At 46.6% G+C, this 142,965-nt stretch overlaps 4 protein-coding genes, 1 long non-coding RNA gene and 1 pseudogene across 9 annotated transcripts in view; 4 read left to right on the top strand and 2 right to left on the bottom strand.

Annotated features, from left to right (window-relative positions):
* Window positions 1-4,105, top strand: part of C17H20orf202 (chromosome 17 C20orf202 homolog) — a 4,793-nt gene extending 688 nt beyond the window's left edge. The window contains exons 2-3 of one of the 2 annotated variants that reach the window (XM_013985209.2): window positions 131-229; window positions 2,111-4,105. In XM_013985209.2, the coding sequence (XP_013840663.1) occupies window positions 131-229; window positions 2,111-2,344 (333 nt within the window). In that variant the 3' untranslated portion in view covers window positions 2,345-4,105. Of the gene's footprint in view, window positions 1-51; window positions 1,352-2,110 lie in introns of those variants that run through there. The other variant, XR_002340089.1, reaches the window with a different exon arrangement.
* Window positions 21,835-50,524, top strand: RAD21L1 (RAD21 cohesin complex component like 1). Its single transcript, XM_021077689.1, is given in 19 exon segments — window positions 21,835-22,004; window positions 23,172-23,202; window positions 23,205-23,299; window positions 24,479-24,480; window positions 24,746-24,827; window positions 25,229-25,233; window positions 26,576-26,682; window positions 30,379-30,483; window positions 30,486-30,547; window positions 30,803-30,825; window positions 31,564-31,646; window positions 32,767-32,848; window positions 32,850-32,875; window positions 34,206-34,432; window positions 34,671-34,770; window positions 35,968-36,092; window positions 38,680-38,775; window positions 42,055-42,132; window positions 50,336-50,524. Coding segments are annotated over 19 exon segments (1,662 nt in total). The 5' UTR covers window positions 21,835-21,860.
* On the bottom strand, window positions 46,580-46,826 carry LOC100514018 (annotated as a pseudogene).
* Window positions 57,440-99,539, top strand: SNPH (syntaphilin). The gene is given in 7 exon segments (XM_003134341.4): window positions 57,440-57,630; window positions 57,849-57,958; window positions 87,213-87,309; window positions 88,001-88,108; window positions 91,543-91,592; window positions 91,595-91,691; window positions 95,181-99,539. Coding segments are annotated over 5 exon segments (1,479 nt in total). The 5' UTR covers window positions 57,440-57,630; window positions 57,849-57,958; window positions 87,213-87,259; the 3' UTR covers window positions 96,355-99,539.
* SDCBP2 (syndecan binding protein 2) lies at window positions 100,075-118,975 on the bottom strand. 4 transcript variants are annotated; one of them, XM_021077266.1, is made up of 9 exons: window positions 117,836-118,975; window positions 108,648-108,720; window positions 107,931-107,997; window positions 107,224-107,324; window positions 102,714-102,872; window positions 101,876-102,051; window positions 101,625-101,796; window positions 100,831-100,922; window positions 100,075-100,583 (listed from the first exon to the last, which is right to left on the bottom strand). In XM_021077266.1, the coding sequence occupies exons 2-9, from the start codon at window positions 108,699-108,701 to the stop codon at window positions 100,529-100,531; spliced, it is 876 nt and encodes a 291-aa protein (XP_020932925.1). In that variant the 5' UTR covers window positions 108,702-108,720; window positions 117,836-118,975; the 3' UTR covers window positions 100,075-100,528.
* On the top strand, window positions 119,018-122,656 carry LOC106506644. Its single transcript, XR_001302077.2, has 2 exons — window positions 119,018-121,686; window positions 122,144-122,656. It is a non-coding gene; the product is annotated as an uncharacterized LOC106506644 (long non-coding RNA).

Here is a 142,965-nt window from a genome sequence, read left to right as displayed (position 1 = left end):
ACTGCATTTTCCAAGTGAGCCACTTCCTGCTCTCATTAACTCCATCCTCAGTGACTTGGCCAGACTCTGCTTTCAGCCTGAAGCAGGTAGGAGACTGTTCAAGTCACAGGTCCCTCGGGCCCATCACCAGGTCAGTGTCAAGGTCTCTCCCAAGGACACTGAGATGAAAACAGCAGAAGAGCCAACCTCGAGTCTTGGGCAGATCTTGGAGTGGCTGAGAAAAGAGCTGGTAAGCTTTCGCATTTCTTTTTACTGGACGCCTTCATCCACAACTTCCAAAGTCCCCCGGTTCCCCATCCCAGGTGCCCCCTAGGCTGGGGCAGAGCTTTAAGCTGGGGTGGAGGCCCTGCAGGCACCCCTCCGGGACCAGCCACAGGGCACACAATGGCCACCTCAGGTGCTGGGATAAGTGGGTCGTGGCCTACATAGGAGGCTCTGGGTGCAGACTGGATTTAGAATTACACTGAGTCCCAGTACACGCCAGCTCTGCTGCTGTGTGGCCACTAGCAAGTGGCTTTACCTCTTTGAACGTCGGTCTCCTTGTCATAAAATGGGGAAAACAATCGTAGCAACTCCACGAGGGGTGTTGTAAGAATTTGGTGAGGGAGACGTGTGATTCATTTAGGGTCTGCGTTGGCACATCTGCGTTGGCTGTCACAATCCTGCCCCAGCCGGATGTGGAGTACACCCTCTGTCTTAGCCTGCGTGCTCTAGACAGCAGAGGTTTGCCAAAGATTGGGGTATTAACAATTTATTTGCAGGTACAAGCCCAGAAGTGGCGAGAGTGAGGGAGATAGGGAGCGGAGGCAAAGGCCAGAGCTTATTTCAGGAGATGCTGTGGGTTACCAAGCTGGCTGCTGCTGAGAAGGGAGCCCGAAAGAGGCCCAGTGGCCCTCTCAGCAGCTGTTTACCTGACTGCAGGATTCTCTGAGGGGTTGAAGGAGGATCGGCATCCTTCGGGAGAGAAGAACAGGAAGCGTATGGCACAGCCTGTCCCTGTCACCCATCTCCCGTTGGCGAAGGTCCACCCCGTGCGGCGCTCACTCTCCCGAACTCAGGAGCTGTGTTACTTTGTCCCTTGGTGGCTGTTCAGGAAGCCAAGCCTTATGCATCTCCTTGTGATGTTTTCTCTATGTCCCAAAATAGAGGGGTGTCCCAAACTATGTGGGGACACCATCCAAGGGAGAGAGGGAGGTGGCTTTGGGAACCCGAGAGGCACCCTAAATTTATATCCCAATTATGGGAGCTTCTACTTCTGGGGAGGGACAGGTAGGATTGTCCAAAAATGACCTGTCTTGGTTGCCAGGCAACAGATCAACTGGGATCCAATCCGGTCCTCAGCCTGATGGGAGGGGCCGACCCAGTAGGGCTTCTCAAGGGCCCAGGGGACTCCAGCAGCTGGAGCTGCAGTTCTTAGAGTCTCGGGAATCCCGCTGGGTGGCAGTCCCTCCATGTGCTCCTCTAAATTCTGGGCACCCACACTGAGACTGTTTGGTACCCGAACCCCACAAGCTGAGCTCTACCTGAAAAATACCTCTCTACCATCCACGAGGAGGGAGGACAGGTGGGTGGTGGCATGAGGGAGGTGGGGGGAGAGCCTATTTGAGGCACAGCTTCCCAAGGCTAAACACCCCCCTCCACGTGATGCCAAGAGATAATCCTTGAGTCTCCACTTGCTGATTCCTGACTTGTAAACTTTCCAGCCAAGTCTGTTTTGAACCTCTATCACAGGGAATTGACATGACTCCTTAAGGGGTCCCCTGTGGAGCCCAGCCAAGAAGGCCCCCTTGACCATCAGGAAAGCATGTCAGTTACTTTACGCAGCAGATTTTTTGTTCAGTGTTACCAATTTGTTCGGTAACACCAATAACTACCATGGATGAAAGTTCTGTGCTCTCCCTCCTGTCCTGGAGTCACCCCCCAAGTCCTACTGGGATCTCAGTAGGACTGGAGAGTCTCTTCCCATTTCACTGATGAAGAAACTGAGGCTTCGGTGGATGTGGCTTCTGTGAGGTGTGGACTTGTCTCCCGTGAGCCAGTGATGGGAGCAGATTTTCTGGGGAACTCCAGCACTCTGGCTGCCCCCTCACAGATTCCTTCTCTCTCCTAGGCTGAGATGCAGGTCCAAGACCAGAGACTCCTGCTCACGCTGAGGCATCTTCACAGCATCCTGGAGGAGCTGCGTGCAGAGAGCGCCCACTGGGAGGATGCCAGGTCCAGTGGAGGGACCTCCCCCATCAGAGCTCGAGCAGACTCTGAAGGCAGAGGCCGCCAGCCCTTCTCCTCCAGGGGCCTGGCCCATCTCCTCCAAGGGGTAGACAGCAGACGAAGCTCCCTCCCTTAATGGGCCAGAGACGTCCTTGGCCTTGAACCCTCCCTGCACTGATCTACACTTTGATTGTGATGTTGTTGGGAAAAAGCACTGGAATGGGAGTCAGAGAGTCTGGGCTCTGGATTCACCCCTGTCCTCCTCCACCGTATGTCCCTGGACTTGTCACTCAGCTTCTCTGTGTCCCTCTTTCCTCTCCTATCACTTAGGGTTTTTGCACAAATAAGGTATCAGCTATGAACACACAAACACGGTACATGGCTCCTGGCAAGCCCCCTAGAGGTAATCCTATTCTTGGGGATTTCTCACAAAGTGATTGTTGAAACAAAGAAAGAGCTCGAAGTGCCAAGATGTTTATCTAGTGTTGCCATGGTGAAAAACAGCACTCTGTATAGCGACTTGATGGTTGTTTTCTGTCTTCTCAGCAGGACTTCTTATACCCCTTTATCTGAAAGCAACAGGCCCTGCAGCCACTCTAGCCCAGGAGATGGGCATGTGACCAGGCCTAGCCAATTACAATTCATGGTCATTCTAACAACACGATTGGCCCAGTGGGAGGGCATGTGACTCAAGAGAGCCAATCAGAGCCCTTCTCTGGGATTGCTCTTTGGGTGCTTGTTCCACTGCACTTGTTCAAAGGTGGAGCTCCAGTGGCCATGTTCCATGTCTGCAGAGAAAGACTTGCCTGCAGTAGGAAAGAAAGAGGCTAGTCTTCAAAGAAAAGCAGAGAGAGGGCCACACAAGGATGGGCAGAGAGGAAGGGTGCTGGGTTTTTTCAGTCCCTGGTTTCTGTGAGTTACTCCTGCTGTCTTTCCAGCAGAAGCCAGTAAATTCCACCATCACCACCCATAAACACACACATGAGTTTGTTTTTGCTTAAGCTAATTTCTCTCAATTGCAACCAAAATGTCCTGAGGAATACAATCCAATGGTCAAAGAAGCAAAGAAGAGAAATCTAAAAAAAAAAAAAAAAAGGCATTTCACTCATTCAGAGGTGGCAATAAAAACCCTGTTTGGCAGGCAGGCAACAAGGTGTGTGATGTGGCAGAGCTCTCCATTGTGCTGTAGTCACAACTTTGAAAGATTATATCCGCCTAGAAGGACTTGAAAATGGAACAAGTTAAAATAAAGTCCAGGTGTTAAGATGGTCCGATTACATCAGGTCTTTTCAGTTTTGAAAATCATCTTGCATGTTGTTAGGATATTGTTTTTAATGGCTTTGAAAAAGTAAACCCATTGCATACAGAGGCAAAGGGGGTGTTTGCATTATATGTACAATGTTTATAGTCAGACTAACCTGGGATTTCTATGTAATATTTGATAATATAAAAAGACTTCTCTATCAACGGCTGAATGGATAGAAAAAAATGTGATATATATACATACAATGGAATATCATTCAACCTCAACCTTTTTTAAAAAGAAAGGAAAGTCTGGCACTTGCCACTGCATGGATGGATTTTAAAGACATAATACTGAGTAATAAAAGGACAAATACTACCTGATTCCACTCATACAAGGTGCCTAGAGTAGAAAAATGTATAGAGACAGAATTTGAATGGTTGTCAGGAGCTGAGGAGCAAGGAGCAGCGAGTCCTTTAATGGGTGCAGAGTTTCACTGCTACGAGATGGCAAAAGTTCTAAGGATAGGTGGTGGTGATGGTGGCGTAACATGAATATATTTGATGCCACTACACATTTAAAAATGGTTCAGATGGTACCATTTATCTTATATTTTACCACAGTTAAAAATAAATACATTAAATTTAAAAATTACCTGCCCTGTGGGGTAATCTGACCACATTTCTGTGTTACTAGCTGCTTGAGGTTGGGCTTTGTTGGATTTTGCCAGACTTTGCCTGTAGGCAGGGGGGACACCGAAGGGCTGGAAGGGAAAAAAGACATGCTTGTTCATCTTGGTTCTCCGTAGCTTCCTGTGGCCTTCCTGCTCCCATGAGCATCCCCTAGCAAGCCTTCACCTCACAGCAGCAATTCCTTCCTGTGGCCCCAGCCAGCACCCTGTCTCAAGGCAATAGGTCCCAGCCCTGTGGGTCCCTTCCCCAACCTCAGAGACACCAGCATCTCCCCTCCAAAGTCTGAGTTCCTGCCCTACCTGGTCCTTTGCTGCTCTCTGACACTCCAGCCCCAGGTCTAAACCTTCTCAGATACTGGAAGTGTGACTCTGCAAGTCTTCTCCTCTGTGTTTTTCACTTTTAATAATTTCAGCCTCTTTGTTCCCTCAGCCTTGAGAGTGGTAGATGCTTCCTGCAAATGCTACTTTAATTCTATCTTAGAGTTCTTTTTTTTTTTTTTTTTTTTTTGGTATTTTCTCTTTTTAGGGCTGTACCCATGGCATATGGAAGTTCCCAGGCTAGAAGTCCAATCGGGCTGTAGCTGCGGGCCTACACCACAACCACAGCAATGTGGGATCCAAGCCGTGTCTGTGATCTACACCACAGCTCATGGCAATGCCAGATCCTTAACCCACTGAGCAAGGCCAGGGATTGAACCTGTGTCCTCGTGAATACTAGTCAGGTTCATTAACTGAGCCATGACAGAACTCCTGTCTTCGAGTTCTTTTCATAATCTTTTGGTCACCCAGTTCACAACGCTATACCTAATTAGCAATTCTTTTTTTTTTTTTTTTTTTTTTTGCTTTTTAGGGCTGAACCCATGGCCTATGGGTTCCCAGGCTAGGGGTCAAATTGGAGCTACAGCTGCCAGCCTATGCCACAGCCACAGCAATGCTGGATCCCCAACCCACTGAGTGTGGCCAGGGATTGAACGCACATCCTCATGGATACCAGTCAGATTTGTTTCTGCTATGCCACAATGGGAACTTCCCCAGAAATTCTTTCTATTAAATTCTCTCTGTTAAAATAACTGGGGTGGTAGAGTTCTTTTGTGGAACAGTAAGTTAAGGATCTGGCGTTGTAACTGCTGTGGCTCAGGTCGTTGCTGTAGTGCAGGTTTGATCCCTGGTCTGGGGAATTTCCCCACGCTGCAGGTGCAACCAAAAACAAACAAACAAAAAACTGGGGGAGTTCCTGTTGTGACACAGTGGAAATGAATCCAACTAGGAATCATGAGGTTGCTGGTTCGATCCCTGGCCTCACTCAGTGGGTTAAGGATCTGGCATTACCATGAGCTGTGGTGTAGTGTGCAGACTCGGCTCAGATCCCGCATTGCTGTGGCTGTGGTGTAGGCCCATAGCTCTAGCTCTGATTTGACCCCTAGCCTGGGAACCTCCATATGCCACGAGTGCGGCCCTAAAAAGCAAAAACAAAAACAAAAAACTGGAGTGGTTTCTGTCTCCTGCCTATCTCTAACCAACAGAATTTCGGGCTGTAATTACCAATACTGCAGTGATCACTTTTGGTCATGTGCCCCAGTGCACAAGCACCAAGAGTCTCAGGATATACACTTTTGCTCCACTGTCTGAAAGTAGAGCATTCCTATGAAAACTCTTACAAGCTGAAATGATGTAAAGTGAGGAAGCAATTACCTTAGGACATACCTTGTTATGGAAGGCATATCTTGTTAAATCTAGACAGAGCACAGGAGTTCCCGTCATGGCTCATCAGTAAAGAACCTGACTAGTATCCATGAGGATTTGGGTTTGAACCCTGGACTCAATCAGTGAGTTAAGGATCTTGTGTTGTTGTGACCTGTGGTGTAGGTCGCCGTCATGGCTCGGATCCTGTGTTGCTGTGGCTGTGGTGCAAGCCAGCAGCTGCAGCTCCGATTTGACCCCTAACCTGAGAACTTCCACATGTTGTGGGTGTGGCCCTAAAAAGGCAGGAAAAAAAAAAAAAAAAAAAGAGCACAGATGCTCACAGACATGGGTCAAAGCTACTCACTGTTTGTGCAGAGATGCTGAGTGCTTCTCCCCTGCGGAAGGAGGTTGGCGGCACCACTCCCCGCCAGGGTGTTTGCTGCCTGTGTAGCAGTTGCCCAACCTCAAACGCTGAATGCCATTGTTTTCTTTTTTCACTCGTTTTTGTAAAAGTGAAGATCACCTTTGGCTTTCTTTCACTTCACAAAAACAGGTACTAATGTAGGTCTTTCATAAAAGCAAAGTGGTGTAAAGCAAACTTTCGAAAAGTGATGGATACCCGCAGAGCAAAGAGTTGAATTGGAGGTGTGAGAATGCTAGTTTACAGGGATCACGTTTTCCAAAGTGGGGCGTTCACTTACACTCCCACAGGCAGTGTCCCAGAGCTCCTGCTGCTCCACATTCTTTTTTTTTTTTTTTTTTTTTTGTCTTTTTGCTATTTCTTGGGCCACTCCCGCGGCATATGGAGGTTCCCAGGCTAGGGGTCGAATCGGAGCTGTAGCCACTGGCCTACGCCAGAGCCACAGCAACGCGGGATCCGAGCCGCGTCTGCAACCTACACCACAGCTCACGGCAACGCCGGATCGTTAACCCACTGAGCAAGGGCAGGGACGGAACCCGCAACCTCATGGTTCCTAGTCGGATTCGTTAACCACTGCACCACGACGGGAACTCCTGCTCCACGTTCTTGCCAACACTTGGCATTATCCGTCTCCTTAGTTTTTGCCAATATTAGGTACAAACTGGTGTTACATTGTGACCTTAACTTCTGTGTTCCTAAAAATGTGGTTGTTAACTTGAGTTTTAATTCCAACCCCACCATGTACTTACTCTGAATTTAGATGAGTTACTCAACCTCTCTGGGCCTCAGTTACCTCATCAGCAAAAGAAAGGATATTAATAGTATCTAGCTTGGAGTTCCCGGGTGGCCTCGTGGTTAAGGATTCAGTGCTGTCACTGCTGTGGCTCAGGTTTGATCCCTGACCCAGGAACTTCTGCACACTATGGGCGTGGCCAAAACTAAGTAACTACCGCATATGATTATTATACATTTTCTATAGGATAATGCATTTAACTCACTTTACATGGCACTTGGCATTGTAAAGGCTAATGAATGACAGCTTATTATTGCTGTGTAATCACAGATACACTGATTTGTGAAATTATGACTATTATAAATAAACAAGCTTGGAGTTCCTGTCATGGCTCAGTGGTAACAAACCTGTCTAGTATCCTTGAAGATGCGGGTTTGATCCCTGGCCTCGCTCAGTGGGTTAAGGATCCAGCGTTGCCGTGAGCTGTGGTGTAGGCCGGCAGCTGTAGCTCCGATTTGACCCTTAGCCTGGGAACTTCCATTTACTACAAGTGCAGCCCTAAAAAGATAAACAAACAAATAATCTTGTTAGCAACCATCATTAGGAGAGATACCTTCCTGGCCATGCAAAATAGCAATGATATTGCTTTCCTATGCCCAGTGCCAACCGCTAGCACCCTCTGCCTCTCCCCGCTTCCCATAGCTGGGCTCCCAAACCAAAAGCATCTGCCAATCACCCCTCTACCAATCTGGGAAGATAAATCTGCCCCTCTGCTTCAGTAGTTGTTGTTTTCCAGACCACCCCCCACCCCAATCTGGAACCAGTGTTCAGTTCCTGATCCCAAGTCAGAACTAACTCAGACTGAGCCTAGATGTTGGGGGACAAGGGGATTGGAGTGAAAACAACATCCTCAGTGTGAGTTCCTAGAGCGCGCGCGGGGCTGGAGATCGCGTTTGTCCAAGGCAGCCTGTGAGCACCAGGGGGAGCCTTCGGATCATGGTCTCACAAAGGAAACGCCGGAGTTTTCTCTGCTAGGGCAGCAAGAACAGGACTGTAGACTCAAGGCTGAGGAGAGAAGGGGACACAGATGTGGGAAGGATTGATGAGGTCAGAAGTTAAAAAATTAGGAGAAGAACAGTTCAAGATGTGACACCTACTGTCAGGGCAGGCAGTTCAGGACTCACATTATGACGACCCAGAAAGGATCAGAGGCTCACCAGGAGCCAGCGTCCAGTCCTGAACCAGTTGTGACACTTTACATAGCCCATGTGTTCTGGCTGTAGACTGGTAACAAAATGCTCCCAAACTTAAAACAACAATAGTCATTGTATTATTGCAACAACTATTCACCATTGCAGTAAATCACCCTTCCCATGGTTCTGGGGATCAACTGAGCTCAGGTGGGGGGTTCTCACTTTTGATCTCTCAAGTGGCTGCAGTCAGATGGTGCCCAGCTTGATTCATCGCAAAGGCTTATTCACATGTCTGACAGTGGACGCTGGCTGTGGCCTGGGACCTTAGCTGAGGTTGTCAGCTGGAACACGTACCCAGGACCCCTCCATGTAGCCTGGGCTTCCCCATAGCATAGTGGCTGGAGGCCAAGAACAAGCAGTGTCACATCCATTGCATCCTATGCAGCAGAAGCCAGACATCAAGGCCAGCTTGTATTCAAGGGGCAGAGACTTAGACCAGCTCTTGATGGGAGGGGCATCAAATAACTTGCAGACAGTTTTAAAGCCACCACATCATGGAAGCCTAGATAGCTTTCCAGCTGCAAGGAACAGGCCCACCTCAGGAGGGGCTTATTGCAAAGTCAGGCAGAATCTCATCAACATCCAAGAGCAGGCACTCCAGGAGGTGAAGGGTAGATATGGATCTACAAGTTCACTCTGTACGCCAGCATTACCCTGTTTTAATGTGTTACTGAGAGGAGGGCCCAGCGCCTTGAGATCTCAGGGCCTCAATATGACTGAGGACCATTCCTGGCTATCACTACATGGCCGACACGGAGGTGGATAGGGAAGGTGCTCCTGCTCAGGACCCAGCCACCATCTGCAATGTCACCAGAAGCTATAGCAGTGAAGATACGTTGGAGTCACACACACTGTCTCTTCCACACTTTAGCCGGGCAGCGATGTGTGTTCGTTCTGCCCACAGCCCATTGGCTAGAATTAGTCACGTGGTCTGTCTCGGCCCCCCCCCCCAGGGGGCGGGACTGGGAAGTAAGCTCACCGTCGTGTCAGACCCAAGCTCCAGGTTCTCTCTACAGACCAGCTTCTTCATCCTGTCATTGGGTTCTTATCAGTCTCCACCATTGCTCTAGAAGCTCCTTGGGTACGCACCCAGATTTCGGACACCCAGGCCCCACCCAGGCAAGCCTCTGAATTGGGGTCGGGAGCCGCATCTGCGACCTACACTACAGCTCATGGCAACGCCAGATACTTAACCCACTGACTGAGGCCAGGGATCAAACCAGCGTCCTCATGGATGCAAGTCAGGTTCATTAGCCACTGAGCCACACTGGGAACTCCACAGCTACCATTTTTAAACTCAGGGTAAAACCCCATTCCCCCAACTGAAGTCTGCGAACCAGGGCTTGGGGCTGTTCTGCCGACTGTCCTACCTCCCTGCTTCAGCTTTCTTGCACTTTGGGCTTTACTTCCTGGTCTTCTTTCCGGATATTTTTGTTTTCCACTTCCACTGCTAAAGATTTCACTCTCTGAGTTCCTGTGTGGCCACAGGCGGGGAAGGATCTGGTGTAGTCACTGTTATGGCTCTGGTTACGGTTGTCACTATTGTGGCACAGGTGTGATCCTGCCCTCACCGCCCCCCCCCCCAATTCCACATGACATGGGTGCAGGGGGAAAAAAAAATCACTCTCCTGCTATTTTTCTACCTTCAAACTCTATAGGGAGGGAGCCTGAAGGATCACCTCAGCCCCCCGAAGACATCATAGGTGTTTAGTATAAAGTAGGTGGGTTTTCTGCTCCCCTTCACCCCCTCCTCCCCATCCTCCTCCTCTGATGAGACCTGCTCAGACCTACTCATCAACCCAGGTCCCAAAGTCAGCGGTGCCGCAGATTTAAGAAAGAAGAGACAAAGAAATAGAGTGGGGATCAGGGGGCTACTGCCCTCGAGAGGCAAGAGCAACCCCCTGAGCCAAGTCAGGGTTTTTATTTGCTATTTTCTACTTCCTTGTACCTACAGAATCACATATGTCATTTACAATGTTACTGATCAAGGCTACAGATATGCAAGGCACAAACCCTTTGTATTCATAGATGCTATAAATGATTAACCCTCCAGAGAAAGATTCTATTGTTTATGCTTAAGGCTATTACGCCCTTTCCTCCAACTCCCTTAGGGTTCTGGTCATGAGAACAAGAATGTCAATGGTCAATGGCGACATCTGGAGTATTTGGCAACTTGCTTTCAAGCAGCCACCTGTACGACGTACCCTTCCCCTCTCACTCCCTTCTTCAAGTGCCATCTAGTTTCTTTGATTCACTATGGCCTGTATACATGCATATCTGACAAGCCTCCAACCCTCCTCCTCTTCCTTTGCTGCTTCTTCATCGTCATCATCAGTACATAGGTAATATAATGTAGTGATTAAGAGTTAGGGACTTGACACCAGCGAATAGCATAACTTTTCCTGCCCCGCCCCCTTTGCTGCTCTGTAAAGTGGGGATACAAGAGAAATTACCTCATATAAATGTTGAGCAAATGCGGTTGTCGAAAAAAAAAAAAAAAATCCACAACCTGAAAGTTGAGAGTTAAGTTTTATTTGGGATGAAATTAGGACTTAAGCCAGGGAGACAGCCTCTCAGGGAGCCCCGAGAAACCACTCCGAGGCAGTGAAGGTGGAGTTAGGAGATCTAGGAGTTTTTGCAACCAAGGGCAGAGAGCAGGAACAAAAGAGGCCTGGGCTCACTGAAATCATTCCTTTGATATGCACATCAGCTATCGGGCCAGTGTCCTGACTTTTCCCAGCATGCAGTATTCACCGGCTCTCCCCCTTGGAGGTGACGGCATTTACTGAGGACTGTGACATTCTTATCCTTAACTACAGACCTGGCTGAAATACCACCCAAGGAGGAAAAGCGGGAATATCAGGATATGTTACAGGTGAGAGGGAGGTACATGCTGCACACACACATCTTGCAATGCATACACCCATTTTCCAAAAGTTTGTTGCTCATCTCCCGAAGGTTACTGCCAGTCGCAAGGAGCAGACATCCCCATGAAAGATTTTAGTGCTTTTCTAGTATGAGGAGATGCAAGAATTGGGCACATAAAATCTTCTGAAAATACCTTGACTGTCTGAAGACCTGTTCCTCCAGTTTTCCTAGAACACAGAGTGTCTCCCTCCCGGTCTCCGCCCTGAGCTCCCCTCGGGGGCGCGGCGGGTTTGTAGCTGCAGCGGCTCATATTTTACTCCAGCTAAGAGGCTGATGGCAAGTGCCAAACTTCAGTTCACACAGTGAGTCAACATATTCGGGCACATCAGCTTTAGCTATTATGATTAATAACAACGGCTGCCATTTTTAAACTCAGGGTAGTATAGTGGCTGGAGCCTCACTGCCACTGTTCAAATCCCAGCTCTATCATTTACTAATTATGTCCCCTCGGGCAAGTCATTAAACTCTCTGTGCCTCAATTTTGTCATCTATGCAATGGGGATAATAATATACCTACCTCCTGAAATTGAGTTATACATGTAAAATCAGTTAATATGTGTACAGTGGTCACAACGGTCATCCAATAGGGACTGTGGATATGCCAGGTAAGCTATTCATTTTCATTATCAATCATCTATCCTAACTACCAGCACCGTATGAGACGTAGTATAGCTCTTATTGCACCGAACCCTCCACGGCTCTGCAAGGGTGATATTATAGCTCCATTTTATGAATGAAGGAGTTGAGTTTTCATGGAACCAAGTCACCCAGAATAACACAATGGGTACATTTCAGCTCTATCATCTGCCTAAGTAGAGTTCTGACCCACGGAATGATGGTGCTCTTCCCACAGCAGCAGGGGCGGGAGGGGTGCTGTGGGAGAGAGGACACAGAGATGCCAGGTTCCCACGCCCCTCCCCCTCCCTCTGGCAGGGTCCAGGGTGAGACAGCTTGTGTATGAAAGGAACTCAAAGACATCTCTAGACAACACCCTCTGGAATTGTAGGGGTGTGGAAAAGAGAATAGGGAGCTTGACAAGAGTGAAGCCATTTTGCTGCCACCGTCCATCTTGGTGAACTTAAGGTGACTCATACAAGGGCTCTGAGAAAACCTAAGTCATTAGGACTTGAGACACTCCAGGCCCCAATTGTTCTAAAGAAATGCTGACCTTTTTAAAATGAGACTTGCAACGTTTATTTCAGGTTCTCTCTGTCTCTCTCGTGTATGTATGTGTGTGTGATTTAATTTTTTTAAAGTTTTTTTTTAATTTATTATTCTTTTTTTTTTTTTTTTTTTTTTTTTGCCTCACTGGAAGTGTGTGGAAGTTCCTGGGCCAGGGGTTGAACCTGCACCACCCAGCAGCAATCAGAGCCACAGCAGTGAGTACCCAGAAGCCTTAACCCACTAGGCCATTGGAGAACTCCCTCCCAGCATATCTTGAATCCAGTTCAAAGGGAGGATTTCTGCCCTGCCTCTGCTGCAGCGCTACCACCTCCCCACTCCCCAAGTTCTGCTTCTATTTTACAGGGCCAGAATCAAGGTGTGGGGCCAGGCTGCACTCCCTTTAGAAGTTCTAGGGAAGAATCTATTCCTGACCTCATCTAGCCTCTGATGGCTGCTGGCACTTTTTGACTCGAGGCCGTAGCACTCCCATTGCTGCCTCTGCCTTGTCCTCTCTGTGTGTAAAAATCTCCCTTTGCCTTCTTCTTACTGAGGATACTCGTGGTTGCATTTAGGGCTCACCTGATAATTCCGGGATAATCTTCCCATTTCAAGATCCTTAACATAATCATATACGCAAATCCCGCCCCCTTTCCATATTAAAAAAAATACATTCGCAAGCTCCAGGGATTAGGATGGAGGGGCCATTTTTCCACCTACCCCAGTAGGTGATCAACAAAAGGGAATTTCTCCCCCATTCCTGCTGCAAATCATCCTCCTGACAATGTACAAGGCTAAAAAGGATTTCCTAAAGTTGGGATTACCTTGGGCCCTGTCAGAAGGCGGAGGGCATGGTTGAACATCTGCTAGACTCTGGCACCATAGCACGTTGGCTGGCTAGGAAGTACGTGTTACTATTCCTATTTGACAGAAAAGAAACTGAGACCCAAAGAGCAGTGGTCAATGAAGGAAAAGCAGGACAAGTGAAAGCAAATGCAACTGGTGTCTCAAATTGTGGTTTCTAATCAACGTTTTTGTATTTCTTGTCTAGTGCTAGCACAGACTAGGGTAACCACTCTGTGGACAGGCGCCATCTCATGTCCAGGCAGAGTTACGCTTCTAGGAACCCACCCGCTTTGCTGTGGGACTGGCTCCTTCTGCTTTCCTGCTGTGGGACGTGTCCCTGGGCACCGGCACCACGAGCGTCTCTGGCCCTGGAGCTCTAGGTTTGAATTTCAGCTCTGCCACTGACTGAGTGACCTGGGGCAAGTCACTTCTCCTCTTCTGAATCTTAACCCTAAGATGAAAATGATGCTTCTCAGAACTGTGGAGAGATCTTGGGAAAGTGCTTTGAAAACGGAATAACTGGAGGCAATGGAAGGAAGCATTATCTGCAATAAAATAGGTCTGGATTCATTTTGAAAAATACCTATTGTACACCTGCTGTGTGCCAGGTACTGTTCTGGATGTGAGAATGTAGGAACAAATAAAACAGACCAAATTCATGTTTTCCTGTAGTTAATATTCTAGCATCCCAGTTTTTGAGCCATTCATTCCCGTTCCTTCCTTCCTTCCTTCCTTCATTTATAAATAGTTTTCTGGTACTACTATGTGCTAGGCACTTTCCTAAGCAACTGGGCGTAGAGACAGTCCAGTATAGCTGGAGCACAGTGAGCAAGGGCTAGGGCCAGATTTTGTGGGGCCTGAAGCTTACAAAATTTAGGGGATTCTTTTCTTAAATAAAAAGAATGCAAAGCTATAAAGACAGAACTAGATTAGAAAGGGAATTTTTTTAGAATGACAGAAGAAATAACAAATTGTAAAATTTTAAAGCTGACGAAAATCAAAATCTGGAAACATAATATTTTTATGAATGAGCTACATGATATGGCTCTATAATAATTTTTCTCTACGCTTTTTGCTGTATATTCTTTGACCTTATAGTCATAGGACAGTAATTTTTTTGTCTTTTTATAAAAATATAAAAATAATAATTCAGTCTTTATAAGATTGACTAACCTTTTTGCGGATGGTTTAAACAATTTTAAGTTTTAAACCTTATGTGGAATGGATAAGCAATGAGATCCTACTGTATAGCACAGGAGATTGCATCATCTTGTCACTTATGATGGTACATGATAGAGGATAATGTGAGAAAAAGAATGTATATATATGCATGACTGGGTCACTTTGCTGTATGGAAGAAATTAACAGAACACTGTAAACCAACCATAATGGAAAATTTTTTTTTTTTTTTTTTTTTTTTGTCTCTTTAGGGCTGCACCCGCAGCATACGGAGGTTCCCAAGCTAGGGGTCTAATCGGAGCTGTTGCTACCAGCCTACAACAGAACCACAGCAACACCAGATCCTTGACCCACTGAGCAAGGCCAGGGATCAAACCTGCAACCTTATGGTTCTTAGTCTGATTTGTTTCCGCTGCGCCACAATGGGAACTCCAAAAAATAAAAATCTTTAAAAAATTTATGAGCTCCCATCGTGGCTCAGCGGAAATGAATCCAACTAGGAACCATGAGGTTGCAGGTTCGATTCCTGGCCTAGCTCAGTGAGTTAAGGATCCAGCGTTACCTCGAGCTGTGATGTAGGTCACAGACACGGCTGGGATCTGGTGTTGATGTGGCTGTGACGTAGGCAGGCAGCTGTAGCTCTGATTAGACCCCTAGCCTGGGAACCTCTATATGTCACAGGTGCTGCCCTAAAAAGACAAAAGACAAAAAATATATATTTTTTTAATAAAAAAAATAAAATTTTTTTAAATTTAAAAATAGTTTTAAAGTTTAATGCCATGTAAATTCTTAGGATTGTTGCCAAATTTGAGAAAGCCCCTGAATTTCTTTTATACATGAGCTATAAGTCTTCTGATACAGTGACTAAGTTTAAATACCATTTGAGTTGACAGCACCTTAACTAGTTTTATTGTTATCATCCACATGTGGTAGCATAATATGAATTCTGCGTTATCTTCATCCATGTGAGTGTTTCATGTCAAATAAGTGAGAAATTTGGATCTGTCCCCAATGTATTTATATAATTCACTCCTCCTTTTTTTTTTTTTTTTTTTTTGCCTCTTTGCCTTTTTGCCTTTTTGCCTTTTCTCGAGCCGCTCCCTCGGCATATGGAGGTTACCAGGCTCAGGGTCTAATTGGAGCCGTAGCCGCTGGCCTACCCCACAGCCACAGCAACTCGGGATCCGGGCCGTGTCTGCGACCTACACCACAGATCACAGCAACGCCGGATCATTAACCCACTGAGTAAGGCCAGGGATTGAACCCGCAACCTCGTGGTTCCTAGTCAGATTCTTTAACTACTACGCCACAATGTGAACTCCTATAATTCACTCCTCTTAATTAGATTATCAAAAAATCCACAAGTCTTCATTGCTTTGATTTGAAATGTATCTATTCCTCTTAATGAGTTACAATTGTCTCTTGGTATCTGCAGGGCAATTAGTCCCCAGAAGATACCAAAATCCACAGATGCTCAAGTCTATTATGCAAAACAATGCAGTATTTGCATGAGCTACACACACTCTTACTTTAAACTTTATAGAATACTTATAATGCTTAGTATTACACTGTGTAAATAGTTGTAGATACAATGCAAGGCTTTCTAAATGGTTGCCAGCATGTGGCAAATTTAAGCTTTGCCGTTTGGAAACTTGTGAATTTTTTTTCAAATACTTTTGCGGAGATTGGTTGAATCCCCTGCTGCAGAACCTGTGGATATGGAGAGCCCACCATACTACATTTGTTATGATCTATAGGCCATTTCATCGCTACGGAAGAAATGCCAAGTAAGACATGACCAACACAATGAGATCATAAAACACTCAAATTCCTTCATGGCCCTACTAGCTGTTTATAGTTTGCCACGTCCCTACAAAGATAGGACTCCGGTATCTTTTAGTTTGTGCAATCCCTATCAGAAAGGAAGAAAAATGTGCATTACATTTATAATTGTATAGGCAGCGCTGCCAAATATAGTTCTACTTTTAACTAGACTTTCCTGGGAACCAAATCCTCTGCACATAGTATCATACGTCTGATGATAGGGAGAATTTTTGGTAAACTAGCTCTGGCACTCTATGTTTCAAATTTGTTTCTCACCCATTTTATACCTACCCCTGATGCTGGGAGCTAATCTAACTGTGACCCTGAACCTTCCTGTCCCAGCGCAGGATGAGTCAGCACAGAAGACAATAGGGAGTATTCCTGGAGGCCATTGCTACTCCGAGATGGACAGCAATGACATAACTATAGATGAAAGAGACTCTGAACCATGTAAATGAGTCCTTCTTGTCTTAGTCTTTTCGGGCTGCTATAACAAACTACCAGAGATGGGGTGGCTAAACAACAAACATTTGTTTCTCACAGTCCTAGAGGCTGGAAAGTCCAAGATCAAGTTGCCAGCAGATTTGGTGTCTGCTGAGAACCTACTTCCTGATTCACAGACAGCTGTCTTCCCGCTGTGTCCTGACATGGCAGAAAGGTTGAAGGAGCTCTCTAGAGTCTCTCTCTCTCTCTTTTTCCCTTTTTATAGCTGCATCTGGGGCATATGGATGTTCCTGGGCCAGGGGTCAAATTGGAGCTGCAGCTGGCAGCCTCCACCACAGCCACAGCAATGCCAGATCCAAGCCACATATGTGACCTATGCCTGCAGCTGGCAGCCTCCACCACAGCCACAGCAATGCCAGATCCAAGCCACATATGTGACCTATGCCTGCTGCTTGCAGCAAGGCCAGATCCTTAACCCACTGAGGGAGGCCAGGGATTGAACCCACATCCTCACTGACACTATGTAAGGCTCTTAATCCACTGAGCCACGACGGGAATTCCTAGGATCTCTTTTATAAGGGCACTAATCCCATATTCTTATAATGGTGGAGCCCTCATGACCTAATTACCTCCCAAAGAACCCATCTCCCAATTCCACCACACTGGGGGTTAGGATTTCAACATATGAATGGGGGGGGAACAAACATTTAATCCATAACACCTCTGAACCTAAATTAAATATACACCTCACTCAACTCTCCCTTGGTTGCAACCTTCTTGTACTCTGTTGCCACACATAGTATGACAGAACTGGAGCTGAAAGAGACATCAATCTTAAAAGACTACAGATAAATATATTACTTCTGCGATGTTTACAAAAACATATACCCAAGCAAACACATTGCTCTGTTTCTCCCACTGCCTTGGAGGGGCCCTTGCTTGCATGAAGGTTCATTGTGGTCAGGATAAATCCATATGATATGAAGCTAGAATGATAAGTAGGGGGAGACTATGCAGGACTTGTATTTGTTAGCAGCCAGCTTGGTTTTATTCTAAGAGCAACAGGAAGACTTAAAGGGCTTTAAAAGGGCTTTAAGTGTGCCTTCTCTGGCTTCTGTGTGGATATTGGGCTTCAGGGAAGCACGTGGCATGAGAGAGATTGCTGAGGAGACTATTGGAGCTTTTCCAGGTGGGAGGTGGCTTAGACTAGGGTGGAGTGGGTAGAGAAGTGAATAGTTCAAGGTTCTATTTGAAGTTGGAGTGGTTGATTGATCCTAAGGTAAAAGTGAGGTTGGCATCAAAGGGCTCCCAGATGTCTGCTTGAGTGGTCACTGTGATACCATTCCCAGGTGGGAAAAAGGGAGCTAAATCTGAGTTGAATTCTTCTCTAACATCCCCAACTATGTGAACCTGGACAGCTTGCTTCTCCTCTCCAGGCCATTTCCTCATCACGAAAGGGAGAAAATTAATAACTGCCTTGTGGGTTTGATTAAAGAGTGAGACAAGCCTTCACCAAGAAGCCTGCAGACCTACCAATAATCTGTGTATTGGATACCATTGTCCTTCCACGGTTCATCAGTATTTACCGTGAAGTTCAAGGAGGAAACCATCCTTGATATCCTTCTGCTCTTGTATGATTTTTCTTATGTGTAGCAATTGGCTTTAGTTATTGAAAGCTGTGATATTCCAGGCAGGAAAGTGTTTGCTTTCCCTAAATTGTAGGTCAATGTGAATGATCTTTTTTTTTTGTCTTTTTTTTGCTATTTCTTGGGCCACTCCCACGGCATATGGAGGTTCCCAGGCTAGGGGTCCAATCGGAGCTGTAGCCACTGGCCCAGGCCAGAGCCACAGCAACACGGGATCCTACACCACAGCTAACGGCAACGCCGGATCCTGAACCCACTGAGCAAGGGCGGGGATCGAACCCGCAACCTCATGGTTCGTAGTCGGATTCGTTAACCACTGAGCCACGACGGGAACTCCTGAATGATCTTTTAATAACAACAGCAGTAATGGTAGTTAATATTTATTGAGCGTTTATTACTGGTAGGTTCTTTACATGCTTCATCTCACTTATTTCTTACAATACCCTGACAAAGTGCACTTTTATTATCATCATTTCCGTTCTACAGATGAGAAAAACTGAGGTTAAAGAGATCAAATGATCTCTCCAGGGACCCCTCACTCATAAGTGGAAGAGATGAGACTCCATTCTAGTGATGTTCAGAGACTAGGCAGAGGGATGAGACATTACCACCTTTCACAATTGTCCTGTAAGGACTTGGTCCCTGAGCAGGTGAGCTCCACGAGCAAGCCCCGCCCTTTGCCCCACCCACTCCTGCTGCTCCGCCCCTCAGCCTGCTCTCTGCCCCGCCTCAGCCCCAGCTCACCGCCCTGCCCGCTGCCCCGCCCCTAGACACGCCCCTTCCCAGATGCCCCTCCTCCCGCCCCGCCCCAGCCGCAGCCCATTGCTCCGCCCCGCCCACCGTCCGGCAGCGCACTGCCTGACGCCTAGCACTTCAGGGGAGCAAGGCGTCTAGGATCGTAGGTGCTTACCCGGCGACTCCTCCATCCCGTGCTCCGGCGCACCTCGCCTCAGAACCCGCGCTGGAAGTAGGGCGCCTGGCGGGACTTGGGGGCTGGAGGCGGGCTGAGTCACGGGGGCCACCCTCATCACCACACCTGCCCCCCTGGGCTCCTCACCGGCGCGAGCCCTGAGGGACCTCGCCTGAGGAGAGGAAACGGACGTTCGCTGTCACCCCTCAGCCTCGGTGTTCTGAGAACCCGGCCTTCACCTCAGAGGGGTCGTGTGTGACGGGAGAACTTGGCGTTCGCTCTTTTCTCTTCACAGCCTCCCTCCCCTCCCCGCACCCCACCCCAGCGCCTCCCGTTCCTCGCCCCTCCCCCACTCTCGGTCCGCAGAAGCAGCGCCCCTGTGCCTCTCCCCCACCTTCTCACCTCAGCGTCCACTCTCTGCCCCTTTCGCCCACCGCCTTCACCCCTCCTCTCCCGGGACCCTTTCCCACGAATTAAGGCCACCTCCTGGCTCCTAGTTCCACGTACTTTACTTTGCATAAAGGCAATTCAAACTAGAAATAACTCGCAGGACCTGTGGGGCTTTTTTGGGGGGGGGGGTTGTTCTCAGGAAAATCAAGGTTTCAGGAATGTTAAATCACAGGGTTGCTGGGGGTTTTTTTTTCAATCTTTTTTTTTTTTTTTTTTGCCATTTCTTGGGCCGCTCCTGCGGCATATGGAGGTTCCCAGGCTAGGGGTCAAATCGGAGCTGTAGCCGCCGGCCTACGCCAGAGCCACAGCAACGCAGGATTCGAGCCGGGTCTGCGACCTACACCACAGCTCACGGCAACGCCGGATCCTGAACCCACTGAGCAAGGGCGGGGATCGAACCTGCAACCTCATGGTTCCTAGTCGGATTCGTTAACCACTGCGCCACGATGGGAACTCCTGTTTTTTGTTTGTTTGTTTGTTTGTTTGTTTCTTAAAGTACATTAGTAATCGTACACCCGGGAGCAATGGAAAAAAATAAATTGAAATTTATTCCAAGTTACCAAGTCTAGCGCAGACTAGAAAAGAAGAAAGTGGAGCCAAGGCAGGCATAGGTCATACATATTAAATCTCTCGCCGACCCGTTGAGGAATGTGGTTTGGTAGATTTCATGACATTTTGGGCCCAGTGATTTGATTCTCAGGGCAGAAATGGGTATTGATCAAAGTTCACCTAAATTTTTAATTCTGTGGCTGATTTTGCTTTGTATTCATTTGGTTCAGTTTTCTTTTATCAGATAAGAAGCAAAGAGATGCTTCTCTAGTGGCAGTTTAAGAATATTTTTTGTCTAAGGAATAACTTGATTCTTCTCCAGAAGTCTGCGAAAGTGTTAATATATGCCTTTGCCCAATAGTGGAGCCTCACAGTGTTATTGAGGACAGTACAATTTGTAGAAATGTGCAAATTTTTGGTCTTTAAATGAAGGTTTTCTTTTACCCTTCTTATTTAAAAACATTCCACTTTGATTCTTTTTTTCTTCCTTTCTTCTGATTCTTTTCCTGTAGTTTCTTACTTTGATTTTTCTACTTTATGGTTCTTTGGTGTTCCACTATTTCAATTTCAAAAATTAACTTTTTTTTTTTTTTTGGTCTTTTTGCCTTTTCTGGGGCTGCTTCCGCGGCATGTGGGGGTTCCCAGGCTAGGGGTTTAATTGGAGCTGTTGCTGCCGGCCTACACCGGAGCCACAACAACGCGGGATCCAAGCCGCATCTGCGACCTACACCACAGCTCACAGCAAAGAGGGATCGTTAACCCACTGAGCAAGGCCAGGGATCGAACCCACAGTGGTTCCTAGTTGGGTTGGTTAACCACTGAGCCACGACGGGAACTCCAAAAATTAACAGTTGTTGAACATAGCATCTTACAGAGAACAAAGAAATTCAATACCTGGATATAAATCAATGACCCAACACTTCTCAAATTCTTAAGTTTTAGAAAGTGGTGACCTTTGCTTTTCTTAGTTTTGTCTAACATTTCCTATTCTATCATTTTTTCACTATTTCCATCCCCTGTTTTTTTCAGCCTTCCTCCTCTATTTATTTGGTCATATTAAGAGAACTCAAATCTTTTGTAGGATAAGATATGTAAAATGTAAGAAGGGGTCATTGATCAGAATGCATTTAAATGAGATGTGGTTCACAGTCTTATATAGAGCTGTGTCATTAGTTTATAGTTTTGTATGTAACTAAAAGAAAATTATGTATGTATGTAATGTAAGAAAATTAAAAGTTTCTTTTTACAAGAAAATAATTTGAGGGAGTTCTCATTGTGGCTCAGGGGGTTAAGGATCCCACATAGTCTCTGGGAGGATGTGGGTTAAATCCCTGGCCTCCCTCAGTGGGTTAAGAATCTTGTTGCCACAAGCTGTGGAGTAGGTCACAGGTAGGGCTCGAATCTGGTGTTGCTGTGGCTGTAGTGAAGCCCTGCAGCTGCAGCTCCAATTCAACCCCTAGCCCAGGAACTTCCATATGCCCCAGGTGCTACCATAAAAAGAAAAAGAAAGAACAGAAAAGAATTTGAATTGAATTACACATTGAATTAGAAGGTACTCTGTTATTTAATAGAATTAATGAAAAATGCTTTTGCTTGCTGTAAAATAGCACTGAAAGATTTTTGTATCAAAATTTAAATATCTTTTAATGTTCTCTCTAGTTCATTAAAAACTACTGAGGAATACAGGCAGCATGTTCTACACACATGTGCTTATGAGTAAGCGAGGGCCATTGGCCAAAATCTGGCTTGCAGCTCACTGGGAGAAGAAACTCACTAAGGCCCATGTATTTGAGTGTAATCTAGAGATAACCATTGAAAAAATTCTTTCACCTAAGGTATGTTATTGATTAAAATTATAGTATGTATTTGCCATGACTTATGGAGAAGAAAGGAGTTAAAATACATTAAATAATGAAATACATTTCCAAGGAAATTTTGCATCCCAGATGGTCTTCTCTCTTTTAATTCCTAAATCATTTTATTGTCTGAACATAAACATATATTTGTTTCTGTTGGTAATTAACTGTTTTATATGTTTATGAAGAGATTGAATCCTGAAGGGTAGAGGCCATATCTTATACATATTTTGTGATTGTTCCTTATTCCCAACAAAATATTGTGTATGTAGTAGGTACCAAATGAGTGTTTCTTAGAAAAATAGTGAGTGACTGAATAGGGAGAGTAGAAAGAAAAGAGGATTTAGTATAAATCAAAATATATATGAAAACACTTCATAAAGTACTCTGTTTATTATAAGACACTGTAACAAGCTATTAGAATTTGCATTAAAGAATTATTTTAATATTTTTATGGGCTAAGAGTTTTTCTTCTTGAGAGAAGGACGAATTATAATTGAAAACTTACTTGTCAGGCACTAGCTAGACTTTTATGTTCATTAGTTTGCTAAATCTTCACAATGATCCCAAGAGAGGCTTCTTTTAGCCTCAGTGAAGTGTGGTAATTAAGAGCATGAATTTCTGAGTTTGGTAAAATCTAAATTTAAATCCTCTTCATCACTTAATAGTTTTGTCACTTTGGGCATGCTGCTTATTGTGTCTGAGTCTCAATTTTTTCTTCGGTAAATACAGATTGTTGTCAAAAATAAATAAATTAATTAACGAAAAGCTCTTAGGACAGTGCCTGGCACTAAATAAGTGTATAATAAATTATAGCCATTATTTAATTGAAATTCAGGACAGTTAAGTGACTCAGCCTTAGCAACTGAGCCAAGGCTTCACCCCAAGTCTGTCTGACTGTAAAGTTTGTATTTCTTCCCATAAACCAGTAATATCATACTTCACTAAATGCCACATTAGATTATCTTCACTGAATAAAAAAGTTAATCATTTTACAAAGTGAGGTAAAAGTTAACTGATTCACTTAAGTAAGAATACAAAATGTCTGCTTCATAAAGAGAATAAATTCTTATGATTTGTAATTCTCAAAAAACAGGGTTTGTGATCTAATTTTTAATATTCTAATACTTTAAAAATTATTGAAAGGTGAAAATTGCACTTCGAACTTCAGGACACCTTCTTTGGGAGTTGTTCGAATCTATAATAGGAAGGCAAAATATCTTTTGGCAGATTGCAGTGAAGCATTGCTTAAATGAAGATGACATTTCGCCCAGGTATATGTGCAATATTGACTTGTCTCATGCTCTTTTTTCCCTCTGCATTTTTATTTTGTGTGGGCTCTTTTAATTGGCAGCACTCTGTAATTCTAGGGTAAATGTAGTGAATGTAACTTCCTTTTGACTGAATCTAAGTTTCCACGGCTAACGAACAAAGTATATTATTTTCCTTGCTCTTTTCTGTGTTGGCAGGAAGAGGTTATGCCTTCAAAATTGATAAGAAATTACTTACAGCTACTACGTTGTGTAGAAACTGATATCAGTTTATGGTCCTTAGTTTGTCTTATCTGTTTTTGCTTTATGAGATATATTAGAAATAGTGTGATTGACAGCACCTAGATATCAATAATTGTCATTGTTTTCAGAAATTCTCAGGACTCTAAGTAGCATTCTATTTATGAAATACTATAGAAAATCTCAGCATTCCAAAGTGCTAGAGATTTACGTGTCATAAATGAATGCCTTCAAATATTAATTTAATTTTAATTTTAAGACATTCATCATTTTCCACCTGTGTTATGTTTATCTTGCCTCCCACACTAGACTGCAAGCTCCCTTGAGGCAAATCTTTGTTGTATTTATTTTCTGAATTCTTATAGTACTTGTCTCATTTCTTGCACATACTGTTCCTTCAATTAGTATTGTTGAATCAAGATTGACAAGGTTTTTTTCTTGTTTAAAATGTTTGTAGCTTTCTGTAATTTATAAATAAATTTGTTCAAAGAAGTAAATTGTTCATTTCTCATTTATATATTCTGTATATATTTATTGATCCATTTTTGTGTGAAACATTATTGGGCTCTGGATACAAGGCAACAAAAATCCTTCTGGTCTGGTAAGGAAATCAGATAATTAAAAGGGTTTTTTAAAGAATTATTATAGTACTTATAGCATATATTATGAAGGAATAGGAAAGAAGTACTACAACAGAAAATAGCAGAAATGTATTTAAGTGAGGCTAGTCAGGAAAAACCTTTCTGAGAGGATAGAATTTAAACTCAGACCTGAAGAATGAGAAGCAGCCATGTAAGATGTCCTCAGGGAATAGCATTCTGGGGAGAGGGAACTGCTTGAGGTGGCAAAGTGATTGACTCATTCAGAGGGCAAAAGGCCAGTATGGTTGGAGTATAGTGAGTGAGGGAAAGTATCATTAGATGATGCCAGTAGATTTTGTAGGGGTGCAGGGCCCTGATTAGAAATTTGGATTTATTTAAATGTGCTAGTGAAGTCACTGAGTCTCTTTAAGTATGGGGTCTTCTGATCCAATTGTATATTTATGATATCACTCTGGCTTTTTATAGAGAATGGACTGAAGAGGGGCAGGAGTGGATACAGGGAAACCCAGTTAGGAGACAAAGTAATAGTCTAGTGAGGGAAAGTAGGGATTTCATTGGGAGTTTATTATATTGACATGGCTTATTAAATGTGGTTTTTCCTTTTTAGGATGGTTGACCTTCCAAAAGAAGTTTTGAAGCACTACACTGTATCACTTGCCAGAAAATTTCATGATTTTGACACCCAGAATGTGAGTAATTTATTTATTTTTTTTTCCTCTATTTGTTTTTTCCTGATAGTTTTTGTTTTATCTTCAGATTTCATGAATGCAGATGACGGCCTCATGAATCTTACATTTTAGTTGGGGGAGACAAATAATAAACAAATAAGTGAATATGCAATATGCCAGGAGACGATACTCGTTAAGAAGAGAAATAGAAAATAATAGAAAGGTCAGGAAAGGCTTTTCTAATAAGGTCCAAACATGAACCTGAAGGAGGTGAAGGAACGAAGCATTCAGTAATGTGAGGAAGAATTTCCAGGTAGAGCAAATGGAAAGGCACTAAGGCAAAGCATATTGGACACATTCAAGGAATAGCAATGAGGCAAGTGAGACTGGAGTGGAGTAAATGAAAGGCCCAGTGGTAGGAGATGAAGTCAGAGAAGTAGCTGGGGCTACAGATGATAGAAGGGGTCATAGTTATAATAAGGACTTCTGGAGTTCCCGTTGTGGGTCAATGGGTTAAGAACCCAACATAGTCTTCATGAGGATGTGGGTTCAATCCCTGGCCTCCCTCAGTGGGTTAAAGATCCAGGCATTGCTGCAAGCTGCAGCTTAGATTGCAGATGTGGCTCGGAGCAGTGTTGCATTGGTTGTGGCATGGGCCATGGCTATAGTGTAGGCCAGCAGCTGCAGCTCCAATTCATCCCCTAGGCTGAGAACTTCCATATGCCACAGGTGCAGCTGTAAAAAAGAAAAAAATGAAATAAGGACTTTTACTCAGGGAACATAGGAGAGTTTTGAATAGGAAAGTGACTGGATCTGACTTGAATTCAACATGCTTCCTCTTGCTACTTACTAAAATGGGGAAAGGGCAGAAGCAGAGAGTCTGTGAGAAGATTATTACAATAAAGTCTAGGTGAGAGATGACAGTGTCTGTGGTCAATTCTTTTTTTTATTTTTATTTATTTATTTTTCCCACTGTACAGCATGGGGGTGTCAACTCTTAATCTTCATTTTATCAGTGTGGTAACAGTCAAATTATGGATATAGATTTGAAGGTAGAGCTGACAGAATTTGCTAAGGAATGAATATGCTTTAAGTGAAAGAAGAGTGAAGGTTGACTATGATTTTTGGCACGAGAATGGAGTTACCGCTTAATGAGATTAGTATAACTAGAGAATGGCATGTTTAAAAGGGCATGGTAAAGGAAATAAATTAGGTTTTGGACATAAGTTTTGAGATGACGTACACATCCAAGGGGAGTAGGTAAGTAGTTGAATATCTGAGTCTGAAATTCAGGAAAGGTGTTTGGATGGGATATAAATTTGAGAATTATTAGTGTATAGATGGAACGTTGGCCTGAGACATAAGAGATTCCTGAGGGAGTGAGCGTAGATTTTTAAAAAGAGAGAGATTGGAGGTCTGAATGATGAGTCATTCCTCATAGTTGATAGTCTGGGAGATGAGGAAAAAAATCAAGAGATAGTGGTGCTGCAGAAGCCAAGAGGAGAACGTGTCCATGAGGAAGCCAGTGGACATGTATTTTCAAATGCCGTTGGTTACGGTAAGTAAGATAAGGATTGAGAATTGTCCATTGGATTTGACAACCTGGAGATCATATGCATGTATAAGGAACTAGTATTTGTAAGTAATACTACTGAGAAAATCTCCTTTAATTTTTACTAAAACCTTTTTTAAGGGTGTTTGTTTTGCTGTATAATGCAAAATCATTGTGTTCTGTTCACATATTTCCTCAATCTTATCTTTCTCCATAGTGCTATTGATATTTCAGAACACTTTACTCAGAACCAAAGCAAACCAGAAGAAATCACACTTAAAGAAGATTTTGGCAATGATCTACTTTTCCAAGCTGGGAGCTTTGGTGAGAATATTTTAAAATTAAAATTACAAATCATAATCAATTCTATTTGCATTTTTGTATTAAAACAATGCCAAAGCCATTTCTATGCCAGTAAAAATATCTTTATAGTAAATTTTGATGTATAAATATAACAACCCAATAAATTTATTCTTGCCTTTTTTCTACTATAGATGTCAATGCCAACACTCAGTCTTAGCCTATACTTTTCTTTTAGTACACCTTTACTGAATATCTACATTTCAGGTGCTATAAGCACAGGCGATACAAAATTTAAAAGGCATTTCCTGCCTGAAGAGCTCAGCGGAGAGAGACATGCAAATAACAGTGCTAAGTAAAATATACAAGTTTTACCATGTGCTGCATATAAAGTTTCAAAATAATATATTTCTCTAAACGATATCATTGTAAAATAACAGATTAAAAATAGCTTGGGAGTAAGAAGGAATACACACAAATACACATTATTGGAAAGAAACTTGAAGTATTTAGAATCGACGCTATGTGGTATAATTTAACTATATGGTATTTGCTCTCTCTCTTTTTTCTTGGACACACCCATGGCATGTAGAAGTTCCTGGGCCAGGATAACCCATGCCACAGTAGTGACCCGAGCTGCTAAGTGACAACACCAATCCTTACCTGCGCATCATAAGGGAACTCCTATTTGCTCCTTTTAATGGCAATTATCACTCTCTGACTTGTATCATGATATTTATTGGTATTGGTCTATATTCTGAAAACTCCAGAGGGTAAGATCTGTGTCGTATACCTCTGACTTTCTATAGTGCCCAAAGGCAAGTGAGCATAGGAGAAGGATGGCCTAAATCTGTTTTAGTGGGGGAAGGTAGTCAAGGTAGAAGTAACACTTGAGCTGCACCATAACCCTCTTCTCATCCTGACTCTTCTTCCATAATTTTATGATCTATAGCTGTTTTCCCAAATAATCTGTGGTGAAAAACTAGTTTAATAATTTGTCAATTTCCTATCGTCATGGCAATGATACATTTGTAAAAATACAATAAAATAATTACTAGAAAAATTAAAAAAAATTAAAAATAACAAATAAAGCCTCAAAGTTTATTAGATCCAACATGTATAAATTACTCTGTGATGTTGGATTAAAACCTTATAAACATTTACCTCTAAATTGGGTATTACTCTGCTGTGGACCAGCACTGTACACAGACTATACTCAATAACACAGATCTCTTACTGGCATTACCATAGACCTTGAAATTACACGTTGTAAGAATCAATCATATTCTACTGCCCAAGACATTCTTTAACATTTTCTATAAATGTTCTACTCTTCTTCAGGCCTGAAAATTTAGGATCCCCCCTCCTTTTTTTTTTTTTTTCCAGAAAGAGGAAACGACTTTTATTGAATAATTATTTGCCACATGTTTTAAAATAATTATCCCATTTACTCCTCAATAACACTTTTAACTATACTTTCTATAAGCTTCATACCAGTACTGATTTTTTTAAAAAAATGGAAATGTGTCTTAAGTCTTCTTTCTACATCTCTAACCACTAATGTAGTTAGTACTGAAGGCCTACACATCTTCTTCTAGTCTCTTCCCACATTTTATACATCTCTGCAAGAGCAGTTGTCCTAAATTCCACTCTTTTTCACATCACGTTTCTGTTCTTAAATGACTTGGGTCCCTATTCCCTACTAATAGACAACCCTGTCTATTCAAGGCCCTCTACCAACTTATGACCATCTTTATTCCATGAACTTTATTTGTTTTACCTCAGTACTGATTTTTCTTCTAGTTAAGCAAATATCTTTCCAGCCCACCAATATAATTTAATTGTCCTCAGGTCTGTCTTCTACAATTAGAAAAGGTGGAAAGAAAATATTCTGAGTAGACTGACAGATCTGGGTTTGAATTTGGGCTTTCTCTATTGATTTTCTGTGTGATATTGGGCAAATTATCTAGCTTTTCTGAGGTTTACTGCCCTATCTGTAAAATTAGGATGCTACTAGCGATGTCACAGAGTTATTACCCTTATTTCCTCCTTCAGTACTCTTCACTAAGTGGTTTTCTTTCCCTCAAAAACTAGCCCAAACCTAATGTCCTCTAAGAAATGTTTAATACTAATCCATCCTATTTTGGATTATAATATGAGCAAAAGCGTAAAATTATTTCTTTAATTCTTTGGTCTTATCTCAGATTCTCATGATGCTTAGTGCTCAGAATATAGTATTTGTTCATAAATGTTATTATCTTATTGACTAAGACTAACTATTCTTTTGGGAGCTATCAAGCTGTACCTGGAAGATGTGAATGTATTTTAGTTCTTTTGAAAAAAGTCCATCTTTTCTTTTGAGCAAAACTTTAGTTCAGTGTGATGAAAGTTGCCTTTTTTATCTCTTTCTTTTTTCTTTTCTTTCTTTCTTTTTTTTTTTTTTTTTGTCTTTTTCGGGCCACAATCATGGCATATGGAGGTTCCCAGGCTAGGGGTCGAAATCAGAGCTGTAGCTGCCAGCCTATGCCAGAGCCACAGCAACTTAGGATCCGAGCCACATCTGTGACCTACGTCATAGCTCACAGCAACACCGGATCCTTAACCCACTGAGCGAGGCCAGGGATTGAACCTGCAACCTCATGGTTCCTAGTCGGATTCATTTCTGCTGTGCTATAACCGGAACTCATCATTTAGCTCTTTCTTTCCAGAAGATGTAGTCCTATAGAAGAATTTCCAGTGTGTGATATTTCATGATTTTCTTTACTGACTAGCACCAACATGGGTTGTTAGAGGAAGGGGGAAAAAGACCAACCTCTGACTTCTGGGGGTTTCAGCCTTTTGGATCCAGATTCACACCCAAAGAAGGGAAAGAATATGCATGTGCTGACGGCCAATCTGGAAGCAAGTCAATTTGGAGCTGGGAGTTCATTTTATCTGCTGCTCTCAGTGTCTTAGGAGTTTTCTTTCATAAGGCTCCATTTTGCCAAAATTCTAACACCGATACTAAGACTATCTTTGCTGGGTTCAGATCCTGGGTGTCATTTATTAGGGTGTGCCTGTGTGCCTGTTATGAAACCAATCTGTGGATATTTCCTTGTCTATACAATGAAGATTATAATACTATTTTCTACTGTATAATACACATAATAAGCACTCAGTTTGTATTCGCTGTCCAGGTCTTTTTCCTGCTGTATTCCAATCCCTAACATATTGCCTAATATGTCATTCAATAAATATTTACTGAACAAATGTTGTAAGCCCATTCTTTAATATTTTGCCTAACTTTTCATTACTAAGAAGGCAGACATGCTCCTTATTTCCAAATGCTTATTATGGACAAAGAGTTCAAGGCAACTCTTCTTGAAATAATATGAAATAATACTTGTTCAAACGGGATATGACCCACCTAAAGTAGAATAAATAATTCCACTGCCAATAATAACCTTCTGGGAAGTTATTAAACTATATCACCACTAAAAAACTCTATCTTGATATTTGGCAATTTTCCTTATTGTATTGGAAAAAAGCGTTACACTATATATTCAGTCTTCACTGATTAGCAGAATGGCTTTAGTTGAATAATTCAAATAAAAATTTTTGCTCTCATTTTTCTCTGCAAAATGGGGGAGCTATACAAGATGATATATAAATCCTACCTTTTAACTTTAAAATTCTGTGTTTCTATGACAAACTCAGTATTAATGATATATATTTATTTAGGGGAGGAAGCCGAAATCCTTAGAAGACATAGCTTCTTTGATGACAACATATTGCTGAATTCCAGTGGTCCTTTAGTTGAACATAGTTCTGGAAGCCTCACTGGAGAAAATCTCTGTTTTATGACAGTGGAGATGGATTTGGAGATGAAGGGGCTGCAGGAGAAATGATTGTATGCTATCTGGTCATATAGAAACTGGGTACTTCTTTCAATCACATTACTACAAGGTGCTAGAAATTTTATTTGATCAAATTAGAATTTCAAGTATGTTTCTGTGTCATATAGGTCAACACATTTTTTATCAAGTTTTCAAAGCCTATGTTGTATTTAAACGGTTAGGCTAGGTCTAAGTAAATAGCCATCTGTTTAAACACATTTTCCATATAGGTTGTGAAATAATTGCTTTTTATCCTCACAAATTCCTAGTTTTTTAGAGAGGAAGGAGTGAGGTTAGTATGTTCCTTGCAAAATATACTAGATCGTATAGCAGAAAACATCATTTTCTCTTTTTCTCTCTTTTTTGCTCTGCCTGCGGCATATAAAAGTTCCCAGGCTAGGGATCATACACTTGCCACAGCAGTGACCTGAGTGGCTGCAGTGACAATGCCAGATCCTTGGCCAAAGGAACTCCTCAAACATTGTTTTCTTTAACAGAGCTTATGGGACAGTTAGCTATTCTAGAGGATCTATCCAGCATGTTACATTATCATTTTATATTTATAATGTAATCATAGAAATAGGGTAGACAAAAAATGGGAAATCAAAATGCACATAATTTTAAAGATATTGGCCATTACCTATCAAATCTTTGTTAATCTAGTTTTACAGTTAAAGTCTGGTTATGGTAAAGTTTTTGTAATTGAAAACTCAAAAAACAGTGACTCACCTTAGATTTCTACCAGAAGAGTTTGAAAACTTTCACTTCTTGATTTGAAATCCAAACATGGCTTGTACAAGGCTACTATCTTGATATTTAGTTTAGGGAATATTCTGAAATTAACATGTAAAAATAGAAATAAAGAAAAAATTAAACATATAAATTCTGTATATCATAGATGGTATCTATATAACCAATCAACTAATAAGTTCACTCATTTTTTTTATCCCTTCACAGCTCTTTTATATTGTGTGTTTATGAACAAATGACAATTCAGTTCTGTATAACAAATTTTATTGTGTTTTTGAAGACAATCTGTGCAAGATGATCCAAATATCCCTAGAAACATGCATTTGAATAAAATTTCCCTGCCTCTGAGCCCCAATACATAGGGTGTTGGAATTTTCCTTTGTGTAGAAAGTGAACAGACAGTAATATTCAAATTAAGTCTCAAAGCTTAAGGGTTTAAGTAGCACAATAGTACAGTGAAAGATAATAAAGAATGTTGTCTTGGACTCTTCCTTACTAGATGATAAGGAAGAGAAAATAAGTTTCTGACAAGGTGTAATGATGGATATTTAAACAGGGTGGGTTTATGTTATGAGAGCACACTTAAATACTTTGCCAAAATACCCTATTTTTGAATTATTAATAAATGTTATGTGGTAAAAGCATTATTAATATTTGACATGAAGATTATTATCATCAGTGTTAACATATTAGTATTAATATGGCTTGACAATCTATATGCAGTTTAAGAGAAATTACAAATATAGAATATTTCTTTTCCTTTTTTTCTTTTTATGGCCGCACCTGCGGTGTATGGAAGTTCCTGGGCTGCATCTGTGACCTCTGCCACAGCTTGTGGCAATGCCAGATCCCTTAACCCACTAAGTGAGGCCGGGATAGAACCCACATCCTTATGGACTCTATATCAGGTTCTTAACCCACTGAGCCACAACAGGAACGCCTATGGATATTTCTGCTTGAAAATTCATGTGAAAGTATCTCAGTTGATTTTTCTTAAGAATTAAAAGTACAGTTATTCTCATTTTGATTTTTCACTCTTTTCAATGTCACATTTGCTTTCTAACACAAGAAATAAAAACTAAGATGTAAAAAGAGGCAGCAATAAATAAAAAATTAGTTATGTACAGTTCTTTATGGGTCAGCTAATTATTAACAGAATACAAATTTGTATCAGTCATTTACTGTGGTTGCTACTATTGTTTTTACTTCTGCTGTGACTGTAACCCAGCCTTAGACGTCACAGGTGCAAAAGAGGGTGATAATACTTGACTCACCTGGTCACTGTGGGTCCCAGACCATATAATCTCTGAGCCTCCTCAACTCTATAAATAAATACATGATTCTAAGAATTCATGTGTGGCTCTGGTAGCAATATAAATCTACAGTTAGTTTATCTTTCCCTTTAATTTCTCATATAGTCCTTTAGCTTGCAACATAACCATTATTTTTTTTTTATAAATCCTTTTATGGCAATGTTGACTAGTAGAATCAGATAATCCGGAGTGTATATGCCCACCTGAAAATGAAAAAATGGATGAAACCACATTATCAAATGAAGAGGAAGATTTACCTTGAGCCAATTGATACTTCAGGTCAGAGTCATTCATGTTTTTATTTTTATTTTGATGCACTACTATTTTATTTCTGAGATAGCTGAATAATTCTTAAAATATTATAGGAGATAGTCAACCTAATGATAACATTTGTAATACAATAAAGGAAGAGTGAGAAGAAATTTGAGATGATCCTTTCATTATATTCAGTCCTGGTCAAACCATCTATCCAGTTGGGAAACTGGAAAATTTAAAGCTGAGTTCAGTGTCAGTAGCTATTAAGCCATTATTCTATGTTGGCCCAGAAAAGAAGATGGCATAGTTCCTACTTTTAAACCTTCTTTAGAAGCTTACAATCTGATCAGGAAGATAAATATTCAAATGAATATAAAGTAAGACAAAATAATAGGACCAGAAGAGAGGCACTGAATATGAAACTAATATATAACTAGACCTTTGAAGAATATCCTAGTTTTAAGTGGTGTAATTGATATGAATTTCAGTTTATAAATGCAAGGCATGCAAGGAATAAAGCATTCAACTTTTTCTTCACCAAATTCAACTCTAAGCCCCCGTCCTACTTGCTTGGCAAGGAATTCAGTCTGCTTAGCTCCCCTGTCTGCCCTGAGCCATGTAGTATCAAAGTTTGGGGGAGGGGTATGGCAGGTGGACGGGAACCTCTGGTCATCAGCCACACCAGTTTTTGACACTGTCTCAGCCTGCATAACGTCAGGGGCCATCACATAGCCAGCTGCTCTGGATCTTGTCATGTTTTCAGGATATTACTGAGGCACATCAGCAAACAGGTTCCTTCTGGCTCAGTCTGATTTCAGATCACCTGTTCCATGAAATCTAACCTCCTCCTTCCCCTTTTGCATCTTTATTAAGGAAAAACTTGACTTCTTCTGTCTACCTGGCAAAATTACTTAAAGAAGTGAAATCCCATTGGCCTAGGTACCTACTTGGAGTTTGTATACAAGTTTCAATAGGAGAGGGAAAAATACACTGGGCAAATACAAAATAGTGTTTGATTCATGTTACCCTGTTAGGTAGATATTTTAAGGAACCTAAAAACTGAGTGACTTCCCTGTGAAATATACTCTCTACTCCACATTTCTCAGTTGTCCACTTAACTGGGTCAAGAGGGGCCGTCCTAAGCGCTTTGCAAAATGTGTCAACTATTGGCTACTAAGAAATGCTAGCTGCGCAAAAACCTTATAAAGCATAATTTTCAATAGAGAGAAGGGGATTTTCTTCCTAAGGCAACTCTGTAGGTGGTCTTGTGGACATTTCTGAGATGTGCAGTGCCTAGAATATCATTTACAAAGCTATACAACCATTCACATTTGTACCTATTTCTTATATTTAGATATTGCTGAAAAAAGAAAAGGCAAAAAGAGGAAATTGCTCATAGATCCAGTCAAGGAGATCAGTAGCAAAATTATGCATAGACAGCTTACTTCCTTTACGGACACACTCATGGTTTTGGAACTTGCACCTCCTACCCAAAGACTGATGATGTGGAAGAAGAAGGGAGGAGCAGATACACTTCTGTCAACTGCTGCCCAGGATTTGATTCATGCCGAACTAAAAGTGGTAAGTTTCCACCCTTTTACATGGGTGTGATGTTTGGTTATAAATAAATAAATGCATATTTATATTCATATATACAACAGAATTTAAACTTGTGAAAAATACTCCCTTACTTTTGAATTAATTTGCTGGATATGTGTGTACATAAATTATAGTTTTTACTTTTTAGCATATGTGCTTGTATTTTGCTGAATTGCTTTACTTATACAAAAATCAGAAACAAAAATGTATATTTTTACAGTTGTTTACAAAATGCTTTTTGTCCTCTGGCTTTAAACTTGGAAGAAAATTGATGCAGAAGAAGTCAGAAAGGGAAGAAATAGGAAATGAAAACATCGTAGGTGAGACATCCTAATTCTGCTGGTGTTGAGGGGAATGTTGTAGAAACAAAACTTTCATTTTACATTTCACAGTAAAGATGGCATCCAATTCCATATTCCCAAGTATAAATGCTCTTAGAATTACATTTTTTGTTTTCTTTTTAAATGATTTTTATTTTTTTCATTATAGTTGGTTTACAGTGTTCTGTCAATTTTCTGCTATACAGCAAAATGACCCAGTCACACACACGTATACATTCTTTTTTAGAAGTGTATTTGAACCTAAAAGAAATTGTTACATCAGCATCACATTTTTCTAATATGCAGATTAATTTTTGTCTAACAAGCTATCTTATGTGGACTCTTCTTAATCTCATTCTTTCCTACCTTCCCACCTCCAACGGCAGTACTCACAAGTCTTCAACAAAGAAAATGTTTATATCTAGTAGGATTATATTTCACTCTAAGACAAGTACCATTAAAAGCCAGTTAGTGATAAGAATAGCATTTAAACAATACAGTTAACCTGAGACATAAGTCATTTCCATCCACAGAGGATACATGGAATATTAATATTAATAGTTAACTACTACTGTGACTATTGTAAAGGAATTATAGGGAGTTCCTGTTGTGGCTCAGAAGGTTAAGAACCTGACTAGTGTTCATGAGGATGCAGGTTCGATCCCTGGCCTCACTCAGTAGGTTAAGGATCCGGCGTTGCCGTGAGCTGTGGTGTAAGTCTCAGGCATGGCTCAGATCCCATGTTGCTATGGTTGTGGCATAGGCCAGCAGCTGTCGCTCGGATTCAACCCCTAGCCTGGGAACTCCCCTATGCTGCAGGTGCAGGCCTAAAAAACAAAGGAATATAAAACCAATTTATGTGGTAAGTGAACCTCTGTTTCCTGAAGGCATTAAAATTTGCTGAACCATATACCAAGATGGGCTTGAACGATTCATGTTGTCTTGTGAGTGAATGTGTGGGAACAAGTGTGGAGGAGACAAGTGATGGAAGATGGGGAGCAGAGGTGATAAAGAGACAGATGAGGGGAAAGGGAATATAAATATGTGAGACTTGAGGTGCTGCAAGAAAGCTCGTACACCCTTAGGCTCTTGAATTCTAAGTTGTCTGTTAGAAGCTTTCTTTTGTAACAACTATATCCTGATTTTTAGTTTGAAAGATATTTTGGTGAAATCTTTTCTACTTCCTTAATAATTCAGAGACCTCCATGATGAAAGGGTCAAATTCCCTGGAAGAGTTAAGTCAATCCTCAACTTGGAAGGAAGAAATTGATGGATCTAAGTGTAGCTTTAACAAGGATACCAATAAAAATATTAACTCCGATGTAAGTTAACCAAAGACAATCATAAATATATTATTATCTTCCTGACACAGATACAGCGAAGGAACATTGAGACTCTGGTATATCTTCTTAACATTTTTTGTTTATATTTCATCTTATGTTACTCTATAATTTCTTTAGTATGTAGCAGTATGTTTTAAAGGGTAAAACATGATTTCCATCTGCAGAACAGTATTTTCTAGAAGTTTAGGGTAGTAAATCACAAGATTAGTAGTTTCATACTGAAATAGTATTTTGCACAGTACACTGAATAAATGATTATACCTGAACCTGGTTATATACTGAGACCTTACATTCGGTATGTCATGGAATCCTTTAGAACTCTAGACAATGACACTTATATTTTGCTTCTGATCATAAATTCACCCATCCCACCTCTAAGAATGTGTTAGAGCCACCATTTACCTTAGCCTTGAATCTGAAAGACTATCTAAAGATCTATGACCAAAACAAAAACTTTTTAAAAAATTTTATTTGAAGACATAATTTTTATTTAAAAATAGTTATTAAAAAATGTAATTGGAAACAGTGTGCTTGAAAATATCTTCCCAATGTCACTTTATTGACTGTACAAGTGTAAATATTATAGCCACACCAGATAAAAATAAACCAGTGCTTTTCTGGTTTGTTCCATCATCATTGTATTTTGATAACCACTCAGGGAATTCAGAGTCAATCCACAATGAAACTGAATGCCCTCAGAAGGAAAGACATTTCATAATGCATTAAAACAGAATGTGGAATTCCTGCTGTGGTGCAAAAGGATGGGCAGCGTCTCTGGAGTGCTGGGACACAGGTTCCATCCCTGGCCCAGCACAGGGGGTTAAGGATCTGGCATAAGCTGCAGTCTGATCCCTGACCTGGGAACTCTATGTGCTGTGGAGTGGCCAAAAAAGAAAAACAAACAACAACAGAAACTAGAATTTTTTTTTTACTAAATATTTGCTCATATACTGAATATTGAGATACTGTGTTGCCAGTACTATTGTCTTCCTTATTTGGGCTCCAGCAATTCTTAGAGTGCTGAAAATTATGATTAGACAAGCTTGTTTAGTTTATAATTTTTTTTAACATATTAACAAAATAGGTTTTTCTCAAGTGCTTGAAGTAAAGGAAAGAGATTGATGCACTGGTTCTTTAGAACATTTTACTCTTTTATCTACTCCTATGCTTAAGCTTTAGCCTTCAATTCCATTTTTTTTTTTTTTTGGCTGCACCTGTGGCATGCAGAAGTTCCCAGGCCAGGGATCCAACCCCAGCCATAGCAGTGACAACCCCAAATCCTTAACCACTAGGCCACCAGGGACTCCTTCAATTCCATTCTTTTTCTTTTTTTGTCTCTTTGTCTTTTTAGGGCCGCACCCGTGGCATATGGAGGTTCCCAGGCTAGGGGTCTAATCAGAGCTGTTGCCGCCAGCCTACACCAGGGCCACAGCAACACCAGGTCAGAGTTGCATCTGCGACCTACACCACAGCTCTCGGCAATGCTGGATCTTTAACCCACTGAACGAGGCCAGGGACGGGAACCTGCAACTTCATGGTTCCTAGTCGGATTCGTTTCTGCTGCGCCATGACAGGAACTCCTCAATTCCATTCTTATCTGCTTCTGAAAATGATCAACAAATGTAAAATATAGTCAGGAATCACAGTCAATTTGAATGGACAGAAAAATACTGATTCTGATTAATCATTTTCAAATCTTCAAAAATTTAAGCAATTTTTTGTAAATTAACTGCACAATTGAGAATATCTAAAATGTAGAATATTCATAGAAATTAAAAGGAAAAAATATGATAGGGCTCCAAAAACATATATAATAAAGAATAAAATGTAATCCCTGACACTCACAAAAATTTTAAAAAGCTAATGTGAAAAAATTAAGTAAGCTATGTTGTAGGAAGCGTCTAACTTAATCACAATCACAGATGACAGCTGGGGAATGAATCTTGGCGGCAAGTTGAGGGTGAAAAAGGGGCCAGCAGCCTCCATAGCAATGAAAGGGGGGGTTGCTAGGGAATGGAGAATATCTGGCTTTCTCTTTTTCCTTCTTCCTTTATGTCTTCATTCCCCTTCCAGAAGACAAGGTTTTCTTCCCTCTTACCAGTGGCAGCTCCAGCAGCAAGAATCCTGACATGGCCCTTGGTAGGGATATTAAAATCCCTTCCACCTTTCTTATTGTCTCTTCTTGCAGTTCTCCTTCCTCTGCCACCTGGTTCTGGCATGAGAACAGAGGTAGGGGACCAAGGCAAAGACAAATGCTTCACAGAAAAGGGGGTCTCAGCTGCACAGCAGCAGAGACCTTTGATATGAGGTTTGCACTGCTGAGGAACATAGGGAAAAGGATAGGTAGCAAGGAGAGCGAGGCAAGTGTGTTGTTTTTGGGAGGCATAAAGAAAACAGGAATATTTAAGTCAGGGGCTGCCTCTCTGGGATATTTCAGAAATAACATTTTGAGAATGCAGGTCGTATTTTCAATTAGTTTTAGAAATGAGCATTCATGTGATTAAAGCATTTAACAAAATGAGATCATCCCTATGATGACTGCCTATGTTTCCCTAACTTGCTTTAGCAGGATATTGTTGAAATGGTCTCTTCAACTGCGGAGGAATCGTCTTTAATGAATGCCACCCTGGCAGAAGAAGTTGAAAACTGTCTAACTGAATTGGTAAATACATGTATAGTCTCGAGAATGTTCTTAAAAACTTTTTTCCTGAAAACTTAACATCTTATCTACCTAAAAATTCTTTTTAGAGCTATCATATTACTCTCTAAAATTACAATTTAAATTGTGATCTTAACAACGAAGTTTATGAGTATATTGATAAAACATGTTCAAAATTGCTTTAATCTTTTTTCTTTATTTTGAAACCAAGTAATTTTTATAGAACGGTATGGGATCCTTATCCTTATCAATGGGTTAAAAATGTTGGAAATCATTGTTTCAAGTTATTCTTAAAACATCTCTAAAGAAACAGAGATATAGGTGTCTATCCTAGGGCATTTGAAATTTAATTTTATTTAAAGAAAAGTATATGGACATTATTTCCCAAAACATTATATGGCTCAAGGTCTATAAAAGAGAATGGTCTGCTCACAGGGCCACAAGTCAGTAGCAAAGCCAGAGCTGACATCCAACTCACCTGACTCCACATAGATTACTGTTTCATTTCTCTCTCTAGTCCTTATTCCACAGTACTGAAGGCATTTTTAAGATTTTTTTTTCCCCCTAGGGCCGCACCTGTGGCATATGGAGGTTCCCAGGCTAGGGGTCTAATCGGAGCTGTAGCCTCCCGCCTATGCCAGAGCCACAGCCACTCAGGATCCGAGCCACATCTGTGACCTACACCACATCTCACCGCAACACCAGAACCTTAACCCACTGAGCAAGGCCAGGGATCGAACTCACAACCTCATAGTTCCTAGTTGGATTTGTTAACCACTGAGCCACGGCGGGAACTCCCATTTTTAAGATTGTAATGAATTTTAACAAAAATGACTTAGTAAATAATATCAAAATACCTGCTAATGCCTAATGTTTGTTTTTAAATAAATCATCTTTATAATGAGTTCCAAGATGGTTAAACTGTTTTTTTCATATGTGGAAACAGAATGAATTCTCTGGAAAATCTAGGACAGAATAAATACCTGAACTTTTTACCTGAAACTTTCAAACAGCTGAGCCAGAGGAGGGTTGAGTCACTTTCACCTTTCTCTTTGCTTCTAGACACAGGTTATTTTCATACATGGTCAAGCAAACCACAACATAGCACAAGTTCAGCTGTTTTAATAATCCACTGGGCTTTCCACACAATGGACTCAGCTGTTGGGTGTCCAGATAAATCAAGTGGACAGGCTTCAGCAAAATGCACAAACTATTTTTCTGAGCCTTTTCCTGGTTAGTTGTGCAAGATAGGTAAAGCTGCAGTCTCATTGATCTTTAACAAAAAATTGGGCCATTGCTTTTTACATTTGAAAAATAGCATTTGTGTACTGAACAATAAAATAAACACTAGTAATTGGGTAAACTCATTGATCCAGAACAGACCGAAAAGGAATAAACTTTTTTTTTAGGGCTGCACTTGTGGCATATGAAGGTTCTCAAGCTAGGGGTCCAATCAGAGCTGTAGCTGCTGGCCTATACCACAGCCACAGCCACTCAAGATCCGAGCCACTTCTGCAACCCACACCACAGTCCATGGCAATTCCAGGACTGAGCGAGGCCAGGGATCGAACCCGCAACCTCATGGTTCCTAGTTGGACTCGTCTCCTCTGCACCACAACAGGAACTCCAAAGTAAACTTAATTATATCTGGAGGAATTTAGAAAACTCTTCAGAATACAATGACCATATTTTCAAATCAGTCTCTTTGGAGTATAAGAAAAGATGCTGTATAGGTGGAACCAGAAAGCTGTTATAGCTGGTAGGAATGGGGACTTGGCAGTTCCACTTAGCCTCAAATGATTTGCAGTGTCATACAAGATATTCTGGAGCTTTCTGAAATCATCTTGGACTCCATGAAATTGAAAGCACTTTTAGGAAGTGTCTGGGCTCCAAATGCATACATGAAAGCTTGACAAACAGTGAGGCTGTGATAGGGGTGACACAGAAGTTGTTGGGTTGCATGGTCAGAGACAGCATAGGAAAAATAATAAAGTAGGTCAGATCTGTGCTTTTTGCTTCCCCCAACCCTTTGTCAGTTTGCTGTTTTATCAGACTCATCAGCACCTTTCTTATCCCCACTTCTGTTCTCAGCTCATAAGGTGTTTGTTGGTAAGGGCTTAGAGTGAGTTCCTGTGACGCTTTCCAATTTTTAAATATTAAGATGCTTCTGAAGGCAGCTAAACTTTAAAGACTGAAAAGAATAATCTATTCAAATGGCAGTGGGTTGATCTTTTTTAGACAAGGCACCCTTGAAATTCAAAATATTACCAACCTAATTGTACACAACCTCAGATGTGGATAAACATCAGATAAATTTAAAAAAAAAAAAAAAGGCCTTTCCAAGACAGTTCTTCTATAGTTTTATGTTTATTCTTGTCAACTGAGTTCAGATTAAACTGAGTTGGGACAGTCCTAACCAGAAATTGTCATCTTTACTTTTTTTATTTTCCTTTTCAGGGCTGCACCTGCGGCATATGAAAGTTCCCAGGCTAGGGGTCCAATCAGAGCTACAGCTGCCGGCCTAAACCACAGACACAGCAACTTGGGATCTGAGCCATGTCTGTGACCTATGCCACAGCTCACAGCAATACCGAATCCTTAACCCAGTGGGCAAGGCCGGGGATGGAACCCGCCTCCTCATGGATCCTAGTTTGTTAACCGCTAAGCCACGAAGGGAACTCCCAGTTCATCTTTACTTTATTTTTTTTTTTTTTTTTTTTTTTTTTTTTTTTTTTTTGTCTTTTTTTTTTGTTGTTGTTGTTGTTGTTGCTATTTCTTGGGCCGCTCCTGCGGCATGTGGAGATTCCCAGGCTAGGGGTTGAATCGGAGCTGTAGCCACCGGCCTACGCCAGAGCCACAGCAACGAGGGATCCGAGCCGCGTCTGCAACCTACACCACAGCTCACGGCAACGCCGGATCGTCAACCCACTGAGCAAGGGCAGGGACCGAACCCGCAACCTCATGGTTCCTAGTCAGATTCGTTAACCACTGCGCCACGACGGGAACTCCCATCTTTACTTTTAAAATAAGGGCACTATGCCTAGAATGCATGACCAATAGAGATGGCAGAATCTCCTATTCTTGAGCCTCTTGTCAGGAGAGAGCCTGGGAACAAAGATTGAACTATATCTGTTAGTCTTATTCTTCCTATTATCAGACTCTTATTTGGCAGGACCCAGTGTTACAGTTGTGTTTCTTGTGACAACTAACCCTGTGCTTTGCACATAGTAAATATTCAGTAAAATTTGCTTACATGAAATATTTTATCAATTATTCAAACAGGAGTCATTGGGGAATGAACAAAATATTGAGGCAGAGAGATGGAATCGAAGAATACTTCAAATGTTAAACAGATTGCGGGTAAGATGGCAGGGTTTGGCAACCCTATTCAATTTTTAAAAATAAATAAAATACTGAGTTCAATCCTCTAGATATGAATAAAAATGAGACCATTTTCATTGAGTTTTTGTTGAGGCCAACTTACACTAGAGTAAAATGATTTTGAGATGCATACCCAAGGCTAAATATGAGAGTTTGTCTTGGGTGCCCATGTGTTCTAATCAACCTCTTACCCATATTCACACCCCCAGACATCTAATCTATGTCCCGTTCTTGTGTTCATCAGGCTGTTCAACTAATTCTCAATATGAAACTAAATTTATAATAGTTTCAAAATGAAACAAATTATTTTATTTTACTTTACTTTATTTTATTTTTTTTAGGGCCGCGCCTGCAGTGTATGGAAGTTCCCAGGCTAGGGGTTGAATCGTGCTACAGCTGCCAGCCTACACCACAGCCACAGCAACACGAGCCAAACCACCTACACCACAACTCATGGCAAAGCTGGATCCTTAACCCTCTGTGCCCCTTCTTATGCCTAAGTTCTTCTTACCAGAGAAAATTGCACTAAGCTTGTTCGTTCTTTCTTTCTTCCTTCCTTCCTTCCTCTCTCTCTTTTTTTCTTTCTTTCTTTCTTTCCTTCTTTCTCTCTCTCTCTCTCTCTTCCTTCCTTCCTTCCTCCCTCTCCCTCCCTCTCTCTCTCTCTCCCTTTCTTCCTTCCTTCCTTCCTTTCTTTTCTTTCTTTTTTGCCCACCCCACAGCATATGGAGTTCCTGATCCAGCGATCAGATCCAAGCTTCAGTTGCAACCTATCCTGCAGCTGTGGCAACACCGGATCCTTAACCCATTGTGTTGGGCAGGGGATCTAACCTTGTATCCCAGTGTTCCAGAGACACTCCAGATCCCATTGCGCCATAGCAGGAACTCCTAAGCTGTTCCTTTTAGTATTTATATTTGTATTTCTAGTTACATGTTCTTACTGCTCTTTCCTAATATTTCAGCTTTACATTTTATCTGTTGGTTTCTTTCAACAGAAAAATAAAAATTGGCTTAGTTATATCTTCTCTAATCTATTTTCAGCACAATTTTAAATATTTACAATGTTACAACTGTAATAGTCATGATGACAGTTTGATTGTGACGGAGAGCCAAAGTATCAGTGGCTTTAAAAGACAGGTGTTTATTTCTGGAGTTCCTGTCTAGGCGCATTGGAAATGAATCCAACTAGGAACCATGAGGTTGTGTGTTCGATTCCTGGCCTCTCTGAATGGGTTAAGGATCCAGCGTTGCCGTGAGCTGTGGTGTAGATTGCAGATGCGGCTTGGATCTGGCGTTGCTATGGCTCTGGCGTAGGCCAGCAGCAACAGCTCCCATTAGACCCCTAGCCTGGGAACCTCCATATGCTGCGAGTGCAGCCCTAAAAAGACAAAAAAAATACAAAAAAATAAAAGATAGACGTTTATTTCTCTCTCAAGTAAAGTACTATCTTGTATGGAATCTATGCTCACAAAGTTATCAGAGGCCCAGATTCCCTTTATCTCATTTTCTTTATTCTCAGGATCCAAAATGACTACCTACCTACCATGTCTGCATTCCAATCAGCAGTAAGGTTTCCTTTAAGGGTACATCCCAGAAATTATGTGTATCACTTTTCACATTTAATTGACTAGCATTTAGTCATCTTACCACATCTAGCTGGGAAATATAGTCCTCATCTGCCACCTGTGGACCCAACTAATAATTCTATTACCATGGAGGAAGAGAATGGATATTAAGGGACAACCATCAGTTGCTGTCACAAAAACTACATAAATATTAGTTTAAATTGAAGCTTTATAGTGCAGTTACATTTCTTGTCAACTTCATGGAGTGTTTTACGGGGAGTTAATCATTACATCATTTTCCCCATTTGCTTAGTGTCTACATACCTGTCCTTAATTCTTTGTCTAAAATCTCTGACAATAAGTTAATACCCCTTTTAGTATGGTCAGATACCTCAATTGATTCATCAGTTCCTTCTTCTTCCTTGGAGATATCCTTCCCAGAGCTCATTCTCCTCCTGTTCAAATCAGGACTAGTTGCTTTCTGGGTCTGCTCCACAGTTTTGTCTTAGGACATTCCTTTACCACAACATGAGAATTCCTTTGTCTCTTTCCTATGGTAGTTCCTGTGTATTTCCTGTTGCTTTGATCTTTACCTTGAATTTTTTGGTGGTTAACATCCTCCCATAATTTCCTGAGATAAAGAGTGCATATGAGAGACCCTACATACAAGTTTGCAAATGTCTTTATTTTACTTTTAACTTGATTTGATGTATGTGAACATAGTTTGAAAATAATACCTCTCAGATGTTGAAGGCTTTGTAACATTTCTAGGCTCCTGTGTTGTTACTGAAAAATCAAATGCTGCTTGGTTGGCTGTCCTTCGTAGGTGACCTTTATTTTCTCTCTGGAAGCTTTTTAGATCTTTTCTTTATTCCCAGTGGCCTGAAATTTCATGATAATGTGCTCTGGTATGGGTCTTTTTCATTTATTATTTGGAAAGTTTTTGTCCTTGCATTGAAATTTTTTTTGTATTTCTTGGATTTTCTCCTTGTTTATCTGTTCTCTCTTTCTGGACTACCTATGGGTCAGATGTCAGATCTCCTGAATTGCATCTTTACTTTAAAATCTTTTTTTAATCCTCTATTTAAAAAATTTGTCTTATTTTTTGTCTTTTGTTTTTTATTAATTTTGTCTTTTATTTTTTCTTCTCTAGTTTCTTTTTTTTCTTTTTTTTTTTGTCTTCTGTGTTTTCAGGGCCACACCCATGGCATATGGAGGTTCCCAGGCTAGGGGGTGAATCGGAGCTACAGCTGCAGGCCTACACCACAGCCACAGCAACTTGGGATCCAAGCTGTGTCTGTGACCTTCACCACAGCTCACGGCAACACTGGATCCTTAACCCACTGAGAGGGGCCAGGGATCGAACCTGTGTCCTCATGGATACTAGTCAGGTTCATTAACCACTGAACCATGACGGGAACTCCTCTAGTTTATTTCTTCAACTTTATTGAATTTCATTTCTTTTTTGTTTTCCAGGAATTTTGCTTAGTTATTAATTATTATTTTGTATTTTAGCATCCTAATATTTTTATTTATTTATTTTTAGCAGTTTTATTGAGGTATGATTAACAGAACAATAAGCCATACCTATTTAAATCATACAGTTAGATAAATTTCAACATATTTATAGATCCATGAAACTATCACCACAATCAAAATAGTGACCATATCTACAACCCTCAGAAGTTTCCTTGTGTCTCTTGATAATCCCTTGTCCCATTTTTCCCACTGGTCCCCCTCCCCCATCCCCAAGCAACCACCAACCTGCTTTCTCTCAATATCACCCTATTCATTTTTTATGGATGCAGTATCTTCTCTTAGCTTTCAGAGGTTATAGTTTTCTTCTGATGCCTGCATTGTCTCTATTTCCTTAGTAATTCTCTTGAATGCATTCTTTTTTGCTTTTTTTTTGTCTTTTTGCCATTTCTTGGGCTGCTCCCATGGCACATGGAGGTTCCCAGGCTAGGGGTCAAATCGGAGCTGTAGCCACCGGCCTACACCAGAGCCATAGCAACATGGGATCCGAGCTGCGTCTGCAATCTTCACCACAGCTCACAGCAATGCTGGATCCTTAACCCACTGAGCAAGGGCAGGGATCGAACCCACAACCTCATGGTTCCTAGTCGGATTCGTTAACCACTGCACCACGACGGAAACTCCTTTTTTTTTTTTTTCTTTTTTGCTTTTGACTGTTGGAATTTATTCAAGTGTCAAGTAGATCTTTGGTTTTTATTTGAGTGAGACACCAAAAAGCCAAATGGAGGTTATATAAGCATGGGTGGGCCTTGTAGACTTGTGGTCTTTATAGTGAGGTAATTGGGTGGTGCCTCCCCAACACAAACACACAAAGATGTTATCATCTATAAGTTTTTTTTCCTTGAAATGGTCAGTTTTCCCAGCTTAATCTTCAAATCTACTGCCTAGGAGATAAAAATATGATGCCTGTGGTCCAGTGCCCAGAAGGGAGTAAGGGAGAGGCTGAAGGTCTCACTATTGGGAAGTTAGAATTTCACTTAATCCCCCAATGTGTAACATTTCTCCTCCACCATCCACAGGGCCTGGTATCCCAAGTCTGGAACCTCACTTGTTGGTATCTCCAGCTTCCTGCTAGGGTCTGGGAGTAGTGGTCTCCTGGTTCTGTGAGGTGGTGAAGTACACCTGAGGATCTAACTGTTTTCAGGTAGCCTTTCAGGCAACTCCTATGTTTTTTGGCTTCACCCCTCATCTCATCTCCATCTTATACTGTTGCCTACAATTCCTGGGCTTTTCCTAGGTGTTGTTTCATTTTGGGGGTTTTGATTTTTTTGTTTGATTCAAATGTGTTTATTGGGATGGTTTCCCACTCATCTTGATTCGGGGTGCTTTTAGTGCTGCTTCTGTCTGAAGGAGCATCCTTCCATAGGCCTTGCTTTCCTTCCTGCAGACTGGTGAAGACAAGGAGCAGCCAATACACAAAACCATTTGTGCATGGCCAGAGATGGTGGTAATTTTATAGCACCCTGGGCATTTCACATCCATGAAGTAGGAATTGGGGCTCTGGACTGGGAGACTCTTCTTCTGTTTCCTCTTCCCTTTTGAAGAGTGATGAAGGAGATCTTTAGCAAGAGGCATGTTCTCATGGGGAGGCTGTCACTGCTGAAAAGCCTTATTGTTTTTTATAGTTTTCACATTTTATATGTTTCATATATATGTTTTTCATATTTTATATTTTTTACAGCTTTTATATTTCATATTTTGTACCTATGCATAAATTTCATCATTAAATACTAAACATAAGTATATGCTGGCCTGTTGTCTAGATTTTTGAAGTGTAAAGATAAATGGATGGATGACTTCAAGGATGTGATATATTAGAGACTGTAGAATATATTAAACAATTAGGGAATCTAGGGGATATAAAATTCTGTCTATACACATTTACACATTTAGTGGCACAAGTAAACTCTATAGGGTCAGGAAGACAGATGTAAAGCTTCAGATTGCGATTGGAGAAAAAAATCCATTCAGGACTGAGAGGTCCTTGGTTGCCAACAGAATCTCTCCTTGACTTCAGACATTAGACAAACTCAGGAATCTTTTTGTCAGTATATAAAAACCACTGAGTTGTGCAAATCCCTATTGGTCAGGAGAAACAGTAGCAGCAGGATAGATTAAGGAATGGGTTCATGCCAGTTTGGATTATAGGGGCTGGCCAAGCTGAAGTGAGTAGAGCTGGCTAGCGCTGAAAATCCAATTGGATGATGCAGCTCAAGTCCAGGATCTGTGGATTAGAACAGCAGGCTAGAAACTCAGTCTAGAGGAAGAGTGGTTAGTGCATTCCTCAAATATCCTTCTACAAATAAGTTCCTAAAATGCTTTCCACAAACAGGGTAAATGTTCTGAGCTTAGGCTGGCTGGCTTTTTGCTGGTTTTCCTCTTTGCTGGCACTTAGGTTTCAGCTTTCTCTACTCTAAGTCTGATAAGTTTTCTACTTTGTATTTCTTGCCTTCCTTTATTCCTTTATTCCATTACTTTCTTTTTAGAGGAGCTTCTGGAGAAAAAAGAATAAGCATATTCATATAAATCTTGCATATTTATCCTCTCAGGGTGTTTTTCAAAAGGATTCTTGAAATTGTTAAGGCTGTCCCTGCTCTCCCTGGAGAAAAACCACCCAATCTGCATCTTATCTCCTCAAGAGGGAATAAATGAAGGCTTGGCATGCCATCTCTGAAAGGATGCTGATACTGGGCCACTCCTTTGGTTGAGATAAAGTATGATGAAGTATTTAACTTATTAATTTGTTAAATGTTTTGGATTGGCAAAAAAAACCTTGTATATGGTTTTGTTTTTTGTTTTTGTCTTTGTTTTTTTAGGTATCTGTTTATTCCAGCTTTTATTTAACAATCCAGCCTTTTCCAACCAAATTGAAATACAGCTTTCCATATGATAGTTTCATATCTAAGGTGATCTAATTCCTAATCATTCGTCACATAATACCACAACCTCTGCTATATCCAGGAAATTTTAGGTATATTATATGTTACATTCTCTTAAGTCAAGGTCACTTCTAAATTAATTATTAATTCATATTTTAATTGTTCAATTACTGCTATTGTATATCATATTTTTTCTTTCTGGGCTTTATTTATTTTAGTTTTTTTATTAAAGTATGGTTGATTTACATTGTTTCTTCAATTTCTTCTATATGGCAATGACCCAGCTATACATATACATTCTTTTTTTTTCCTTTCATACTATCTTCAATCATGTTCTAACCCAAGAGACTGGACACAGTTCCCTGTGCTATGCAGTAGGACCCCATTACTTATCCATTCTAAATATTATAATAGTTTGTATTTACCAACCCCAAACTCCCCACCTGTCCCCTTCTCTCCCCTCTTCCCACTGGCAAACACAGGTCTGCTCTCCATGTCCATGATCTGTTTCTATTTTATAGATAGGATCATTTGTTCCACATATTAGTGATGTCATATGGCATTTGTCTTTCTCTTTCTGACTTCACTGAGTATGAGAATCTCTAGTTCCATCCATGTTGCTGCAAATGGCATTATTTTGTCCTTTTTTATGTCTGAGTGTATTCCATTGTATATATGTACCATATTGTCTTAATCCATTCATCTGTCGATGGAAATTTGGGTTGTTTCCATGTTTTGGCTATTGTGAATATTGCTGCAATGAACATAGGGGTGCATGTATCTTTTTGAATGAAACTTTTGTCCAGATATATGCCCAGGAGTGAGATTGCTGGGTCATGTGGTAGTTCTATGTTTAGTTTTCTGAGGAACCTCCATACTGTTTTCCATAGTGGTTGTACCAGTTTACATTCTCACCAACAGTGAAGGAGGGTTTCCCCTTTCTCCACATCCTCTCCAGCATTTGTTATTTGTTGACTTGGCCATTGTGACTGGTATGAGGTGGTACCTCATTACAGTTTTGATTTGCATTTCTCTAATAATTAGTGATGTTGAGCATTTTTTGATGTGCCTGCTGGCCATCTGTTTGTCTTCTTTGGAGAAATGTCTATTTAGGTTCTGCCCATTTTTTGATTGGGTTGTTTGTTTTTTAATGTTAAGTTGTATGAGTTGTTTGTATATTTTGGAGATTAAGCCCTTGTCTGTTGCATTGTTTAGAAAGATTTTCTTCTATTCTGTGGGTCATCTTTTCACCTTCTTAATGGTTTATGGTCGCACCTGAGGCATATGGAAGTTTACAGGCAAGAAGTCAAATCGGAGCTGCAGCTGAGGCTTATACCATAGCCATAGCAACACTGGATTCGAGCTGCATCTGAGAACTTCATAGCTTGCGTTCTTTAACACAGTGAGCAAGGCCAGGGATCGAACCCTCATCCTCACAGGGACAACATCAGGTCCATTACCCACTAAGCCACAACAGAAACTCCATAGATGGTACTTTTAAAAATGCTTCACAGCTAGTGAATTAGTACAGTACTCATAGGGATACTGGCCAGTATTCACCACAGTATTTCTACTAAAAACCAATACTCCTATTCTAGAAATCCGATTCCAAGTACATAGTCTAATTAAATACTTTATTGTACCTCAGGATTTTTTTTTTTTTAGTTGATTCCTGGCTACCCTGTGGTGAATCCAACATCTTTTTAAGCTGTGAAAAGAAACCACAAGATGTTTATTTAGTTATATTCCTCTGCCATTACATTTACACTAGAGTCATTTATAGTCGCCCCCATCTTTTAAAGAAAAGAAGTCTGATAGACTGATAATTTTCATTGTTTTTGAAGGGTCCCTGAATCCTGTGATAGCTTTTCTCCCTGCAAGTCTAAATTAATTTTACTTTCCCCAGGAGCCATTTATGTTAACATCAATTTTTTTTAAAGACCTAACATTTGTATAACACATTAGAAATTTGTATAGCACTTCAGAGTTCTTTTGCATGTATTTTCTCAATGATCCAAGCTGTGCTCAATGACCTATGATTTTTTTATGCTTCCTAATGAGTCATTTGCATTTCTCCATTTACGAATTTCACAGTCAGTTATCAAAAATATCAGTATTTTGTTGTTCATTATGCATCCGCAGCCTGCTCTGTTTCTAATGATCTTGTTTCCCTTTCCCTTTCCTCTTTTATAATTGTTTTCCCAGGAATCTAACAAGATGGGAATGCAGTACTTTAGTCTGATGAAGCTCTGCAGAAATAGTGACCGAAAACATGCTGCTGCCAAATTTTATAGCTTTCTTGTCCTAAAAAAACAGCGGGCTATTGAGCTGAGTCAGAGTGCTCCCTATGCCGATATCATAGCTACAGTGGGACCAATGTTCCATAAAATGTGAAGGAAACCCAAAACATTCAGATTTATGTCATCACTGGAATTTCTGCGTAGATTGTTCAGTTTAATGCAAAAGCCATCTGGAAGCAGCTGAAGGTCTGATCCATTTCATACATAGGTTGATCTCCTATTTCCTTTTCGTAAATTCTATAATAATCATAGCCAGAAGTGGAAACCTAGATGCTTACAGAAATACTTAATTATAGCTAAGTAATATTTTTAACTTAGCTGACTTGATGTATATCATTTACCATTTCCCTGACTTGAATGTTGCATTTAGAATACATTTTAAATACTGTATGCCTTCAAGAAACATTCAAGGATTTAAAAAAATTGGATTATTTACTAAAATTTTCTGGGATTAATTAATAATTAACACTTTCCTATTTCCCCACAGACAATAATTTATTTGAGTCTAATGCATATCATTCTTGATTTGACATAATGCCATGGTTTTTAATATAATCGAAGAGTTATAAAATTCGTCTTTGTTTTAAGTTATCTGAGAGGCTTTTAGTCTAATTATATAGGTCATTCAATTTATTTATTTACTGTTTAATGATTATTATGACCACACTTCATGTGTCAGCAAAACTAAAGCTGTTTTTTTAATAGACACATCTAGCATGTTGTCTGCAGCTACAACTCAAGCAGAGGTCATGAAATAAATGTTCTTTATTTGGTTTTTACCAAACATTTTTGACATTAAAACTATTGTTTTTCTTTTTTTCTTAGTTGAAATTTGAGTTTAAAATTTTTTGTATAATGCTCTGTGAGCTCCATAGTGTACTGTAAAATACTGTTGTATCTGGAATTATGCTACAGACTAAATTCTAAATGGCCCTTTTGAATGTACTAACTATAAGCTTCAAATGTCAAAATTGCCTTTTAAAAATTTCATTTAATTTTTAATTAACACACAGAAAAAATTGACTTTTTTTCATTTAGGTGCACAGTTCTATGAATTTTACATGTATAGATTCCTGTAACCACCACCAGAAGCAGGATATTTACAGTAACTTCATCCAAAAAAACTCTCTTGTACTATCTCTTTCTAATCATGCCCTTCCCCCATTCTTACTCCTGGCAACCTCTCTTCTACCTGACTATAGTTTTATCTTTTTAAGAATGTCATACAAATGGAATTATATAGTATGTACCCTTTTTAGGACTGGCTTCTTTCACTGGGTGTGTCTTTGAGATTAGTACAAATTGTAGCATGTGTCATTGGTTCAATCCTATGTATTGCTGAGTAGTATTCTATTGTCTGGTTATACCACAGTTTATTTATCTATTTACCCACTAAGGACATCTCAGTTGTTTCCAGATTTGACAATTATAAATAGAGCTGCTACATACACCTGTGTATAGTTTTTGCATGAATATAAATTCTTATTTCTCTAGGGTAAACATCTAGGCCTGGGTCATAGAGTAAGTGCTTGTTTAACTTTATATAAGATATTAACAAATTATTTTCCAGATGTAACTTTTTGTACACCCATTTAACAACGTATGAGAGTTCCAGTTGACTTTTTGTTTGTTTTTTATTTTGAGATAACTATAGGTTCACATGAAGTTGTAAAAATAATACAAAAACATCCTGGGAATTCCCGTTGTGGCACAGTGGAAATGAATCTAACTAGTATCCGTGAAGATCTAGGTGTGATCCCTGGCTCCACTCAGTGGGATCCGGTATTGCTGTGAGCTGTGGTGTGGGTTATAGACATGGTTCAGATTCTGTGTTGCTGTGGCTGTGGCATAGGCCAGCAGCTGCAGCTCCGATTTGACCCCTAGCCTAGGAGCTTCTGTATGCCACAGGTGCAGTCCCCAAAAGCAAAGAAAGAAAGGAAGGAAGGAAGGAAGGAAGGAAGGAAGGAAGGAAGGAAGGAAGAAAAGAAAGAAAGAAAGAAAGAAAGAAAGAAAGAAAGAAAGAAAGAAAGAAAGAAAGAAAGAAAGAAAGAAAGATCCTGTATAACCTTCACCCAGTTTCCCCCAATAGTAACATCTTGTACATCATAGGAAATTGACATTGATACTATCCACTCACCTTATTCATACCTCACCAGTTTTACATATACTCATTTGTTCATGTGTATTTAGTTCTATGCAATTTTATTATATAAGCAGCTTTGTGTAACCACTACCACGGTCAAGATACAGAATAGTTTCATCACAGATCATTTGTACTATCTTTTTGTAGCTATAGCCACCTCCCTCCCTAACATCCTTCCCAACCCCTGACATCCATCAATATGTTCTCCATCTCTGTGATCTTGACTTTTGTGAGTTAATTTTGTATCCTGTGACCTTGTTAAAGTCACAAATTAGCTCTAGGAGGTTTTTTTTTTTTTTTTTTTTTTTTTTGTAGATTCCTTAAGATATTTTACACAGACAATTATGTCTGCAAAGAGGGACAGTTTCATTTCTTCCTTTGCCATCTGTTCCCAAGCAAGAAAGAAAGCATTCACTCTTTCACCATTAAGTATGATGTTAGGTATAGCTGGTTTTGTATGTGTCGGTGGAGGTGGGGGGGTGGCTGTGAGTATGTGTAGGTAATTTTTTTTCAGGTTGGGGATTTTCTTTTCTATTCAGTAATGTGCTAAGTGGTTTTGTTTGTTTGTTATCATGAGTGGATGTTAATTTTTCTTAAATGTTTTTCTGAATTAATTATCCCATGAGGTTTTTCTTGACTGTTAAGTATGGTGGATTATACCAACTGATTTTTAAAATTGTCACCAACTTTTGTTTCCAGGATAAACTCTCCTTGATCATGGTATATGTATTGCTGGAGTCAGTTTGCTAATATAGCCTAACAGCTTTACTGAGATATAATTTACATACCATAAAGATTTTAAAGCATTAAACCTTTTTTTAATGTTTTATTAATTCATGGGTTCTAGTATATTCTGAGTACTATACAACCATCACCGTTATCTAATTTTAGAACATTTTCATCATCCAAAAAAAACCTCCATATTTATAAGCAATGTCTCCCCACTCTCTCCTTCCCTATAACTCCTAGCAACAACTAATCCACTTTCTGTCTCTCATATATTTTTGGACTATTTTTTGGACTATTATGAATAATGCTACTGTGAACATGTGTATGTATGTTTTCATCTTTCTTGGAAATATACCTAAGAATGGAATTGCTGGGTCATATAACTTTAAGGAACTGTCAAGATGTCGTCCAAAGTACTTGTGCCATTTTACATTTCCATCAGCAATGTATGAGAGTTCCAATTTCTCTATATCCTTGCCAACAGTTGTCATTGCCCCTTTTTTGATAATAGCTATCCTAGTGAGTATGGAGTGATATCTTATGGCTTTGATTTGCATTTTCCTAATTACTAATAATAGTAAGCACATTGTCACATAGATTTGCTAATATTTTGTCTAGAATTTTTGCATCTGTATTCATGAGGGATATTGGTCTGTATTTGTCTTTTCTTGTACAGTCTGTTTCTGGTTTTGGTATTAGGATAATACTGTTCTCATAAAAATAACTTGGAAAGTGTTTCCTCCCATTTTATTTTTTTGGAAAATACTGTAGAATTGGTTTTATTTCTTCTTTAACTGTTTGGCAGAATTCACTCATGAAACCATCTGGGTCTGGGGATACATATTTTGGAGAGTGTTAAACTATGAATTCAATTTTTAAAATAGTTATAAGGCTCTGCAGTTATCTTTTTTATTTGGGGTGAATTTTGGTAGTTTGTGTTTTTTAGGGAATTGTTCCATTTCATCTAAATTGGTAATTATGTGTATAGAGTTGTTTGTAGTGTTCCTTAATTATCCTTTTAATGTCTGCAGAATCCATGGTAATAACCCCCTTTTCATTCCAGATACTGGTATTTGTATCTTCTCTCTTTTTTCTTTTGAGTTATCTTAGAGTTGGTCTTTTCAAAGAACCAGATCTTGGTTTCACTGATTTTTCTCCTTTGCTTTTCTTTTTTCAATTTCATTGATTTCTGCCATGATATTTATTATTTCCTTCCTGTGGCTTGCTTTGAATTTATTTTACTCTTATTTTTTAGTTTGATTAAGGTGGAAGATTAATTGATTTGAGACCTTCCTTCTTTTATAATGTAAGCATTTAATGCTATATATTTCCCTCCAAGTGCTGCTTTAGCTGCATTTCACAAATTTTCATATATTGTATTTTCACTTTTGTTCAGCTCAAAATATTTTTTAATTTCCCTTGAGACTTCCTCTTTGTCCTGTGGGTTACTTAGAAGTATGTTGTTTAATTTTCAAGAAAGATTTTTCTGTTATCTCTCTGTAATTCATTTCTAGTCTAATTCATTATGGTCAGAGGACATACTTTAAATGACTTTGATTATTTTAAATTTATTAAGGTTTGTTTTATGACCTAGTATAGGGTCTGTCTCGGTGGATGTTCCATGGCACTTGAAAAAAATATATTCCGCAGTTGTTAGCTCATGTGTTCTATAAATGTCAGTTGAACCTGGTTGGTTGATAGTGCTGTTCAGTTCTTCTGTATCCTGGCTTATTTTCTGTCTACTAGTTCTACTAATTATGGAGAAAGGAGTATTCATGTCTGCAGCTATAACTGTGAATCTCTTTCTCCTTTCAGTTCTGACAGGGTTTCTTCATATATTTTGAAGCTCTTCTTCAATTATTTACAATTATTATGTCTTTCTGGTGAAGTGACCCTTTTATTTTTGTATAATGATTCTCTTTATCCCTGGTAATTTTCTCTACTTTGAGGTCTAGTTTTTCTCATATTAAGTCATCCTAGCTTTCTTTCTTTTTTTTTTTAAAAAGTTTATGACTGCAACTGTGGATATTAAAGATCCTGGGCCAAGGACCGAATCTGGGCCACAGCTGTGACCTACACCACAGCTGCAGCAATGCCACGTCCTTTAACCCACTGTGCCAGGCTGGGGATCAAACCCGCACATCTGTAGCAACCTCAGCCACTGCAGTCAGATTCTTAACCCACTGCATCATGGCAGTAACTCCCCAGCTTTCCTTTGATTAGTATTTTCTGTATTAGTATTAATAGTAATAGTAATTATTGGTAGTAATTATCAGTATTAATACTAAGTATTAGTCTTTTTCCATCTTTTACTTTTAGCCTACTTATATCATTATATTTAAAGTGAGTTTCTTGTGGAAAACATCTAATGAAGTCATTCTTTTATTCATCCTGATAATCTCTGTTTTATTTGATGTGTTTAAATCATTTATATTTACTGTAAATATTGATATGTTTGAATTTAGGTCTACTATTTTATTATTTGTTTACTGTTTGTTTCCTCTATTTTTCATTCTTCTGTTTCTACCTCTTTTTCTTCTTTTGGAATATTTGAACATTAAAAAATTCTATTTTAATTTATTTGTTGTTTTTTACTGTATAGTTTGTTATGGATATTTTTAAATGATTGCTCTAAGGATCACAAAATACATACTTAACTTTTTATACTCTACTAAGAATCAGTATTTTACCACTTCAAGTGGAGTGTAGAAACCTTGTACTAAATAAGTTCCTTTACACTTCCTGCTTTATACTGTAATTGTAGTTGTCTTGTACATTACATCTACCTACATTGAAACCTCATCAGACAATGTTACAATTTTTTGTTTTCAACTGTCAAACATGTTTTAAAGAATTCAAGAGGAGAAGAATAGTCTATTAAATTTACCCAAATATTTACCATTTTTATTGTCCTTTCATTCCTAATGTTCCAAGTTTCCTTCTAATGTTCCAATTCCTTCTTTTTTTGCAGGGGGCGGGGGCTTTTTAGGGCTGCATCTGCGGCATATGAAAGTTCCTAGGCTAGGGGTCGAATCGGAGCTGTAGCCACCGGCCTACGCCACAACCACAACATAGCCAGATCCAAGCCATGTCTGCGACCTACACCACAGCTCATGGCAATGCTGGATCCTTAACCTACTGAGCAAAGCCAGGGATTGAACCCGCGTCCTCATGAACATTTTTGGAGCACCTGATATACGTTAGGCCCCATTCTAGGCACTGGGGCTATGACAGGAGACAAAACAAAGTCCCTTCCCTCATGGAGTGTACATTCTAGTGGGGGTAATGATGAAAGACTACAAACAGTAAAAATGCAATATGTCAGCTAGTGGTGAAATATAGATAAACTAGGGCAGAGGAAGGGAGGAAGGAGGGAGTCACTATTTTATTTAGGGTGGTCAAGGAAGGCCTCCCTAGGACAGTGACATTTGAGCAGCAATCTGGAAGAAGTGAGGGGTGAGTGAGGGAGAGCAGAGGCCTGACTGATCAGATAGGGCTGATTCAGAAGGAGGAAGCCCCTTCCCATTGCACCCCACTTCTCACACATAGAGCAGATAAGAAACCAGGCCTAGAAGTGGAAGGGCTAGGTAGAGTCCGGCCTTCTGGACTTTTCCCACTTCTTTTTCCCCTTCTTCCCTATGTCTTCCCTGGATGGGAGACAGAGGAGAAAGGTGTACAATGAACACTTACTTTAGGTTGTGATTGTTTATTTTTCCATCTTTTTCAAAGAAAAACATTTTTGTTTTCAGATATTTAAGATTCTTGCTATCATTTTTCTAAGTAGTCCGAGTGCTGTTTGCATTAAATAACCTTGGTACTCAGAGGTACTTGGTTTGAGGAGTGAAAAAATATTCGTACAGGAATAAGGATCAAATTGCCATTTAAGCCGACCACCTGACGAGAAGTAAGATTGGTATCATCTTCCCATGTTACAGATGAGAAAGCTGAGGCCCAGAGGTGAAGGGACTTGCCCTGGGTCACAAGACCTGTCAGTGGACCATCGTGCTCTCCTCCAGGCCCCGCCGCCCAGCTCCACTGTGCAGGTTGGGGTGGAGGCGGGAGAGGCCCCTGATGCGTACGTGCTGGCGTCTCCGCTCCCGCGCGAGATGCTAACTATCACTTTAAGAAGCAAAGTGAAGACGGGCGGCTTACGCAGCTGCCGGCGAGCCGCCGACTGGCTGGTCCTCTCCATCCACCTCACCCTCCCTTCCCCTCCCTCCCGGCAGCCCCAGCCCCGGCGAGCACCCAGCTAGCCGCCTCCAGCAGGGGCTCCGGAGAGCAGTTCGGCGGCCTGGGCAGGGCAGCCGAAGCCATGGAAGCCTCCGCAGGTGATGACAGGGACCTCTGGGCCCACCACCCAGCTGTGCCGCCGCAGCCCAGAGAGCTAACTGCGGGGTGGGGGGAAGGGAGGCGCGGGGGAGAGGACGGAGCGCCCGGCGGTGGGCTGCGGCGGCCCAGCTGTCAGCGGCCGGGAGCTCCGCTGCCCGGGTGTCCCCCCCACCCGCCCTCACCCGCCCCTGTCTGTCTTTTTTCCCCACCGCCGCAGGTTGCTGATCTGGGCCAGGCAGCTGCAGCAGCAACTGCAGAGGCGCTGCGCCAAGCGGGGCCGGAGTGGTGAGCGCCGGCGGCGGGGCTGCGGAGGGCGAGTGGACTCAGGTGAGGAGGCCTGGGCGGAGCAGGGAGGGAGGGTCTGCGCGGCACCGCGCTGGGCGGCGGGCGGGGGCCGCTCGCTGCGGTAGAACCCCTTAGAGGGCACCGGCCGAGGAGGGGTTAACTGTGACTCATTCTTACCCTCCCTTCATTCCCCTACATCCTTCTAAACGCCCCACCACCTTGAAATTCACTAATTAGAGGATGCTGGTGGCAAGACAAGATGACCAAAGTGGGCGATTAGGAGGATTTTAGGGACCACCCCATTCCTGTTTGTCTTCCTCTTCCGACATTTGGCAAACGTTTAAGCCTCTTCCCTTCTTGGAAGAGGAGCAAGGGTACCTGGGGGTGGGGGAAGGATGGAACCCCACACCCAGCCCAAGGTCAAGTGCCAATGCCTGCTTTCTTCCCATATTTCCTCCTGAGAAGAGTCAGGGCCCTGCAGTAAGTGGGGGGGGGGGGGGGGGAATGCCCATGGTCCCTAGAGTAGGAGATCTGAGCCTCAGTCTCCCTGGAGCTTCTAAGGGATATGATGATTTCTCCTTCTGCTCCTCAGCAGGGAGCTGGGCTGTTGGGAACACCTACTAGCCCAGGGAGCCCCATATTCCCTTCCTCAACCTTGCAAATTGAGGAGAGGCCTGGTGACACCCTGCCGGTTTCCTCTGTCTTCTCTGCCCTTCTGGAGGTGAGATGGGCTGGAGTTGCTTCCCAAAAAAAGGTGATCTCTGCAGGCAGGGTAGGGTAGGGAAAGTGCCAGACATTGGGGTTTTAGTCCCTGAGCTTGCTCGTAGGCCACAAGTAGCCATCTTAAAATTCTCCAGGCGTAGGTGTGTGTGTGCTCATCTGTTAAATGCAGGGTTGGATTGGATGGTCTGTACAATTTTAATATGCCACTCAGGCAGCTCTTACATGTCAGGGGGATGGCTCTATTAAAACAATCCAGAATTTAAACTTGGGTCTATGAAATAACTGGGGTTTCCTCAATTGATCTCTTTCAACTCTGGACTCTCAGGAGAAACACTGACCTTGTGGGCCTCATGGAACTGGAGGCATTAGACAGTCCTATATTGGCATCCCTGCGCCATCACGGGGGTGACCTTGGTCAAGTTACTTCCCTTCCCCACACTTCAGTTTCCTCATCTGTAATATGGGAAGAAGGGTACATGTCTCAGAGGGTTGATGTAAGGATTGAATGAAATGTACATGAAAGTACTTAAAACAGTGCCTGTGCTTAGCACATAGTAGGTTCTCAGGGACACAGGGCTTTGGAGATAGACCAGAGGAAGAGAGGAGGGGTGGCTGCTTTTAGTCCTGTTCTCTCCTACCTCCCGCACCCCACTAGGCTCTTTCACATCCCTGTGGATGGTTCCCTGCCAGGGGATAAACGAATGCTGGAGTGTGTTGGGCTGCCAGGACGAGGGCCTAGGAAGCAACCAGGAGGTACAAACATTTCCACTGCAAGGATGCTGACATCATTCCAGCAAATGATGGTCCCAAGGAGGCAGATGTAGCCCAGGACTGGGTTTGGAAAATGTTGGCATCTGAGGACAGAGTCCCTAAGGGAACAGAAGCGTCAGAACCTTATGTACTAATGGGAGCGGGGGCAGGGACCAAGGCTTCGTGGTTTCCTTTGGATCCCACTGCTGCTGTCTTGTCCTCCCAAGAGTCTCTCACTAGAATCTCTCTGAGACAAGGATGTCAAAGTGTTTGGTGTCTATATTTTCTATTCTTTATCTCCCCTCCTCCTGCTGTCCTGTTCAGCCTTGCATTCATCCATTCTTGCTGCAGTTTATTCCACAGATACATTCTGCCTCTTGACAGCATGATAAAGAAGGCTCCCCGTAGGGTGGGGCAAGGCATTTTGCTGCTGCTCTATTTGAGCTGAAAGAAGTTACGTCCTCACCTGCCCTATATCCCCATTCAATTTTGAACTTCTCCCAACAGAGGCCCTGACTTTTTCCTCCCTGGGTCTCCAACCTCTAGCTCACAGTTAGGCATAAAGTAGGTCCTTAGTAAGTGTTAAATAGAATAAGGTTGAGGAAAATTATGTCCCTAAGCCAACTAGGTTAGGGAGAAACTACAGGAATGTGTTGACAGTATAGCGAAAAGCATTTTAAAGTATAGGGCACTGTGCATGTTGTTCATTGTCATTATTATTGCTCTTACTGTTATTATTGCTCTTGCCAGTGGCCAACATTTCTTTTGCCTTCTCCTCCAGTCAGGCTTGAAGGGACTAGATGTGCCTGGGAGAATGGCGATATTGGCAAACAGATGGTTCTGGCTGGTGAAAGATGAGCGTGAAGGGAAGGGGGATGGGAAGAGTGATCCCAGCCACTTCCTGTGTTTGGGGAGGGGGTCAGATAAGGAGAATCAAACCAGCCAAAATGGAGATGTGGCAAAAAAAATCCAGAGACCCAGGTCCCAGGTTTTGTTCCACCACCACCTCATTGTGTGACCTTGAGCCAGTCACACCTCCTCTCAAGGCCTCTGGGTTCCCAGCTGTAAAACGAGAAGACTGGACTACATGGTTCCCTAAGACCCCTTCTGACATTTTGTCAAGTGGATTTTGCTAAATCAAAATCAGACAACTATTATCACTCTCAGTGTCATTTACTGAGTAGCTGATCATTGCCCTCTCAGGTAATCTGCATAACGGATTATCCTGATTTGAAAGATGAGGAGACTGAGGCTTAGCGAGGTTGACCTGCCTAAGACTGCACAGCTCCAAGTGGCAGAACTGTTATCTGACACCTGGTCTCTTGCAGTTTTTACTACCTCCCCTTCTTGTCATCTCTCTGGGTTGTCATGCACTCACGCACATGCAGAGGGCTTTGGAGAAAGGCAAGCTGCTAAGGATTCGTGACAAAAGTTCTGGCATTTCCCCAAAGGGATTATTGCAGGGGATGTGCTGAGTTCAAGAGCGTGTAAGTCGGTGCTGGAAAGTTTTCCTTTCACCCTGAGCTCTGCTTTGCTCTTGGGTGGTGGGCGCCCCTGTACGCAGGAGAACAGCTGGGAGCGAATGACGGTCATGACAGGCACATTTTTTGAGCATCTCCTATGTACTGTGCTCTGCTTTACACAGGTTCCTTACTCCTCAGACAACCTCATTATGTAGGCACTATAATTTTACCCATTTTACAAGTGAGAAAGCCAGGCCAGAGAGAGCCTGCCCAGAGTCACCCAGGTAATGTGTTGTGGAACCTGAGACAGTTGCGCTGGAAGTGCACCGTGCTGAGAGTTGAAAGGGCTGCTTTTAGTCTGTGCCCTCTCACTTGCCTGAGTAACTTTGGATCTGCCAGTTTCCCTCTGCATGTCCCAAATGGACTGGATGCATCTCTGGCTCTAAATAACCTAAATGCCACCTTGTCCAAGAACGGGAGTGGAGAGTGTTTAGCTCCTTTGTTTAGCTAAACATTGATCAGTATTTGTTTATTTATCAGGCCCTGAACCAAGTGCACAGGATACAGGAAAGATTAAGAGGTGATTCCCAATTTCCAGAAGCTCACAGCTAGCAGAGAGAGACAGACATCTAAATGTGGAGGTATGACAGACCATCTAGGAGCTGTGATAGTACTGACAGGGGAGTAATGAGACAGGGAGCAGGGGAAGAAGGTCTTTCCTACTCAATGGGTCAGGAAGACTTGAGAGAGGTGATGCCATTGTCAGCTCGTTATTTTCTGCATTGAGTTTGTGGGATGATGGGGATGATGATGAAGATGATGATGTTCTACACAGCTGAGGACCTTTCCAAACAGTTCTAAAGACTTGCTGGCTCTTGACTCCAGCAACCCAAAAAGTGGCCACAGAGTCAGAGGGACCATCCAAGTTCACTGTGTAGCACAGTTGCAATGAAACCATCCATTTGTCTCTGGTGGAGCAGAACCTTCCCTGTTCTCAGAGGCCTCTAGAGGCAGGAGTCTGAGGTTGCTCTTGGAAAGCTGTTTAGTGCCTATTACCATCCAATAAGCTTGAGGAATTCTTCCTCATGCCATTTTTCCACCTGTCTGGAGCACCTACCACCTTAAGAGGTGAAGGCATTTGCCCCAAGATTATTCAGCAAGGCTGAGATCATAATTCTGGCCTAAGGGGACTGCATTTCTGAGCCATATGGAATCTTTCTACATCCAGGTCACTGTGGACCCAGGGGCCGTATTTCTTCATTCGGTGGGCAGCTTGCACTGAAACTCAAGCTGAGGGCCCTCTGAGACGATGAGGCCCATGTTCCCTAGGCTTCTTTGTACCTCCTAATGGACAGATATTTATGAAGTGTTTGTCACATGCTCAGCACCTCTGAATTGAGATGCTGAGCTAACCAAAAAGGGAGCATCTGGGAAGCATCCTGGTGCAGTGGAAAGAGCCAGCACCGAGGGGTTGGGAGAGTTGCCGCAGCTCTGCCATGACTTCCTGGGTGGCCTGGGGCAAGGCTCTTTGCTTCTCCACACCTGCAAAATGATAGTCAGCAGTGGGGGTCTCTAAGGGCTCTTCGAGCGCTGACCAGCTAAAAACTCAGCAATTCTTGCCTCTGTTCTATAACCACGTTAGGGGGTACAAGAGTTGATAGGATACAGATAACTGTAACTTGAGGAAGAATGAGATAAATACAACAAGAGGCATGAACACATGCTCTGTGGGTTGCCGGAGGGAGAGGGCTTGGGAAAGGCTCCGTTCAAAAGCTACCTTGGCAAAGATGGGATGAGATACAGGGAGAGGTGGGGGGTTTTGACCCCAGAGGAGCAGCCAAAACATGCTGGCATTCTGGGACAGGAATGCTGTGTAGCAGAGCAGTGGTTCTCAGACTTAGATTTCTAAGATCAGTACACTTGGGAATCCATCCTAGGCTGGCCAACTTTTAATTTTGTCAGATAAGCACATTCAAATGAAACTTGTTCTCCTATTACAACCTATAGGAGACAGAGAATATTGAAATACCTTTATCCCCAAAGTGGGAAGGCTATATAAAATCAGGAAAAAATAAGCACTCTTTCTAATTGAATGTATTTTGCTTTATTAAAAACCCATCAGGAGTTCCCATCATGACTCAGCAGAAACGAATCTGACTAGCAGCCATGAGGACACAGGTTCGATCCCTGGCCTCACTCAGTGGGTTAAAGATCCAGTGTAGCCGTGAGCTGTGGTGTAGGTCACAGATGTGGCTCGGATCTGGTTGCTGTGGCTGTGGTGTAGGCCAGCAGCTACAGCTCCTATTCGACTCCTGGCCTGGGAACCTCCATATGCCATGGGTGTGGCCCTAAAGAGACAAAAAAAAAAAAAAAGAAAAAACCACCATATTGTCTATATTTTGCCCAGGGCCCTTGTGTTTGGCTCTGGAGCTAGGCTGCTTGGGTTCAAATCCTGGCCAAGTTACATTTTCTCTCAGAGTGTCTGCTTCCTCATCCGAACAATGAGGACTGTGAGACAGTGATGCCGTCTAACCTTGTAAGGTCACTGGGAGGTCTGTGCGCCATAATAAAACATGTAAAGCAGAGGACCTCAAACCCAGTTGTCTTTGGAGGCAAAACAGGTCAATTGGGCTGTTTGGGGGTGACAGCAAATTGGAGAGTATTTGCTTGAAAGAAGAGGCCGCTGGCTGCCCCTGCCATTCCTGCCCTACAAGAATGTGGGCCTCATGTGGTCAGGTCTCATTTACAAGGCAGAAGTCTGGATGCTTGTTTGTGACATCTCATGATTATTTAAAAGGTGGCCAACCAGGAAGCATTTTTAAATGCACATATTACAGTGTGTCTGTGGCAGACCATCAGTCTGTGTCCCCTGATGTACAGTGTTAGATGCCAGGCATGTGCACTCATAGTTATTCGAGAAGGGGAACGAGGCTGGAAGGCAGGCCTGGATCAGGGATGCCCTGTCTGCAAGGAGGACACATTACTTTGGCTGCTTGTGACCTTCTGCTTCTGGGCCCCCAGCTTCAGAGGCCCTATTTGTGCCCCTTCCCTTTCAGCAGCACTGTCAGGATTGGGTTTCTAGGGATGGAGGCCTCCAGACACTTTGAGCCCCCTTGCAGCTGGCACTAGCTGGCCTCTCTACCACAGGGTCTCTGGAAGCTTGGTCAGCAGCCTCAGAAGAGGGAACTTGGCTGATGGCCCATGAAGCTGGCGCAGAAGCCACCCTTGAGAGGCAGCCGTGAGGAGAAGCCTTGGCAGCGCCTCCATGGGAGGGGCGCTTCCTGGTCTCTGGAAGCCGTGCTGGTTCTGCCACCTCCTGCCTGGGTTGCAATGAGGTCTAGACAGCAAGCAGTCCCTGCATACACAGATCTGCCACACGGCCACCATCGAGGAAAAGCTGGGATTCGACTGTGGAGGAAGCCTGGAGCGTTCTCAGAGAAGGACCTCAGAGGAATTCCTAATTAGCAGGAGGAACCTGGCTGACATGCTTTCAGGGCATTTTGGGATTCAGACTAAAGCCACTGAGGACAGTTTACATTTTTGTGGCTCTAGTTAATCAAATATTCATCAAGCAACTCCCGTGGTCAGGCTTTATCCGGGCCACTGTGGGGGAATGCAAAGACGTGTTTACATCCATTCATTCAGCCAGTGCCTCCAGAAGTGAGCATGGACATGTGTTCCCTACCCTCAGGGAGCATTTTAGGCTGATAAAGATTATAAGGACGGGACACCGGGCCTGGATCATGGAAATATTAATAACAGCTGCCACGCGATTGTGTGCCTTCTGAGTACTGGATGCCAGCTGTACAGTACCTGCTTTAAAGAGTGGGTGTGGGGATTGTATGGAATCTTCCTCTGAAGCACTTGGCGCTGTGCCTGCCACACACTGGTGCTCAGTAAAAGGGTAGCTGCATTAGTGATAACTTGGAAAACTGGGCAGATCCAGAAGAAAGGCCAAGACACAGATGAGTCAGAGAAAACAAGAAGCAAAACAATTCAGGCCCACTTACCATATGTTACCCTCATTTTATGGATGACACTAAGGCTCAGAGAGGGAAAGTAGTTTGTTCAAAGTTACTCAGCTGCTGCATTGCAGAGCCTGCACTTAAATGCTGGTCTGGTTGGCATCAAAGCTGTGTTCTTTCTTCTAAGCCATAGTGCCTCTAAAGTGATCATTGAACAAAACAAACCACATAGGACCACATAAGACAGGTGAGGCAGTGCCACCTGGTGAGGTAGGGAGTTTTTAGAGTTGAGAAAGCTGAGACTAGTGGAACAAGGAACTGGCCAGAGTTATATAACCATGAAGAAGTAGGGTTGAGACCCCCAACTTAGGTGTATTGGACATGTCCTCAGGGATAAAGATCATAGTCTGCAGATACTCAACATTCAGTCACAGGGGAGAGTTCAGGCTTCCACATGCTTGGAAGGGCAGACCCCAGACCAGCACTTACAAGTGCCAATCAGGGAGGGAAATTTTGTCCCAGTTCAAGGAAGAACATTCTAAATTGAAAAACCACTTAGCAGTGCAACTGCATGTTTTGAGAGCTAGCTCCTCACCTCTGAGCTGCTCACATAGGCCTGGGTGTTCTAGAAGGAATTCTTGTAGTGCAGTGGAGTTTGGAATGGCTGTGATTGACAGTCTTGCAATCCACAGGATCTGGGATTCTAGTACAGGACTGGTCACAGGTGATACAAGCAGTGGATGCCACTAACATTGCCAGGAGAAAGAGAAGCTGTAGGCTGGGTCTATCTGGGAAGGCTTCCTGGAGGAGGAGGAAGAGGAGGAACTAGAGCAGGATCTAAAGGTCTGGGGAAAGGGAGAGGAACAGGACTGGATAAGGTGAGTGAGTCCTAAGTGGGAGAGCTGGGCTGGAGAGCCAGTACCTCTGAGCAAAGGGCATCCCTCTGTGCTCTGGGCTTTTTAAATGGTGGGAACAGGAGCCCAGTGAACCTTGGGTCTTTTCTGAAACCTCATTAGGAGGCTGGTCTGGCACCACTTCCTCCTCTCACCTCCCAGCTACCCCTCCTCTCTTCATTGTACCACTCACCTCCTTCCCAGCCTCCCTTTCAGAAGTGGCAGACTTTGGACATTGAGCTCTCCTGGGAGAAAGGTGTGCCAAAGCCTCTGCACAGAGGCGAAGCCCACGGCATCTGGCACAGGCCATCTTCCTCACATTAGGGCACCTCACGTTAGAGCTGAACTGACTGGGCCTCCTAGGAGCTACTTGCTGCTCAGGGTGAGCACTGGCTTCAGAGTCAGGCCTGGCTCGTGTCCAGTTCTGCCTCATATTAGCCTGAGACCTCAGCCAATGGCCTAACCCCCTGGGCCATGTTCTCATCTACCACAGAGGGATCAATCATTCCTGCCTGAAAGGAGAAGGGATGATCTGTAAAAGGGCCTGGCACACAGCCCATGTCCCCATACGTGGCCTCAATTGCTTCTCTGCCTCCCAGGTCCCAGCTCTTCTCCGGGTAAACAATCAGCACTGCTGCACACCAGGGATGTGTGACTTAGCGCATCCTCCTACAGCTCTGCGGAGGAATTATTATACATGGGGAAACTGAGTCACAGGGAATTTAAGCAACTTGTCCATTGTAGGAGGCTGAGCTACCAAATATCTGATTCTAGAGCCCACATCCTCCCCACCCCTTTTCTCCCTTTGCTTTTTCATTCTCTTTCTCTCCGTATTTCTATTTTCTTGGGCCTGCGAATATGCTTTCCTCCCTCCTCGGCCTTTAGCTGGGCCCTTATCAGCGGTATTACCAGCCCTGGGCCTGACTGGAGTGAGCCAGGCTAAGAGCTAGAGAAGGGCATTTTGAAACTATTACATTTAAAAAGGATAGGAGTTCCCATCGTGGCTCAGCAGATTAAAAAACTGACATAGTGTCCATGAAGATGTGTGTTCAATCCCTGGCCTCACTCAGGGAGTTAAGGATCCAGGGTTGCTGCAAGCTGTCGCAGATGCAGCTCAGATCTGGTGCTGTCATGGCTCTGGCATAGGCCTCAGCTGCACAGGGTTTAGCACACAGTAGGTGCTTAATAAATGCCAGTACCTTTCCATCCACAGTTAGAAGGAGAGAACTTTATAACCTCTCTAATTTTCCAAGGATCCAGTACACCTTCGGTTGGTAGTCAGCTCCCCTCTCCTTGGAAGTATTCACACTGGGTCTGGGTGACAGCAGAATAGGAATGTTTTTCAAAGAAATGGAGCTTCAATAGATGGATGGTGGGCTTTGAAACCTTCAGATTCTTTCCTTCCCTGAATTTCTGTGATTCTGTGAAGACTTTGACTCAGATCTCATTAGTCAATTATTGAAGTCTGTTGGGGTTCGGCTTGGATGTCTGCTTAGCTCAGATAAAAGACAGAAGTCTGCTGGAGTTGGAGCTAATTGAAGGCTTTCTCCCAAGAGTTGGTGAGGCTAGAAACAAAATTGGGTCCAAAAAGAGTTCTAATATATCCTGTGGCAGGAACCTGACTGGAATGTTTGGGGCATGAGGCTAAGTGTTTAGACTGAATTTGGGGAAGGCTGCACCATGGCCAATAGCATGAACTGCCTAGAGCAGGGCCTGTGTTTGATTTATCTCTGAGTCCCCAAGCCAGGCACACAGGAAGTACGCTACACACATAATGAGTGAATGACAAGTAGCCTTGGTGTTTCTTGAAAATGGAACCCTGAGTTGAGAGACTCTTAGGACTTTCCTAGAGGCCCAGTGGCAGTTCCATACTCAATGCATGTACATCTGTGTGTCTGTGTCCATGTATGTGTGTGCTGGGTTTTCTAGAAAGACTCCTCCTGCCTGCTGCTACTTTTCCTTCTCTTCTTTCCCCTGCCCCTTCCCCTCCTAGCTTTACTGACATGTAGTCAACACACATCAAGCCGTATACACTTAAGTGTATAGCTTCATAAGTTTAGACATACTATGTAACCCATGAACCCATCACCACAATTAAAAAACATATTCATCAACCCCCAAAATTTCCTCTTGTGTCTTTGTAATTCCTTCCTCTCATGCCTCTATCTCTCTTCCCTTCCCCAAGCAACCGTTGACCTGCTTTCGGTCGCTGTCACTTCCTTTGCATTTTCTAGAATTTATATAAATGGAATCATACAGCATTTTCTTTTGGGGGCAAAGGGTCTGGCTTCTTTCACTCAACATAATCATTTAGAGATTCATGTTGTATGTACATCAACAGTTTATTCCTCTTTATTGCTGAGTAGTATTCCATTGTCTGTAAGGATAAACCATGATTTGTTTCTCCCTTCATCTGTTGATGGCCATGTGGTTTTTTTCCAGTTTTTTTTTTTTTTTTTTTTTTGCTTTTACAAATAGAGCTGCCATGAATGTTTATGTGTAAGTCTTTGTATGGATATACCTTCGTATTCTCTAGGGTAAATACTAGGAGTGAAGTGGAGTGGCTAGGTTATTTGGTAAATATATATATAACTTAAAAAAAAAAACCTGCCAAAGTGTTTCCAAAGTGGTTGTACCTTTTTCTACCCCCAGCAGCAAGTTCCACTTTCTCCACGTCCTCAATAGCACTTGGTATGATCAGCCCTTTTGATTTTAACCATTCTATTAGGTGAATAGCAGTACCTTCTTATGGTTTTCATTTGCATTTTCCTAATGACTAATAACATTGAGCATTGTATATGCCCCCCATATATCTTCTTTGGTGAATTATTCAAATATTTTGCTGGCTTTTAAATATGTAACCATTTGGCTGTTGGCCTTATTATTGAGTCCTAAGAGTTCTTATACAGGCTGGATACAAGTTCTTTGTCAAGTACATATGCTTTGCAGACATTTTCTTCCAATTTGTGTCTTACCCCTGAGGGCCCTGTGGGGGTTTCAGTCCCAGTATGCGTGTGCAGCTTTGGGTCAGCAGCTTCCCTCTGCATGAGTACGTGTGGATGTGTATGAGAGAGGCTCAGAGAGAGACTCCAGCCTCTGACTTCAGTCCCTCTCTACTACCACGTAGAATCACAGGACAGCACCTAGAGGTAGCTTCATTTTGCAAACAGGGAGCCCGTGTCCTTGAGATCCCATGGGATGTAGCGTCAGAGTCCACACAGACCTCTGATCTCTACAGGGAGAGGGCCCACGGTGGGCACCTTGATGCTCTTGATTCCTGTGACCCTCAGCAAAGCCGAAGAGGTGATGATGACACCTTGGGGGGACCGGCTTCCAGCCTTGGAGCTAGGCCACTTTGGAGCTAGGTCTCTCAGAGGCCTCAGTTTCCCTCTTTGTGGGAATGAAGACACTTATCACAAGGCCAAAGAGACACAGACCGTATTGGGTAATTCTTGGGTTTGAGCTTGAATTCCTTGCCTTTCACGAGGCAAGGCTAAGTGCCAGTGGTTTTGTCAAGAGAAAACATAGTTGCTGTGCATATGCTATAGGGGGGAGACTCAACAGACAACTCAACCCTTTAGGAAAGCAGTTTGGCAGCCCAGTCATGCTTTTTGACCCTATAAATCTACTACTGGGGATCCACGCAGAGGATGTAATTCTAAACACAGTAAAATAATTACGTACAAAAATGTCTATCATAGCATTCTTTTTTTTTTTTTTTTTGGTCATGCCTGTAGGATATGAAATTTCCCAAGCCAGGGATCAAACCCATGCCCCAGCAGTAACAATGCTGAATCCTTAACCCACTGAGCCACCAGGGAACTCCTATTGTAGCCTTCTTTTTAAGTTTTATTGAAGTATAGTTAATTTACAAGGCTGTGATAATTTCTGCCTTACAACAGAGTCACCCAGTCATACATATACACATATCCATTCTCTCCCTCAGATTCTTTTCCCACATAGATTATCACAGAATGCTGGGTAGAGTTCTCTGTACTATAGAGCAGGTCCCTGTTGACTAATTGTTCCATATACCTCAATGTGCATAGCAGCATTCTTTTTAATAATGAGAAAATCTAAATGTTCACCAGAAGAGAATGTTAAGGTAACTATGATAGACTCATGAAATGGAATATTATACAGCCCATAAAATACTTTTGTAAAGAACCTGCCATATCGTAGGCAATTAATAAACCATGTTAAACTTGTAAAAGATAAAAGGTGTCTCTACACCATGGTTTACAACTATGTAAAAATAACAACCTCCTCCTCCCAATTTTTTTTTCTGTGATTAGAAAAAAACTAGGAGGAGTATCAATCAAATTAATCAGTGGTTTATCTTTGAGTAGCAAAAAATGAAAGTTTTTAAATTTTTTAATTTTATTATTATTACTTGCTTTTTAGGGCTGTACCTGCAGCATATGGAAATTCCCAGGCTAGGGGTCGAATTGGAGCTACAGCTACCGGTCTACACCACAGCCACAGCAACACCATCTGCAACCGCATCTGCAACCTTATACCACAGCTCACAGAAATACCGGATCCTTAACCCACTGAGCGAGGCCAGGCATCAAACCCACAACCTCATGCATCCTAATCAGATTTGTTAACTGCTGAGCCACAAAGGGAACTCTGGAAGTTTTTTTTTGTTTTGTTTTGTTTGTTTTTTTGGTTTTTTTTTTTAAGGTGTGTGCTACTTTTGTAGCTATAATAACTTTCATAAATAGAACTATATTTAACATTTAAAAATTACCCAGTTGGGAGTTCCCATCGTGGCTCAGTGGGTTAAGGACCTGACATAGTGTCCATGAGGATTCGGGTTTGATCTCTGGCCTTTCTTAGTGGGTTAAGGATTCAGTGTTGCCGCAACCTGCAGCAAAGTTTGCAGGTGTGGCTTGGATCCAGTGTTGCTGTAGCTGTGGTGTAGGCTGGCAGCTGCAGCTCTGATTCAACCCCTACCCTGGGAACTTCCATATGCTGTGGGTGCAGCCCTGAAAAGGAAAAAAAAAAAATTATGCAGTTGGAGCTAATTCTATGACATCCTTGGAATTATTCACTTGTCTCTGGACCTTGGTTTATAAAGGGAAGGAAATTACTGCTCATTGGGTGGTGTGTGCCAAGACTCTTCACAAGCATTATCCGATTAAATTGTCACAATTGAAACCCCATGTTGCATATGAGGAAGCTAAAGCCCACGGTCCATCATCTACTGAGAACTAGGTTTTTTCCAGCTGGGTTCTGCACTAGGAAAAGCCCCTGCCCTGCATGCCTCCCCAGGGACCCCTGTGATGATGAAGACCTTTGCCTGCTGAGGGGAAAAGGCAGGGGACAGGGACACCTGAGAGCACTGTGTCAGCAGAGCCAGGGAGGAGGTTATCTTACACGTGGGGAAGGCCGCTGTCTGCAATAGGTGGGAAGGAGAGAGCTTTTTTCTGATGGCAACCAGGGCTGATGGTCTCTGCTTTACCTCTCCACCCCAGCAGCCTTTTCCTGAACAGAATTTCCCCCTTGAGTCTCAGCTCTGCCACTGATTTTCCTGTGGCCTTGGACAAGTGCCACCCCACCACCTCAGATCCTCCACCTATAAAATGGGATTGAACCAGACTAGCGATTCCAAACTCCAATGCTAGGCTGCTAACAACAAAACAGCCCAGGTGAAATACAAGAGCATGGGTAAGAACTAGCAGAAAGGATCCACTTCTCAGCCTCAGCCCATCACTGCCATGCAGGCATGCAGGCACAGAGCTGCGGGATCTTTGGGGTTAAGATAAGCTAGAAATCTGGGTTTTTGAAATATGAACTCTCTCAATTTATAAATGTTGACTGAAATGAGAATACACATACGTACAGACCAAAGGAGAGTGGTTTTACAGGCACAGTATGGCCTGTGGGCTGCCATTTGGGGACCTCTGGAGTCTCCTGCTTCTGAACACCTTCTGGCTTTGACCCTCTGGTTCCTGGGCTCTGCGGCCTCCAGTGCTCCTGGAGGTCTCACTGGGCACAGTGAGGCCCAGGCCTGCAAGAGCAGGAAGGCCAGCCTGCTAAGGAGGAGGAAGCCCTAAGTTTGGTTCTCCTGGGCCCCCATACTTGCCCTATATAGATATAAGGGCCTTAAAGGCTCTGTCCTGCCACTGCCCCAAAACTCCATCCCAGCTGTGGCTTGTTGTGTGCCAGGCACTGTGCTTGGCAGCCTGACATGCACAGTACTTTACCTCGTGACAATGATTAACTTCACACATAAGGAAATTGGCTTTGATTGTGACTAGCCTGCAGGCACACAGCCCCCAGTTGAGCTTGAATCCGGGAGCATCTGACTCCACCCCCTGAGCTCCCACATTCAGTTCCTATACCCCTCGCCCCTTGGAGGGGTTGGCTGGTGCCAGTACTAATGGCGGTGTTGAGTACACAGAAAAGTGTGGTTATGCATGCACACTCGTGTGCAAACACAACTGGACCTATTGTGTGCAAATCTGGGCACCTTGCGTAGTACAGTCGATTCTCATTATTTGCAATGGTTTTGTCCTGTAAAGCCGCTGCAAACCCTGAATTAATGAGTATGAAACCAGTGCTCCTGAGGGAAAATACAGCGCTAGGTTCCTGAGAGCCTCCGGTCACAACATTTTTATCAACTGATCGATATATAACTTTGTTTTGTGTTTCTAAGGACGCCTGCTTTAATATATTGTTGATACTGGACGCCTGCTTTAATATATTGTTGATACATTTACATTGAATTCATGCCAACAGCACTATCACTTGCACCTGAACAAAGTTTATCTGGCACATATTTACTCTGTAAGTCCTGCCACAGCCTTCCCAGATCTTAGGAATACCGCACAGACAGCACTGCAGCACTCCACTCGCCAGCCACTGTAAATAGCATAATCACCCCGCCAAAAAAGCACAAAAATGTTAAAAACGTGGCTCTAAATAGACCTCCAAAAGGACACCTGTTTATAGTATGAGAAATGAAACAAGACAGTTGCCTTGTTCCACCTCAGCTGGGAACATAGGCATCAGGTAACACATTTTTCACCAGTCTGCGCATGCCCACCAGTGACTGTGAAGGAACTGGGGATTGATTGGGGCAACAAATACGTGTTAGCAAGGAGGTGAATCGAAAATACGGAATCTGTGAGCAATGAGGAGCCACTGCAATTGCATCCTTCATCTTTCTCTGAGGGCGGCTGATTTGGGGGTGTTGAGACAACGAATTGGACTTTCTGGGTGCGGAGATGTAATTTGGAGGGGCAGCTGGAATCATTTCTGAGGTCTGCTCTCAGCATTACCGCTCCCTTGCCACCTGCCCTCAGGCACATTCACTGGCCTCTGGAGCCTGAGCCTCCTTCGTGGTAAAGTGGAGGGATCACCCCCTAACCTGTGGAGAGACATAAGGGTAATTGAGAGAATAAGTTTGGAGCAACCAAGGCAGTGCCTGGCAAGAGGCCGATTAAATGGCAGCTTTCAAATTGTGCTGCTTTCATGCTTTCCCTAAGATGCTGTTTTTAAGAGTTTTGCGCTCAAGACGCTGCCAGATACTGAGAATTCAGAGCTGAATAAAACCCTGGCTTACCATCTAGCAGGAGAGATAAGCCCACTTAAATAGGACACGTGTGACAAGGACTATAAACCAAGTTCCACAAAGCTTTTTTTGCCCCTTGTTTGACTTGCTTGGAAGGCCGTGCTTGCCTGAGTAGTGACATCAACCCAGGTGAGTACAGAACCACTTGTTCATCCAGCAAATATTTGTTGAGGGCCTGTGGTATGCCAGGCCCTGCTCAAGGCACTGGAAACTAAAAAGAACAAAATGGACAAATATCCTTACCTTCTTGGAGCTTATATTCCAGAAACAATAAACAAAATCAATAAATATGTAAATATATCAGCTGTTGCTAAGGACTGTGGAGAAAATAAAGCACAGGAAGAAAGAGAGGGACTCCTGAGATAAAATCTATTGTAATATTTCATTTTTTTTCTTTTTTTTTTTTTTTTTTTTTTTTTTTTTTTTGCAAGTGCACCTGTGGCATATGGAAGTTCCAGGCTAGGGGTCAAATTGGAGCTGCAGCTTCTGGCCTCCACCACAGCCACAGCAAGGCCAGATCCAAGCTGCGACTGTGACCTACACTGCAGCTCACAGCAACACCGGATCCTTAACCCACTGAGCAAGGCCAGGGATGAAACCTGCATCCTCACGGAGACTGTCAGGTTCTTAACCCGCTGAGCCACAATGGGAACTCCTTATTGTAATGTTTCAGGTGAAGATTTTGGAGTGGGATACAGATGTAATACATATGAATAACATTAAGATTAAGACTATTTAGGTGAATAAATACTATTTATGGGGTGCTTTCCCTATGCTGGTCCCTGCTAAGCATTCAGCACATGTTAGTGCTAATCCTGACTGCTTGTGCACAATTGTAATTAGCTCCATTTTATAGATAAAGACCCTGAGGCTTAGGGAAGTTAAGGCAGTATTTCCTCTGTCATAAAGATAGCGGTGGTGCAGTTGGGAATTCAAATCCAGGCATACCTGAGCCCAAAGCTTTGATTTCTTTCCTCTTTCCTCTCAGCAAAGAGGAAAAAATTCATTCTGAGACAGAAGACTTTTAATATAGGATGTAGATGTTTGTAAAATCGCCCTCTTAAAACATTTTAAAATGCTCCCTTTCGCTAAATTAAGGGGTGGAGCAGCTTCTCCTCCAGAGCAGGGAGTCTTCTTGGGAGAGGGGTTTGTAATTACCCACCCTTTTCTAGCAAGCATGAGCTGTGTTGAGCCCTGCCCGTGAGGATACGGGATGAATCTTAGTGAAGGCAAAAGAATTCAGCTTGACAGAGGAAGTGCTATTGAAAATCAGCTGGACAGGAATCAACTGCTGAGGGTGACAGGGAGCTGACAGCTGGAGAAAGAAAAGGGGTCCAGGAGGAGACGTGAAAGACGCTGACATGGGATCGGCATGGCTCCTGGGCTCAACAGGAACAGGTGGGTGAGCTGGGTCTGTATCTCCACAAAGCCCCCAGAAGCCTCAAGAAGATAGATGAGCCTTGGCTTCCAGCAGGAGCAGCCTGCCCAGAGTGGTTTGTGGGATTGGAGTCAGCTGGCCCACCTTCAGTTTCCTGTTCCCTGTTTCTACAGTTTACGTTCTGGCCTTTGGCAAGTCCTCGGTTTTCTGCTTAGAAAATGTGGCAGTTGGCCTAGATTGTCATAAAATACCAGGGGAGAGAGAGCAGGAGGGCAAGAGAGACAGAATGTGAGAGGCGGTATGAGTTTATGTGGTTCCCTGGTTTGAAGCTCTCTGATCTCAGGTTGGTTGGGGCATCTCCATGGAAGGGGGCTGTGGTCCCAGGCAGATCAAAAGACATCTGCACATCCCTTTAGCCCTTTGGTCCTTTGTTCCTGCAATCTTATGTCAGCAAAGCACAGCACCTACAGTTCAACCTGGGTGAGCTCTTTCCTCCACCTTGGGGCCCTCCTTGCAGGTTCCCAATGGGCAGTCTTTTATCCCTCCAGCAAATCCCATGCAATGTTTCTTTTAGCATTCATTTTAGGGAGAATCATTCACCTTTATTTCTCCTGAAGAACTAGTCTGCTTCCCACTCTCCCCTTTGGTGGCCAGGAAGCTCGGAGTGAAATCTGATCCCCATTATCACTGCCGAGTTTGTGTGAGTGGTCAGGCTGTGGTACTCCCTTCTTCCCCAAGGCCTCAGTTTCAACTTGTATTTTACTGTTATGTGTGAGCTGCCTTAAAATTGGTGGGACTTTTGTCTCACCCTCAGCTTTCCTTCCATACCTTCATTTTATTATTTCTTTCTTTTTTTTTTTTTTTTTTTTGTCTTTTTAGGACCACACCTGTGGCATATGGAAGGTCCCAGGCTAGAGGTTGAATCAGAGCTGCAGCTGCTGGCCTACACCACAGCTCACGGCAACATCAGATCCTTAACCCACTGAGCAGAGCTAGGGACTGAACCCACATCCTTATGGATACTAGTTGGGTTCATTACCACCGAGCTACAATGGGAACTCCTCATGACTACTGTTTTAAAAAATTCTTTTCCACTATAGTTTATTATAGGATATTGAATATATAGTTCCCTGTGCTATACAGTAGGACCTTGTTGTTTATCCATTCCATATATAAGAATAGTTTTCATCTGCTAATCCCAAACTCCCAATCCTTCCCTCCCCCTTAGCAACCACAGGTCTGTTCTCTATGAGTTTGTTTCTGTTTTATAGATATGTTGATTTGTGTCATAGTTTAGATTCCACATATAAGTGATGTAGTATAGTGTTTGTCTTTCTGACTTCGCTTAGTATGATAATCTCTCTAGGTCCATCCATGTTGCTGCAAGTGGTATTATTTCATTTTCATTATGGCTGAGTAGTATTCCATTGTATGCACGTGCAACAACGTCTTAATCCATTCATCTGTTGATGGACATTTAGGTTGTTTCCATGTCTTGTCTATTGTAAATACTATGAACATAGGGGTGCATGGATCTTTTCAAATTATAGTTTTGTCCAGATATATGCCCAGGAGTGAGATTGCTGGATCATGTGGCAACTCTATTTTCAGTTTTTTGAGAAACTTCCATACCGTTTCCCATAATGGCTGCACCAATTTACATTCCCACCAAGAGAGTAGAAGGGTTTCCTTTTCTCCACATCCCCTCTAGCATTTGTTGTTTGTACTTTTTTTTTTTTTCTTTTTAAGGCTGCACCTGTGACACGGAAGTGTATGGAAGTTCCTGGGCTAGGGGTTAAATCGGAGCAGCAGCTGCAGGCCTATGCCACAGCCATGTTAACACTGGATCCAAACTGCATCTGTGACTTACGTTGCAGCTTGCAACAATACCAGATCGTTAACCCACTGAGAAAGGCCAGGGATCAAACCCACATCCTCATGGGTACTATGTTGGTTTCTTAACCTGCTGAGGCACAATGGAAACTCCTTTGTAGACTTTTTAATGATGGCCATTTTCAGTGATATGAAGGGATACCTCATTGTAGTTTTGATTTGCATTTCTCTAATAATTAGCAGTGATGAGCATCTTTTCATGTGCCTATTGGCCATCTGTATCTTTGGAGAAATGTCTATTTAAGTTTCTGCCCATTTTTTGATTTGACTTTTTCTGTTGTTGTTATTGAGTTGTATGAGCTGTTTGTACATTTTGGAAATAAATCCCTTGTTGGTTGCATCCTTTGCAAATATTTTCTCCCAGTCTGTAGGTTGTCTTTTCATTGTGTTTATGGTTTCCTTTGCTGTGCAAAAGCTTATACATTTGATTAGGTCCCATTTTTTAATTTTGGCTTTTATTTGTACTGCCTTGGGAGACTGACCTAAGAAAATATTGATATGGTTTATGTCAGAGAATGTTTTGCCTATGTTCTCTTCTAGGAGTTTTATGGTGTCATGTCTTATATTTAAGGGTCTAAGCCATTTGGGTTTATTTTTGTGTATGGTGTGAGGGTGTGTTCTAACTTCATTGATTTACCCATGGCTGTCCAGCTTTCCCAGCTCCACTTGCTGAAGAGACTGTTATTTCGTCACTGTATATTCTTGCCTCCTTTGTAGAAAATTAATTGTCCATGGGGGTGTAGGTTTTTCTGGGCTCTCTATTCTGCTCCATTGATCCATATGTCTGTTTTTGTGCCAATACCATGTTATATTGATTACTGTAGCTTTGTACTATAGTCTGAAGTCTGGGAAGATTATGCCTCCTGCTTTGTTCTTTTTCCTCAGGATTTTTTGGCAGTTCTGGGTCTTTTATGTTTCCATATAAATTAGGATTATTTGTTTTATTCTGTGGAAAACACTTCCATGACTTCTTTATTCAAAAAGCTACCTTTGTTCTGATTTTATTGAAGTTTTGCCTGGATTCAAATGGGGGTGTATGGTGGGGGCTGTAAGCAGTAGCCTCATCACTGCAGTCAGGAGTTAAGCTCCCAGCCTAGGCTCTGCCCCCCACTTGCTGGGCAACTTTAAACAGATCACATGCTCTTTCTGGGTTTCAGTTTCTCTCTATAAGATGATGGGCCATGACAAAGTCTACCCAGGATTCTTTCCATTCTAGAATTCTGTGTGTTAGCCCCTGTAGGTACTTGGGGTAGATGCAGGGGAGGGGACAGACACTGACTCAAGGATCCTAAGAACACAGGCAGAGATCTGAAAAAAAGAGATAATCCATAGGATCAGAGGCCCTATCCTATGGTGCTTTAGAGCTGGAACCTCAGGAGGCAGCAGCAGGAAGAAGAGCCAGGCTGCAGCTTGACAGCTCAATCAGCCAGGAAGCCCAGGGGAGCATGTGCTGTGACCGAGGTCATGGAAGGGCCTCCATCTGCCAGGAGCCAATTGCCAGGCAGTTACCAAGCTAGCACCAGGGCCTCTCTGTCTCCTATACCTCCTCATGGCTGTCTGCAGAGGGGGCATCTCTGGCACCACTGGATGGTGGTGGTGGGGGGGGTTGGAAACCAGTGTTGCCTCTGCTGCCCCTCCCCACATAGGAGACTTAGCAGGCACTGTCCTGCAGAGCCAACCCAGGGCAGTCAGCCTGACAGAGGGTGCCAGTGATTTCAGAGTCACCCCCTGTACCTGTTCTGGATTACCCTACAGCAAGGAATATCTCTGAAAAAGGAGAAGAGAATCCCATCGAGAGGTAGTGAGTGGCAGTAATAGTAGCAGCAAGAAATGTTTTGTCCTCTAAGAACTTCGCCCACTGCTCCATTTGTTGCCTTGGTCGGATCCTAAAGAGATCAGGTCAGGAGGGTGGTTTGCACTGAATGCATGAGGTAGCTGAGACTAGACAGGTCAAGGGCCCAAGGTCACCGAGAGGGACCTTTTGATGCGGATGGAGTGTGGAGGGGCTCAGTGCTGGGTTTGCACAGCACTGGCCTAATAAGCAGGACGCCGCTGTTGGAGGAGTTGAGCTGGGTGGTCCTCACAGAGGGGGCTTCTCCTTTGCCCACACATCTGATTCTTAGAGGAATATGGAGAGACAGGCTGATTAGGGAGAAGACACATGAAGGATTTCTTTTTGAACACTCTTCCTTGCTCTGCTACCCTCCTGTTTCTGCGATGTCCTGCTTTCTTTTTTTTAGGAAATGTATTCTTTTATTTTATGTATTATATTTTTACTGAATTATAGTTGATTTACAATATTGTGTTAGATTCAGCTATACAGTTTAGTGATTCAGTATTTTTGCGGATTATATTCCATTATAGGTTGTTACAAGATAATGGGTACGATTCCCTGTGTTATACATTAAATCCTCGTTGCTTATCTATTTTATAGATAGTAGTTTGTATCTGTGAATCCCATACCCCAAATTTGTCCCTCTCCTTCCCTCTCCCCTTTGGTAACCACAAGTTTGTGTTCTGCATCTGCCAGTCTATTTCTGTTTTGTATGTAGATTCATTTGTATTATTTTTAGATTTCACATACCAGTGATATTATATAATCTTTGGCTTCGTCTGACTATTTCACTAAGGATAATACTCTCTAGGTCCATCTACATTGTTGCAAATAGCAATATTTCATTCTTTTTTTTCTGGCTAATAGTCACACATACATATACGCATCTTCTTAATCCAGTCGTTTGTGGCTGTTTCCATGTCTTGGCTGTTGTACATAGTGCTGCTTTGAACACTGGGGAGTATGTATGTATCTTTTTAAATTAGTGTTTTTGCTTTTTTATGGATATACACCCAGGAGTGGGATTGCTGGATCATATGGTAGTTCTGTTTTTGGTATTTTAAGGAACCTCCATACTGTTTCCATAGTGGCATTCCCGCCCACAGTGTACGAGGCTTCCGTGTTCTCCACATGTGATGTCCCACTTTTATGGAAGCGCGAGGAGCCCAGGATGCAGGGCTGTAACTCCTGCATCTCCACCGCAGTGTTTTAGAGTCTCCTAGAAAGTAGATTTTTCCTTTTTCATGCAGCATAACAGAATGTGTCCCAGTTCTCTGGCACTGTGAGGCCTTCATGATGCAGGAGAAATGCAGGCGCTCGTGACCTGTGAGTCCAGGTGTGACCTTGAGTGATCTCAAAAACTCCACAGCTTCAGGTTTCCCACGTGTCCGAAGGATCTCTCTCCACCTGACCTCCTCCACAGGGAATTTGTGAGGGTCAGATGGGCTTGGGGAGATGCAAAACCTTCAAAAGAGGACAGCCTTAGTTACCTGTCTCCTCCAGGCTGACCCAGAGTCAGGAACACCAGGTCAGTGCCTGCTCTTGACCTGGTTGCCTAAAGTCAGGTAGAGGCAGGACAGCTGCTTCTACTTTCTGTCCTGTTGCAACTTGCTGAGCCATCCTGGGCCATTCCCTTCCCTTTCCTGGACAATAATTGTCCTTTCACAATGGTTTTGGGGGGGGGGTTCTTTTTTAATGCTTTTTAGGGCCGCACCTGTGGCTTATGGAGATTCCCAGGCTAGGGATCGAATTGGAGCTGTAGCTGCCAGCCTACACCACAGCCACGGCAATGCAGGATCTGAGCCATGTCTGCAACCTACACCACAGCTCATGGCAACACCGGATCCTTAACCCACTGAGCAAGGCCAGGGATTGAACCTGCATCCTCATGGATGCAGCTTCATTGACCACTGAGCCATGACGGGAACTCCTAAAATAGTTGGTTTTGAAAAATATATAGAGGAGTTCCCGTCGTGGCGCAGTGGTTAACAAATCCGACTAGGAACCATGAGGTTGCGGGTTCGGTCCCTGCCCTTGCTCAGTGGGTTAACGATCCGGCGTTGCCGTGAGCTGTGGTGTAGGTTGCAGACGCGGCTCAGATCCTGCGTTGCTGTGGCGCTGGCGTAGGGGGTGGCTACAGCTCCGATTAGACCCCTAGCCTGGGAACCTCCATGTGCCTCGGGAGCGGCCCAAAGAAATAGCAAAAAGACAAAAAAAAAAAAAAAAAAAAAAAAAAAAGAAAAATATATATAGAGAGATATAGATTTTTTTTTTTTCTTTTAAGGCTACACCTGTAGCATATGGAAGTTTGCAGGCTAGAGGCTGAATCGGAGCTGCAGCTGCAGGCCTATACCACAGCCACAGCAACATTGGATCTGAACTGCATCTGCAACCTACATTGCAGCTTGCCACAATGTCACTGAGTGAGGCCAGGGACCAAACTGACATCTTCATGGACACTATGTCAGGTTTTTAACCCACTGAGCCACGACAGGAACTCTGACTTTTTTTTTTTAATTGAGATATATTCACATACCGTAAAATTCACCCTTTTAAAATGTACAATACAAATGATTTTAGTATATTCATAAATTTCTGTATCCATCACCATTATTTAATTCTAAAGCATTTTCATCAATCCAAAAACAAAACAAAACAAAAAAAACCCCTATATCCATTAACAGTCATTCTCCACCCCTCCTTCCCCAGCCCTTGTCAACCACTAATCTACTTTTGGTCTATGGATTTACCTATTCTGGACATGTCATACAACTGGAATCACATGTGGCCTTTATATCTGGCTTCTTTTACTTAGCATAATATTGTCAAGATTCATTAGGTGGTACTTCATTCCTTTTTATGACTAAAGGATAGTCCATTGTATATATAGATCACATTTAGTTTCTCCATTCATCCATTGATGAGCATTTGGGTATTGCTCACAATAGCCTTTTAGCTATTGTGAATAGTGCTGCTACAAACATTCCTGTACAAGTTTTTGTGGGAACCCTGTTTTCTGTTCTTTGTGGTATATATACCCACTAGTGGAATGCCAAGTCATTTGGTAATTTAGTGTTTTACTTTTTGAGGAACTGGCAGACTGTTTTCCACAGGGACTGTGCCATTTTGCATTCCTGCCAGCAATACACAAGGGTTTCAATTTCTCTGCATCCTTGCCTGTACTTGTTATTGTCTGTCTTTTTGATTAAAGCCACCCTAATGGACACAAAGTAGTATCTCATCATAGAAAATACATATGACATACATGTTTAACCTGCAAAACTTTTTGTTGTTGTTGTTGTTGTTTTGGGCCGTACCCACGGCATATGGAGGTTCCCAGGCTAGGGGCCGAATCAGAGGTGAAGCCGCCGGCCTACACCACAGCAACAGCAACGTGAGCAAGGCCAGGGATCGAACCTGCATCCTCATGGATACTAGTTGGGTTCGTTAACCCCTGAGCCACAACAGGAACTTCTGTAAAACCTTTTTTAAAAGGCAGTCTTACTTCAGACCTTCCTTGTGTAGAACAGATACACTAGGAGCCTCTCCAGGTGAAATGGGGAAAGAGGCCTGAGCCCCTGGCACCCAGCAGTCCCAGAGGCAAGTTCTCTGGGTGGTTTGAAGACCACTGGGCTCAATGCCCTCCAAGCTCTGGAATCTGAGTCTAACACCACATACTTCCTGCATAGCAGCCTCCTCAGCCCTCACTCCCATCCCGATTGCCTTGGGGGATCTCACAGCACTCAGCCAAATTGTGGATCTGCCCTGCAAGAAGGGGTCCAGTGGCTCCATCTATGGTTCCAGCTCTCAGGGAAGCGTGGACAGGAAACAGGAAGCAAGCTGGAGAAATGTCACCACACTGCCTCCCTTCCCAGGTCCAGGAAGAAAGGTCCTGGGTTTCACGGATAGTGCAGAGAAGCGTAGTGTCTGATGAGGTCATGCAGCCAGTGGAAGGTTTACCAAACTCCTTAACCTGAAGTGCCCTTCTAATGCTAATCCTCTGAGATCCAGAGGTGGCTGCTACAACACTCCCAGGCCTGGCCTCCATCTCCCACTTCCTTCTGCATTAGCACTCTAGGAGCACCAGGCCCTCTGCTGTTGGACGGGGAGGGTGGAATGTTCTGCATTCTAGTGTTGCCTCGGCAGAGGGAGGATTCCTCCTGAGTTCTGTTCTGTTGGTTGCAGTGCTCTGCTTTCCACAGCTGTGAGAGGCCTGAGTCATCAGACACAGATTGTTCTGTTCCTTTGGATTTTAGGAAAGCTTTCTTCTTTTATTGATGGTTAATTCTTGGGGGGGGGATAATTTGTAATTGTATACAGGGACTTTGATTTAACTAGAATATTAGATTAACCCAAGTGCCTGGTTTCTTCCCATGACTTGCTGATTGAGTAAAATGCCATGGTGTCCCTTGGAAGAATGCCGCTTCCTAATTTTACGGATGTAGAAACTGAAACCTGGGAGTTCTAGTAATTAAAAGGGAAGAAAGCCTCAATTAGAAGTCTATCATTTCATTAACAGCCCCAGAATCAGAGAATGTTGGATCCAGAAGCATCTTAGAGACCATCAAATCCAACCCCTTGGTTCATCAAATGTGTGCGTTTAAATCACTGTGTTCCTAACAGTTGTGTGTTGATTGTGTTTGTTTGTGTAAGTTTAAGTTGATTGTGTTTGAAGTTCCCCAGAGGGGGCTGTTCCCTGAGTTTCAACCTGAGGCGTGGCATGCTAAGCGGTCAAGAGAGTAAGTGGCGGGTGAAGTCCCAGGAGGAAAGGCCAGTGGGGGCAGAGCTTTACAGAAAGGGTGAGGTGGGCAGGGCAGGTGCTATCAGTTGGACGAACAGCCTGTGCAAAGATGTGGGGGCAATAAACAGGGCTTTGCTCGGGGGTCAGCAAGCAGCTGAGAGCAGGTTGAAAAGGGTATAGACGAGAGAGCCTTGAAGAGTGTTGCCCTAATTTTTACTTAATTGGGAGCCTCTAACGAACTTGAAGAGGTTCCAGGCCCTTTTCTCCATTGCTCTTGCTGCTGCCCAGACCCACGCCCTTCTAATTTGTTGATACTCTCCTAGCTGGTCTCTCTGCCTCTATTCTTGTCCCTTTACAGCTATAGTCCACACAGGCCCACCCCCAGGGGCCTTCTAAAATGCAAATCTGTGTCCATCCCTTACACTTTAAGGCCCTTACATGGCTCCCTGTTGGCCATGGAACAAGATCCTGGCTTTCAGAGAGAGCTCTGTGTGGCCTGGCCCCACGTCCTTGTGCAGCCTCACCCCCACTGTGCGCCTGCCTCCACCGGGCCTCCTAGTTTCCTAAGCAGCCCTGCTATTGAATCACTCACTGCCTTTGCCCAGGCTTTCCCATCCCTCCCACTTGCTTTCTCTGCCTGCTAAACTCCTATTCATCCCTTAAGACCCTGTGTAAATTTCCTTTTGGAGAAACTTTCCCTGACTCTCCTGAGGCCACCATTATATCTTGAATGTTTGTTTCAAAGCTCCCATTACATTGCAATTATCAACCTCCAAAATTCTGGCAGGTCCCATTTTTAAGTGTTTATTGTGTGGTGGGCACTGGGCTAAGCCCTCTATGCATGGTTATCCCGTGTTATTCTCACAGTTACTATATGAAGTTCATTCCATTATAGCCCAACTTACACATGAGAAAGCTGAGGCTCCGAGAAGTGGCGTGGCCTGCCCAGGGCAGGCAGCTGGAGGGTGACAGAGCTGGGATTTGAGCCAGACCTTTTTGATTGTTTCTGCCTCCTTCCATCTCCTGTTCCTTGGATCCTGCTCTATGCCCTGCACCCCTCGTGCTGGGCATGTGAGGGTCTGATCAAAGGGGTGGAGGCAGCAGGGTGGCCATGGTATGGCCAGGATGGGGGAACCGGAGGCTGGAGTGAGAGGGCCTGGGCTTACCTGAGGTGGAGGTGATGGGCGGCTATCAGTCTAGCTCCCCATGGCCAAGAGTTTCCTTTCCACTTTCCAGTCTAAGTAGCAGGCTCTAGCCACCTGGGGACAGGCCTACAGGACTCCAGGCCAGGCTTGCGGCATGGTGACAAATGCCATGGCAACCTGCCTCCTCTCTGGGGCCCAGAGGGGAGGGTGTGGCCCTGAGAAAGCACAGGGTTTGCACCACCGCTTCTGGGTTAGATCCTAGAGAAGCTGCTCCCCTTGGGCCTGGGTGTCTTCTGCCCTCCCAGAGGGACCCCTGCCTGCAAAGGTCCTGTCCCAGCAGGGGAAATGCCACTTCCACCTCCCTCCCAGATGAATGGCTGGCTTTGGCCTCCCAGGAGTCTGTCAGCTCCATCCAGGTACAAATGTCATCCCCTTCCCACCCCCAGCCAGAGGGGAAGGAAGAGCGAGCCGTAGAGAAGGGAGGCGAGGGGTTGCCGGGCGAGGTAGGAGCAGGGACAATTGGGACAAAGCCCGCATTGTACCAAGGCCACAGGCAGCTCCAGGGCCAAGCAGGCATCGTGTTTGCCTCCCAGGACCTGGGCCTGGAACTCCACCAGGATTTTCCTAGCTCCTTGGCAACACTCGCCAGAGCTGGCTTGGAAGAGCAAGGCTCGGCCTCAGCTCTGAGTCCTGCCTCTGCTGAGAAGCCCTCCTGAAAGCGCAGCATCCTCCTAAAGGCCAGAAAGGGGGGAGTAAGGTTGGGAGGATGGCTGGTGAAGCCAGGCTGACTGGGGCTGGAAGCCAGGGTCTGTCAGATGTGCAGCTGTGTGACTTTGGACCCAAACGTGATAACAAATTCATCCTTGAAGGATTGTTATTTGAAGTAAAGCGCCAAGGCACGTAAAAGCACTCAGCCCGGTCACCTGCCCAGAGAAGGGGTCCATCAATGACAGGTGATCCCTGAGGCCCTTGCCCACCCATGATTGAGGACTCTCAGCCCTGTCCCCACCACTCCTAGTTTTGCCCTCTGTGCCCAAGAGGCAGTGGTGGCCTTCCTGGAAATACGGAGGGGCACTATTGTGCCCCCGGTCCCCGTTCCACAGCTCCTCCTTTGTGGACCAGCCCTGCGGCTCCTGGAGGCCCTGTCTGGGCGGTTGGGGCATGGTGGGCGGGATGCGTCGCCAAGCTGGGGTGAGCAGCTCAGGTGACAGGCGGGGTGTCAGAGGCTCCTATGCTCAGCACCCGACACCTCTGGGCAGACAATGCTGGCTGTGTCTGGGCCTTCCAGGGAACAGGCCACGTCTGTGTCATAGCCAGGAAACAGGCCACCTGAGCAGCGCCTTTGTCTGCTCAGGAGGTGGCCGCTGCTGGCGGGATGACCGGGCTCCCCAGAGGCCCTGACACGGGAAGGGGTGGTGCCCTGGGTGGGAGCTCCAGGGCTTGAGACCCATCTGGTGTTGGCCTGGTTCAGGTGTTGGCCCTGCCAGGCTGGGCTGTGTCTCGGGAAGCCCCTTCACTCTTGGGTTCCTCATCCGTAAAGGGACTAATCGCAGCACTTCCTCATAGGGTTGTTGGGAGAGTCGATGGCGTGATGTACGTAATGTGGTTGGCACGGGGTCCAGTGTGGGCAGGGCTTGGTCACCGCTTCTCTCCCAGCATGGGGGAAGGCCTGGCGCACGGTATCCTCTGCCGAGTCTCCCATAAGCCAGGCCATTGTCCTCAGTCCCTGCTCTGAGCATGGAAGGAGGGGATTGGGTCTCTGGAGATGGCACAGAACTAGCGTGTTGGCTGCAAAGAGCCCAGGCCCCTCCAACTTAGATGCTAGGAGCTCTGGGCTAATGCCCAGCACAGGCTTCCTCCCACCCCAGCCAGTGTCCCTCCCAGCACGGAGCCTTTCCCCTCCTTCAGCCCCTGCAGGGCTGCCTTGGGAGCCCAAGCCCCGACTGGGAAAGGAGCCTCAGGATTCACAGGCAGGAATCTCCTTATCTGAGTCTCCCTCCCACCTGTCAAGAGGGGCAAGGATGGACCTCTGTGGGCATGGTCACTTCCTACTGGGTCCAGCCCTGGTGGGGGCTTCTGCTCCCATCCATCCCCCTCCTCATTTGCTTTGAGCCTGCGCCCTGAGTTTCTGCTGCATCCCCAAATGCGCATGTGCATTTGCATGGATGGGTGCAGGCTTGCCTGTGTGCTGCATGTGGGTGGTAGGGGGGCGGGGCAAGCAAAGGCTGCAAGTCCTACATCAGGGGCCAGCCCCCTGAGCATGTACCCTGAGCCTCATGTGGCACGCCTCGGAATGGCAGGGATGTGGTACCTTTTCATGTTCATGTGTATCCATATGTCTTTCTACACGTGTGCTGGTGTGTCGGTCTGTCTTGTCTCCCTTGTAGACGGGAAGCCCCGAGCCACATACCAACAGGCCCTCTGGGAAGGTGACGTCGAGACTAGCCCAGCCTAACTGGGGGGTGCTGGTCCTGCTCCAGGAGTCCTCCAGTCCTCCGTCCCCGCCAAGGAGGGAGGATTGACCAGCGTGGGGTGGGGTCTGAGAATCAGGGAGAGGGGCCTGGCTCATAGCACAGAGGACTTGGTGCTGGGCCTGCCCCGGGGCCCGCGTGACCTTGGGCGAGGCCTTCGCTCTCTCTCTCTCGGGGGCACATCCACTCATCTGGAGAACACGGGGTTGGACCGATGAGTTCTGGCCGTCCTGAGGCCCTGGCACAATCGTGATTTTAAGTCTGGTGGTGGGAGCCTGCTAACATCGCTGGTGGAGGCAGCTGTGGCCAGAGCCTGGCCTGCCAGCCCCTCGCTCGGTCCCGGGTGTCCTGCTGAAGGGCGAGAGGAGAAGCCATGCCGGGCAGCGGCCCCAGCGAGAGGATGACGTGGCCAGGCCCGGCCCTCCCCACGGCCCCCCCAACCCACCCTCTCTCCTCAGCCCCGGGGACACCGCCCATCCCACCCCTCACCCGGACCCGCAGCCTCATGGCCATGTCCCTGCCAGGCAGTAGACGGGCCTCTGCTGGATCCCGCAGGTGAGTCTCCCCCTCGCCCAGAGCCTTGGCCTCTGATGGTGGGAGGAGGGAGGGTCTCGTCTCCACTCTGCCACCAACTTGTCTCTGAGCAAGTCATTGCCCCGGTTTTGCCATCTTTAAAATGGGCTCACTAACACTCGCCTCAGGAACTATTTAAGGGCCGAAATCTCACTGTGGACGTAAAAGTCCTCCGAAGGCTTAAAGCACTGGATCCCTACCATCATCCATATTGTTCAACCTTCGCAATTACTGGAGGGATGTCGTGCAGTCTTCCACCCAGGCTCACTCAGCGCCCTCGTGTGTGCCTCTCCTGTCCCCACTCCTGCCTGCTCCTTCCTTCTCCACCTCTCGCTCAGTCTGGGCAGGGACCTCCCACTCTGGGCTTGGGGGACCCTGGAAGTTGAGGACCCTTGGTAAGAGTAGCTGGGACCCCACCTTTGACCCACAGCCCTGCTCAGCCTCCATCCTTGTCCTGGGGAACCAGGAGTACTGGCGTCTTTCTGGTTTTCCATCTTGATTTGCAATGTCTGTTCTGTCACCTCTGTCTGTGCCTCCCCCCCTCCTACTTCTCTCCCCGGCGGTGACCCCGAAGTGGGGGCCCTTTGGGCCGCAGCGGCCTGGCGGTGTTCGCCCAGTGTCCGCAGCTGCCCACCAGCCAGAACGAGCACCTGCCTCTTCTTCCTGCCTCCAGGCGCACCTCTCCACCCGTGAGCATGCGGGACGCCTACGGCACCTCTTCTCTCAGCAGCAGCAGCAACTCGGGCTCCTGCAAGGGCAGTGACAGCAGCCCCACGCCCAGGTAAGCAGCCCTCCCTCCCGCCTGGCCCGGCCCAGCTGGCTGGGAGCCTGGGTGCCCTGAGGGCTGGAGGCAGGTGGGTGTTCTAACCGTCCCCAACTCTAACAAACTCGCTGGCTGTGTGACCTTAAGCAGGTCACTTCTTCCTGAGCCTCAGTTCCCATCTGTAAGGTGCCTATCATATTACCCAGCTGCATGCAACCAAAGACAGTGGCTGAGACAAGCTGGGGTGATGCTGTTAGAACAGGGGGCCCTGAGGCAGTCAGCTCCCTGAAATGCCGAGGACCTGTGTCCACCATCCTTGGTGTACAGCATTTGTCCTTGTCGTTACCAGATGGTTCCTACACCTCCAGACATCAGGTCAGCGTCCGGAAAGAAAGAAGGCAGAACGGCCAGAGCCCCCAAACCTCCCACAGTTTTGTGTTTTCTGAGATGGGATATGTTCCCCAGGAAATTCTGTCTACACCGTGCTGGCTGGTACAGGGTGGTGTGACTGGCTGCAGGGAGAGTTAGTGGTTCCCAGTGCAGAGCTCCCACAAATTGGCAACTTTTTTTGTTTGCTTGCTTTTTCGGGCCACACCCATGACATATGGAAGTTCCCAGGCTAGGGGTTGAATCCATGCAGTAGCTGCCGGCCTTCACCATAGCCACGGCAATGCCAGATCCAAACCATGTCTGTGACCAACACCACACAGCTCATGACAACACTGGATCCTTAACCCACGGAGTGAGGCCAGGGATCGAACCCACATCCTCATGGATAGTAGTCAGGTTCGTAACTCACTGAACCACAACAGCGATTCCCTAATTGGCAACTTTAGTACTTTTTTATGGGCAGCAGATTTCTGCCATGTGTGTTGTAACTACAGCCCCGGAGGGCAGTCCCAGCCCTGAGGCTGGGAGCTGCATTCATGGAAGGGTCTCCCTGCCACCTTCAGAGCCGCTGCTAGTGGGTGAGCAGCCTGACCTCGGCTGTGGCCTTGCTGCAAATAGCCAGGCGTTCCAAGGCATGCATAGCTGAGAGATGGGAAATATAGCATATTTTTCTTCTAGGTAAAATATAGCATATATGTAAATACTATATTTAAAAAATATGTTTTGCCACAAGGAGAGCTAGTGACTAAAAATATATGAGTGTTGAATGTTAGCGGGGGAAGAAATACTCATGAAAGCAAATAGAAAAAGGCTAATGTGGGGAGTTCCTGTCGTAGCTCAGCGGTTAACGAACCTGACTAGCATCCATGAGGACTCAGGTTCGATCCCTGGCCTCTCTCAGTGAGTTAAAGATCCGCTGTTGCCGTGAGCTGTGGTATATATAGGTCACAGACGCGGCTTGGATCTGGCGTTGCTATGGCTGTGGTGTAGGCCGGTGGCTATAGCTCCACTTGGACCCCCAGCCTGGGAACTTCCGTATGTTGCGAGTTCGGCTCTAAAAAGATGAAAAAAAAAATCTAACATAGTTATTTCCTTTCTAATCCTCAACTCTTCCTAGTTTAAGCAATCTTGTTTCCTCCATCCCTGGCCCGAGGAAAAGGCCTCTCTCTATCCACCACAGCTCTGGTCCCTCTTGCCCAAGCCCTTGCTGGGCACCAGGTTGTGTGCAGGACTAGCACGTGGGGCTCAGGTCGCTTCTTCTCTTCTGGAAGGAGATTTCTTAGCATCTAGCAGAAGGGACCCCAAACTCCCACCCCTCTCCTCTTTCCCACACAGGAAATCAGGCCAGTGTGTGACTTGAGCTAAACTTAGGGGCCAGGAGCTGAGTGAGTAGAAAAGCATCATTTCTCTTTCTCCCCTTCTCTCCACACCTTCTCTTCAACAGTTTACAGTTTTCAGGTGCCTTTTCCTCAGTAAACGTTAGATAGCTTCCACGGAACTTTTACAGCTGCCTCCAGCTTGGTTGTTTCAGCCAATGGGTCCCACCAGCGCCCGTCTTTTCTCAGCCCCAGGGTCCCAGAGTTGGATGGTAGCAAGGCCTCTGCCAAATTGTGTGAGAACATGCCGAGGTTTTTAGGCCAAGATCCAAGGAGGTTTCCTCGCAAACAGAAAGGCTGGCAGCTACAGCTCGGATTCGACCCCTAGCCTGGGAACCTTCATATGCCACGGGTGTGGCCCTATAAAGCCAAAAAAAATAAAAAAATAAAAAAAATAAAAATAAAGAAAGAAAGAAAAGAGCATTTCCCTGTGGTGCAGCGGGTTAAGGATCCAGCATTGTCACTGTAGCAGGTCAGATCACTTCTGTGGTACAGTTTCAGTCCCTAGCCTGGGCACTTCCACATGCTACAGGCGACCCCGCCCCGCGCAAAAAAAAATAATGTGAAAAAGAAATTAATACTTATTTCCAGGTATAATCATGCACTGATAATGAAGAAGCAGCAGTGTGATTGCTTCATGGTAGTCTAGCCTATCTAATGAATGAATCATCATGAGAATTTTTTTTTTAAGGCTGCACCTGCAGCATATAGAATCTGAGCTACAGCTGCCAGCCTACGCCACAGCCATGGTGACAGCAATGCTACCCCAATGCTGGATCCTTAACTCACTGAGCAAGGCCAGGGATTGAACCTGCAGCCTCACGGACACAATGTTGGGTACTTAACATGATGAGCCACAATGGGAATTCCTCATTATAACATTTTTATGGCATACAGGAGTCCTGTCATATTCATAATATGGTACTAAGAAATATTGTTGCACGTTTCTAAAAACCGTTTACCTGTGATAACAGGCTGCTAGGCAGTCTCTCCCATCACAAGAGAAACGCATGCTATACAGTTGATGTGATTCTTCGAAAGCAAAGCTGCAGAACAGGAAGGAAAAGAACACACCATTAATTTTATATTAACTGTCACCCACCTTATGCCAGGGCAGGGACAGGCTGTCCACTTCGATACCAGTCCTGCACATGACGCTTTGCACAGCGAATACTTAGGTGACAGTGATGGCGAGACAGAAACGTCTCATGCAGTTCTTGCCGTGCAGTTATTAGGTTTTCACACCAAGTCACTCGCACGCACACAGACAAGGCCTTGCTCACCCTGCGGGTCCTGAGATACTTACACGGAGAAGGAGGCCCCTCCCACCCCCAGCCTCGTTCTCTGGGTTGGGAGGCTGGACGCCTGAGCTCTGGGCCGCAGCGCTGGGACTGGGTTGACAGCGGTGGCGTTGGTAGAATGTCCTAGGTGGTGCCAGGCTCTGCTGTGTCTCCAGACCCTGAGCTAGAGGAGCCGTGAGCTCCCCACCCTGATGCTGTGCTCTTCCCTCAGAAGAGCCTTGATAAAACCCCCCTTCCAGAAGGGCCGGCTGTCCTCGTGCCCACAGGGTCTCTGTGGCCGTGGTACCTGGATGGTCAGGCCGGGTTCCCCTTGCCCCTGGAAACATAGCGCCTGTGCCCCGCCAGGCCTCTTCCTCCCTCCGCGCTGATCAGCGTCCCCTTGCAGGCGCTCCATGAAGTACACGCTGTGCAGCGACAACCATGGCATCAAGCCCCCACCCCGGAGCAGTACCTGACCCCCCTGCAGCAGAAGGAGGTGTGCATCCGGCACCTGAAGGCCCGGCTGAAGGACACGCAGGACCGGCTCCAGGACCGGTGAGTGGGGGGCCGTGGTGGGGGGCGGCTGTGCAATCCCTGGGAGGAAGGAGTGGCTGGGGGCTCCTCTCTGGACCAAACCCCACCCCTCCCGGACCTCCCCTCTGCTGCTCCTTGACAACTTCAGGTGGCTTCGGGGGCCAGGTCCAGAGCAGTGTCCCCTCTGAGGGCCTGTCGGGGCTCCACTCAAGGCAGTGCTCTCCCCATTGTAGCCTGGCAGCCCCTTCCAGCCACTTCTCATCACCTGACTCCTTTCTACCTGGGAGGTAGGAGCTCAGGGCATTCTTCCTAGCCTACCTGACTCCGTGGGGGAGAAATAATCCGTTAGCTCTCCTTTGCTTCTTCCCAGGGGGGTCACCAGGGGCTCGTGGCCCACCAGTTCACGCCCCAGGAGCCCTCCTCCTCACCCACTTACAGATGATGTAAGGTCGTGGGAAGCCTTTCTCTGAGCTCCCACGCAGCCCAGGAGCCCCCGTGGGCCCATCTGAGCTCGTTCCCCAGACCCAAGGGCCAGTCCTGACCCTCATGGCCTCTGCTGGTGGCTTCATCTTTATAACATAAGCTTCAGGGCTGCCCTCTGATCTCTTCATCATCTAAGCATCTTCTCTAAGCATCTAAGCATCATCTAAGCATCTGCGTCTATTCAAATACGCAGATGACTCTGAGCTGGATGGCGAGGCACTGCCGGTCAGGGCAGGCCGCCACGACCACGCCTTCCTCCATCGTTCCTTTTTTTAAAAAAAATGACAGCTTTATTGAGACATAATTCACATACGGTTCAATGCATCTACCCAAAGTAAACAGCCCAGCGATTTTTAGTATATTCATAGAACAGGTGCGGCCGTCAACAGTAACTAATTCTAGAACAGTTTCATCCCTCCAAGAGGAAAACCCGTTCCCAGTAGTGATCACGCCCTATTTCTTCCCAACCACCCCAGTCCCCGACAACCATTAATCTGTCTCTGTGGGTTTGTCTGGTATATATATTTGTCTGGGAGCCTGCAGTGTGCATGACCACAGCTCTGCCAAGCAGACACTCCAGTTTGTATTTGTTGTGGTTTTGAACTTGGGGTTACAGGGAACACTCTGTGGGCCACCTTGTCTGAGAGCTAGGATTTCTATTTTTATTTCATCTTCTCTGCGATGCCCTGAGTCTGCTTGGCCATTTGCACTGATGTCCGCAGGAAGCAGACAGCCCATCTCCCTGCTTCCCTTCCAGGCTGTCCTGCGGCTCAGAGCAGACCGTCTGCCCTGTGTGGTTTGGGCAGGATGCCCTGTCGTGGGCGTGCCTGCACCTCAGCTCCCGGGCCTCTCTGCCTGTGACTCTGGCAGTACCTGTGGCAGTTCCTTACTTGCTGCGTTGTCACCCTCCACCCATGCTCTGCACGTTCAGTCTGATAGCTCCCATTCCTGCAGGAACCTACCCTGTCCTCAAAGATGCTTCGACCCTCTGTGCTTTCACCTTCTGTGTCCCCACTTCCAAGATGCCCCTTCCCTCATCCTGCTTCCTTGGAAAAACTCATCCTTCAAGACCCAGCTCTGGGAGTTCCCTGGAGGCCTAACGGTTAAGGAATTGGCATTGTAACTGCTGTGACATGGGTTCGATCCCTGGCCCAGGAACTTCTGCATACTGTGGGCATGCCATCCCCGCTCCCCCAAAAAAGGCCTGGTACAAAAATGACATCCTGCAGCCTCCTGAGACCTGGGCTGGGAAGCCACAGCTCCAGGGTCCTGCTGGCTCCAAGGAGCAGGGACCAGCAAACTGAGCACGGCCGGTCCTTCTTCCAAACTCACACTTCTTCTCAGGGCTCAGCGTCAGTGAGGAGAGTGACCCTAGAGTGAGCCCCCACTTTGAGGCAGGGGAGTAGACAGGTATCCCCCACACCTGTCAGGATGTCTGCTCTTGTGGCTCAGAGCAGCTCCTGGTCCCCATTGCCACCCCACTTCCATCACCGAGCTGTGTCCTGTTGGGCAGCCCATCCCCCTCTGTCTCTTCCAGCTGATGCCGTTGCTGCCCCTGTGGCCCCTGCAGCCCCAGTCCCAGTCCCTTCAGGGTTTTGTGGAGTGAGATTCCTGGGCCCACTTCCTGACCATGACTTTGAAAAGTGCATGGTGCTTGGTCTGAGAGGGTCCCTCTGCTGGATTCATAAACCCCAAAGTGGCGGTCATGCCATTTTGGATTCTGTTTCCGTGAATGTAGGATCCGGGCTGAGTGGCTGCGTGTGGGCCGGATCACTGAGACGTTTGCTGGTGGAGGAACATCCGGGGCTGGAGTTCAGTCTCGTGAATGACTTTCCCCCTTTCTCACTGCTGGCTTCACCTCTGTTCAGTCTCACCTGGCTTTACCTCTGGACGGGATGGCATCATTTTCTACCTCACCTCCCGCCCCTGCACCCCCCCATCCGTCTATGACTCAGGGATTGTAAAAGCCTGAGTTTGTCGGCAAGTGTCTTCCGACCATCTGGTTTGCCGGCTCTTGCCTATTCTCTCGGGAGTAGCTCTGTGCCGTTTTCGGCAATCTTCTGGGCCTTTGCTCCCCACGGCAGACACAGGAAGGAAGTCTCCAGTGTGGATAAATGACAGCCACCCTGTTCTCATCATTCTCCTCTGTTCAGCCCCCACTTCTCATCCCTCCCCTTGACGGAGGACGTAAAACCATCAGTTCCACTAAGGCAGTAATTTCTCTCATAAAAACCAAAGTGGCTCATCACCTTCTCCCCAGGGGTCTCTGGCCAAAGCGCCTGCCATTGAAAGTGTCCACCACCGGCTCTTGCAGGAGGCCACATCCCTTTCTGCAGGGCAGAGATTTTCGGTTGACTTTTTATCATTTTATGTTGAGATTTTGTTAATGGATATATTCAATTTTTATAATGGCAGCATTTTTAAACCTGACACTTTCTTGTTGACTCTCTTCTCTGGGTAGTGGATTTGTCTTTTTTTTTTTTTTTTTTTTTAGGGCCCCACCTGCAGCATATGGAGGTTCCCAGGCTAGGGGTTGAATTGGAGCTGCAGCTGCCAGCCTACACCACAGCCACAGCAATGTCAGATCCGAGCCATGTCTGTGATCCACACCACAGCTCACGGCAACGCTGAATCCTTTAACCCACTGAGTGAGGCCAGGGCTCGAACCTGCGTCCTCATGGATACTAGTCAGACTCGTTTCCGCTGAGCTATGACAGGAACTCCCTGGGGAGTGGGTTTGAATGTGGACAGTCGCCTGCACTTTGGCTCTGGGGGGTGGGGATGCGGTGGTGGCTCCTTCCTGTCCCTGAGGGGGAGGCCTCTCCTGTCCTGACCCCTGACCCCTCTCCCACCCCCATTGCTTCCCCCATGGAACAAAGGAGGAAAAAGGCTTTGAGTCCTTAGTTTTTGGCTCTGAGCAGCAGCAGCAGCCGGGGCCCTCCATTCTTGGTGGCAGCCTCCTCCTTGCCTATCCTTGCCAGCAGTGCCAGGCCAGGCAGTGAGCCTGTGTGTCTCGTCTGCTCACAGGGACACCGAGATCGACGACCTGAAGACACAGCTGTCGCGCATGCAGGAGGACTGGATCGAGGAGGAGTGCCACCGCGTGGAGGCCCAGCTGGCCCTGAAGGAGGCCCGCAAGGAGATCAAGCAGCTCAAGCAGGTCATCGACACCGTCAAGAACAACCTGATCGACAAGGACAAGGGGCTGCAGAAGTACTTCGTGGACATCAACATCCAGAACAAGAAGCTGGAGACGCTGCTGCACAGCATGGAGGTGGCCCAGAACGGCCTAGCCAAGGAGGACGGCGCCGCCGAGTCGGCCGGCGGCTCCCCCGCCCGCTCCCTCACCCGCAGCTCCACCTACACCAAGCTGAGCGACCCCGCCGTCTGTGGGGACCGCCCGCCCGGCGCCTCGGCGGAGGACGGGGTTGACAGCGGCTTCGCGGCGACCGATGACACTCTGAGCCGGACGGACGCGCTGGAGGCCAGCAGCCTGCTGTCATCGGGGGTGGACTGCGGCCCCGAGGAGCCCTCCTCACTGCACAGCTCCTTCAGCCTGGGCCCCCGCTTCCCCGCCAGCAACACCTACGAGAAGCTGCTGTGTGGCACGGAGGCCGGCGTGCAGGCCAGCTGCGTGCAGGAGCGCGCCATCCAGACGGACTTCGTGCAGTACCAGCCCGACCTGGACACCATCCTGGAGAAAGTGACCCAGGCCCAGGTCTGCGGGATGGCCCCTGAGTCAGGGGACTGGCACCTGGAGCCAGACCCCCAGCCCCCGGGGCCCAGAGACCCCAACTCTGCCGTGGTGCTGACAATGGGTGATGAGCTCGAGGCCCCAGAGCCTATCACCCAAGGGCCCACCCTGCACCCCCCTGGCTCCAGTCCCAACCCCGGGCCGTCGGTGAGCGTGGTGTGCCCCGTGGAAGAGGAGGAGGAGGCGGCCGCAGCGGAGAAGGAGCCCAAGAGCTACTGGAGCCGCCACTACATCGTGGATCTGCTGGCAGTGGTGGTGCCGGCCGTGCCCACGGTGGCCTGGCTCTGCCGCTCGCAGCGGCGCCAGGGCCAGCCCATCTACAACATCAGCTCCCTGCTGCGGGGCTGCTGCACCGTGGCCTTGCACTCCATCCGCAGGATCAGCTGCCGCTCGCTGAGCCAGCAGGGCCAGAGCACCAGCGCGGCAGGCGGCAGCTCCCAGCTCTGAGCGGGCCCCACCGGGGCTCCAGAGATCTGACTGCCGATTGTAGGGCTGCCGTCCTCCTTCTCGCACATTCCCTGGGACATCATCTTATTTGTTTAGTTTTGGGGTTCAGAAGTGGTTTTTTCAGGATGATAATAGTGTCAGGAGCTGGGGGCGGGGCTTGGGGGAAGGCGCCCCAAAACTTCAGCAGGAGAGAAGGGAAGAGAGACCAAGGGCAGGGAGGCACGTGATCGGACCCATTGCAAGGAGAGGGGGTGGGGTCCCCAGCACGGCCCCCCCTGCCACCCCCAGGCCCTCACACAGGGCAGCCCCTGCTCAGGAAGTCTCTGGTGTGTTGATCTGGGGAGGCAGGCCTCTTCCGCTGAGCCTCGCATCCCTCACCCCCATGTCTGTCCAGTTCCCGGTTCACCCTAAGCCTTTGCTCCCAGCCACCCTTTGCCCTCAGCCCAGGCTTCTGGGCCAATGTTATCTGCTCAGATGCAGGCAGCTGCGACCCAAAGTACAGGCAACTGACCGGGACTCCGAGCAGGGTCAGGAACCACTTGGCTCCCACCTGAGCTCCAGCCTCTCCAGGCTGCTCCCCACTTTGGGATTCGGGAGCACAGTCAAGGCCATGGGCTGGAGGAGAGATGGTGATGGGCAACTGGAGGCAGAAGGCCGTGTGGTTCTGTGTCGGTCTGTTCAGCCCAGACCTTCCCCCACATCTGTTTTCCTCTTGGCGCTTCTGGATGTGTCAGATACTTCTTCTGGGAGAGCCAGACAGGCGAGTGCCGGGGTGTGAATGCTGGCCTGAGCCCCAGCTCCTGTCTGGAGACTGCCAGCATGGAAGGAGAGGCGGGGGCTGGCAGCTCCAGGGGGCTCCTCTAGCCTTCTGAGCAGAGGCCCTGCAGCCTGGGAGGCAGGGCTGGACTCGGCAAGGCCCAGCTGGTTTCCCTGCCCCTGGAGCTTGCCCGAGTCTCTCTGGGGACCTTAGGATCAGCTTCTGCTTTGCACTATGTTCACTTTGAGGCTTGGTTCTCATGCATCCCAGGATCTCCGGGGAGGTGGCTGCTTGCTTTCTAGAATGAGGGTTCCTAAATCTTACACCTGTCTGCCTCTGCAGGGGCAGTTCCAGCAGGATGAATGGCAAGATGAGGTACTGAAGCCATGACGTCCATCCAGGCCAAAGCAGGGGGCCCTGGGATGCTTCTTAAGCAGGTGTAGAATGGGGCTCCCACCCAAGCCCAGTCAGCCTGGGAGGGTTCACTGGCCCCCCTCCTTCCCTGGGACCACATCAGGGACCCCAGCAAAGCTGCTGACATTTTATTAGCATTATTATTTGACAGAGTAAACTTGTTCCTCTTCCCCTGAAGGACTTTACTATCTGGTCATCCCACCCTCTTCAGAGTCAACTGCACATTTGGGGGCAGTGGGGGGGACATTGGCAGGACCCTGTGTCTTACCCCTCCCTCTGGCCTGGGGGCCACTCTGGTTCTGCCAAGGTTGCTCGCCCACCCCCGCTGCTCTGACAGCTGCTGCCTGACTTGGGGTCTCCGCCCTTCCTCTCTGTGCCCTCTGCCCCAGGGGGGACACCTGCATGTACTGGGGGTGGGCAGCCGGGCCAGCCATAGAGGGAGGAGCCCCTCTGCCACCTGCTTTGTGCCTCTGAAGCTCCCCCTCCTTGCTCAAGGCCTCAGACCAGCCATCCTCTGTGGAGCACCCCCATCCCAGCTGAACCAAACCCGAACTCGGGGGGCCAGGCCAGACTGCCCCACAGGACCCTGGGGTTGTGACACGGAGGGGCAGTGGATAAACCTAATCCAAAGGTGAGCCAGGACTGGTCACGGACCCCGCCTCCTGTGCCATGTACTCCCGGAGCCGCGTTAGACATAGTCCAAGCTTTGCCGAGAAAATAAATGTATTACTATATTTGACGACATAAAATCTATATATTTTTCACCATTGGAATCTAGTCAAGCTGCGTAGCTCCTCTGCTCCTGTCCGCGTCTTGCTGTCTGTGGCCTTCCTACTGTGTCTTATGTTTTGGTGGACGTGATCAGCCTGGGGCTGTGTGCTCTGCTCTGTCCCTGTGGCCAGAGGAGCCACGCGTGAAGAGCGTGGACCCAGCGCTATGGACGCGGTGAGCGGGGCCAGCGTTCTGCTCCCGCTCTGGCCCGAGGCCTTCCCGTCTGGTCACAGGGGCCCTAGCCCACGGCGTGGAGGGTCCTCTCTTTGGAGGGGTCTGGCAGGGCCTTCGATGGCTTTGCCTCTTCTTTTCAGTGGAGGAGGCGGCTCGCTGCTCTCGGCCTGGGACAGACGCTGGGACCACGTTGGCCGGGGCCCTGGCTCGTGCGTGTGTGATGTGTGTATGCTCAGTATCCGGCATCTATGCAAAAGCGGTGGCGCTGCCTGGGCAGCTCTGCGCGGTGGAGGCACAGCGGCCTGCTGGCTCGGGCTCCAGGCCCTGACTGCAGGGCATAGACAGTGGGGCTGACGACGGGCAAGGCCAGGGGCCGGAGGCCTCCTGCTGAGTGCTCATCCTCCCAGGCTCCCCTCTTCCTTCCTGCTTAATACCTCCTCCTGTCTGGCTGTGACCGTCCCCCGGGCCTCCGCTTCCGGAGCAGAAATCTTTGGGGTCTCCCCTCCCCCCAGCCTGGAGCTGATTAGACCCTAAGGAGACAATGTTCCCAGGAACCACCTTCCAGAACTGCTGGTCCCTCGGAATCTAGCTGCCAGAAGCGGCTCCTCCTAAGTTGCGGGCCCAGGCTGGAGCCCCCGCGCTGTTCCTGTGGTCCAGGCTCAAGCAGGAATCGGAGTCAGAGGCCAGGACTCTGCTCAGCGAGCTGGCCTCAAGTGGAGTTGATTCCAAATATCTCCCAAGGGGATTAATTTAGCTCTCACCGAACACCCTTCCCAGTTGCCACTAGCACAGGGGTACCTGACAGCGCCTTGGGGAGGGGGGTGCAAATGGGGAGGCCTACAGAGGGGCCTCAGCTCTGTGAACTCATGACCCCTCTCTGACTGGGGGGGGTGTCCATGCAAACAAGTCACAGTGCACCCCTATATCCAGCCATGCCCTTGACAGAGAATTCAGGGGATACAGGAAGGGGGGGTGGGGGGAGGGGTCTTCACTTTTGTCTCCTTTGTCCTTTTGTTCTGCAGAGTTGTACCTGCAGCAGACAGCTCTGAATTAAAGCATGAAAACACAACAAGACCTTGGCCTGTTTCCTTCATAGTGTGTCTTTTTCTGGGGTGGGGGCGGTGAGGCGGATGAGGGGGCTCACACTGTTCCCACCTGCTTGGGAGTCCCAGCCTGTGCACGCTGGAAAAAGCCGAGCAGCCAGAGAGCTTTTCTGAGGTCAAGGGAACCAGGGGGCTGCCTGCTGGTTCAGACCTGCCCCGCAGCTGACTCCCCAGCTGGGGGTCGCTTCGCCCCCTGAGTGTCAGACCTGCTGGGGCCTGCCTGCAGGCACACTGCATCCTCTCCAACACCCCAAAGTGGGTCTCACGTTCCTTCTGCAGATGCAGAAGCCAGTTGTAGTTGCTGAGTGGGGTGCACTAAAGCAGTGCCCCCTTCCAGAGCCCCACCCCACCCCTCGGGCTGCCTCAGTCTGGCGGGCGGCATGTGACAAAGCCAGGTCACCCCTCTCAGAGGCAATGTGCAGAAAAGGTCTTGGTTTCACCACTGCTTAAAAGAAAACCAGCTCTGTCCTGTCCATGGGATCGAGGATTCTGGAATTTCAATTGCTTTTGAAAAAGGGATTTTATTTAAAATCATCTCTTTATTCAAAAGACAGTTATAACTATATACAGTTTGTGACAAAGAGCAAGTCAAGGAAACAAACAATTCTCACAAAAACTGCATTCTCTCAAAACATGGAACTGTTTTACTGGTAGAGGCAAAATTTTGAAAAGGACCCAGCTGCAACTTTAGCCAGCCTGCCTACATGCCCAGCATTTAAATCGGCACAGAGAATCACTGCCTGTGGGCCCTGCCCCCGCCTTAGCTCAGTTAAGAGTCTGAGAATCCAAGGAGGCCAGTGTGTTTAAATAAATGACAGACCCAGGGGATCCAGTGTCGCCCCACCTGTAGTAAGCACCCCCTTGAGACAGCCCCTCCCCCAGGCAGCAGCCTGTCATCCAGGGGCCCTCCCTTCCCTGCAGGAGGATGGGGGGGCTAAGCTGCTCTCCTGGGGCCTCAGACATCCGGGATGGAGTGGTCCATGGTGTGGTGGAGCAGGGTCGGGGACAACCTAGATACAGCAACAAGGACAGTCACCCAAACTGGCAGTGCCCACTCCCCCTCCCTTCAAAGCCTGGGCCTCCCTTGCGAGCCCTGAAGTCCATGTCTAAGACTTTCAAATCACCAGGAGCCACTGGCTCCCTTGAAGGGAGGGAAGGAGAAGAGAACTGGGGGCAGGCCAGGCCAGGCTCTGCAGGAGCCTGGAGGAGGCCGGGAGCTGGGGTTGCAGGGGGAGGGCAGGAGGGAAGCAGCCTTACTTTTTGACCATGTGCTCGTAGATCACGGTGGGGATGATGGTCAAGGTGATGACATTTCCAGCTGTGGCCAGAATCTCTGTGACCTCTTTGTCCTGGAAGAGAGGGGAGTGAGCAGTCACCTGGGGGGCCAGAGGCAACTCTGCAGGCATCTCTCTAGAGAGGTCAGAATGGCCCCTGCTGGAGGACGCCCCTGACATCTGACCGCAGGGACGGGGCAGCCCCTGGGGTGAGGGTGGCAGGCCCCAGCTGAGGCCTTGCTCCAGCAAGAACGTGGGCCTTCCACCTGGGGGTCTCTCAGTAAAAGGAGTGCCACTCCCACCCTCATTTTGAGGGCCCATGTGGGTGTGACACTAACAGGGCCTCGCAGACGTTACTTCCCCCAAGGAGCCCCGGGAACCTCAGCAAGCACACATCTCCTCTGCCATCTCACAGGCCCCTGTCACACGGGGGCTCTGGCCGCAAAGCACAAAGAGAAGCAGCATGCAGTGGGGAACAGAAGGCGCACCCACCCCCTCCTTTTGCTGGGCTCCTGTGGGCCAGGCAGCCCGAGCTGAGCCCATGTGGCCCCTCTTCCTCTTCCATCTCTTGACCCGTAAAAAGAGAGGCCTGAAGAAGCCATTCAGATCATAGGGAGGACAAGAAACAAAAAGTAGCAACAGCTAATATTTACTGAGCCTGCTCTGTGCTCGGGGCGATACGGACCTGGTCTCACTGAATCCCTGCAGCAATCTTAGGCTGAGGGACTGAGGCAAACCTTCCCCCGACCCGGTGTCGCCCATCCGGCACCTGCTTACCTTCAGCCCGATGACGTTCTGCCCGTTCACCTCGCACACGTAGTGGTTGGTGAGGAGCCCGTTGCGGGCCGCCGAGCTCCCTTTGACCAAAGAGATGACCTTTCCCTTCTTGATGACGAAGCCGACATGGCCCGTGCTGTCCTTGTGCATGGTGACGGTTCGCTGGAACGGCCTGGCAGGAAGGGACAGTGAGCTGGGTCTGGGGCGTGGCTGGGGGCGGACAGAGAGGGTCCTGGGACCTGGCTGCTCACCTGTCCCGAACGATCATGACGATCTTTTCAGCTGATGCCTTCTTCACCGCCCGGTGGGCTTTGTCCGTGCTCCACCCGGCACAGTCACGCCCATCGATCTGCAGGATCTGGTCTCCAAAGCGCAACCCCACCAGCGACGCGGGGGTGTTGGCCTGGACCAGCTGCACAAAGACCCCCTGGGGGAAGCAGGCCCCACAGTCAGATCCCCTGCGACCCTGAGCCGGGGACCTTTCTCCAAGCTGCTGTTTGCCTCCTGATCCTCCTGAGCCCACAGGGCACTGGGACTGCAGTGCTACACAGCAGATACAGGCTACCCCATTTTTCCTGGCAAAGAAACACTCCAGGCCACACAGCTCAGCTCAGAAGCAGCCGAGTCAGGAATTCAACCCCGACTGGACCCGCACCCCCGACCACTGGACTACCAGGCCTCTCACAAAGGCATCCGCCGCCCCTGGCTTCCGCGGTCTGCAGAGAGCCACCCAGAAGCCAGATCCCTGTGCGTGGGGAGCAAGGAGAAAGGGCCATGACAGATAGGAGCCGTGGAGGTGCAGGTGGAGGGCCCCTAAAGCAACCCGGGGCCGGCCCATGTGGCACCTTGGGATCTCGAGAGGAAGAGCCTAGCCTCAGGGTTAGTTGGGTGAGCCTCGGCTCCCAGCCTGCCCGGCTCCTTCCTTACTGTGGACGGGGCTTCCCGTGCTGTCCCGGCTGCAGCTCCTGGGCGATGCTGCGGGAACCCCAGAGGCGCGGGGAGGAGCCAGGGCAGTTCGGGCTGCAGGCACGCGGGCTCGCCCTCCTCCCTCCGCGAGGCCCCTCCTCTCCCACCCAACCCCAAACCCACCTTGTCGATGGCTCGTAGCCGCAGCCCCGTCTTGCCACGGTCGTCCTTGCACAAGTGGATCTCGCGCACCCCGGGCTTGATCTCCGCACGCAGCACCCCCAGGCTGTTCCCGGACACGGGCGCCACCAGCTGGCCCGGCGAGGAACCCGAGACCGCTGCCTGCAGAGAGAGTAGCAGTCAGCCAGCCCCTGGGGCCTCATGCCTCCGGGGTGTCCGGGGTGAGGGCATGAATGGGGAAAGGAAAACCGAGTGGAGCACAGGCCCCAGCCCACCCCCAGACCACACGGTTCTCTGCAAAGGACGAGATGGGACCTGGCTGCGTGAAGCCACTAGGGGGCGTTAAAGTCCACACCCCTAATAACAGCCGGGAAAGAAGAGGAAAGGAGCCCTGTTTTCCCAGACAAATTGGTACCAGGAAAAGAACCCTTTAAAATCCACTGAAAAAGTAAAGAAAAATTTCATAGCAAATAGTGAACAGTGGAAGCAAATGGGCTCAATTTGATTTTTGCCCTGAGAAAAATTAAGCTAAAATATCAAAATGAATGGTTTCCCCCCTAAGATCTGGAACCAGGTAGGATGTCCACTCTCACCATTATTATTAAATACAGTAATGGAGAACTAGCCAGAGCAATAAGGCAAGAAAAGGAAATAAAATGCATATAGATTGGAAAAGAAGACATGAAATGGTCCCCGTATTCTACCAGAAAATTTCAAGGACTCTACAAATAAACTCCTTGAACTCATAAGTGAGTTGAGCAATGTCAGATGATACAAGACCAACACAGAAAAAAATAAATTTTGGAGTTCCTGTTGTGGCTGAGTTGTTAACAAAACCTGACTAGTATCCATGAGGACAGGGGTTCAATCCCTGGCCTCACTCAGTGGGTTAAGGATCTGGTGTTGCAGTGAGCTGTGGTGTAGGTCAAAGACACACCTCAGATCTGGCAGTGCTATGGCTGTGGCATATTCCAGTAGCAGTAGCTCCAATTCAACCCCTAGCCTGGGAACCTCCATATGCTGTGACTGCAGCTCTAAAAAGACCCCCCCCAAAAAAATCAATTTTACTTCTCTATACTGACAATTAACATGCAGAAACTGAAATTAAAAATATAGTACTTAGGTGTTCCCTGGTGGCCTAGTGGGTTAAGGACCTGGTGTTGTCACTGCCGGGGCTCCAGTTCGATCCCCAGCCTGGGAATTTCTGCATGCTGTGTGTGCAAGCCCCTTCCACCCCAAAACAATCCTACAATACTGTTTTCACTCAAAAAAATAAATAAATACTTGGGTGTAAATCTAACAAAACATATGCAGGAGTTGTATGCTGGAAATGACAAAACACTGATAAAAGATATCAAAGAAGATCTAAATAAGTGGAGAGACAGTCTGTCTTCAGGAATTGGGAGAATGTAGTAAAGCTGTCAATTGTCCCCAAAATGATATACAGATTTAATGCAATTTCTATCAACAATCTCTAAGAGATGTTTTGTAGATATAAGCAAAGATACTCTAAACTTCATATGAAAAGACAAAGGAACTAGAATAGCTGAAACTATTTTGACAAAAAGAATAAAACAGAAATCACTCTACCAAATTTCAGGACTTATTACATGGCTACGGTAATCCAGACAGTGCAATGCTGGAAAGGGACAGACACACGGATCAAGGAAGAGAAGAGAGAAACTGAAATTAGTCATACACAATAGGAGCTTTTTCACAGAGGAGCAAGAGCAATGCAATGGAGGAAGAATAGTCTTTGCAACAAATGGTGTGGGAGCAATTGAACATTCATAGGCAAAATATGAACACTGATCTCACATTTTATACAAAAATTAACTCAAATTCAATCAGAAATTTAAATGTAAAACATAAAACTCTTAACAGTTTTGGAAGAAAGTAAAAGGAAACATCTTGGAGTTCCCGCTGTGGCACAATAGGATTGGTAGCATCTCTGGAGCTCTGGGATGCAGGTTTGATCCCAGTCTGATGCAGTGGGTTAAGAATCCAGCGTTGCCACAGCTGTGGCTCAGGTTGCAACTGAGGCTGGAAGCCGATCCCTGGCCTGGGAACTCCATAAGCTGAGGGGCGGCCAAAAAAGAAAAAAAAAGGTGGGGGGGAAACATCTTCAGGACCTAGGGTTTGGAGAAATTTCTTAGGACACCAAAGCATGAGCAACAAAAGAAAAAATGAAAACTTCTTCCTCTGTAAGAAACTCTTCATGTGACGAAAGAAGCTACCCACTGGGAGAAAATATTTACAAATCACATATCTGACAAAGGACTCTAGAATAAAGTCTTAAAAATTGACTTAAAAAAACATTTAGAAAATGAGCAAAAGATATGAAGAAGCATTTTACCAAAAAGAATATACAGCTGGTAAATTAAGCACATGAAAAGATACTCATCAACAGCCATGAGCGAAATGCAAATCAAGACTATGATAAGGCATCACTATGCACCTATCACAACGACTAAAATTTAAAATAGTGATAACACCAAATACTGGCAAGGATGTGAAGAAATTGAAACAGTCATGCATTGCTGGCAGGAAAATAAAATGGCACAGCCACTCTGGAAAGAGGTTTTTTTTGGTCTTTTTGTCTTTTCTAGGGCCGCATCCATGACATATGGAGGTTCCCAGACTAGGGGTCGAATCAGAGTTGTAAGCTGCTGGCCTACACCACAGCCACAGCAGCGTCAGATCCAAGCTGCATCTTCGACCTACATCACAGCTCCCGGCAACGCCGGACCCTTAACCCACTGAGCAAGGCTAGGGATCAAACCTGCAACGTCACGGTTCCTAGTCGGATTTGTTAACCACTGAGCCATGACGGAAACTCCTGGAAAAAGTTTCTTTAAAAAAAAAGAAAAAAAAAAGAGTTCCCATTATGGTATAGTGGAAACGAATCCCACTAGGAACCATGAGGTTGCTGGTTCTATCCCTAGCCTCGCTCAGTGGGTTAAGGGTCCCGTATTGCCTCAAGCTGTGGTGTAGGTCGCAGATGTGGCTATGGCTATGGGGTAGGCCGGCAGCTGTAGCTCTGATTCGACCCCTAGCCTGGGAACCTCCAGATGTGACAGGGGCAGCCCTAAAAAGACAAAAAGACCAAAAAAAAAAAAAGGTTAGACGTATATTTATCACACTATCTAGCAATTGCACTCCTGGACATTTATCCCAGAGAAACGAAAACTTAGGTCTGTACAAAAAGCTGGGCACAAACATCCATAATAGCTTAGTCTTAGAAACAACTAAAATGTCCCTTAATGGGTGAAACAAACCAGGCTACATCCATACCAGGGAACACAACCAAGCAATTAAAAGGCATGAAGAGTTGATACACACAACAGCCTGGAGAGATCTCTGGGGCATGATGCCGAGTGGAAAGAGCCTGTCTGAAAAGGTCACACACTATGTGATGCCACTTACATAACCTTCTGAAATGGCAAAATTATAGGGACAAAAACATGCTCATGGTTGCCGGGGACTGGGGCTGGTGAGGGGAGGCTGGGCATGATTACGAAGGGGCCACACAAGAGAGAGCTTTGCAGTGATGACCTCGTTCTATATCTTGATTATGTTGATAGTTTCCAGGGATAAAATGACCTAGAACCTTAGACACACATTGTATCAATGTAAAATGCCTGCTTTGTTGTTGTTTTATCTTTTTATGGCTGCACCTGCGGCACATGGAAGTTCCTAGGCGAGGGGTCAAGTTGGAGCTGCAGCTGCCAGCCTGCACCACAGCCACAGCAATGCAGGATCCATGCCGCATCTGCAACCTACAGTGCAACTTGCAGCAGCACCAGATCCCTAACCCACTGAGCGAGGCCAGAAATCGAACCCACATCCTCATGGATACCAGTCGGGTATGTTACCACAGAGCCACAATGGGAACTCAAAAAAAAAAAAAAAAAATACATCTTCTCTCAAGTCACAGGCCGCTCTTCATTAAAAATGCCTGGGCTCAGGCCTGGTTTAATGCCCTCCTTTCTCATCCAGCAGGCTCAGGCCGGCAGGTCAGAGGTCAAAGAGCAGGCAGCAGCCCTCCAGCCCCAAGGCCCATGGAAAACCACAAAATCTCACAGCCCTTAAAACGAAGACTCAAAAATGAAAAGTGAGGAGTTCCCGTCGTGGTGCAGTGGTTAACGAATCCGACTAGGGACCATGAGGTTACGGGTTCGGTCCCTGCCCTTGCTCAGTGGGTTAACGATCCGGCGTTGCCGTGAGCTGTGGTGTAGGTTACAGACGCGGCTCGGATCCCACGTTGCTGTGGCTCTGGCGTGGGCCGGTGGCTACAGCTCCGATTCGATCCCTAGCCTGGGAACCTCCATATGCCGTCGGAGCGGCCCAAGAAATAGCAGAAAGACAAAAAAAAAAAAAAAAAAAAAAAAAAAAAAAAGAAAAGAAAAGTGCCATCAAGAAACAGAGGCACAGCAATGCTGGGGAAGGATTGTTTCAAGTCTGTTTAAATGGCAAGACCAAGAAGGAGGGATACCAAGAGACAGATACCTACCCTGGCCCCTTCTGGAATCTGAGGCAGGTTCTGCTGGACTTCTTGGCTGGAGAGGGAAAGACCCATATAATTTTCCAATTCCGCCAGGTTTGGGTACAAAACTGATGGGAAGGGAAGGGAGGAAGGAAGAAAAAATGTGTTACCCTGGGCATGAGCTTAGCCACACCCACCTGGCTCCCAGGCGGTCACTCATTTTTATGAAGAAACCAGGCCTGGGGATGCTGTTTACTCGCGAGAATGCAGCATACCCTTGAGAGCACGCTGCATCCCTGGGATCGCTCGCTGGCAGTGACAATGACCGTCCGCTTTCTCCAGGAGTGGCCTGGAACCTCCCTCAGGTACCACTTTGGTTCAACTCAAATGACTTTATTTGGCATCAGCCAGACATCAAACACAAAGGACAGCACCCGTGCTGCCGGAGGCAGGCGTCCCACCCCAGGTCAGCTCCGGGAAACTGCATGGCGAGGAGGGCAAGAGCTGGTCCTGAGTTCAAGTTCGCTACCACAGGACCTGAATCGAGGCGGCCACAAGCAACTCCAGGGCCACCACACCCATCCTGGTCTCCTCATGCAGCCTTCTTTGGGGCCCCAAGTCAGGGCAGCGGGTGCCCTTGCAGAGCTGCAGCTTCCTCAGTGGCAGGCAAGAGGCTGGCACTGGGAAATGGCCAGGAGAGGTCACTCTCAGCCTGGAGCACCCAGGCCACTCACCTGGAGGCCGGGAGTCATGTTCTGGCACTGGCAGGGCGGGCATCCTGGGGACGACTCTGGCCTGGGCCTGGGGAGGAAGGAGGGGTCAGCTGTGGCCGAGACCCCCAGAGCCCCTGGAGCCTGGGGCTCCCTGGAGCTGGGGGTTAGGGCATTAGGAATGCTGGTGGGCCAGGGGGAGGGGTGTTCATGACCCTTTGTGAAAATGTGGCCTCTGGAGATGTCCGTGCTTCTGGAAGGGGGTTCTCCTGGGGCCCATGATCCCCCAGATGTCACGGCTTATTTACCACCTGAGGCAGCCAGACAAATTCTCAGTCAAAAAGTCCCCAGTGCTCAAAACCCACTAGGACATCATGTGGGATGGAAAGAGGAAGGGGTTTCTGGGCTGAGTAGACCAGACGCTGGGGTCTCCTCTGGAAGCTTGTCTTAGAGCGTGGGGTCTGCCCGAGCTTGGGTGGAGGAAGCGCTAGGGTGGGGCTGGCACGAGACAGGTCTGTCTGCAGCCCTTTGGTTTCTCCATTTCTGCTGTAACTGCCTTGCCTCAGCCTCTAGACACCTGCTTTGCCCAGCAGGCCCTGCAGAGGGGGCCCATGGGCCTTGGGGCCTATCAGGAACTCCCAGGGGCCCACAACACTTGACCCAAGACAAGTCCCCCTTAGTTACCCTGGGATAATCCCCAGGGCCCCATCAGGGGACTCAGTGAACAGCCTGGCGGTTTACCTGCATGGCTTGGTCCACCTTCAGGTCCTCCAGAGATGGGTACAGGGTGGACATGGCTGCTCTTTGGAACACACTGCAGGGCACAGAGGGTGAGGGGTGAGAGGAGGCTCGGATGGACGTCACTCAGCACTGTCAGGATGAGAAAGACGTCAGGAAGGTGTTACTATCCCCATTTTAGAGATGGGGCAGCTGAGATCTGACCCAAAGTCTGTTTAGTTCCTGGACCCAAGCTCTCCATCCCTGCAGAATCCCAGCCCATCACGTTCCGCAGAGTCTGGGCTTTCGAACCTGGGCCAGAGATCACCCCAGACAGGCTGACCAGGCAAAGCAGGATGAGGGGCCGCGTTTCAAAGGCCAGACAGGCTTCTGAGGTCTGATCACTCAAGACCTAGATTCAGTCCAACAGAAGAGGTTGGTGAGCAGCTGCTGTATACCCAGGCGGCGCTAGGGGTTTGCGTAGCATCATCCCACAACCATGCAGGGTTCAGTCCAGTGTCAAGTGGGTGGGGACTTAAGATTACAAAAGAAAGGCAGCCGGCACTTTAGAATACTTCTCCTACCCCTCACAGCCCCTCCACCTCTGGGCATTTGAGCTCCTACTGTATACCAGCCATTTCCAGTCTCAAGTGACTCTTGCTTTTTTTTTTCTTCTTCCTTCTTCCTTCCTTCCTTTCTTTTTTTGCCACACCCAAAGCATTTGGAATTTCCCAGGCCAGGGATCAAATCCGAGCCACAGCTGCAACCTATGCAACAACGGCAGCCATGCCAGATCCTTAACCCACAGCACCAGGCCAGGGTTCGCACCTGCACTGCTGCAGAGACAATGCTGGGTGCTTTAACCTGATGCACCACAGTGGAAACTCCTGGTGACTCTTGCTCTTGACCACAGTGAAGTAACAGCAATGCAAATTCTTAATAACAGGCACACAGGAGTTCCCACTGTGGCACAACAGGATCGGCGGCATCTCTGCAGTACCAGACTCAGGTTCGATCCCCGCACAGCACAGTGAGTTAAAGGCTCAGGCGTTGCTGCTGCTGCCTTGTAGGTCACAATTGCAGTTGGGATCTGATCCCTGGCCCAGAAACTCCATATGCTTGGGGGCAGCCAAAAAACAAACATGCACACAAACTGTGGCAGAATTTCTGCCCTCAACGGACTATTTTTCCAAAGGAAGGAGGAAATAGGGGAGCACCACACGCATTTGCTAAGTGCCTACTAACTGTCCAGAGGAGAACCAATAGGACCTTGGAGCAAGAAACCCAAAGAAATTCAAAGGGTTACCTCTCAGGAATGCTTTATTTTCTTCCTAGATGAACTGCGAAGAAGGAACAGTTTGGCTTTCTGGACTCTTTTCCATTTACCCTCTCATAACGGCTCGCCACATCTCCAGGTCTTTGCTGGGCCAGTCTGACCCAGTTGGATGCCCCTGCCCACCCTCCCACCCTCGGCTCCATCTGGGCAGGCCCACCCCAGCTCCTCAGGCAACAAGGTCACTGCTGCTCCCACCCATGGCCCTGCCCTCCTGAGAGACTCTGGGCCAGCCTCCTGCTGGGGACACGTCGATTGTCCTCAGACTTCTTCCCAGATGACCCGCAGTTCCTTGGGGTCAAGGGGGGTCCCATTCTCCCTGCTGGGCCCACATTCCCTGGACCAAGTCCAGATCCTCTGGGCCTCTCCCCTGAGCGAGCCACAGGGGCCAAGCTCAGCTTCACCCATCACTGTTCCTTGTGCTTCGCTGCACCTGCTGCCTTGACCCTTATGTCAGCCTTAACCCTTCCCAAATCCCCCCCAACACACACACCATCCTTTCTAATCCGCCGTCATATCCCATCTCTCCCACATCCCATCCCTAACTGCCGTGCTGTTGTGCAGACCTCCAGCCTCTCCCACCCTCTGCAGGTACCACAACATCATCCAACGAGTCCTAACTCCTCCTCTGCTCTTCTCCAGCCACCAGGCCCTTTCTGCATGAACCCGGAATGCCATGCCCCCCGCCTAAAGCCCCCCAGGGGCTCCTCACTCTCAGAATCCAGCCCACATTCCCTAAAGTGGACCACAAGGCCATGACTGTTCCTCCAGAGCTTATTACTGATGGCTCACAGACCAGGGGCAAACAGATTTTATTTGGCCCTACTGAATACTTTACACATTCATATTAGTAGCCTAAATGCAATGAAGACACTGCATTCAATAACCCAACTTCACACTGCTTCTGAAAAACAGGACGTGCTGGCAACCCTGGACCGCCGCTGAATGGCCTGAATGGCCGCAACTGAGTCACAGCCAACTCCAGGGCATCCCGAACCCCAGCAGTCTCTGCTGTCTCTTTTGCTGAGACCCCTTCACTCACTGGTCCTGAGTCCCCGTAGACATTTGCTTGTCATCCCCTGCCTATTTCTCCTGCTTCATTTCCTGCCATACATCCTTCTCCCAACTCCCCTGCTCAGCTCCAGCCACAATGAGCTACATTCAGATCCTTGAATTAAAAGAACGCGTTCATGTCCCCAGGCCTTTGCATGTGTTATTCTTTCTATCCGGAGTACTGCCTCCCCCCTCCACTCCCTACCTGGCTAACACCCAATTATTTTCAAGTCCCAAACCAGAGGGCTCTTCTTTCGGGAAGCTTGCCTTGATTCGTGCCACCCACCCTCCCCCGCTGCACAGCCCCAATCCTTGCCCCACTCATGTCCTTACACTGTGGGTCTTTTCCTCCTCCCGTAGTTGCCTCTTTACTAGTCTGTCTACCTGGACTGGACCTTCTAATTGGCTGTGGACCCCCTAGCCCTGGGCATGGGCACCAATACAATAACATTTCCAGAAGCAATGCTTTCTGCCTGAGTCTCCGCTTTTCTCCTTGTAAAGTAAAGTTCTGATGTCCTAAGGACACACACTTTCCCAGGATATAAACAAGGACGAGGGATGCCAAACAGATCTCGTTCGCCTCTCAGAGTCTTGGTTTTGTTTTTGTTTTTTTTTTTTTGGTTGTTTGTTTTTATTTAAATTACTGCCAAGATTTCAAAACCTGAAAATATAAAACTCTTTACTTCTAACTTGTATCCAAAAAAAAAAAAAAAAATCGAAATAGTTGGCAACACAAGAGCAGAAATCATGCGTGGTGACACCCTGCTGGGCTGGAGTTGCAGCCTGCCTCTTAGATGGGGCTGCAGGCGCCTTGTGTGCCAAAGTGCCCACCCAGCTGATTTAGCTGCCTGCTTGGCTCCTGGAGGCAGGCAGCTCCAGACCTTTGCCCTAGCCTGGACTTTGGGGCAGAAATGATCATCTCATGAGGACAGGGACTGTTCTAAGGGGGAGGGAGACTGGCTCTGACCTCCTTTAAACCAGCTGGAGGAAGAGACCCCTCTGCCTGTGGCCTTCCCCTGTGCACACATTCTGGGGGATTTTATCTTGGGAAAGTCCTCAGGAGGGACCATCTGCCAAAAACACACCCTGTCACCAGGATCACGCATGAATGACAGATGTGAAAATGAGAGGCAACTCTGCCCCGCTTTTTCAAACACGAAAGCAGCAGAGCAGTTATATTTTTAGCAGCTGCCCTCTGGGAGAGCAGAATCAGAAGATCCAGTTCTGGAAATCACTCCCAGGCTGGGACCACTCAACCCTTCCTCCGTATCTGGGACCCTTTCACCACTGCCACCTTCTCTGGGTCTCCACTAAGGTTGGGGCTCTGGGTGGAATCAAGAAGCAGGTGTTCCCCTGCCTCTCAGCAGTTCAGGACAGAGTGGGGATGGTTCCCAGGCAGCAAATATGCTCTGGGTCTCAGTCAATCATCCATCTACTTACTTATTCACAACATTTGAGTGTCCACTGGGTGCCAGCAACCTTGGACCTGTTTTAGCCATGCTCATCCCTCTGCTCGGCACACCACCCTTCTCTGCACAGTGCTTTCAAGGCTCAGCTCAAATGCTGCTTCTCCAGTTGGCTTTTCCAGGCCATGGAACCCTAAACTGTAGTCCTAAACTGAGTTGTACTGCCCCACTGTCAGGTTAGTTATCATGCTACATGATTATTATCTGGATATTTCCTCATACTGGACCCCGACTCAGAAGGGCAGGGACTGTGTCCGGTTCACTAACCTATGCCTCCCCAACAAAAGAGTGCCCGGCACATGCATGCTGGCAAAAACTGCTGCTCAACAGAATAAATCAGCGGTTTTCCAAGGAGCATACTGGGAATTTGGTGTGGGCATTTTTGGGTGTCACAAGATTGAAGGGACACTACTAGCATTTAGGCAGCGGGGGGCAGAGACACAGACCTCTTGTAATGCACAGAACAGCTCACCACCACAAACTGTCCTGCACAACTTTCCCATACCCTGCCAAACCTCCATGTAGGAAAAAAACCCTGTTTATAACTTGTTTTATATACAATGAAACATTCCCTGGTTTTTAATACACTATATATTATCCAGAAATGTATACACCATATTAACTGAGGAAGTTATTCTTTGTTTTGGTCACTGTTTTGGAAAATCATTGTCAATCCTTCTTATCACAGGTGAGTCACCAGGACATGCCCATGGTGTGTCTGCAGTTTGGAGCTGTCACAGTGACTCCACACCCATATACAAATACATTTAACCTTTCACTCAGATGCTAAATATAAACTTTGGCAGAGTTCCCTTGTGGCACAGTAGGTTAAGGACCTGGGGTTGTTATTGCAGCAGCTCTGGTGGCTGCTGTGGCATAGGTTTAATCCCTGGCCCGGGAACTTCCACAAAAACAACAACAAAAAACTTTGGCAAAATTCAGTTGAATACTATTTATTATATTCAAACTTACTCATTTTATTATTTTTATTTTATTTTTTGTCTTTTTGCCATTTCTTGGGCTGCTGCCACAGCATATGAAGGTTCCCAGGCTAGGGGTTGAATCAGAGCTGTAGTCACTTGCCTAGCCAGAGCCACAGCAAAGCGGGAACCAAGCTGCATCTGCGACCTACACCACAGCTCATGGCAATGCTGGATCCTTAACCCACTGAGCAAGGCCAGGGATTGAACCTGCAACCTCATGGTTCCTAGACAGATTCGTTAACCACTGAGCCACGACGGGAACTCCATGCTTCTCTTCACATTGTAGTAATCTTTTGCTTCAAACTTACTCATTTTAAATTAGGTACAGGCACCATTGGGTGTAACCCTGTCTGAATGTGAAGTGCACATTCTTTTATGATAAATTACTTAAATGTCCTCATTTCTCCAGACAGGGCATCACGTTGTTTGTTTGTGTGTTTGTTTGTTTTAATCTAGGGATGGGGTGGACCCCACATCAGGACGAACCCTCCCTCTCCCTCAGCCTCAACTTCCCGCTTTGTAAAGTGCAGCCAGGCACAAACTCCATGCACTCGGGCACCAGAAGAAGCTCCAACAGTCCCTTGGGACTGTTCTTCACCCCAGGCCTCAGTTTCCCAGTCTGTCCCACGATGTCGAATTACCAATCAACTAAGGACTCCCACTCCGAACAGCTCTTAGCGCAGCCAGATTGTTACGGATTACGGTGCCTGAGTAGAGACCCCGCCAGGCCGCTAGGGTGCGCTGCAGCGGCTTGGGCGCATGCGTTTCACCCACCAGGCCTGCGTGCCGCTGCCGGCAGCTCCCAAGATGCCCCGCAGTTGCGAGGTGGAAAATGGTGGCCTTGTAGGCTGGCTGCCTTCCTGGAATCCTAGAATGCTTTCCCCAGGCACTCGTGGTTGGGGCCCACATGCAGCAAAGGAAAAAAGAAATCAGGTAAAGCAGTAGAGTAAGGGATGGGAAGTCTCCGTCGCTCTCGCGTCCCCTCTTTACGGGACCAGCGGTTATGCGGGTTAAATCGAGCTTTAAACGGACGAATGTCCCTTCGCCTCCCCTTGACTCTGACCCCTGGTCCATTGACGGTCTCCCCAAGGGACGAGGGTGAGGTTGCACCGCCCCCTGCTGACTGATAAGATTTCATTCTCAGGCAGCTGTGGGAGGGAAGAGGGCAAAGTCGACACGCCAGTGCTTTGCGCTGCCTGTTGCTTTGCTCGTTCTGAAGAGGAAGTCCCCTCGCTCCCCATGATTTCGGAAGCTCCTTCGATTCCCAAGTATTTCCCACCCGATGTGACGTCACCGTCCCAAATTTCTTGCCCGGCCCTGTTCTTCCTGATCTGGCGTAGAGCTGCGAGTGCCCCGCCCACTCCACGCAGGTTCACTCTGAGGGCCCACCCAAGAATGACAGTGCTTGCCCGGGCGGGTCACTTCCCACAGCAAAACTGGACTCACTGATTCTTATGAGAGTCAGGCAGTTGGGTTTATGGGGTGCAGGATAAAAGTCTAGGGTAACGGGGAAGGTCTCCTGGAGGAAGGAAGAAGATGCTGACTGGACGGTGAAGAATGGAGGTTCAGGAGGTGAGAGCGGAGTATGTCACTCCAGGGGTAGGGAGGCCCAGGCCTAAGAGTCCAGCTCCCCTACAGATCTTTTTTGCCTCCTGAAGGTTATTAACATTGAACTCATCTTCCCCCAGCTTCGCTGCCCCTCTATAGTGATCCCACCAAATCGACCCCATGGGCTGAGCCAGAAATCGGGGAATTATCCTTAGCCTGCTTTTGCCCTCAGGATAAAGATCTCGAGCTTCCACTTAATATTCAAATCTCCATGACCTGACTTCTGGTCCCCTCCTCACTCTTCCACACTCTCCCTGCATCTGTTCATTCCAGACTGCTTGCTGATCCTAAAACTCACCCTGCTAGTTCATGCCTCCATGCTTTTACAGGTGCCGTTTCCTATGTCTTGAATGCCAGTCACACCTTTCCCCGCAAGTCCGGAAAACCAAACAGAGTTTGGCAAACCTACCTTCTCTAGACCCCAGAGTCTCAGATGTGCCTATTCATCATTCCTTCCACTACTCTTTATTAAGCACCTACTGTGAGCAAGGTCTTTTGCATTTCCTGGATTAGATTTCTCCTGTGCTGTATTTGTTTTCCTGTCTCCATCTCAGGTCAGGACTGTCACTCACTTCTGAAGCCCCAGTGCTGTGGCCAGTGCCTGGCACAAAACAGGCATCCAGTTACTGTTTCTTAAAGAATGGAAAAGCACACCCCCGGGGGGAAAGAGAGCACAGAAAAGTCCTTTGAAGAAAAATCCTGGACCTAGTAAGGGGGAAAAAACAGTACTGTGATGAGGGAGATTGAAAGGCCAGCTTCTGTGATGTGACAGTGGAAGTGTGCTCAGTTCAGTGCTGATGGCTTCCTGCAATTAATTGGCTCCTCTGCAAGGAAAAGAACCTGTCCAATCTATCTTACCCAGAGAAATGTTCCCCTCCCACTGCCCTTTCCAAGATTTCCATCCCTGAACTTCTGTACTTTTTGATATTCTGAACAATAACAAGTCCCCAACAAAGCAATCAGGTCCTCAGAAACCAGCAGGGCCGAAAAGGGGTCGCCCACCCCCATCTTTGGACTTTGGAGTGAGAACACTCCTTTGGAACGCTTTGTTCCAAAGAGCTGAAACTACAGGACGCCCACTTGTTCCTGTGGACAGCTCATCCATCCTTCAAAAGACTGTGCGGGAGGGAAGCGTGGGTTAGAGTGTCAGAGGAATAGCTCCTGGAAGGCCAAATTAGCCCAGAGAAATGGTGAGTCGGAAAGGAAGAGGCTGTTGCTAGGCCACCAGCATGTACTCCCCTCCTCTCAGGCTGTACTGCCTGCTGGAGGAAAGCTGTGGACTTCTTCAGTGGATGCAGATACACTCCCGAATCCTTGTCCAGGAGGGGCAGAGTGGGAGCAAGGACCTCAGAGGCAAGCAGGATGGGTTCAGACTGCTGCCTCTGATTTAGCAGAGCAAGCATGGACATGTCCTTTTGGCATGTCGTTTATCTGTAATATGCTTAACAATACTTGCATCGCAGTGTTATCGTAGAGATGAAAAGCTTCTTAAAAGAGATAAGACATATATGGGAAGCACTGGCACATAAAGGGTACGCAGTAGTCATTAGCTGTTGTTCATGCAGTACATTTACTGAGTGCCTAAGTCCCAGTACTGTTCTGGGTACCAGTAATTAGGCAGGGAACAAAAGAAAAATCTGCCCTTGAGTGTCACGTCCTAGCTGAATAAGTAAGTGCCTGTGCAGTGTTAGGTGGTAGGACGTGATGGGGAGAAAGATGAAGCAGGGCGGGGGCGGGTGGGGGAGGTAGACAGAGCCCGGAGGTCCCGAAGAGCCTCCCTGCTGGGTGGGGGAGATGGGGGTGGAAGATGCCTTTTGAGTGAAAGTTTCAATGGGGAGGGAGAAGCGTTGAGGCTGAGGGCACAGCCACGGCAGTGGCCCTGAGGTGGGAGTGCCTGTTGTGTTCAGGAAATATCTGAGCAGGGAGACCAAAGTCGGTTGTTGAGAGGGGAAGCATAGGACAGGCGACTGCAGGGGTGGTGAGAGGGGCTAGATCCAGCAGGGCCTGTGGGTCATGCTGAGGGCTTGGCATTTACTCCAGCGAAATGGGAGGCACTGGAGAATGTTGAGCAGCAGAGTGACGTCTAACTTTCATTTGGAGGATGGATTAGAGGGGCCCAGTGGGCAGGGAGCCCAGCTGAGAAGTGATGCGGGGAGAGCTGGTGGGAGTCTGGGCCAGCGCAGGGCCTGCCCGGCACACAGCAGCCCCATCTTAAGCACCATTTTCTGAGGCTCACTGTGTGGAGGGCACGTACGGGGCCCTTATATCCATTACCTCATTCAGTTCCCCCGACTGCGTGGGAGTCTCCACAGAGGAAACCAGCTCTCGGGTCAGGCCGCCGGCCCAGTTCCCCAGCAGGTTTTCCTGGCCGTGGCAGGGAGCTTGTGGATGGAAACAGCTTCAGGCAGAGAAGTAACAGAAACTGAGGCCTGCACTCGGCTCCTTGTGGAAAGTGCTCTTTGCCCTGCCAAGGGCCCATTTCAAGGAGCAAAGTGTGGGTCCCAGCCGCGAGCGCAGTCCCGGGCAGACTGAAGGAGCCTGGAGAGTCCTAGCCATGTCTGGGTGAAGATCACCCAACCGTCACACCTGGCCCGGGGCTGGGGTCAGAAGAGGAAACCCCAGTTCATGTTTCACTGCCAGAGAGAAGCACCCTGAGAGGAAAAGGCCTGAAAGTCCCCAAAGGGTTGGGACCAGGAGGGAAGAAGCCAGGAGAGAGCAGGTCACGCCGATCCCTTCCGGAGCTCTAGGGGCCCCGCACCCGGCTCTTACCTGCAGCCCAGGTGCTGCTGCTTGTCCTCCTCCAACCACTGCCAACGGAGTCTGTTCCTCTCCCTGGAAGGCGGTGGCCCTTGTTCCAGCTGGGTTCCTGCTCCCCGGTCAGCTGACTCATCCAGGACTGGGATGGGCCCAGGTGCGGCGTGGTGGCTGGGGCAACCTGCCTTAGGTCACCAGGTCCAGAGGAGGGCTGTGGCCTTAGTCTGGATGTGGAGGTGGGGATGGAAGCTCACACAGCTCCTCTTGAGAGGGGTGTGAACCAAGACTTCCTGGCTCGAGGTAACCGAACTTGGCTCAGACACGTAGTCCTGCTGAACATCAGGACAGATTGATGGGTCTTGAAAAGTGGCCGTACCTTGTGACCTACCATTTCCTTTTCTAGGAATTTGTCACAAGAAAATAAAACAAGTAGCCAGTGAGGTCTCGGGGGCCCATCACTGTGTTTCTTATAACAGGGAAATCTAGAAATCCCCAAATGTCCATTGCCAGGGTCTGGTTAAATAAGGCAGCCTCTGTGGAAGGTCATAAAGCTATCAGCGTTGTTGATAAGGAAGGAACCAGGAGGAAGTGTTCCGGCAAGATATGGAAAAGTCAATATTGTGATAATCAGCTTGTCTTTTGTTTTCATTTTTCCAAAAGTGAATAGATACTGCAAACTGTCTGGGAGGACAAAACTGAAAAGGCTGGAAATCCAGATGGTGGGGTGGGGTGGGGGTTGTTAGTTTGTACTTTTGTGTCTGTTTCAGGGTGGTGGGGTTTGGTTTTGTTAATCTTTACTTTGAACGTTCATGATTTTTGTAAGGAGGGGCCGCCAAATTAAGGTTAATTGTTTTTAGGAGTTCCCGTCGTGGCTCAGTGGTTAACAAATCCGACTAGGAACCATGAGGTTTCAGGTTCGATCCCTGGCCTTGCTCAGTGGGTTAAGGATCCAGCGTTGCCATGAGCTGTGGTGTGGGTCGCAAACGCAGCTTGGATCCCGAGTTGCTGTGGCTGTGGTGTAGGCGGGCAGCTACAGCTCTGATTCGATCCCTAGCCTGGGAACCTCCCTATGCCTCAGGTGCGGCCCGAGAAAAAGGCAAAAAGACAAAAAGAAAAAAGAAAAAAAAAAGATTAATTGTTTTTAGGAGGAATTTAGATGGGTTGTCTCCGGGAAGAAGTAAGGGGCTGAATGCTGTGGTGGGAGGGGCTTTTTTTCATAACATACTTTGGGGTGCCTTTTAAATTTTGAAAAAATTTAATGTATTTAACTATCCCCCAAAATCAATCAAACAGAAAAGGGGGAGGAATGTAGTTGCAGTCCCTGTGGGTTGGGTTGTACAGAGGTGCCTGGGGAGGGACTGGCCCTGGTGCTGGGCAGTCCCCTGAGGAATGACGCAGGGCAGCCGCCCAGGGCGGGGTGAGTGTTGGGGCTGCTCAGCAGGCCGGGTGGCCCATGTCACAGTCCCCGTGACGAGCCTGGGCAGAGACGCACCGGCCTTGGGCGCATGTTCAGCCCCAGAGAGGAGGCCCTGCCGGACTCAGAGGCTTCCAGCCGAGAGCCACACATGGGAGGGAGTCGGAGGGGGAACAAGAGCAGGAAAGGCAGTTACCAGCCAAGGAGCCCTCCCTGCCTGCAGAGCGCGGTGCTGTACAGTCACAGGCTTGGTGGCTCCCGCCATCCCGCAAGTAGGCAAGAGGCAAGGTCCCTTCTCTGAAGTCACACAGCTGCACATGGCTCCAAGGTCCTGTTTTCCGTCTGTGAGAAAAAGGCACCTAAAGCTGAGGCAAGGACACACCCGAGGCTGAGCCATCTGGGCCCGAAGCGCCGGGGAACCATGGGTGTGGACCCTCCTTAGGTGGGGTTCTCAAGGGCAAAGTAGAAAATAGAGACTGAACCAAGTGACACCCCACCCTCCACACACCTCAGTTCACCCAGTCGAGGTCTCAAGGGGCTTTTGGAGAAGATGGAGGAACCAGAAGGGTGAGGAACTTGCTTGTGGTCACCCAGCACGTCCGCATAGACTTGGGACTAGAACCCACGTCCTCTCACCCCCACCGAAATGCAGGGGCTCATTCCATTCCCTGGTGCTACAGCTGCCTCCACCTCTGACTTCTCCCCAGCCAGCCACCCAGAAGTCCTTTTTCTTGGCACGCCCTTGCTCAGAGTCTTCAGTGACATCCTGCTGAAGGGTCAGGGAGGGAGGGTCAGGGTCAGGACTAAGTTCGGGGGCCTGACAGTGAGCACTCCATGGTCCAGCCCCCTTATGACCATTTCGATTTTGTTCCCCCAACACGTCTACCCCAGCCAAGCCACATCCGCTCCACTCCCACCTCACACCATACCTTTGCCTGTGCTGCTGCTTCTGGGATGCCCTCCCCCTGCCCCCACTCGGCCTAGCCAGATCCACTGAGCGCCTCTTCCAGGAAGCCTCCTGATCCCCCACCCTACCCACGTGGCCAGATAAGACCGTCCTGTGGCTCTTTGATAGGAATCATCTTGTATTGTTCCCATGTCCTTAGGCTCCCAGTTAGACCCTAAGTTCCTTGAGGGTAGGGCCTTGTTAGTAGATCTACAGTGGCTGTTTTCACAATAAAAACTGGAATCTGTGCTCTGACCAGGATATGATTCTGCATTGTTATACTCATGTGTGAACAGTCGTCAGGAGTCTCAAAGGTGGGGGTGCAACATGCAGCGACACTCAGCAGTGTCCTAACGGCACCCTTTGCAGATCTGAGTGTTCCGCCATCATTTCCCTTCCTGCGCAGCCCAGAAGCAGCTCAGAATTTTCTCACAGTAATGTCACAGGCAGCTGGTGCCGCCTAGATTTGACCTGTGCGATGAAACTTCTGTGCCGTCTGGAGTGGGTGCTCCATGAGGGCAGGGACTTGTCTGTGGGTTCTTCTCTGCCGGGCTGAGCACCATGCCTGGCACTTAGCAGGCTCTTGGGGAGTACTTACTGAATGAATGAATGCCCTTCCTAGAAGAGTCCATCAGTTTTAAACTTAATGACTAGCTCTTACTTAAAAGATGGGCTGGGCTGGGACATCAGATGTGTGTCCCAAACCCGTGACGTTGCACAAGTTACTAAACCTCTCGGATCTTCAGTTTCCACATGTGCAAACGGAGAATTGGTACCTGCTTCACAGGCTTGTCCTGAAGATTAAATGAATCATGTGCAGTGCCTAGGACACAGCTGGAACTCAATAAATGTAGGTGTCCAGGAGTTCCCTCTGTGGCACAGTGGGTTAAGAACCTGACTGCAATGGCCCAAGTTGCTGCGGAGGCGAGGGTTCAGTCCTGGCCTGGTGCAGTGAGTTAAAGGATCCAGCATTGCTGGGCAACTGGGGTTTGGATTCAGCCACTGGCTTGGGAACTTTCATGCTGATGCACATAAAAATAAATAAAAATGAAAGTAGTTTTCCAGCTTCCTCTTGGAATGAACCCAGCTACAAGTTACAGAAACGGAAGTCATTTGGTTCAAGTGAGGATGGAGATGCCCTTCCCAGAAGAAGGGAGAATGGCTGCTGGGCAGAGACAAGGACCAGCTGCGCCCTCCACCCTCTGCGCAGAACCGGATGGTGTTGAAAACCCAGGTTGTCACCACAGCTGCATCCGTGCCACTGACAACAGGAAGCACTTGTCTGCATTACAGGCCCTGTGTGCGGGGTGTGGAGTAGAGCCGGTCTCCTGTTGTTCTTCTCAGCAGCCCCCAGGTTCAGAAAGAGGAGCGCCTTGCTCAAGGCCACACAGCCCGAGTGAACAAGCCTTTGCTGTGAACTGAATGGAGCCACCAAAGCTCAGGGAGCCTTTCCCATCCCCAGGCAGCTGAGTCAGGGATTTCCAGAGGTGGTGGCTGAGGACCCTGGTGAGTCAGAGGCCCAGGGGGCTGACACCCCACTTTGTCCCTCTCGGCACCTCACCCCCTCACTTGGGAGCGCAGGCACCTGCCAGAGACCCCACTCTCACGCTGCCCCAAAGAGATACCCTAACGGGGCAAGCATATTGTGTGGCTGTGGAATCCCAGGCTACCTGGGCTTAAATGCCTTCCCTTAGGCCACGTGACCTTGGGCAGGCCACTTTACCTCTCTGGGCCTCAGCTTCATCACCTGCGAGATGGGAAGAATGATTTCACATTGTATTTATTAGCCCAGATGAAGCACTCACATAAGGACGGGGCTCCTGGGAGGAGCCCATTGAATTTGAACTATTATAATCCACTACTGGATCACTGCTATCCAAGTGAGAAAAATGTATCTACTGCTGTTCTAGATATGATCAAAGATCAAACATACAATAAATTACTTGCATCCTTTCTGAAACAGAAATCCAAGTTGGATTCTCCCTGAGACCGTTACTGCAGAAACTTCTAGCAAGGAAGAAGCTAAGGTCCTCAGAGGCCCCACTGCTGTGGTGGTCGAGCCAGTCGGGCCCTCATCTCCTCCATTCTTCCCCTCGGATCCTATATTCCTCCAAGTGCAGTGACCCCTACCACCTGCCACAGAGACCTCAGGGCAGGGGACACGTGTTAAACATGCAGGTCCTGGGGCACGACCAGCCTTGCTGCCTCCAACTCTGCATTGACTTACCTCTTCAGGTGATTCGGACACAAAATTGCAACATGAGAACTGCTGTTCTTCCTTCCTGACCCAGTTTCTTCTCAGATCCAAAGCATACAGTGGGCTACGCGTGGGGCAAGGGGTTTTCCATCCCTTGCCTCTTTTGAACCCCTAAAACATTCCAAAAATGACTGTTGGGTGTTGGGAGAGAAACTGACATTCAGGGGGGTTTGCTGTGGAACTGGGGTTTGAACCTGGAATGTGTCCGCTTTCCCATGAGTGCAGCTGTGCCATCCTCATTGTCCTGGGCCTGGGTCTAACTTTGTAATTTGCTGGTAAAAGCTGGTCGCTGCAGCTTTTGGGCCGGGGGAGGGGCGTCAGCTGGGGTTTGTGGTCACAGTCGGCAGAAACTCGCTGTGGGTTACTTAAGTGGGAAAGGAACCTAGTAAAGGCTCCTAGGCGGCCCACATCCTCTGAGAGAGTTAGAGAACCCAGCTTGGGAGGTCTCACTGTGCCCATCACCCCTCAGCTCCCACTAGGGGGCACTGACATGGCAGCCTGTCCCAGTGACACCCAGACCTGGCCATTCCCCGCAAAGCCTCTGTCCCTGCTGACTGCAGACCCTGGATGGAAGCACTGCTTCCTTAGGTCTGGCTTCCCCAAATACCTGCCCTGGGGGTGTGTGGTGGGTGAGTCTGAGGCCTGTGCCAGCCCTCACTGCAAAGCATGCTGGTAAATTGAAGCTGTCTTGTCAGGGAAGTGTCATTAGGTGGAGAATTCACCAGACATGGGAAGGCAGCTTGAAAACGGCATCTTATAAGGATGTCAGTGTCCACTGAGACCAGGAATGCATGGTCAAAGACCCCGCTGTTAATGAGGGCTGCCATGCCCCGGGTACCACGCCAGGTGGTTCACATCTGTTAGCTTCACTCCTATCTACAGAAATCACGTCCAGTTTACAGATGAGCAAGCTCAGGCCTAGGGTCGCAAGATGCATGCGTGACAGGTCGTGCCGTTGAGCCTGGGTCCATCAGACACCTGAGCTAGGGCTGGTGACCACCATTCACTGCTTTTTGCCTCCTGTAACTGGGACCAGCCCCCACACTGCCAGATGGCGGCCTGCAAGCCTGCCTCCCGGGTCAGCAGAAGGACCTCCAGCTGAGTCAGCCCCAATGGGAAGCCCACCAAGCAGAGCAGGTGGACTTCCACTTACTTAGGTGGCAAGAATTGCATCACATGGCCACATAGCTGTGTGCAAGCCTGGGCACATTATTGGAGCAATACTGGGGTTCTGTTACAAAGGAAAGGGGAGCATAGGTCCTGGGTAGGCAGCAGTCTCAGTCACTCTCGTCCATGTGCTGATCCAGCAAAGGGCCAATTCAGGGTCAGCCAGTCCCTGCTGGGCCTGAGACACCACAGGTATCCAGCCTGGGCCTTTGGCCTCATGCACCAGGCCAGACCGCTGTCAGGCCGCGCCCCCAGGAGCCCATATTCCTCTGCTTAATCATCCCTGGCCAGGTATCACTTTACAGCCCAGAGCCCACCAGAATTATTCAGACCAGTCTATTCTAAACTCTTCACCTTTCCCTGCCTTGCCTTTCCCTTGGAAACCACAATAAAGGCTGTGACCTAAGCATGCTCCCCTTCCCCTCCCGGCCACCCTGTTCCCCCGCCCCCACTTCCTTCCCCACATGCCTCCTGTGGCTAGGACCTGTTCAAAGAAGAACGTTTGTTTTCCTGAGCTTCTGCTCTGTGGCTGCACCTGACAAACCAAGTCCTGAAAGAATACAAGACAGGTCTCCAGAGACAGAATGTCCTGTGCCATTCCTCAGCTCTGCCATGGTGTGACTTTCTAGGCGAGGTAGGCAAGGTCAGGCTGCAGTAACAACTCAAGTCTTAGCAGCTCCCAGTGTGAAGTTATTTCCCACGTACCCGAGTATCCATCTAGAGCTGGCAGAGCCCTCCCCATCGCCTCCTTCCAGGGCCCAGGGCCACAGAGCAGCTACCTCCTCATAGGCTGGCAGAAGCCGTGGGTAGAGGAGAGGGTCTCCACCTAGTAACTGAATGCTCCAGCCTGAGGTGACACATGTCACTTCCGCTCACACCTCCTTGGCCAGGGCTGGACATGTGACCCCATTCAATCACAAGGGGGCAGGGAGTGCCAGCCTACCATATGCCTGGAGGGCAGAACCTGGGAAATGACATGGAGAGTGACATTAAGGACCACCTCTGGCCTCTGGGGGGTCTGCCAGACGACTGTGGTCACTGTGTCCTGGGGGTTGGGGTTGCTGCCACTGAGTCCAGTTGGGACCTACCTGGATGGGAGGGGGCTGAAGAGGAAAAAGACATCTGACACCCCAGAGCCTGGGGCTGTCGTGCCAGACAGAACTTCCAATCCAGACAGGCGCCTCAGTTCCTCTTATGTAAAATCAGAGCAGTATTTCCTAACTGGCAGATTTTAGTGAAGATGCTTTAAAATACATGAGTAACATGGGGAAAAGTGCCTTTGTACTCTCAGCAGCTTTTTGTGGAAGGGGGTATTTTCAGTGGAAGACCCTTGACCCTACTGAGCCCTTTGATGAACTTGGATGGGCAAATTTGAGAGCAGGGGCTTGGCAAAAAGGGGCGTGTGGGGGGGAGCAGGTTGGAAGGGGCTTATTTTAAGACTGTGTGTGCTGGGAGTTCCCGCTGTAGCACGGTGGGTTAAGAATCCTGCTGCAGCAGCTGAGATCACAACTGCAGCTTGGATTCAGTCTCTGGCCCAGGAACTTCCATATACTGTGAGAACAGCCATTAAAAAAAAAAAAGAAGAAGAAGTCTATGTGCTTACAAAGCACAAAATATTCCTAAGATTTCTTTGGGGGTGGCTTCCTTATTTGAGATGGTTTGGGGGAAGTTGATGGAGTTTATAGAGGCATCCAAGCCCTCCCCCCACAGCTGCCCCCATCAAAACTGGGAACAGAACAATTGTTTTGTATAACAGGAAGGAAGATTTGGGGGTTCCTGTGGCAGTCCACAAGATAGGGGAGCAAAAAGCGGGGAGCAGGAGAGGGAGGGCAGCGTGATGGACAGAGGCTGGCAGGTACGTAACTGCCAGGAAAGTCCCCTGGGAGCGTGCAGCCCGCGGGGAGGTACTCTGCGAATAGGGCGAGGCCTTGAAGCTGTGATGTGATGTAAGGATCAATTCCTTCCCACTCCTCAAACCTGGGAGTCAACGCCCTCTGATGACTCCCCTTCCTGCACAATAGTCACTCAACCAACCATGTGTTGTCCATGCTGTGTCAAAGCCAACCTGTGTTCTCAGACCCTGCTTCCCTGGGGTGAAGGTTGAGAGAAAGCACATCAAAAACCGGATCCTGGAGTTCCCACTGTGGCTCAGCGTTAATGAACCCAAGTGGTATCCATGAGGACAAGAGTTTGATCCCTGGCCTCGCTCAAGGGGTTAAGGATCCAGTGTAGCCATGAGCTGTAGTGTGAATCCCAGAGGTGGCTTGGATCCCGAGTTGTGTCTGTGGCTCAGACCAGCAGCTGCAGCTCAGGTTGGACCCCTAGTCTGGGGACTTATGTGTGCCGCAGGTGCCACCCTAAGAAAAAGGGAAAACAAAAACAAAAAAAAACCCAAAACGGATCCTGTTCCTGTCCAACACAGAGAGACAGCCCGTAAGGCTTGAACGTGCTCCTCCAGAAGCCTGTCATAGCCAGCCCCAGCGTGTGACCTGGCTCCTGGTCTGAGCAGAGAAACGGGGGAGAGGGCAATGGAAAGGCAAAAAAGAAACTTCCTGAGATCAGGAGTTATCTCATCAATCCAGACCGGCAGGCTGTTTGGCACATGGGACAAACTGAGCCCTGGAGGGCTCAACTTTCCCACAGTAACCCAGCCAGCCAGCAGTACAGCCAGGGTCCTCCAGCCATCCGAAGAGGGAAGCTGGGGACACAGAGAGGGGAAGGCCCTGCCCAAGGTCACACAGCAATTCAGCAGCGGAGCCAGGATGCAAGGACTCCAGATCCTATCTCTTCCGGCTGCCAGTCTGGGAAAGCTGCCCAGCCCTTTCATCCACTTTTTGCGTTGGTTTGGGGGAGAGACTGAGGGGGAGGGCTGATCCAAGAAATCCACTCAGGCCCGGACGCCAGGGTTGAACGGTGCCCCTTGCATCCTGGCAGGGAGCAGACCCTCTGAAAGCCGACCCCAGAGGCACAGGACCTCCCAGGACAGCGGCACTCTGGGTAGGAAGCCAGCCCTGGGGCTCTGGCTCCTGCACTCTAGCCCTCAGGCCACGGGGGAGGTGGATGCCTCCACTGGTTTCTATTTCCCAGAGAGGGGACTGGGGCGAGCAGGACAAGAAACCTCTGACCAGTGCTTGCGGCGGGAGGGGCCTGGCCGATCGCGACACGTGGGTGGCGGTGGCGCGAGGGGGAGGGGGTGCGGGCGCCCCCAGCGGGGCCGGAGCTGCTCCCACGGGTTCCGGAGCCGGGCTGAGCAGGAAGGTGGGAACAATGGGCGGCGGCCGCTACAGGGCTACAGGGTTCCGGAGCCGGGTGGGGGTGGGTCGGGCCTGGAGGCCACCGACTGCAACGATGAAGTCCCTGCGCAGGAGACTAACACGATTATCGACTAACATCGTTTGAGCACTCACTGTATGCCAGAACCTTCCATCAAACACTTGGGATGCATGGAGTAGCTCATGGACTCCTCCCCTCACCCCTCGTGTTAGCCCCATCTTACAGATGAAAAAGTTGAGGCACAGTGAGTTTAAATAAAATGTTCAAGGTGAGTAAGAGGTGAAATAAGATTGAACTTAGGCAACGGCTCCAAATGCTATGCTCTTAACCACCAACTTTACACACACACACACACTTTCTTTTTCCTTTTTTTTTTTTTTTCTTTTTCCGGTGGCATATGGAGGTTCCTAGGCTAGGGGTCCAATCAGAGCTGTAGCTGGATCAAGGCAGGATCAAAGCTGCATCTGTGACCTACACCACAGCTCACGGCAACAACGGATCCTTAACCCATTGAGCAAAGCCAGGGATCAAACCCGTGTCCTCATGGATACTAGTCGGGTTCACTAACTGCTGAGCCACAAGGGGAACACACACACACTTTCTTTCTCATAAATTTTGTTTTCACTTGAAGCATTGACAACTTTCTATGCCGTATATTTTGTCCTCGGTTATCCTTGTTTAGAGTCCTAACACGCTGGGAAGAAGTTGTCCATGCCGCTAGCCCCCAACCCATACATCTTTCTCATCATTTGTGGAGACTAGATTTCTACCACCGATGCCCTACCGATGAGTTAACTTCAGACCTCTAATTTAAACTGATGATAACAGTTCTGTTGTGGCTCAGCAGTCATGAACCCAACTAGTATCCATGAGAATTTGGGTTCGCTCCCTGGCCTTGCTCATTGCGTTGAGGATCTGGTGTGAGCTGTGGTGTAGGTCACAAATACTGCTCAGCTCCTGCGTTGCTGTGGTGTAGGCTGGCAGCTGCAGCTCCGATTGGACCCCTAGCCTGGAAACTTCCATATACTGCAGGTGCGGCCCTTAAAAAAAAAAAAAAAAAAAAAAAAAAAAAAAAGACAGAAAAAGCTAAGTAAATAAATAGGTGATAACAATAACAATGGTGGCATCAAAGGATGGGCTGATCACTAATCTCCCTTAGAAGCCCCTCCACCACCACCCGGAGCACGCACCACCTAGAAAAAAGGATGTGCTCATTCAAAGGTCTAAGACAGATCTCCTTCCCACTGCCGATCAGACTGCTGCACCCAAACCCCTCCCCTAGAGAGTTCCCTGAGACAGGGGTGCTGGTGGGTTCCTGCTTGTGTGGTTTCCAGCTTTGAGCACAAGATGAGGAAACCCTGCAGGTTTCTCAGGATCCAGTTGGGTAAAGATCTGGCCCTTCTCAGGGCCGAGGAAGACAAGACCAACCCTGCCTGGCCAACAATGGCGGCTCCAGAAGCCATAGGCAACTGGAGCAGGTAGAGGCGCTGGCCTGGGGCGAAACTTTCTGCATTTTATACAAGATTAAGGCCTCAGATGGTGCCAGCAATGACTGGGAAGGCTTGTGGGAATCTCCGGCGCCTCTCATCCAACGCCCTTCCAACTGAGACAGACCTGGAGACCCCAGTGCAGTGGGGATGTGGGCGTGGTTGTCAAAGATGCTCTCCTCTGTCTGCTGGGAGAAAGCTCTCTCCCCAAAGAGGATGACAGGCTTCTCCTCCAAGAATGATGAGCCAGCTGGAGGTCCCCTCCCAAAGCCCCCTTGGGCCCTCACAAGGCCAGCTGGGAGCACTGGACCAGGACCAAGATACTTACCGTCTGTGTTCAGGTTTTATCTCCACCTGGAGGCCACTATATGGCCTTGGACCAGTCACTCTCCTTCTCTGGGCCTCTGGCTTCCTGTCCCTACCACACCAGGGACCTCCGAGGACTCTTCCCACTCTGACGGTGGTCTGACAATGAGGTTTTCCCCTTCTGGGGCCCCCTGAGCTGCCAAGTGGACGATCTGGTAACAAGTCACCTCTCTGAATCTTTCTTTCATCATCAATTCCTATCTTCCAAAAATGGCTATTATGTGGAGGTCACAGAGCATCCACTTCCTCACTCTTATGGTATCGGCCTCCGATTTTTCTCAGGGGAAGCCTTCTCCACCTCAGCCTGCTGCAGTGGGTGGCGTTGACTCTACCGCTGATGACAAGGGGAGGAGCGTGGCCAGGCCAGGTTAACACCTGCATTCCTTTCCCGGACCCTGCGGGGGAGCTGTCCAGGGGATAGTCATGTGGCCGTTCCAGTCACCAGCAGTCAGGCTTAGGACTTGTCCCAAATGTTAGTCTGGAAGCATCGAACCTGGGAGGGTTGGAAGCTGGGGTTGCTGGCAGCCATCCTGCCCCCGCTGGGAGGGGAGCCTTTGCAGAGAAGGCAGAGCTGGGGACCGGGAGGTCAAGGGCTTGGTTCCGTAGCCTGATCCCTCCAGTCCAGCTGTGCCTGAAGCCAACTCCCTACCCTTAGGCTTTCGAAGTCCAAGAGCCAATAAAATGCCTTCTTCACTTAAGCCAGTTTGAAGCGGGGGGTTTTTTGTTGCTCACATCCAGAAGAATCACGATGTTTTTTGGATTTACTTGATTCTATGACATCAAGTCGAAGAGGTTTTTTGTTGGTTTGTTTTGTTTTGTTTTATTTGTCTTTTCTAGGGCCATACCCATGGCATATGGAAGTTCCCAGGCTAGGGGTCAAATAGGAGCTGCAGCTACTGGTCTACACCACAGCTACAGCAACTCAGGATCTTTAACCCACTTAATGAGGCCAGGGATCTTTTAACCCTCATCCTCATGAATACTAGTCGAGATCTTAACCCGCTGAGCTACAACAGGAACTCTAAAATATATCTGTTTAATAACTTTTTGGTTAAAAAAAAGAAAAAAGCGACCTATCAGGTGTGCCCTTTAAAAGAACTGACAATAGTGTGTGCTATTTCTAAAATTGCTCACCATGGTCCCTTTGGTAGTTTGATCAAAGTTCTTCACATTCTTTGATTGTTTTTTTTTTTTTTTTTTGGCCACACCTACGGAAGTTCCTAGACCAGGAATCACACCTGAGCCACAGCAGCATTCTGAACCACTGCAGTGACAATGCCAGATCCTTAACCCACTGAGCCACACGGAAACTCCCTGTTCATATTCTTTGGATGAATTCAGCAATTTGTGTTTTGCCTGGCTGGTGATGGCCTTCTGAACACGTAATAACCTTCTATTTCCATGTGGCGTAATTTTATAATTCATTTCGAGTGATAATTAGGGATCCAAGCTGGTAAAATTCCATCAGGCTTGATCTCAGCCGTGGGAGCAACTGGACAGCAGACAGTGAGGACACCTAACACCCCCTCTGCCTGCTGGCTGGCACGTTCCTTGGACGTCAATTGTGTGACACATCCTCATTCCAGAAATGGTGAGATGCGTGTGGGCCCCATGTGTCAGAACTGGTTATGACTGAAACTGTGAGCCATTTCCCCTGGGAAAGAACAGAGATGTGACCTTGGGCAACTAACGTCATCGTGCTGTCTGTCCCTCCATTGCCACAGCTATACATGAGAGTAAGAGCTTCGCAGGGTTGCCGGGACGATTTAATGAGAAAAATCAATATAAGATTCTTAGAACAGTTTTGGTGTCTCAGAAGTGCCCAGTATGATTATTTTGTTTATTTATTTATGGTCTTTTTTTGCCTTTTCCGGTGCCGCTCCCGCCACATATGGAGGTTCCCAGGCTAGGGGTCTAATCGGAGCTGTAGCCACCGGCCTACACCACAGCCACAGCCACTCGGGATCCAAGCCGCGTCTTCGACCTACACCACAGCTCACGACAACACCGGGTCCTTAACCCACTGAGCAAGGCCAGGGAACAAACTCATGGTTCCTAGTCGGATTCATTAACCACTGAGCCACAACAGGAACTGCTGATTATTTTGTTTAATTCTCACAACTGTTCTTTAAAGTCAATAGGATGATCCTACTTTACACTGAGAACACGGCCCAGAGTGGCACGTCCAAGTCGCTCATCTGAGAAGGAGGTGGCGAATCTGGGACACAAACCCAGGCCTGTCCGGTACCAAGACCTATGCTTTGTTGTTGATGTAGGTTGTAAGATTTTTTTATTTTTTCTATTATAGTTGATTGACGATGGTCTGTCAATTTCTGCTGTACAGCAAAGTGACCCAGATAGATATATAAAGTCCAATGAAAAATTTTTATCCTCTGAATTTCTTTTCTGGCCATTGTTTATTTCATGATCATTCATGACCATACGTATGTTGCATAGCAGAGGGGATCGTGAGAAAACAGCTGCTAAGTGAAAGCTAATTCCATGCCCGGCTGTGCTCAGCCCTGACCTCGCCCGCAGCTTCGCACGTCATCCTCCATCATGTTCCATCACCAGTGACTAGATGTAGTTCCCTGAGCTCTACAGCAGGGACAGTGGGATCTCATTGCTTATCCCCTCCAAGTGCAGACTTATGTTTTGAACTGATATCATCTGGACTTCCAGCCAGGGGCTGGGCTTCTGACCCCAGAAGTGGGGGTAAAGCGGAAGGAGGGACTTGGGGACCCAGTCCCTGGGGGGTCAGCTTGGGAGGGAACGATCATACTCTCTCCTGAGCCAAGCTCACTGCCCAGACCACTGTCTTAGCCTTATTTGTGGAGTCCTGGGCCTTTGAAAATTCCAGAGAGGGAACACCAAGGCCCAGGGATTGTCCAAGACCATATAGCCAGGGGGTGACCAGGGCTCAGGCTGAACCCCTGTTCTCTGATGCCTCACATGGTCCTCATGCTTCGTTGCTCCCCCTAAACGTCCCAGCACCACATCCTCCGGGAAGCCCTCCCTGACCACCCTGTCCTCATCCCTATGTCTTGCTCTGATAGGGTCTCAGCACTTGCTGGCATTTCAGATATGGATTTTGGAGTCCGGCCAACCCTGGATTTGAATCCTCTTCCTGCCCCATATTAACTGCGTCATCCTGGGTTCTTTTTTCCCCCCCTCTGAGCCTTGGTTTGCTCACCTGTAAAAGGGGCTGCAAAAGCCCTTCTCACGGGATCGATGTGAAGTTGCGGGCGAGGTCAGGGCTGAGCACAGCCAGACATGGAATTAGCCTTCACTTAGCAGCTGTTTTCTCACGATCCCCTCTGCTATGCAACATACGTATTGTCGTGAATGATCATGAAATAAAATAAACAATGACCAGAAAAGAAATTCAGAGGATAAAATTTTCTTTTATTGGACTTTATATATATCTGTATAAAATCTTGGCGATGAAAAATAATGAACTAACTCAACAAATACAGTATTATAGTACAAAACAAGGAAAACAGTAATGAATTAATTCTTTTAAGTCACATTAACATCTTTTTTTTCTTCTTTTTTTCCAAAAAGGAAAAACAGGAGTTCCTGTCATGGCGCAGTAGAAACGAATACGACTAAGAACCATGAGGTTGCGGGTTCAATCCCTGGCCTCGATCAGCGGGTTAAGGATCCAGTGTTGCCGTGAGCTGTGGTGTAGGTTGCAGACATGGCTCGGATCCCGTGTTGCTGTGACTATGGTGTAGGCTGGCAGCTACAGCTCCGATTGGATCCCTAGCCTGGGAATTTCCATATGCCTTGGGTGCTGCCCTAAAAAGACAAAAAAGAAAAAAAAAAAAAAAAAAAAAGGAAAAACAATACACTAAGAAACGCTTCCAGGGAGTTCCCATTGTGGTGCGTCAGAAATGGATCTGACTAGTACTCATGAGGATGAGGGTTCGATCCCTGGACTGGCTTAGTGAGTCAGGGATCCAGTGTTGTCCTGAGCTTCGGTGTAGGGTGCAGACATGGCTTGGATCCCGCTTTGCTGAGGCTGTGGTGTAGGCTGGCAGCTATAGCTATTCGACTCCTAGCCTAGGAATGTCCACATGCCACAGGTGCGGCCCTTAAAAAAAGCCAAAAAAAAAGAAAAAAGTAAGGAAAGAAATGCCTCCAAAGAGTGACTCCAAGGAGTTCCCAATGTGGCGCAACGGGATTGGTGGCATTTTGGGAATGTTGGGGTGCAAGTTCAACCCCCGGTCCTGTACAGTGGGGTTAAGGATCTGGCATTGCTACAGCTACAGCTTGGGTCACAACTGTGGCTTGGATCTGATCCCTGGCCCGGGGAACTCCATATGATGCAGGGCAGCCAAAAAAAAAAAAAAAGAAAAAAAAAAAGAAAAGAAAAGGGAGTGAATCCAAGAACTTCAGAATGCGATTTGCCTACGGAGTGATGGCGTGAAGTCACATGGGCTTCTCATAATCACAGCCCTGTCACTGCTCCCTTCACACTTGCTGTTTAAGGGCAGGGGCGGGTGGAACACTGTCTGGTGCCCCAGTTGTGTCTGAAGTTGAGTTTAGTCATTACAAATTGTTACCAAACTCACGACAAAGGCCGGCAGTTGAGTCTGGGTATGTTGGGAGCCAAGTGTGTAATGAAGTTCTCTGGATTAACTTCCATGTAGAACACAGTGTTTATTACAGGGAAAGTAGTTTTAAAATGTGCTAATATCATGTTATTAAAACTTAACAGTCACCACAGTGACAGTTTAGAGCCTGGACGAACAAAAGATTTTTACTAGGAGGAGAATTTGAATCACTGACTTTGGTTAGAATTGCCAGTGCAGAGTGATAATAAAAAGCAGGCGATGGAGTTCCCATTGTGGCTTAGCAGGTTAAGAACCTGATATGATGTCCGTGAGGATGTGAGTTTGAACCCTGGCCTCCCTTAGTGGGTTAAGGATCCAGCATTGCAAGCTGTGGCATAGGTCACAGATGCTGTTCGGATCCAGTGTTGCTGTGGCTGTGGTGTAGACCACACCTGCAGCTCCAATGTGACTCCTAGCCCTGGAATTTTCATATGCTATGTCTGGCCCTAAAAAGAAAAAAAAAAAAAAAAAGCAGGGGATTTTTCAGTGGTTTCCTTATTGCTTCTAAACTTTCTGAAAACCTCACCTCCCTCACTGCCCACACTGGTCGGCCTCCCTCTGTCCACCCTCGGTGCTCTGTGGTGTTCATTTCACGACAAGGGTCCTTTTGATGTTCAGAACAAGATTTAACCATTGCGCATCCCCAGAGAGGGGTGAATAAGGGAAGGAGGGAGGGAGCCCAGAACAGGGAGCCATTGCCCCCGAGTTCTAGGCCTAACTCGTTATAACAAGCTGTGTCCTTGAAGAATTCACACCCCTGGAGTTCCTGTCCTTGTGGCTCAGTGGTTAATGAATCAGACTAGTATCCATGAGGACTCAGGTTCAATCCCCGACCTTGCTCAGTGGGTTAAGGATCTGGTGTTGTTGCGATCTGTGGTGTAGACTGCAGATGTGGCTCAGATCCCGCGTTGCTGTGGCTGTGGTGTAGGCTGGCAGCTACAGCTCCGATTCAACCCCTAACCTGGGAGGCTCCATGTGCCATGGGTGCAGCACCAAAAAGACAAAAAAAAAAAGACCAAAAAAAAAATAAAAAAAGGAATTCACACCCTCTCTGTGCTTTGGATGGGATGGGTTATCTCTCACAGGCTTTACTTAGTCTGGGGATGGAGAGATCAGGCCTCGGGGTAAAAAGCAATTGACAAAAGCACACCTGTTCCAGTCCTGGGCACCTCTCTAGGCATCGAGTCCAGGCCGGGGCAGCCTCACCCACTGCTACCCCCCTGTTCCAGCTGCCTAGCTCTTCTTGGGCCTTTAGTGCAGTAACGCCCCCTCACGGGAAGGGCCCATCCTCTGGCTGCCTCCACCTGCCAAGGACACCTGCCACTGGAGGCCCTTGTGCTTGCCCCTGTGGCCACCTCTTTCCCACCCAGCCTGTGCAGAAATGCCCTCCCAGTGTCCAGCTGTGGCAGAGGAATCCACAGCCCTGGACTGGGCCCCAAACAACCTCTTTCAATCCTGTCAGTCAGCCATCGCCTTTCTTGCACGCTGTGCTGCAGCTGAAGTTGGTTAAAAGGCAGCCTCATTCCCTGCCTGGACGCTCCGCTCCCTTCCCTCGTTTAAGCTGATGGCCGTCAGACCCACTGCAGGGCTGCGGGGACATCCGGCTGCCCGGAAAAGAATCCACCTGCTCAAATGAACCCTTACTTCACAAGGATTTCGTCAAGGGTGCAGATCTCATGGACGTGAGGTGACTGTAGGGCAAGGGCAGAGGAGCAGTGGTGGCCGGGCGCCTCCCTTTCCCTGCAGGACCTCACAGTGGTTGCTACTTTCCCTGGGTTGGTAGGACGCTTCCAGAGAAAAAGGCTGAGTTCTTGCTATGCCATTAAGTCTTTTTTTTCTCCCTATTGTTCTTCACTTTATTGAGCCTTTAAAGTAATTACTACTATAGTTGGATTAATATCTACTGTATTTGTAACCATTGTGTATTCATTATGCTTTTTTTTTTTGGTCTTTTTAGGGCCACATCCATGGCATATGGAGGTTCCCAGGCTAGGGGTTGAATCGGAGCTACAGCTGCCAGCCTACACCACAGTCACAGCAACGCGGGATCCGAGTCATGTCTGTGATCTACACCACAGCCCATGGCAACGCCAAATACTTAATCCACTGAGCAGGGCCAGGGATTGAACCAGAATTCTCATGCATACTAGTCGGGTTTGTTATTGCTGAGTCACGATGGGAACTCCCTCATTCTACTTTTTATTTTTAAAAATGTCCTTTTTTCCTGACTTCTCTGGTTTTAATTTCATATGATTCCATTTTCTCTCTTCTCAGCATTTCAGCTTTTTTTTTTTTTTTTTTTGTCTTTTTAGGGCTACAATACAGTCATCACTATATTGCACCAACTACTTATAGTGTTTTTTTTTTAAGAATATAAGATTTGATTTCTTTCATCAGTGTCTTATAGTTTTCAGAGCACAGCTCTTTTGTCTCTTTAGGTAGGTTTATTCCTAAGTATTTTATTCTTTTTGATGCAATGGTAAATGGGATTGTTCTCCTAGATTCTCTTTCTGGTCTTTCATTGTTAGTATACAGAAAGGCAGTTGATTTCTGTGTATTAATTTTGTATCCTGCAACATTACCAAATTCATTGATGAGCTCTAGTGGGATGGACTAGGAATTTGGGGTTAAAAGATGCAAACTATTGCCTTGGGAATGGATAAGCAATGAGATCCTGATGTATAGCCCTGGGAACTATATCTATAGTCACTTATGATATAGTGAGCATGATAATGTGAGAAAAAAGGATGTATACATGCATGTGTGACTGGGTCACTTTGCTGTACAGTAGAAAAGTGACAGGACACTGTAAACCAGCTATAATGGAAAAAAATTAAAATAATTAAAAAAAAGAAAAGAAAAAAAAAAAGATTGGGAGTTCCCATTGTGGCTCATTAGTAACTAACCTGACTAGTATCCATGAGGACATGGGTTTGATTCCTGGCCTCACTCAGGGGGTTAAGGATCTGGTGTTGCCATGAGCTTCAGTGTAGGACATTGCCATGAGCTGCAGTGCAGGTCACAGATACAGCTCAGATCTGGCATTGCTGTGGCTGTGGCAGAGGCCAGCAGTTGTAGCTCTGATTTGACACAGCAACATAATGTAAAATTCTTTGAGTATCTTACCAATTTTTTTTTTTTTGGTCTTTTTAGGGCCACAGCCGAGACATATGGAGGTTCCCAGGCTAGGGGTTAATTGTGGCCGCCGGGCTATGCCACAGCCACAGCAACGCTGGATCCAAGCTGTGTCTGTGACCTACATCAGAGCTCACAGCAATGCTGGATCCTTAACCCACTGATCGAGGCCAGGGATCGAACCTTCGTCCTCCTGGATGCTAGTCAGATTTGTTTCCGCTAAGCCACGATGGGAACTCCATCAATTACTTCTTTTAAAAAAGTTGTTAATGGTTTCCCTAGAGTGTGCAATGTATGTTTGCAACTAATCTAAGTCCACTTTTTTTTTTTAGGGCCACACCCATGCAATATGGAGGTTCCCAGGCTAGGGGTGGAATTGGAGCTATAGCCGCCGCCCCACACCACAGCCACAGCAATGCCAGATCCTTAACCCACTGAGCGAGGCCAGGCATCGAACCAGCATCCTCATGGATGCTAGTCAGATTCGTTTCTGCTGAGCCATGTTGGGAACTCCCTCTAAGTCCACTTTTCAAAAAAAAAAATGATCTATTGAGGTGTAACTGACATGAAACATTGTATTACCTGAAAGGTATACAACATAATGGTGTGATGTTTATTTATAAGTCCCTTTTCAAATAACACTCTAGCATCTCCTGGGTAGCACAGGTGCTTTATGACAGAGTAGTGCCAATTCCTTCCTCCCATCCCTTATGACGTTGCTGCCATTTATTTCACTGTCCATCTGCTAGCCTCACCCAGTTCATTGTCGCTGTTGTCTCTCTGATGAAGGAGGTAGTCAAGCAACAAAGACTTTATCTTCACTTCTTCCTTCCCTGATACTCTTCCTTCTTTAGGAAGATCTGAGTTTCCAACTTATATTATTTCCCTTCTCTCTGAAGAACTTCTTTCAACATTTCTTGCAAGGCCAGGTCTACTGACCACACCTTCCTTCAGTTTTTTGTTTGTTTGAGAAAAGACTTTATTTCTTCACTTTTGAATGATAATTTTGCTAGATACAACATTCTAGGCTGGCGCTTATTTTCTTTCAATACTTGGATATTTCCCTCCACTCCCTTCTTGCTTGTATAGTTTCTGATGAGAAAATCCAAAGTTCCTCTACCAGTAAGATGTGCCCTCCTGCCCTCAATGTTTGTTTTTTTCAAGATTTGCTCTGTCTTTGGTTTCTTGCAGTTCGAATACCATATGCTCAGGTGTAGATTTTTTTGGTATTTATCCTGCTTGGTATTTTTTGAGCTTCCGGGATTTGTAGTCTGGTGCCTCGCATTAATTTTGGAAAATTATAAGTCAATACTACTTCAAATATGTTTTCTGCTTTTTTTCTTCTTCTCCTTTTCATTTTTCTCATTATGTGTATATTATACCTCTTGTAAGCATCTCACAATTTGTAGAAATTCTGTTCTAGTTGGGTTTTTTTTAATACATTTTGCATTTTTCCCCAGCTTTGAGATACAGTTGACATATAACATTGTATAAGTTTGCAGAATATGATGTAATGAATTGAAACATGTGTTGTGTCATATATATATAAACTATATGTTTTATAACATATGTAATGAAAAATGATGACCACAGTAGTGTTAGTTAATATCCCATCACTTCACATAACTATCATCTCTTTTTTGTAGTGAAAACATTTGAGGAGTTCCCGTCGTGGTGTGGTGGTTAATGAATCCGACTAGGAACCATGAGGTTGTGGGTTCGGTCCCTGGCCTTACTTAGTGGGTTAAGGATCTGGCGTTGCCGTGAGCTGTGGTGTAGGTTGCAGACACAGCTCAGATCCCGCGTTGCTGTGGCACTGGCGTAGGCCGGGGGCTACAGCTCCGATTAGACCCCTAGCCTGGGAACCTCCATATGCTGCGGGAGCGGCCCAAGAAATGGCAAAAAAAAAAAAAAAAAAAAAAAAAAAAAATTGAGACCTACTCTCTTAGTAACTTCCACGTACATAATACAGGATTGTTAACTATAGTTACCATGTGGTACTTTAGATCCCCAAACTTTTCCATCTAGTAACTGGAAGTTTGCACCCTTGACTAATACCTCCCAATTTTCTCCATCCCCAACTCCTGGAATCCACCATCTGTCTCTCTGAATTTGGCTTTTAGTGCATACTATTTTAACACCATTATGACTTCTCAGTTGGGAGTTCACTCAGCTTCCTAAGTCTGTAGATACATGTTCTTTTGCCAAATTGGGGGATTTTTCTGTTGTTATTTCTTTGTATATTTTCTGCACTGCACTCTCCTTTTTCTGAAGCTTCAGTGACATAAATGTATTTGGTATTGTTCCATAGGCTCCAGAAGTTCTGTTTGTTTTTCTCACCTATTGTTTCTTTGTTCAGGGTGTGGAGTTTTGTATTGGCCAGTTTTAAAGTTTACCGCCTCTTTTCTCTGTCATCTCCATTTTGCCACTGTGTCCATCCAGTGAGTTTATTTCTGTATTTTTAGTTCTAGAATTTCTATTTGGCTTTTCTTTATATCTCCTATTTCTTTGCTGAAACTTCTGTTTCTCTGTTTCAAGAGTGATCATAGTTTCATAGTTGCTTGTTGATCCTTTTTCTTCCTCCCTGCCTTTTTTTTTTTTTTTAAATGATGGCTGCTTTAAAATCTTTGTCAGATAATCCCAACATCTGTCACCCTAATGTTGACATCTGTTGATTGCCCTTTCTCACTCCAGTTCAGACTGGTGATATTTTATTTTACCCTGGACTTTTTGGGTATTATGCTACACAACTCTGTTTCCTTTTAAAACCTTCTATTTTAGGGTGCATTCAACCTGTTTAAGTTCAAACACAGCACAATGTTGTTCTGCCCTGCTTTTTTGTTACCCAGAGGCCAATGTGAAACCATGCAGTTTTCCACATCATAGTTCAGTTCTCAAAGATTTTGCTCTGTTGGACTTCCCATTGTAGCTTGGCAGGTTAAGAGCCCAACTAATATCCATGAAGACACAGGTTTGATCCCTGGCCTCGATCAGTGGGTTAAGGATCCAGCATTGCCACAAGCTACAGGGTCGGTGGAGAGGCAGCTTGGATCTGGTGTTGCTATGGCTGTGGCATAGCCTGGCAGCTGCAGCTCTAATTCAACTCCTAGCCCAGAAACTTCCATATGCTACAGTTGCGGCCCTTTAAAAAAAAGAAAAAAAGAAAAAAGAAAGAAAAGTTTAATCTGAGTGGAAAAGCCTACTTAAAAAATAAAATCTCAAATTATTAATAGATGGGTCCACTTAAAAATGGTAAGGTAGGAGTTCCTATCATGGCTCAACGGAAGCAAATCTGACTAGCATCATTGAGGACACAGGTTCAATCCCTGGCCTTGCTCAGGTGGTTAAGGATCTGGTATTGCTGTGATGTGTGGTGTAGGCCGGCAGCTGTAGCTCTGATTTGACTGGTGGCCTGGGAACCTCCATATGCCGTGGGTGTGGCCCTAAAAAGACAAAAAAAAAAAAAATACTAAGGTACTCAAAGAATTTTACATTATGTTGCTGTGTCAAATCGGAACTACAGCTGCTGGCCTCCACCATAGCCACAGCAATGCCAGATCTGAGTGCGTTTGTGACCTACACTGCAGCTCAGGGCAATGCCCTACACCATAGTGCATGGCAATGCCAGATCCTTAACCCCCTGAGTGAGGCCAGGGATCAGACCCATGTCCTCATGGATACTAGTCAGGTTAGTTACTACTGTGCTGCAATGGGAACTCCTAATCTTATTTTCTTAAAAGCAAAACAAAACAAAAAAACCCACTAGTATAAGTAGTTGCGGTAACATAGTGGTAACTGTAGAAGAGAGTAAGAGTTTAAACTCGTTGTCTCTATGGAGTGGGTGGAGTGAGCAGGGCCAGGCGGGAAAGTGCTGCTTTTCTACTGCGACTCTTTCCCTCACAGTCCAGCCTGAGACCTACACTGAGTGTATCCTGAACATGACCACTTACTACCCTTGCTTCTACCAGTCTGGTCAAGGCCTCCCTTCTTTTTTTTTTTTTGTCTTCTTAGGGCTGCCCTCAAGGCATATGGAGGTTCCCAGGCTAGGGGTCAAATCGGAGCTGCAGCCTACGCCATAGCCACAACAATGCCACATCCGAGACACATCTGCAACCTACATCACAGCTCGTGGCAATGCCAGATCCTTAGCTCGCTGAGCGAGGCCAGGGATCGAACCGGAAATCTCATGGTTACTCCACGATTCTCATGAATCTTCTCCACTGCGTCACAACGGGTACCCCTGGTCAAGGCCTCTCTTATCTCTGGCCTAAACAACCCCAGTAGGAATTCCCGTTGTGGCGCAGTGGTTAATGAATCCGACTAGGAACCATGAGGTTTCGGGTTCGATCCCTGGCCTTGCTCAGTGGGTCAAGGATCCAGCATTGCCGTGAGCTGTGGGGTAGGTTGCAGACGCGGCTCTGATCCCACGTTGCTGTGGCTCCGGCATAGACCGGCAGCTACGGCTCCGATCCGACCCCTTGCCTGGGAACCTCCATGTGCTGCACGGGAGTGGCTCTAGAAAAGGCAAAAAGACAAAAAAAAAAAAAAGAAAGAAAAAAAGAAAAGTGCTAAACAACCCCAATAGATGCCTCCTTGGTATGTGCTTTCCTCCTTACCACCATTTCAATTATCCATTGCTGTGAAATAAACCACTTTAAAACCAATGTATTAAATCTTACAATTCTGTGGTTTTCCTCAGCTGAGTGAAGTGGTTCCTTTGTTCATGAGATGTTGCTGAGGCTGTGGGCTCGACTGGGTGGAACGTCCAGGTGGTTCACTCAACGGGCCAGGCAGTTGTTGCTGGCAGCTGGTTGGGTCCCCAGCTGGGACTGTGGGCTGCGGGCCTCAATTCTGCCCCAAATTTGGCCTCCATGTAGCTTCCAAGATGAAGGAAGTGGAAGCTAGTGGTCTTTTTTTTTTTTTTTTTGTCTTTTTGCCTTTTCTACGGCCGCATCTGGGGCATATGGAGGTTTCCAGGCTAGGGGTCTAATCGGACCTGTAGCCGCCTGCATACACCACAGCCACAGCAAGGTGGGATCCGAGCCACGTCTGTGACCTACACCACAGCTCACGGCAATGCTGGATCCTTGACCCACTGATCCCACCTAGAGATTGAACCACAACCTCATAGTTCCTAGTTGGATTCATTAACCACTGAGCCATGATGGGAACTCCTGGAAGGCTTCTTAAAGTCTGGGGTTGGAAACTCCCAGAGCACCCGTCCCACTGCCTTCTAATGGTGAGAGCAGTCACAAGACCAGCCCAGACTCAAGAGGAGTAGAGGAAGCACTAGGGGCATCTGTAGAGACCATATTTCCTTTAATTTTCCAGTTTCCAGAGACATCTTTTAAAAACAAAGAGACTTGACGCCCCCGCAGAAACCCACCAATGGCATCTGCATGCTCCCCATGGAAACTTGTGACGTCACACCCCTCCTTACCTGGCCCTTGCCCAATCCCGCCCCTCACACCTCTGCTTTCCCACGTGGTCTTACTGTTCTCCCAGCACCCCTAATTCACCCCCTCCAGAGCCTTTGTATTTGCTCTTCCCTTCATCCTATGACGGATTTCCTCCAAGCCTTCAGGTGGCTACTTCCCCACTCTCCTCAATACTGTGTACTTGACATGATTTGTTCAGGTTTTGGGTCTCCACCAGAATATAAGGTCCTTGCTGGTGGCACCTTTCTCTCTCCTACTCTGAATTTATCCCTAACACCTGGAACAGCACTGGTCACAGGGATGGCCTACCATAAACATACCCTGTGGTTAACTGATTCCCCCCCACCTTAATCTTGGGTATCTACTGCTTTGAGGAATATATGAATTAATTCTAAACTAGGAAAAACTACAGTGATGTTTGGCGGACAGGTCTGATAGGGATAGAGTAGGCACAGGTGGTTGTGAAAGTCCCAACAGGGGATCAGAGATAAAGAAGGAAACCTGGGAGGTGCTGGGGGACCACTGCAAGTTTAGGAAAACCGTCGGAACAAAGCAGGCTTGCTTGACTGGTGCAGGCAGAATTGCCTCAGGTGATTGGGTGGCGGGTGGGATGAGACCTGCATTCAGATTCGGACCAGGGGCAGACATTTGAAGACCACCTTTCAGCTGATAGGAATACACACCTTATGGGATACTAAGGAGGAACTCCTCCTCCTCCCGGAAATGAGGGGGCGGCCTTTCCAACCCCCGCTCCCCTGATAAAACTGTGGCCCACCGAATCCTCGGGCAGAGCTTCCCTGCTTCTCCGCGTGTACCTCTTATAAGCGTCCTAAGAAATCTGTTTCTTGCCTATCACGTTGTCTCTCGCTGAATTCCTTCCGCACGGAGGCATAAAGAGACTGAGCCTTGGTGAGTCCAGACACAGGGTGAGTAACTCGAATTTAAAACCGTGGTTTAAGTCCCAATTTGGGTCTGGGCTGGGTTCAAGTCCCAGCATGTGGGTTCAAATCCCAATCTGTGTTCTGCCTGGGTTCCGGCCGTTA

This window comes from Sus scrofa, chromosome 17, assembly GCF_000003025.6.
Source record: "Sus scrofa isolate TJ Tabasco breed Duroc chromosome 17, Sscrofa11.1, whole genome shotgun sequence".
Taxonomy (NCBI): Eukaryota; Metazoa; Chordata; class Mammalia; order Artiodactyla; family Suidae; genus Sus; species Sus scrofa.
This window is presented reverse-complemented; position numbering and strand designations above follow the sequence as displayed.

Coding starts and splice junctions, on each gene's coding strand:
- SDCBP2 (XM_021077266.1), bottom strand. CDS start 108,701: ATGTCCACCCTGTACCCATCTCTGGAGGACCTGAAGGTGGACCAAGCC. Junction 107,998..108,647: donor AGGTGGACCAAGCCATGCAG/GTAAACCGCCAG, acceptor CTTCCTCCCCAG/GCCCAGGCCAGAGTCGTCCC. Junction 107,325..107,930: donor ACATGACTCCCGGCCTCCAG/GTGAGTGGCCTG, acceptor CCTTCCCATCAG/TTTTGTACCCAAACCTGGCG.